This window comes from Xenopus tropicalis, chromosome 8, assembly GCF_000004195.4.
Source record: "Xenopus tropicalis strain Nigerian chromosome 8, UCB_Xtro_10.0, whole genome shotgun sequence".
Taxonomy (NCBI): Eukaryota; Metazoa; Chordata; class Amphibia; order Anura; family Pipidae; genus Xenopus; species Xenopus tropicalis.
In genome coordinates this window covers 70025051-70141595 of record NC_030684.2, presented here as the reverse complement: position 1 = coordinate 70141595, position 116545 = coordinate 70025051, and the positions used below count along the sequence as shown (strand labels likewise).

General features: G+C 39.3%; 1 protein-coding gene and 1 long non-coding RNA gene across 9 annotated transcripts; one reads left to right on the top strand and one right to left on the bottom strand.

The window, feature by feature from the left end:
- Positions 1 to 2363: 2363 nt before the first annotated feature.
- On the bottom strand, positions 2364 to 3786 carry LOC116406941. The gene is made up of 2 exons (XR_004219902.1): positions 3606 to 3786; positions 2364 to 2581 (listed from the first exon to the last, which is right to left on the bottom strand). It is a non-coding gene; the product is annotated as an uncharacterized LOC116406941 (long non-coding RNA).
- A 20676-nt stretch (positions 3787 to 24462) lies between these two features.
- atp11c (ATPase, class VI, type 11C) lies at positions 24463 to 104238 on the top strand. Of its 8 annotated transcripts, XM_012969233.3 has the most exons (32): positions 24463 to 25307; positions 25833 to 25970; positions 57003 to 57122; positions 60886 to 60975; positions 64931 to 65011; positions 66439 to 66546; positions 68683 to 68811; positions 69802 to 69905; positions 73178 to 73225; positions 74271 to 74335; positions 78369 to 78450; positions 80259 to 80409; positions 80880 to 81077; positions 82726 to 82881; positions 84727 to 84884; positions 87087 to 87158; positions 88558 to 88631; positions 89652 to 89755; positions 91474 to 91655; positions 91925 to 92188; positions 93099 to 93267; positions 94128 to 94230; positions 94347 to 94492; positions 95090 to 95149; positions 95257 to 95384; positions 95587 to 95722; positions 97787 to 97852; positions 98294 to 98397; positions 99832 to 99985; positions 100636 to 100701; positions 101212 to 101311; positions 102370 to 102457. In XM_012969233.3, the coding sequence occupies exons 2-31, from the start codon at positions 25944 to 25946 to the stop codon at positions 101308 to 101310; spliced, it is 3444 nt and encodes a 1147-aa protein (XP_012824687.2). In that variant the 5' UTR covers positions 24463 to 25307; positions 25833 to 25943; the 3' UTR covers position 101311; positions 102370 to 102457. The 8 variants fall into 8 exon arrangements, with proteins under 8 accessions (XP_012824687.2, XP_012824686.2, XP_031747756.1 ...); XM_012969232.3 differs by lacking the exon at positions 101212 to 101311 and having other exon boundaries at positions 24464 to 25307; positions 102370 to 104238; XM_031891896.1 differs by lacking the exon at positions 101212 to 101311 and having other exon boundaries at positions 24464 to 25311; positions 102370 to 104238.
- Positions 104239 to 116545: the final 12307 nt, after the last annotated feature.

Here is a 116545-nt window from a genome sequence, read left to right as displayed (position 1 = left end):
GCATAGTGGCTTGTCCCTGTTTTGAAGAACCTTTAACCTGCAATTGTGTTCAAGCCTTCTATAACCTGGCAAATAAAAGTTAGTATTATATTAATATACATTGGGGGGGGGGGGGGGTATTTTCACCACACTGTGTGCAGCAAATTTGTTTTTCCTTTCCGTTTTCAAATGTTGGCAGGTATGACAATATACTGTGTATATAGAATATAAATGTCACATTAATAGGCTGATTCGTAATTAATACAGATAATTACAACATGGCAGCTCTGCAGTACTAAACTTAGCTGTTCTGAGCACACTGAGCATGTGCAGTGTCACGGACACTCCTTACAGAAACCAAGATGGTGAGCTCCTGCGCACAACTTTGAAAGCCTGAATCATTAATACTATAGAGATGCTTAACCTATAGAATAGTGCAGTAAGATCAATATGTAAAATATGGCATTTCTAGCCATATTAAGTTTTAAGCTATAGTTCTCCTATGTGTAAATCCTCCACTATTACTGTATAAAAGAGGTAGGACGCTAGCAGATTGATTGGTAAAAGCTAATATTAACTGGGGCCGAGTCAAGGTTTCTAGGGAAGTCTAAATAAAGAAACCTTTCCCTGTCTTGGGTGTGAATGCTTCAACTTCATCATAAAAGGAGATGGGGTTATGCACTCACTGAAGGGGCAAGAAAGCCAAACCATTAATATTAGTCCCATATACCAGGGAATCATTTATTAAAACATAATGCTGCCTGCCTGAGATGGCTTAGTACAGGTGAGGAATCCCTTATTACTTCATCTCTGGGTATGAGTGAAGTAATGAGATTTAAAAATTTTTTTGTAAATAATACACAATATTTACTTTGAGATGGCTGTGTATACATGGACTATTTTTCAATACTAAAATTGGTACAGTATAAGGACTTTTTTTAATATGAATTTTCTAAAGATCTGGTAGTAGAACACTACCATTGATATACTGCTAATGGCTGACTTATGTGAGAAGCAATTTTCAGTGTATTATGGTGCAGTTTAGAAGTAAGCCACCAGATGGCATTATTATCTACACAACTGGCCTCACTGTTGAGGTTGGGGTTCAAATGTTCACTTGTTACGACCTGGAAATGTATCTGAGGAAGGCTAATTTAGCAAATACACAGTGCTGCATCTCTTCCAATCAAGGCAATGTTGATGCCCTCCAAATCATTATTGAGTTTGTAAACTGGACAAACATGTAAACTTCAAACTTCTAATGTGACTTATCCATATCACAGATCCATAAAAATACTAAAGATAGAAAGAAAGCATTGCACAAAAAATCAAAAAGGCTTTATTTAAATGAAGCCTCCTTAATCTTTTATGCACAAGTCCTTTTGTGCGCAATATATATATATATATATATATATATATATATCAAAAAGGAGAGAAGCAGGCACTCACGTTTATATAGGATCACAGATTCCTGGGTGCAGTATACAAAATTGTATAGAATAACCGAAAAATAGATGCCGCACTCACAGGTCTTAGTGAAAATAAAAGGTGTTTATTGTGACAGACTAACGTTTCGGCTGAGTCCACAGCCTTTCTCAAAGTGCACAAGCATTACAACAAACCCACTCATAAACCTAAAATGGCGCCAAAATTCTGTAGTGACGTCATAAGTTGGTGTAATTGGTGATTCCCCACCCACTTAGTGCAAAATCAATCAAAAAAGCATCTAGAATAATACATAAAATACGAACATATATACAAACATATTTACAGCTTAGAAGAAATATAGTTTACGTGCAAACTATGTTCTTATTTTTTGCACGTAAACTATATTTCTTCTAAGCTGTAAATATGTTTGTATATATGTTCGTATTTTATGTATTATTCTAGATGCTTTTTTGATTGATTTTGCACTAAGTGGGCGGGGAATCACCAATTACACCAACTTATGACGTCACTACAGAATTTTGGCGCCATTTTAGGTTTATGAGTGGGTTTGTTGTAATGCTTGTGCACTTTGAGAAAGGCTGTGGACTCAGCCGAAACGTTAGTCTGTCACAATAAACACCTTTTATTTTCACTAAGACCTGTGAGTGCGGCATCTATTTTTCGGTTATATATATATATATATATATATATAGTAAGCACAAACAAACCGTATTCACAGGAATTGTATGAAGCAAAAAAAAAAAAAAGAAGAAAATAGTGTTTTATTCAACGTTTCGGCTTAGACTCAAGCCTTGTGTGTGTGTCATTCCACTTCTGTAACAAGATAAAAGATGCAAATGGCCCCTTATCTAGTAACCCATAGCAACCAGATTATATAGAGAAATATCTAATACCATAGACAAAAAATAAGGAAGCTCCATGTCTCCTGAACATGCCAGAACTAAATATATATAGTTTAATGGGGTTTCCTGAAAATCCCTCCAATAGTAAGTTCACTTTAGAAGATCACATATTTTCGGAAAGTACAGATTGTGACAGAATGGTAAGTATGCATTTCTATTCTTTGCTTTGCGAATAAATGTAGCATTTTTAGGAAACTTCTGGGTGTTTAGGGTGGGTCCCCATGATTCTCTTTAATAATGTGAAGGTTTTCCTACAATGCAAAACAGTGATTAAAATGAGATGTAACTACTTTTACAGTCACTAAACAGATTTACCAGATTAAGTTGAGTGTCTGACACGCACATTGCTGGACATAAAAAAATAAATAAACTGCTAGTGCATAAAGGGATTAATATGTGCCCAGAAAGCTGCAACATTACTGGACACTGAAGGCCTTTCCTGTTTGTTAAATTATTTTAAGATCCCTGTTAGTTAGAAATAAATGTAAAGTGCTGCGTATCTTGGTGGCACTATATAAATAAATGATGCAGCTACAGACACAAGCATGATTTATTGATTGAATTACAGTGCCATCTACTGATATACTTAAAAATATAAAGCAAAAATTAGCTTGACCATGGAAAATATCAAACCTCTATCAAAAATGTGTTTTATTTCCTAAAATGTAATGAAATATGGAACTTTAATCATTTCCCATGATAATGGCTATAATCTTATTTTAAAATATAGTTTTGCACATGAGAAATCACCATTTAAACAGTGCATTCTGCTTTGTTGGACCAGGAGGCAGCTGTTCACACCCCTGTATAAGCCAGCATTACTGTTAATATACAAATGAAGCTTATTTCGAAACTGCTGCCATATATACTGGCTGTACCGCCGGTGTGCAGCATTACTAATTCTCTCTTAACAGTCTCATTATTAATACTAGGGGACCCAGGCCTATAGATATTTAATAATAAATATAATTTAGTTGCTAGAATGCAGTTTTCCTATTGACATTACATGGCAAATCTTTGCAAATAGATTTTACCATTACAATTAATATTAGCAATTGTTTCATGAAAAATAACAACAAACCAATTCTTCATAAACAATTAGGGGCAGACAGAATATATAAAGCAAACCAGCTAAAAACAATTGAAAAAAATGATGAGGTAGAGACATCAACCCTAATTTTTTAGCAGTGACCCTGATTTCCCCCTTCTTATCCTGTCGCCCACAATAACATCCCAGTCACCCACTGTCAGAACTTGCACTCTAATTTTTCTTACCTGTTGCTACTGAAAAGCATTGAAACGCAACCCAAATTCTCAGAAACAGGCAGAGCAGGGAGCATGGTCAGAGGACATGGCCTGGGTATAACTAAGATAGAACGAGTCTGTGGATAGAATGAATGTGTCTGGGACCCGGTTTACAATACAAGATTGGCATCTCTGGAAGTAGAGTAAAATGACACACAAAAAACACAATATTACACTTGAAAGTTAAAGAAAGCTAGAAATATGTCAGATTTAAGCCATTTGTAATAAACAGAAATTCATTCAAATTATTATTATTATTATTACTAACATGTATTTATAAAATGCCATCATATTCCACAGCATTTTACAATAATGGGTGTATAAACTAAAAATACAATAACCACCAATATGCAGTACAAGAGGTGAAGAGGGCCCTGCCCAAAAGACCTTACAATTTAAAACTTGGATCAACCCCAATTACCTTTTTCACAGTGCTGACAAAATGACAGCTATACTGTATATAATACACAAATATCTTCAGAACTACAGTTAAATTGTGCTATTAAATATAACATGCTACACCAAAAATATAATTTAGACCATGTGGTATACAAGTCTGTAAATAAAAGAACTGAAATCTCGTGCAACAGACTCAAAGATCTCTACCTCTAATTCCAAATTTTCCTTCTAAAACATTCTGCAAATTCATTCTACAGCCTCGTTACACCCCTGCCTAATGATTTACAAATTTAGTGGTGAACACAACTTCCCCTTTGTTGCTACAATCTACACAGTGTCTAGAAACATTACTTTTGTCAGAAAATTTTGGATTATTAATTTGGTTTATATGCCCTGTATCATCCCTTGTAGGGTCCTCGTTTTAGAGCCTATGTACTGTTGGCCAAATATTAGACACGTGACAATTACAGAACTGCTACAATGAATATAACTCTCCATTTAGTAGCATTTCCCTATAGCTGTAGGCCAAAATGTTTTCAAGACCACAAGGAATCCAAAGGTAATACAACAGAAACTATTACACACATACACACTATAACATTGAGTTTGCTGACTCAACAAACTGGGTAAAAGTACATGCTTTTTAGATCTATCTGGCAGACTAGTGGCATAACTAGAAATTGCAGAGCCCACATCTAAATCATTTTAAGAAGCCTTGCCTTTTGTGAATAAGACATTTTTAATTAAAATATACTGAAAATGCTAGCAGATGTATGATCTAATTCATCTATAGTTACGCCTCTGTTAGTGATTCACCTGCATTTGCAAATTAGCTAAGAAGGGAAAATATGCATCAGACCTGGTCACTTAAGAGACACATGTACACAGTCGGGCCCAGACTGGCAATCTGTGGATTCTGGCAAATGCCAGAGGGGCTGCTGTAAGATTCATTACATTACATTAACATTTATTTATAAAGCGCCAACATATTCCTCAGCGCTGTACAATAAGTGGGTTACATACATTGGACATACAGAGTAACATATAAAGCAATCAGTTACCGATACAAGAGGTGAAGAGGGCCCTGCCCAAAAGAGCTTACAATTCCATAGACAGTCCCTATTTATTGGGCCCGTGGAGGGGCTGTTTTTGGGCCTCTGTGTACTTGAAGGGCCAATTTTTATCATGCTTGGTTAATTAAAGGAAAATACAGTTCTATTCTTGGTTAAAAGAAAACATCAGAATAAATGATGTTGTCTGCCAAACAAACAGACTAAAGCCTTTATTCTTTCTGTGAGGACCTCAGCTGAGGCTAATTGATTGATTCTATTCCATCCTCCACTTCTGAATAATACATAGGCTGTTGTGGCACAGAGTTAATTAACATTTCCCAAAGGAGCAGGAGACCATCTGGAATTCCTGTCTGTTTCACAGCTGCCCTTCTTTTTTGTGCAGCACTAGTGGGATCTATTCCTGCCATATAGCTGTCAGGACTAGAACCAGAGACTTTATTGTGATGAGTCTTGTGCTCCTCCTGGCTGAGCCACATGCAGCTTTAGGAGCTCTGCCTTGTTACTTGTTTTGTTACTTGCCTTCCCTTCCCTTTGCCTTCTGCCTGTCTTTGTGTTCAGCTGGAATTGCATTAGGCACACGCTATATATGCCAGCCTCCTCCTTCTGCTCAGTGCTAGATGATTGATCTCAGTTCTGCAGTCTAGCCTTCCTGAGTTACCTGCCTTGCCCTTGGCCTTTTTTTAATCTCCTGGTTTGACTCTTGAACTGCTATATGCAATGTTGGACTGGGGCACCAAGGGCCCACCAGCCAGAGCCCTAAAACCTTTTCTCCTTATTGTGAAAAATACTGGCATCCCAATGTTCCAGAGGTTTGTTGCATTATTGCTAGTTCAAGCTGTGTAAGGGGCGGAGACACATGGAGCTACTTAGTAGCAGCTACTTGTCACAGCTACTAAATGCCAGAAAATACCCTGCCACAGACAATACTGAGAATAACCTCTGCTAAAATACACATAGAGACAATTATCAGCATTGTCTATTTTTGTAGCTGTGACAAGGAGCTGCTACTGTGTGCCTTCACCCTAAGGGTGAAGACACACGGAGCTACTTAGTAGCAGCTACTTTTTCACGGCTACTAAACCCCAGAAAATCCCCTGCCATAGACAATACTGAGAATTGCCTCTGCTAAAACACATCTGGTTATCAATAAATGATCAGCATTGTCTATTTTAGTAGCCACGGCAAGTAGCTGCTACTAGTAGCTCCATGTGTCTTCACCCTAAGGGCTCTGGTACATGGGGAGATTAGTCGCCCGTGACAAATCTCCCTTGTTGCAGGCAACTAATCTCCCCGATTTGACATCCCACCGGCGAAAATGTAAATCGCCGGTGGGATGGCATACGCGGTGGCGCGATCGGCAAAGTTGCCTCTCGGGGCAACTTTGGCGATTTCCGCAAATCGGGCCGCCTCATATGCCATCCCACCAGCAATTTACATTTTTTCTGGTGGGATGTCATATCGGGGAGTTTAGTCACCCGCAGGCGACTAAACTCCCTCGTGTGCCAGAGCCCTTAGAGCACAAAGCAATACTATGGATACAGAAAGATTGCTGTGGATAGCACAGGCTGAGAGTCTTACTCTCCCCTTTACACTGTGAAAAACTTCCTCATACATTTCTTTATTATTAATGGAGAAGGAATAGCTAAATTAATGACTAACCCTCAGTGATACCCCTGGCCAATGCTCCTGTTAGGAGAAAACTGCACTGGCCTGGGGTATATTTAAGCAAACGTAAGGGTTGCTAGCCCACATACACCCCAGCCAGTGCAGTTTCCTCCTAACAGGAGCACCAGCCGTGGGTTTCAAGCGATTACAATGACTAATATTTTGGCACCCCCAGTGATTTAGACTTTCCTTCTTCTTTAACAGCCCCCCTGGAGTCTCCTGTGTATCTGTGGCAATACATTTAGCGTCAGTCACTTCCCTGACCCCATTACAGACTCCTAAATTAGATCTTTCCTGTTTCTCACTGCTGGGAATAAATGAAACACATGCAAAACCTGGAAAAGTTAGAAAAGAGTTAATTCTCTGTGTTCTGGAAAGGAAAAAGGGTCCACTAAGGTCAGTGGCCACCAGGGAACAGTCCAGATATCCCAGCTATAAGGACTTATTCTTGGTAACTATTTGTACCCCTCTTTTTAATTAATCTCTTAATTCTCCTAGTCTCTTTTCTTTACATACTATAATCTATTATTTTATCTATTTAGACTCTGTTTTCCCATACAGAAATATGGAATCACCATGATATTGGCCAAATGCCTAGAAGCAGGAGGGCCCACTGGGAGTTTTCCTTGTTTCCCAAAATGCTAGTCTGATGCTGATAATACCTAACTGTAGTAGTAACAATATTAAATATAGCATACCACTGAACAGGATAATTAAGGTTGTAAGTGTATAGATATATAGTGTAGGACTGCCTTTAAATGGTTTTCATGCCACACAAAAGGCATACATTCTTACTGGATGACCTTGGCTTGATGTTAGGGTTCTGTGCAGGCCAATCAAGTTGTTCCAGTCATATCCAGTCAACCAATTGTCTATGGACATTTATTTGGGCACATTTATTATTCTGCTAAAAGTAGGAAACACTGAATTGTCAGGTATAATGTAGTGGTGCTTATGTTGGCAGTTATAAGTGTGGGTTATTTTAAAGACCGTTCCAATTATTACAAGGGGTGTCCACATACTTTTGGCCATATAGTGTATAACACTCTAACACTCATGACTTTGGGTACTGCTAAATTATTACATTCTGTCAGAAGCAGATCAACTGCATCCTCAACCCTGGACTGTGTCCCACCTCCTCCATCATGCATCTATTATGTCCCAGCTCTGCTAAGCCTCCTGGGAGCTATGAACCCTTGATGACTGTTGAGTGTAGCCCTGCAGGTTTTCTTTGCAAATATCCTTATTGCCTTGTTTTTGTGGATGCATTGTAATTATGAGGGCTGCAGCAGTGTAAATAATGAGGAAACTACAGGCCATGCTCTGCAGAGCAAGTGACAGAAAAAGGAAGTGCATCTGAGGAAAAGGCTGTGAGGAGCTGCTGGAGGATAGTGTGTGTGGTGTAAGGGAGACAACAGAGATCTCCCTGCACAGATTAGGGTTGCCACAATTTTATTTATAATACTGACCTTCAGTTCAGAGTGTGGGATGTGATGTCATTCGAGGGCAGGGCTATGGCGTAAGGGGTGGGAAAATGGAAGGACCAGGTGGAGAAAGGGTGAATGTGACTAGGAAATAGATTAGAAAATGAGCAGAGCGGGCAGGGAAATGGGCAGGGCAAAGGTGGGCCTGTATAAAGGGTGATCAGCATGGAGAAGGTGAGGGGATTTATAGGGTATTACAAATTTACTAGCAAGTACATTGGCGGTAAATTTGTAATACTGGTGCCAACCCTAGCAGGTGATTTACTGGCTAGGCTTGTTAAATACCAGCCAGGTGGCATATCTAGTGCAGTTTGGGAAGCAGACTGAAATCCAGCCAGAGCTAATATATATAACACACATATATAGAACACTGCTTCTTCTAAATAAACTGTTTTTAGAAAAAAAAAAAAAATATATATATATATATATATTTTTTTTTTATATAGTATCTGTCATTTGGTAATCCCAAATAGAAAACTTCCAAAACTCCCAGTGCCTGGGATAATACGATTCATGATGCACACAAACATGTTATGTCACATCAGTCAATTACAGTACTTCCTGTTACAGTTAGAGCTGTATTATTTCTTGTCAGGTGATCTCTGAGGGAGCTCACAGACCATTACAAAATGGTGGCTCAAGGAAAAAGATGTAAAAGGGCAATATTTACTGATATATAGATATATATATATAGGAACAGGTCAAAGCAGGCACTCACGTATAACGAAGTAATAATTTGCCTGGGTGCAGTATAAAGTGAGCATACAAAACTAGAAAGAATATGCCGCTGGGGGGGCGTGTCCAACCACGCACAGGAGTGGAAGCAGGAATCGGCGCTCCCGGGGTCTGAACCCTAAAACCCACCACAAAAGCCCCAGGACTTGAGCAGGCATCGGCAGCATCGAGTGGGGAGACTCCCAAACCGATCCGCTACACTCCCCAGCCGAAATCACCTTGCTGGGGGCGAGCACGGCAGAGATCCGACTGCGGCCTAGCAACGCCGCCGAAGCCGCGGGCTAAATTTCGGCCGCACCCGCTTGCGACTTCCGGGAGAGCGGAGGGCGCCGAAAAAGACCCGGAATCGGCGCCAGGCCAGGAGAAACTGCCCTACAAGACTGGGTGAGTGTGCCTGGGACCCCGGGGGCGTCACATAGTGGCTCCAAAATTGCATGCAGCCCCACACAGCTCCATAGAAGCTCCATAGAAGCCACAGACTGCAGCACACTGTCACCACTGCATGCTACCTATACTGGCAGAAACAGTGCTGTGTACTGGAGACTATAAGCAATCACATAAGCTGCTACAGGCAACTTCATGCTTGATATATTGTAATTAACCAGAATCTGGACTTACCTCTCAGAATGGAGAATTGAGGGATAATATGTAACACTACCATCCACAGAGCGCTCTCCAACTCTATATCCTAATATCTAAACCCACAACTAACAATAACGTACCTTGTGGGAAACCAGCATCTGAATCATTAAGGCGGGGAAAATGGGGAAACATTCACAGAAACAAAAACCAGACGCAGCAGCGAGACTGGAGCGATTTGCACGCACAGAACCACAGGACTCCCAGTCCACCACAACTGGCGACTCACTCCCACCATCACCCCACCCGCCAGAAATAACAGCGGAGACATCACAACCCACGTCAAGCGAACTCCTGACAGCTATATTAGAAAGTCGAACAACCACTACAACACAACTAGAGGAAATTAAGATAGATATCTCCCTCCTGCGCCATGACCTTCAGAACATTAGAGAGCGCACTACTGAAGCTGAGGCCAGAATTTCCACACTAGAGGATATGGTGACACCACTCCCGAACGATATTGCAACTATTAAACAACAGCTCCAGCAGGCGCTAGATAAATCAGATGACCTGGAAAACAGACTCCGCCGAAACAACGTTCGTATTGTGGGTCTACCAGAGAAGACAGAAGGACAACATCCTGAGACCTTCATAGAAAGCTGGCTTAAGCAAACTCTCGGCAACGAAACCTTTTCAAATGCATTTGTGGTTGAGAGAGCCCATAGGGTCCCCACCAAACCACATCCACCGGGAGGCCCCCCAAGACCACTCCTCCTGCGCATGCTGAACTACAGGGACCGCGACTCGGCCCTCAAGGCTGCAAGACTCAAAGGCCCTATTATCTACAACGGCATTACAATTTCGCTATACCCGGACTTCTCACCAGCTGTGCAGAAGCAAAGGGCCACCTACGTAGCTATCAAGAAACGCCTTAGAGAGGCACAAATCCCCTACAGCATGCTATACCCAGCACGACTTCGGATACAAGACGGAGACAGAGTACAGTTCTTCAACACCCCAGCTGAAGCCGATGAATGGCTAAACCACAAGAACCACAGAAGGTCACCACCCCGCAACTGAGGGTAGACTTATTGGGCTCCATGACCTACTTCCTATACAACCGGACTATGGAATACAATATAACAGACATACCACAATAGAGAGGAGGAGGAAAATGGCTAGAACTGAGTACAAAATAGATCTACCTCTAAATATATCCTCAACTTCTAACACCCCAGCAATAGCAGACGAATGACTGACCCATAAAACTGAGCGCAACCACAACCTTGTAATTAAGATTCGACGCGCTGGACGCTTTGAACCACCTACTATGCAACTGGACTATACAAGAGACATAAAACCCTCATTATACAAGGTTAAAAGAGTGTCCAAACTTAGACGCCAGATAAATTCAGCATTAGCTGGGCCACTAAACTCATACCATGGCTAACGAAACAGTTGAGTGGGTCTATCCCTAATACAGAGCTCTGAGGCAATGGTAGTTCCTGTTTATGTTAATTTTGTTTACACTGAAGTTATCTCCACAAACTTGAACTCGCTTCAAAATGGTTAACAGAGAGGTGTAGACACACCCCCTAGAAGCTTCTATAAGCATGGCACAGTTCGGGGTAATAGACCCGCCTAAGTTGGGAAGGTGGGTAGGGTGGGATAGGGGTTTTCTGTTTGGGATGTTGTATTTTTTGTCTGTTTACAAAATGCTTAGCGGCAACAAGTCACAATGTAATACAAATGTTGGTATGATAAGCATGTTCCAGTATATAGAGACCTATTCACTGGATTGCGACCCTCTAAACTGCACCATCCTACACCTCCCGTGCATACTTATAATCAATGGCTGACATCACACTCATCTCCTGGAATATCCGGGGTCTAAACGACAAATTTAAGAGAGCCCAAATGTTTAATTATCTTAAGAGGCACCCCCCATCTATACTCCTGCTACAGGAAACACACCTGACAGGACAAAAAATTTTAGCATTAAAGAGACGATGGGTGGGCCACGCCTATCATTCTACATACTCTACATATTCCAGAGGGGTCTCAATCCTAGTGAAGAGGTCAATCCCGTTTAACTTGATTGCAGTCAAAACGGACCACTATGGCAGATTCATCATCGTACATTGCACCATAGCCAACTTCCCTCTAATCATAGTCAACCTATATATACCTCCCCCATTTACCATAACCACACTGGATATTATTGGTAAAAAATTAGCTGACCTCCCTACAGTTCCCACCTGTTATATGGGTGACTTTAATGCCTTAATGAACCCGCAACTGGATAAATTAAATCCCCCCTTCCCTACTGGGAACAAACTAATGCTGTGGGCAAAAGCACTAGGACTTATAGATGCCTGGCGATGGAAAAATCCTAACCAGAAAGTTTACTCCTGCCACTCCACTACTCATCACTCTCTCACAAGAATTGACCTAGCGTTGGTAACGCCTGAACTCCTACCTAAGATAACAAAGACACAATACCTCCCTCGAGCCCTGTCTGACCACTCTCCTCTTTCCCTCACTCTAAACATATTAGGTACCCCTCAAGCTAATCTCTGGAGACTCAGTCCAATTTGGCTCAAGAACAATACAGTGCTAGAAAGTGCAACCACAGCTGTAACTGAATATTGGGAGACAAATGAAGGATCGGCCCCGCCACAGATTGTATGGGATGCTTCAAAGGCATATATGAGAGGGCAACTCTCTAGTGCAATCAAGAAAGCCAGATTAGAATCCAAAGCACAAGTAGTAGAGGCTGAAAAAGACCAGGAAGAGGCAGAATCAGCATACGCGGCCAATCCAAACCCAACCAACTACAGCAAACTGGTAGATACTCACCACACTCTCGCCAGGGAACAAACCCTCCTCACACGTAAAGCCCAACTATACACACACCAACACATATTTGAAACTGGGGATAGGAGCGGCAGGACACTAGCCTATCTAGCCAAAATACAAGCCCCCTCAACTGCAATCCCTTTGATAGTAGACTCAGACGGTACTCACCACTCTACGCCTCAAGAAATAGCAGAAGCCTTTGGAACATATTTTAAAACACTGTATACTACCAGAGCCACCTATAGCGAGGCAGAAATACAGCAACACCTTAGCAACATCCCTATACCCACATTAACAGTAACTCAAAGAGGCACTCTAGACTCTCCCATTACCAAACAAGAACTCCAACAGGCTATTAATAGCCTAGCTCCTGGTAAGACTCCCGGGCCTGATGGCCTACCAGCAGACCTATATAAGAGCCTCACAGACGAAATAACCCCTCACTTACTAAACACACTCACAATAGCGACTCAAAACTTCTCTCTCCCACCTTCCTTTATGGAAGCCATTATTGTGTTGATACTGAAACCACAAAAAAACCCACACGCCTGTAATTCATATAGACCAATCTCCCTACTTAACACAGATGCTAAGATACTAGCCAAAATTCTTGCAACTAGACTAGCCCAGGTCATGCCAGAACTAATTCACCCTGACCAAACTGGGTTCATGACTGGCAAGACAACAGACATCAACCTAAGGAGATTATTCTTTAATTTACAAACAATACACGATAATGCAGGCTCACGGGTAGTACTCTCACTAGATTCTGCCAAGGCATTCGACTCGGTAGAGTGGACCTACCTGTGGGCAGTACTCTCTAAATTTGGCTTTGGGCCCAATTTTATAAAATGGATCCGTATGCTATATCACAAACCTACAGCTAAAGTCAAGGCAAATGGAATAACATCAAACCCCTTTCCACTTACACGAGGCACTAGACAGGGATGCCCACTCTCACCCTTATTGTTTGCCCTGGCTATTGAACCCCTGGCCATCCTAATCAGACAAACCACAGCACTGGAAGGCTGGCGATTGGGACCATTAGAGGAAAGAGTCTCCTTATATGCAGATGACCTGCTGGTCTACTTGGCAGACGCAGGCCCCTCATTAACTACATTGGCCAATATCATAACACATTTTGGGAAACTCACTGGTTTGCAAGTTAACTGGGACAAATCTGCCTTGATGCGTGTAGACCCGACTCCCCTCCCTGCTTTACCACAAGATATCCCCGTAATGGCAGTAGACTCATTTAAATATTTGGGAATCCAAATCCACCTAGACTTAAGCACCTATATAGCAAGAAACCTTGATCCAATCATATCCTCCCTAAATAATATCCTACCCATATGGTCTAAACTTCCCTTAACACTTTGGGGGAAAGTTAACATCTTTAAGATGATCTACTTGCCACGTTTTTTATATACCTTCCACAATTCTCCTATTCACATCCCAAAAAGCTTTTTCAAAGCTACTAATCAGATCCTAATGCATTTTATATGGGGAGGTAAAACCCCTAGAATTGCTTGGAAGAAACTAACTCCCCCTACCAAAGAAGGGGGACTAGGGTTACCAGATCTACATCTCTACTATCTAGCTAGTCAGCTACACTATATTAAATGGTGGTTTGACCCCGACCCATATAACCCAAATACAAACCTGCAAGCAGTAACAGTCGGGTCAATGGAGGGCCTCAGACATCTCCCATATAGAGCAACCACAGACCACAAAAACCTTCCAGCGGTAATGGCAACCCCAAGGACAGCCTGGAACCTAGCACTCAAGATGTACCCACAACACTCCCCAACTTTAACACCCAACATACCCCTATGGGCAAACTCTCGACTCCCACACTTTTATAAGTTCCCTGATTTTTTGTACTGGCCTCACAAACAGGTCAGGCGCCTACAGGACACACTGGATGGCTCTACATTGGGAACATATGAGTTCTTTAAAGAGAAACTTGCAGAACCCACTCTCTCCCAATTTCGATACTTCCAATTTAGGCAGGTATTCCAAGCACAGTTTGGTGGAATTGACATACAAACCACCCAAACACAGTTTGAAACTGCACTCTGGTCCCCCACTTTAACCAAACCTACATCAACACTGTATAAAACTTTACTACAAACAACTCCATCCCCATTCAAAACGGCACACCGCAAATGGGTGTCCAGTGTCCCAGACCTTACAGAGGAGGACTGGGAAGAGGCAACAGACAGAGGGTACCACTACCTATTTTCAGTAAGAGACAAACTTATCCAATTTAAATGGCTGCACCAAGTTTATCTCACACCTATACGGCTGAGGTCTATGGGACGCAACCCCGATGCACGATGCCATAGATGTGGAATGGAAGAGGCGAACTTCCTACACATGGCCTGGTCGTGCCCACAAATAGCCAAATTTTGGTCTGAGGTTATGTGTGTCCTAGCAGATAAACTAGAATTCCCCAAAATTCTGACACCCCAAATATGCATACTGGGAATCCTAGATGAATTAATAACTACCAACTATGCTAGAACCAGATATAGGACACTTCTATATTATGCCAGGAAAATCATTGCAATGGCTTGGATGGGACCTGAACCTCCTACGGTTCAAAACTGGATCACCCTGGTAAATCAAGTTCTGCCCCTCATTAAACTTACTCTGTTAGCCAGAGGTTCCAAAAAGAAGTTTGAGAAAATTTGGAGCCCATGGTGGGAGGCGGGCCTAGGTGGACAAGGTACTCTGGCATAAAATACAATACCCTAACTTACACATGCGGATGACTTTAATTCCCTAGCAAACTCCCCAAGCAATAATCACCTAAAAAACCTCTACACTACCTCCAACCCTACTACAATATAAGTGAATGGACTAGCGCCATACAACTGTAATCTATGTCATACCAACCAAACCTATGTTATTTTATTAGTATATCTGTCATAACAAAACTGAAACATGTTTAATATGTTACCGCAATACTGTATCCAACGGTACATAATTTTTTTCCTTTTTTTCCGATTTTATTTTTTTTCTTTACTCTTTTCTTGATGTTTTGTTTCATGTATGTTATATTAAAAATAAAAGGATAAACTATAAAAAAAAAAAAAAAAAAAGAATATGCCGCACACACAGGTCTTAGATGCAAAAAACAAAAAAATTTTTTATTTGGATCAAGGACTGACGTTTTGGCCGCACAAGCAGCCTTTTCTCAAACTTTGAGATCTGCAGCCAAAACGTCAGTCCTTGATCCAAATACATTTTTTTTTTTTGTTTTTTGCATCTAAGACCTGTGTGTGCGGCATATTCTTTCTATTTTGTATATATATATATATACATTATTGTTTGGTAATATTCTTAGAAACACCCCAGCGACTTTAACTGCTTACCTGAAACCCCCAGCCGGTGCTCCTGTTAGGAGAAAACTGCATTGGCCTGGGTGTATGCAGGCGAGCGTTCCTCCTTCAATCTTCGAGTATGCGCAGTAGAATGAAAATCCGACTTTAATAAAAAAGTCAGCTTTTTTGCTCAACTGCGAATGTGTCGGCCCCAGGACTCTGACGAAACAAGGAAGAGGATTGCTCACTCACATATACCTGGGCCGGTGCAGTTTTCTCCTAACAGGAGCAAAAGACCAGGGTATCAGGTAAGCACTTACAATCACTGGGGGCGTGCCTAAAATTTGCCACCCCCCCAGTGATTTAGCCTTTCTTTCTGCTTTTAAATGATTTATATTGCATTGCACTACATTTGTTACTGCAACTGTTTCTACTCTGCATTTAACTACTAATTCATTTTCAGCCCAGTTTCTGTGTAAAAAATCTGAGTTTACTTTCTGCTTGTTTTGGAATTTACTGGGAATATTTTAAGTGTCACCACCACTAGTATACCAAGCCATACCCTGGTGGACTACAATAGGCCTTATAGTAATTTGCCACTGTTCTAGTTAAGTATTAAATTTACTGCTGGGGTTGAAGAAAATGGATTCTGCCCTGGAAAGGCTTAGACATGCATTATTACAGTATCCCTGCAGGTAATGACACGGACGACAGAGGTTTTATTGCTCTGGAATTGTATTCTTACTTGGTAAAATGCAACATGTCTAATTAGAACAAATTATCTGTCCAGATAGGTAAGTTCTTTTTCTTCTAGCCTTAGCTTAATAAATCCATTTTAAAGTACATCATGGTATTTTAATCACATTAACAAGCTTATATGGAAATTCATTTTTAGCCATCTATGTAAGCAATCTTAATTTTTATTAGCTGTAACAAATACTTAGACTAAGAAAATGAATAGCTTTTTTGCATGCAGTTACTTGGCACTCGCTCAGTTATTGATGAGTTGATGTCGCTTTCTGCAGGAGGCAGTTGAAATGGATATGAGGGCTCAATGCAATTCATATATTGATTTAGGAACTGAGGTTAATTTATACACAGCTGACCAGAAATAGTGATCAGTATTCAAGTCTTGCTTGTAGAGCATTAATACAGCTTGCTTAGTTAGCTCTGAAGGGGACCTGTCAGACAGAAATTAAAAGTGTGTGTAATAGAAGCCTTATTCAAATTAAACATGAAACCACAGTTGTCATTCTGTAATCTCTGTATTATGAATGAATTTGAATATCTTAGCTGTCAATCGTATACTGCCTTTCTTGTCTTTATGCCACAACCATATCGATCGCTTCTTATACTGCACTTGCCTTACTCCTACTCCTTACATTCCAGTCCTTCCTCATTGGCAAACTCTTACATAGCTTGTGTTTGGGTACAAGCATCAAGTCTTCCGCTAGCAACTTGAAAATGCTTTGCTGCTGACAATGGAAATCATTGGTGGGAAAACATAAGTGGGAAAACATTTGTTTTTCTAAAGTCGCCCGAAGTTGCCTTTTTGGGTAAGGATGCTGGGAAGGACAGCTCTGAACTAGTATGTATGAAGCAGGCTGACTCTCAGAGCACCCTGGGGGGCAGCGTCTCCCATAACGTTGAGGATAGGAGTGATAGAAAGGAAAGGCTTTAGTAGGCTCTGTTTATGCTATCTGGTTGCTAGGGTCTTGTTTACCTTAGCAATCAGGGAGTGGTTTGAACTAGAGACTGAAATATGAATAGGAGAGGACCTGAATAGAAAGATAAGGAATAAAAAGTAAGAATTATAATAAAATTGTTAGCTCATGGGGCAATTGTTCTTTTTTATTGCTGGGGTTAGTGACCTCCATTTTAAAGCTGGAAAGAGGAAGGCAAATAATTAAAAAAAACTATAAAAAATAAAGACCAACAAAAAGATGAATAAAGACCCATTGCAAGGTTGCTAGAAATAGGACATTCTATAACATACTAAAACGGCCCTTTAAGGGGTGATATGATAACTATATATTAATATATAAAGGGATAATATAACAATCTCTCTAAAGCTTTATGTACCAGTAGGGCCTTCCAGCAAACACAAGGGCATTCATTCTGATTAGAAGAAAGGAGGTTCCATCTTAAAATTTGAAATCTGTATTTTTTTTTTTTTAGCTGTGGAGTTGTGGAATTCTCTTCCTTCAAGAAGGGATTGGATGGCTTTTTAGCAAGTGAGGACATACAGAGTTATTGAATAATTTCTCCCCCGCTCAGAAGGCTGTGTAGTAAACTGAACTTTCTAATACATACATGTGTGTAGTCCCATATAGAGAGATTGGGCTTTATTTCCAGAAGGGAGTGTTTCCCTGGAGTAGATATATGGGGGTGCTTAGGGTTGTGCCAGACAACAAATTATATTATGTGACTTCACAGAGGGAATGCAATCTAGGAGTGGGATGAATGATGGGAAATTCTGGGTTTCACAATCACAAATGAATGGGATACGCACAACAAAAATATTGTATGTAACTAAAAAGGGAAGTTTGAGAACAAACTTCATGCTGGTTTGAAAAATGTGAAGTCACTGAATGAAATCTGATCTGTTGTTGGCTCCGCCCACTTTTTCTAACCTTGGACCCACAGCTATATAGTAAAAAACCCCTGTGCAATGTTTGGGGACCCTGGTTTTAATAGTGTCTTAATGGCAGCAATTTAAATTTCCCCACTGAAAGTCAACGAGTGACATCTGATTGGTTGGTGGCTCTGCCCACTTTTTCTAACCTGGAACTGCAGTTACCCAGTGACTAACTCTGCAAAGTTTAGGGACCCTAGATTACTAGAACGACAGCAGTTTAAATGTAAACCAATAAAAGTCAATAGGTAAATTGTGGTTGGTGGGTGTGCCCACTTTTTCTAACCATGCGTCGAAGTCACCCAGTGACAAACAGTGGGCACCCTGGCATAAATAGTGTGAGAATGACAGCATTTTAAATTTAAACCAATAAAATTCAATGGATGAAATCTAGTGGCCTGATCCACTTTTCCTATTTTTGAACTGCAGTCCCCCAGTGACCAACTTTGCAAAGTTTGGAGACTCAGGCATAAAAATTGTGGGACTGACAGCATTTTACACTTCACCATTGAAAGTAAATGTGATTGGCTGTTGGTGGCTCCACCCACTTTTCCTAATTTTGAACGACAAATACCCAGTGACTAACAACCCTGGAATTAATACTTAAATAATGGCATCAGTTTAAATATAAACCAATGAAATTTAATGGGTGAAAATGGATTGGCACTGGCATCAAACCAATAAAATTCAATAGGTAAAATCTGATTGGCTGTTGGTGGCTCCATCCACTTTTCAAAACTACAACTGCAGTCCCCTAGTGACCAACTGTGAAAAGTTTGGGGACCCTGGTGTTAATACTGTGAGAATGGCATCAGGTTGAATTTCCACCAAGTGAATAGGTCAAATATCATTGGCTGTTCACAGCTTCGCCCAGTTGAATGTAAATAGGTAAAATCTGATCCGGCGGTTGGTGGCTCTGCCCACTTTTCCTAACCTTGAACCGCAGTTACCTGGTGTCAGCTCTGCAAAGTTTAGGGACCCCGGTGTTATTACTGTGAAAAGAGCAGCAGGTTGAATTTCCACCAAGTGAATAGGTCAAATATCATTGGCTGTTCACTGCTTCGCCCACTCTTTGGCATCCAACAATCATCATATTTTCATTCAGGCTGACCCCATGACTGTGTGATTCAAGTTTGGGGAGTGTAGCCTCAAAGCTGTAAGATTGGCAGCAGTTTTAATTTCCCCATTAAACTTAATGGGTGAAATGTGATTGGCTGTTGTTGGTCCCTCCCACTTTGGGTCATCCAACAAATGATGCTGTTTCATTTGGGGTGACCCCATGATTATGTTATTCAAGTTTGGGGGGTTCAGCTTCAAAGCTGTAAGAGTGTCAGCAGTTCTTCCCTGTCAAAGTCAGTGGGAAAATTGGGGTGTTCAGAGCTGCGCCACAAAAAGATGGGGGGCAGGATCGCTTAGAAAAGCACAAGCAACCTGCTCTGCTATAGGACGAAGAAGTGTGGAGAGTTTAGGAGAAGTAGCATTTAGACATTGTGGGGGGGGGGGAGAAGAAGAAGCGGAAGAATAAGCTAAAGTTGAAGAACAGTATGTTGGCTTTTTCAGCCCAACATAATAAAAGCTCTAGGTGTGTAAGAGAAACTGTGTACCATGTATGACAAGAAAAACATGTACCATAGAGTAAAGTGGTTGCTGGAGTAACTCTACAGAACAGAGTGATCATGATGATCCAATGACTTGGGGTCCTGGTGAAAGTTGAAGGAACGGCTAGACACTAGCTGGATAGATATGTAGCAGAGCAAAACTGGGGAGATTCTTTCTTTGTTCCACATGGTCCATAGGGGACAAAAGCACACCTCTTAGTGTCCATTAATACAAGACTTCCACCCTGGACTATGTGGTGGATAAGAAATCTGCTGTCAGTACAGAGGCATCAGGATGTGTGGCACAGCCCTGTCCTTACCACTTGCCTTGGGGACTCTGGTACTAGGTACTGGGCGAGTAGGGAGAGGGTGTGCCTATGTGCCTTCCCTATCCACCCTACTGAATGGAGCACTGCCTAAAGCAGGCAGAATTTCATTCAAAGATGTAGATTTGCAATCTGCAGGTCTCTTTTGGAACAAAGTGGGCAAAGTGCAAAGAAATGGCAACTTCAGACTTTTTTTTACAGTTTGCACATTGTGTGGGTTATTGTGAATGACCCCTCCTGTCTAGAACAGAGACACTTGCTCATGAATTACATAATTACTTTTCAGTAGATGGCTGAAGAGCAGAGTTACTTTATGGTTGCCAAAACATAAATGTAGATTCTACAATTAAAAAAGTACTGCCTCATGATTAAATGTATAATGGTGTAAAGGTAATTTACTTTGTATCAAATGAGAACATAAATTAATAACAAAGCCATAGCACTAATATTTACTTATATTACAGTGGTGGACAACTGACTCTCTTGTAGCATCAGATTCAGATACTCAAAATTGTAAGCAGAGCTTTGTGATGAAAGAGTAGTGCTCTCCTTTGCCCTCCTTGAGGAAACTGTGTGCTATTATTTTACTGAATACCAGGAAGTTATGGATGCAAGATAAGCTGCCCCTAGCCTGCTGAAAACAAAACATACAATAGGAGATACTTTAATTTCTGTTAGTTTATAACACACTTTAGCTATGCACAGTACTTGTAAGTAAGGTTAAGGCTGATGCCACACGAGGAGTAGGGCTGATATTTTCGGCAAGCGGAAAAACGCTTGCCGAAAAATTCAGCCCTACGCCTGCTACTTGTGCCTGCACCCGAATGAATGAGAAATGCTCGGGTGCAGGCACATGTAGCCGATATACGCATGAATACGCGAGACTTTGCATTCTCTCGCGTTTTCATGCGTATATCGGCTACATGTGCCTACACCCGAGCGTATTCCATTCATTCAGGTGCAAGCACAAGTAGCAGGTGTAGGGCTGAATTTTCGCCAAGCGTTTTTCCGCTTGCCGAAAATATCAGCCCTACGCCTCGTGTGGCATCAGCCTAATAGCAAAGCAGAATTCTGTTTTTTCAGCCCATCTGTACCTCCAGTGGCCAAGGAGCTCAACAATCAATATCAGCAACAGAGCATCAGCAAGAAGGAAAGTTTGCTGCATGACTTGCTGAGCTGGAGTTGCAGAGCAAGGGAGATTATGGTGTGTGGGGGCACTCTGGTGTTGCCGATTGTCTTGGGCGTCCATAGCATTTGGCCTGGCACTGCCATCAAACATTTTATTTCAGTGCAAACTGGTATTAAAAACATCAAGAAGCAATTAATTGTGTTTTACATTTTGGCAGCCAATAATAAACAATTAAATTTGATGGGAAACAAGCAACAGTGGTGTAAACAGTTTAACTGCATGCAAATTATTCCAAAAAGTAACAAAGAGTCAAGTATCCTCCTAAAAACATTTCTTTATACTCAAGAAGCACCATAAGATTAAAAAGTAAGATATCACTTTTATTTATCCCAGTTAGGATCAAACCAACACATAAATAAATCTAGAATCCATATTGGTGCTGTTCACATTCAGCATATTTGTTGAATGGCTCACCTGGCCCTTACATTTACAGTAGCAGGGTAACGGTACATGTACAGTACTTAAGTAGAACAGACCATTTCTTTATTGCTTTTCCTAATCAATTCAGGTAAAGTATAGGGCTGCTCATTTTAACCTAACTCCTAAGTTGGCTACTTAAGTGTTCTGCCTAATGTCTTTACCTATGGTAATAGTCCTCTGGTCTCCTTTATTTACAGATATATAGTCACCTACTTTCCACTCTCTCAAATCTCATCCTGTGGAGGGCCCGAATAAACACTTACATGACACCTCTATTTCCTGCTATGCCTCTGGAACATGTCTGGAAAAAATATTTCAAATTTTAAGTCTGAAACTTTTGTTCAATGGAGATAAACATAAAGCAAGCAGCTATGAGCCAAATTTCAGTTTTTTTAATGGAAATTCAGCTCTGCTAGTGCAGAGCACAATTGCACTATCTACACTAGTGATGTACCCCCCCTGGCGCTGTAAATGTAAGCCGGGGGTTCTAGGGTTGCGGCATTGGAGCAGCCGCCTCAAGTGGCTCAGGGGCCATAGTGAGAATGGGTTGCTAGCTATATTTGGATTTAGCAATAGAGTAGCTCCATATAGATTTCTCGAATTTTTAAAGTTAGTTGCTATAGATATTAGTTCTCCCATTACCCAGGCTTTTTGTGCTTGCAATACTGTGTTATTACTTTTTGGGCAAAAAAATCTTGTAGGCCACGTGTTACTAGGTGTTTTATAGAGTATTTTGTAAAAAAGGGTGGCATTCAATCTCCACTAAAACGGCTTTGGATCAGCAGGGTTATATGCAGGGACAGTTCTACAAGGGTCTGGTCAGACCAGGAGATTTGACAAACCTTTACACTGCCTATAGAGTTTGCTTGTAAACTAAAATGTAGCCTAGTCAACAGAAGGTGTTGGTTCCTTATGTCACATTGAGGGTCACTACTCTAAACATAATCATGCACTGGTATGCTTTCTCTCCACAAATTGGTCAAACAGACTTCCGGGCATCTATAACAAAAATAACATTGATATAACTGTAATGTGAATAACAAACGTGATAAACATTAACAGAGCACTGCATGGAAATCATGTGGAAGGTGCACTGAGCTCTATTAGGGGTGAACCCAATCACTATAATTGGGGTTTCATGGGCAAGACTCTAAGGATAGCAATATAGTGCCAGTGGTCAAGCTGGAGTCCATGTCTGAGCGAGCTCCCTCAGAATGTGTATGTCAAGACAGTGGCGGTAATTGTGAAGATAGGCCCACATGTGACTCACATATGGCAAAAAGGCAAATCAGGAGTCGTGAAAGCAGAAAACAGGCCAAACAGACACCAATAAGAACTTGATAAACAAGCAATGAATGGCCGTCTGTAGAATTCTTTTAAGAGCAAGAAGGGGAAAGGGTGCATTCTTCAATACATAACATTGAGCTCAATGATATTGGTGCCGGCCCATGCCCACACATTGAGCAACGTGTCTGCACACATTATGCAACACCAAGAAAGCAGCAGGGTTGTGCATGTGTCCAAAAAGATGACTGTGTAAATTAAAGGGCCATAGCCTCTAGCAGAGAAGGGTCATAGTGGCATAGTTGCTTTTAAGTTTGTCTTACAGTTTGAGATGCTGTTCCTTTTCACAGAGCTGGTTATAGACCAAGGTGATGTTCAGTGAGGAGGTTTTTGAATAGACCTGGGGGCTGACTTTTTTTGGGTACCCCCTGATCCTATGATTTTGTCACTGCTCTATGTTCTCAGTTATGAGATGTTTGGTCTTGTTCTACTGTGTGTGGGGGAGCAATTTTATCATATAATTATCAGTACTTCTGTTATTTACTGCCTTGCCTGCCCATATCGCAAGGGGCAAAGATTGTTGCTAGGTGTCCCCTATGTTCTTTAGAAGAGGTAACAGAAGGGAGGCACAATATGGATCTATATAACAAAGCTGCCATCTTAGAAGCATAACTTATATCATTTATAACCCATAAGCTTAGTTTCTAAATAGCAGCCCAAAGCATTATGAGTACTTGCAGAGCCACTGCCCCCTCAAAAGATGGCCTGGCAACATCCAACAGAAAATACCAACTTCTAAACCATTTATTACAGGCCTGCTGAACATCTGAGCCCTGAGCTATTACATTAAGTTCAGTATAGAAATACTATTTAGACTTTATTGTATGCCTTAGGGATGGAATTGTACCATCCTGTGAGCTGGAAGATTTCAGACTCAATAATACAGCTTGCATCTCCTCGGCTCTTACAATTCCCAGCAGCCCCTTACAATGTTTAGTTAAAAGTCGGCAGATTTGAAAGTTTCAGTTCCAAAACAGCTGGAGACTACAATTCACACAGACGTACATAGAACATCCCTCTGTATAATAAAGTTCAGTGCCAGTTGTCCAACCTGCCACCCTCCATCTATTTAGGGAATTCTGGAATTTGTAGTTCAGGCAGCCCTCAAGTAGGCATGTTTTAGATATTTAAAGGGTCAAGTATAACACAAAGTTAACCCCTTCCCACCTAACCAAACTGCATCAGCCATGCACAGGAAGACGCTGATATATGACGTCTTCTCCACTCCTTATGCACAGGGACAGTCCCAGTCTGTAGCTCACATAATGACGGACAGTGGTTTAAGATAGTCCCAAAACATTAGGTCTCTCACTTTAACTGATAAATGTCAAATGTCAGTAAAGGCTGTGCTGTGAGCCGGCCACTTCCTGCTTATTGCGCCTGCCAATGAAATACTACAATCCCCAGGAATCCCGTTGCGAAGGAGGAGAGCGCAGCCGAGCCCTCCCCACAACAAGCTGCCACGGAGGGGAGGTGCAGGCAGCGAAGGAGCCCTGGGAGGGGGGGGGCAGGAGAACCTGCGGATTCCCTCATTTTATAGCTTGTCTATATCTCGGTGGCTTTCAGGCATCGCACTACTTCTTACGGAGCTTATTTGGGGAGGGAGGCGCTATAACCAAACTGAACTCTCCCGCAACATTGATGAACTGCAAGATATAGGGCCCCGCTGGCACTGACACTTCTGCCTCTCAGGTCCAACAACTATGGGATAGGTAGAGACAGGGCGCCCTCCCCTCAAGGGGCGGAGAGGAAGAACTGCTCGCTAGAGAGAGGGAGAGAGAGAAGAGGCGGGCTGGCAGTTTACATGCTGCAGTGCTCAGTACCGGGTTTATTATTCATTTCCTAGCAGGGAGCGCACATGACTGGCACAGGGCGATACATTGGACTTGGCTGCAACAGGCAAGGGGGATCTAAGGAGCCCCTTGTGAAGTGGCAGAGTGGGAGGAAGAGTGGTGTTCGCTGCAACAGGCAACAGAGGGTCTAGAGCCACTGGTGCAGTGCTGAGCGGCATATAGAGAGCTCTCTGGCTAACCGGTAGGTGATGAGAAATCTTCAGAAGGAAGGAGAGACTTGCACACTGGAACGGGTTATCAGTAGTTCCTGGGTGCAGTAAGTGTCATTGCTGGAGAGTTAGTGAGGCTGACTGCTTCCCTTATGTCATGTTTCTATCTAGAGCTGGAGGGACACACATAAGGGTCTCCTGAAAGGCTTGGGGCCATTTAGAATGGGTGGGGGGTTTAACAACTCTTAGGGCACTGGCAAGATGGATTTAGCAGAGGGGTGGGTAGTTTGAGCCTAGGGCTCTAGGGAAGGAACAATAGTAGTTCCTTGTAGGGGTGTTTAAGGTTGGCTGGTTCAGTGGTTACAGAGTAGTGTACAGGAAGGGCCCACAGTGCCAGTACTGGAATACTGGGAAAGTGACACAGCTGGAGGCAGTGGGTGGCTGTGGCCCTGGTTCATGTAAAAAATGTAGTTTATAGTGAAAGGGGAAGAGTCACTTTCTTTGTGCACACAGCTATGTGTATATGCAGTGCTCTAATAATTGTTTCCTTATCGTAGCTCCTGGTCCCCACAACTGTCAGGTGGTTTGACCTGACCATCGCATCCTCTCCAGTCTAATCCTGTCCCCTGCCTGAGGGTGAAATGTGACGGGTGTGCTGCTGTACCGCAATGTTCCGCCTGGGCTGCAGTCGGCTGGTAAGTGGATTCATCTCCATTGCCATGCTGCTGACTACTGACACACTACACTCTAATATGTTGTTCATCTTACAGCTGTGTTGATAGATTGCATGCTTAAACCCCCTCAAGTGCCATATTGTATTTCAGCATACCTCTTATCACCCTGTCTAAATGACAGTCAGGGCACATGCTGACAAATTGATATTGTAATGACTATATCTGCAGCAGGATGCAAATGGTTAAATTTCATTCTGCTCTGCTTGCATCCATGTTATTTTGTATTTATTTGCGAACTTTTGGTACAAGTGTTTTGGAGTATGGGATACTGCAGTATGTGTAAATGGCTGGCATTTTGAAGCCTTCTATGACATTCTGCTTGCTGTTAACAGAAGGCTCATTTGTTCATTGGCTTCACTCAATATTCTAAAACCGTTCACAATTTAAATGAATATATTACCCTTTAAGTAAGGTTTCTTAACTTAATTATTTTCTGTGTTAACAATCTGTGATGTGTATATGGCTCCAGCCTCCTAGTCCTGAGTTTTCAGAGCACTTACCTTTTTGTAGATTTTGATCTCTTGGCATTTATTGGTTCATCATTGACTTAAACATTTCAACTTGTCATACACAAGTTATATGACTTCTGATGAACCTAACCCTAGTGCTTGTGTCTGTGTGCTTATGGTAGGGAATTTAGGTCTGCAGGTGTAGGGAGTGTTGGGAATGATTAATATTTCCTGTAGATTATGATAACACTTAATAATTATGCTTTTTTTTTTTTTTTTTTAAATAAACATTCCCATGTTTTGTCCAGACCGGACAGCTGTGTTAGGAGATTTTGGGGTTTGCAGTTTTTTAAGGGTTGGAAGCCCACATATGTTACAGTTCTGCTTCTGCTGGAAAAATACATATACACGCATAGGATATGTTTGTTACATCAAAGTAGGCAGATTTTTTTTTTTTTTCACTCCAGGGCTTCATTCCTCTAGTTGGGTAAGTCCCATTGTGTACAATCCCCCACTGTGCTATAGGTTACAAAACTACCAGAAAAACAAGATAAGTGGAAAGATACTATCTTGAAACACTTATTGTTCTGTGGTACATAAAGTGCATATCAGTAAAGGTAATAGCAAACAAGGAGATTTGTCGTCCACAGCAAATCTGCGCTACTGAGGGAAACAAATCTCCCAAAAAATGGAAAAATGCACAATTGCACAATTTTCCATGATTAAGCCAGATTGCCACATGTAATGTGTTTTACATTCAGCAATCCAAATGTTACTGAAGGGAAAGGCATTTTTGGCTTTGTTGATCGTGGTAATGCAGATTTCTCACAGATGACAAATCTCCTTGTGAGCCATTGCCCTTACAAATATATATACACCTCTAGCAACAAAGTTCACAAACTGACAGTGGAGTGCCATTTATCCTGTCCTTGATTAGTTGTAGCAGGTATCTCCTGTAAAGGTGGCATACACGCTACAATTACTATCTTTCATAATCGAAGATCGTTTGTCCACTCTGCTAACTTTAAGAGCTGAATTATCAGATATGCAAGTAAAAACAAAAGAATTCTTTACCCCTATCTGACGATTCAGCATTAATGTTACAATGTTTGGCCACCTTCAAAAGCACCCAATTAAAATTTTTATTCCTGCCCGATCAACGCCCTGCTGGAGGCGACTGATATCCAAGGCTTTTACCAATATCGCCCGCCTCGTTTCCCACCATACATGCACCGATTATTGTACTAAGAAGTTTTGTACAATAATATGTGTGTGTGTATGGCCACCTTTACACTGTGCCTGTTTAGCTCCATGAAATAGTGATAATTGCTTAGACTTATCAGAAATTCCATTTGGGATGCTTTAAAGCCATTTTGTATTGTACCACTGTGTGATTGGCTGTTGCAACCTATTCCAAAAAACTGTCATGGCTTTTCAGGTTACAGTCATGGAAATGTGCCATTATGGAGGCAGTTCTACTATCCTGGATATGTGGCTATCTGAATGAATTCCATGTTTTGTCATTGCTTTTTTTCTGGAGAAAAGTCACAATGGTGAAAGAACATATGTCAAGAAGAGGTTCAGGCTAATGCCCAAAGGCAACAGCCTGCAGATATAAGCTTACCCTGCACATGTTAAGAACCTAAGAGAAAGCTACCTATGTTGAAGGTGATTAATTAAATCACATTTTATTTTAAAGGGCTAGGAATGGCACCTTTAGAGAAATAGATGCATACAAGTTACTGTGGGGCGTGACATTCAGGATCCTGTAATTGCTCTAGAGCCCATGCTCTTTAGAATACAGATGTTGGTTCTTAGGGGATACATAGTTTGGTAAATATTGTTTGCTGATTCGGCTGTATTTCTACAATGAATCTTATATGGACTGCATGGGCACATTCATGTGTCAAACAGGTTAGGCAGAAAGTAAGGTCTCGTCAGGTTGCACCACAGAGACATGATTTTTGATTTCTGGCTAGAAGGCAAAATTGTAGGTAGAGTTGACCCCTCAAGAGGAAAAATTGTTTTTGGTACATGGAACTGATTCCTGAAAAGAGAGGACCAGTTCACTGCCCTCCTGTTGGTGTATTGCATGATAGAAGCAAGTGAGTGCAGTGCAAGGTTTAGGGACAGATCTATCAAAATGTAACTTTAGAGCTTAGTACTTAAAATCTCACCTATGTTATATTAATTTCTATGGGATTTTTAAAAGTGTATTTATCGATGGGTTAAAGTTAGAGTTGATAAACACTCTTCTAAACATCCCAGGAAGGAAGGAATAGAATGTGGGTGAGTTTTTAAGTACTAAGGTCTAAACTCACATTTTGATAAATCTGCCCCTTAATGTAGTAGCCCTTTAAAGGCGAAGACATATGGCTCGATTAATCGCTGTGACTTTTAAGCAAGTCTGTCGTGGAGATTAATCGCAGATTAGTCGCCGCAACTTTTTTAAAAATTGGCCCAACTAATCGCCCTGTGTGTCTTTGCCCTTAGGGCAATGGCAGGAAAAGATTTGCCTTCAATTTCCCTGAACCCTGCTGGTTTGCAGCAAAACATAGACTCCGATTTTCAGTAAACTAAATTAAACACACCCCATTATACAGCTCCTATAACTTCAATAATTCTTAATAAATCTCATTAATTGAGAATGAAAGATGCTGCTTTTTTCGCCACTCTTTGCATCAGTAGGTAGCTTTAATACCTAGTCTGATTTTCTCAGCTGTGGTCAGGCAGGTGACAAAACATTTGTAATCACCTTCATGCGTTCCTATGGTAATCAGCTGTACACTTGGGCCAGGCGATTATTGCTTGAAACTGCTGGCTTATGCATTTTTAAATGAATGAATGTTAGGTGACTCCCAAGTGTTTTGACATCCATTGCTGAGTAGAAAAAGCTTGGGTGGTAAATTTGTCTTGGGCTGCCATTACTTTTAGGCTGATGCCACATGGAGCTGATTCTTGGCCTGTGAAAAAATTGCAGACTGGGAATCGGCCCCTCCACTGGAATTCAAACTCTCAATTTTTTTGCCAATATCCACCATGTGTGCCTGCACCCAGGCCAATAAAATGGTTCTGGGTGAAAGCAAGGTAGGAGACTGATGGTAGCAGAGATGCTGATTCTTGGTCTGCGTTTTTTTCCCCAAAGGCTGAGAGTCATCTCTGTGTGGCACCAGCCTTAAGGTCCCCATACACGGGCCGATAGTAGTTGCCAATATCAGTCCCTTGGACCAATTCGGCAGATTATCGGCCCGTCTAGGGTCAGAAACGAGGGGCCTGCCCGACCGATATCTGGCCTAAAATTGGCCAGATATCGATCGGCCAGGTTAGAAAATTCAGTCGGATCGGGGACCGCATCGCCTCGTTGATGCGGTCCCCGAACCGACTGCCCCATTGCCGCCAATATAATTCGAATTAAGCCTACACGCTCTCCGATATCACCCACCCATAGGTGGGGATATCAGGTGAAGATCCGCTCGCTTGGCGAGATCGTACTGTGTATGGGGACCTTTACATTTATCTGTTATCTGCAGACAGATAGCAGATAAATTGTGTAGAATATAACAATAGTTCTAACAAAGGGTGATAAATAGTGGTCAAATGCTATTCATGGCTCCCTGCTGAACTATAGTATTAAAAGCTCTATTGTATAAAACAGGAAATTGGTTGCCAAACAATAGATTATCTTAAGGTAGTGAATTAACAGATAAAACATTAATCCCCATATGTAATAAAAGACACTAAATTTGCCTAGTAGCAGCATAAGATGTTTGCTTTTAAACAGGTGACCAATAAATGCTACCTGCTAGTTGCTGGGGGTTACTGCTCCTGGGCAAAAAGTATTTTTACTTTATGGGATAACCCTAACCCTCCCTCAAGTTTAACTAAAAGGGTTATTAATGTGTGCTGCAGACTGCTTGCTGTTATGACTGCCTCTCAAAATACTACTGAACTAAAATTGCCCCTTCTCGCGCACATGGACTGGTGACATAAAGACCTCAGCACCCAAACTTGAGCTTTTTGGCACTGATGTCCTCCTGTAATCATTCCATGTGTGTGTTCAATTGTGTGATTTTCATTTACTAGTACAGGTATGGGATCCCTTATCTGGAAACCCGTTATCCAGAAAGCTCCAAATTACGGAAAGCCCATCTCCCATAGACTCCATTTTAATCAAATATTTCAGAATTTTAAAACTGATTTCCTTTTTCTCTGTAGTAATAAAACTGTACCTTGTAATTGATCCCAACTAAGATATAAATAATCCTTATGGGATGCAAAACAATCCTATTGGGTTTAATTAATGTTTTATTGATTTTTTAGTAGACTTAAGGTATGGGGATCCAAATTATGGAAAGACCCCTTATCCGGAATACCCTTGGTCCCGAGCATTCTGGATAACGGGTCCTATACCTGTATTAAAATCAGTGAGCGGTATAGCCTTTGTTTCCTGCTTAAAGGTAATGGCAGACAAAATGCCACATGTGCCATAACCTAATAAGCAGGGTGCCTGCCCTTCCTGTAAATATTGGTAATGGAAATAATTAGGGGTTGCAAAGTGTGGGAAAAAAATGTCCATTTTTTTGGACTCCATGGGGCATGGTCCAAGTAGCCACAGGTTTTGGAGCACAGAGACCCGCAGAATGTCCCTTGAATTAAGCCCTGCCTGCTTTAGGCAGCGATCCATTGAAGAGAGGCAGGTAGTGGTAGTGGGGGGCATGTAGGCGACCCACCTGCTACCTGCCCATACCTTGGAAGACATATAGAGGTACAAGGTATGGGGTGGCAGGAGGTGCAGCGCTAGTTGAACCTCCCGATGCTGCTCTTTCTGGAATGCTCTTGCCCCCTGACGTCATAAATAACCTTGTGTAAAATGAGCATACAATTGGATGCTAGATTAAGAGTTTATCTTTTTGGAAATACATTTCAATATTTTATATTTATGTTTTTTTAAAAAAAGGGAAAGGTCAGTCATGGGTCTGTGTTTATAGGAAAAAAACTAACTTCTGCTATAAAGAGAGATTGTGTTTACAAATTATGTATATAAATATAAATCCGATTTAAATCAGATTGTCACTCCATGTCTACTCTCCCTGGATCATTATTATCTTTATATATAGCCCTACTAACTGTTGTCCCTGATTGAGGCACAAGTCACTGCCCTATAAAGCTTGCCATTTTATATTTTAGATTGTGCCTTGAGGCGTAGGGAGATTTGAAAGGACACAAAGTTACTGTCCTCAGGAGTCAAACCCCAGCATTCCTGAGCCAGATCTCAGTGCCTTAATTGCCTGCCCTCTATCCAAGGAATTTGCTGATTTGAGCCTACTGATGTCCTGATATACTGTACTTAAATGTTCTAATCAGTTGTGTACTTACATGTATCCAGTGGTCCAATGCAGTTATATTTATATAAAAAAAAACTAGGTATGCGCCTACACCAACTCTCTGTCAGTAGCTTTGCTACAAGTATTTATCCATACATTTAGTGCCCCTATGAATTTGGGTGTTCAAATGATTATTGGATTGTGGCTCCTGGCAGCTGCATTTACTTGGTTAAATGAGCTCTGACTTTCTTAGGGTCAATTGTTCAGTAAATCCCCCATTTTTTTTACAGAGACAGTGACTTGCAATAAAGTAGGGATTTACAAGCGGCAGCATTTCTCTTGCTGTGTTTTGTTTACTGCCTGGATACAAATCCTGGGGCTCAAGTTTACAGAACTGCATGTGTGTTTTTTCCTGCAATAAGGTTGCAACAAGATCAAAATCCAAGCTTTTTATGTATAAATAAAGGTGTGGAATCATGTGCAAGCCGACAGCCATAATGTGACATTAGGAATGCCCCTAAAAGGCCTCTATTTACATGTTGGGTGTTGACCCTCTGCATTTAAGCTATGCTGGATATGTGCCCTTAGGTGTCAGGATGGATATTTTAGGATCCATGGAAATATTGCTTCTGCAGTTTGTCTAACCCAGATGACCTTTACAGGGACCTAAACACCGTTGTTCAACCATATATTATAACCCGTGTATAGCCACCTTAAATTTTCAGCATCTCTGTAGCATCAGTGATCCAGGTCTTTACAGTTGACACAGGAGCTCCCAATCTTGGATTCTGTTAGAAGTGTCAGTGACGCTCACAGCTCTGGGCAGCCTCTGAGAAGCTAAGCTTAGGGGTTGTCACAAATTATCAAGCAAAAAATTAGGTTTGCTTGTTACAAAAGCTGATGCTATTGGGCTGATTACATCCCCATGCTAGTTGCTTTAGTCTAGGTTCATGTTCTTGCTTCTGGAATTGGAACAACTAAAGAAAATTATTAGAGTGTTATTATATTTGTCAGTGAAAATTTTATGGTGACCATCATATTGTTTGACCGCGAAACAACCTGATATAGCGGCGCCGCGATTTGCCAAAATCGCGGAAGTTTCCTCTCAAGGTAACTTTGGCAAATTGCGGCGCCTCATATGCCATCCCACCGGTGATTTACATTCTAGCCGGTGGGATGGCATTTCGGGAGATTAGACACAGCCTTAAAGCAGTCCAGTGTCCTGTTACTTTAGATAGGGAAAGCACTCTTAATACTATCACTTTCTATTATGTATCCTAGGAGTGGTGATTTTGGTGTAGCCGATTTTACGTATATCTAAATGTAGTCCTCTAAATTCTAATAGTGAGTGCTGCTGCACTGTGTATTTCCTTGAGAATTATTGCTGTGCTTACAACCTTGCCTTTGTGACATTTCCCTTACTTATGTCCTGCTGATTTGAGCTGTTTTTCACAGGAGATCACAGACTTACAGTTCAGTTGTGACGTCTATATATAAACTTTCATAAACTTTCATTATTGTCAGACATAGCCTTGGCCTTACTTCCTTGTCATTTGCATTTTAGTTTCTCTTCTATTGAGATCATTTAACTTTTATTTGGCCTTTTCTCTATAAAGAAATTCTTTTTAGACTTGTATTTTTCCTTTGATAGTATCCACACAGTTAAAAATCTTTCTTGCACTAAATTAAACAGAAAAGAATATATATTTTTCTTAGATAATTTCAAGTTCCTGTGGAGTATTAAAAAAACTCCTACACCAGCTGACTCTTGGTGATTCAACCAAATGGACTACTTGGTAAAAGGATGGATACTCTCTGACTGGCCAAATGTGTGGTTGGCCACACATGTTGCCCCGGAACGGTAGGAAGTGAAGAGAAGCTACAATTTCTCATCACTTTTTATCTAAAGATACAGAGTAGGTATAGTGGCAGATAACTGTAGTCTGTTGAAACCAACGCTGTAGCTATGTTATGCGAATGTTATTGGACTTATTTACTAAGGGCCATGGCACATGGGAAGATTAGTTGCCCCAAAAAATCTGCACTACTGTGGGCCACAAATCCCCTGAAAATGCTTTCCCCACAGCAATAAAGTAAATTACTGGTGGGAAAATATACGTGTTTCTTTGTTTTTCCAAAGTCGCCAAAAGTTTTTTTACCAGGCAATTTTGGGCGACATCGGAAAAACATAGCAACTCTAAGGTTTTCCACTGACTATTTTTTTTAGATTAGTTGCCCATGGTAGAGCAGATTTATCTTAGACGAGTAATCTCTCTGTGTGCCATAAGCTTAAAAATGCCATGCTTTACCCAACTCCATTGTAACTGCACCCATTGCAATACAGTTGTTTTGTACTAGATGCCAGAGGAGTAAAGACTTAGGGTTGCCACTTATCCAGTTTTCACCTGGACGGTCTGGTTTTTGTAAGGGTTGTCTGGGTGGACACCGCCTGTCTGGATTTCCAAATTAGGAAATTTAGACAGAACTTGGAAGTGATTGTCATAGCACTGCCACTGAAGCCCACCCTTAATGTCATATACCCTGGCCTACCCCCCTCCCAGACTTCATCCAGTGGAAAAGTGGCAACCCTGTTTGTGATGGTTAGTAAGTGAAATAGTAATGAGTGCTTATATGTAAATGAATTTAGAGTAATTGCACATCATTCTTAAAAAGGCATTTTTTTAAATAAGAAAAACAGAATAAAAAGATTATTTTGTATTATCTTTCAATCTTTAAACAAAATGTTGTATTTCAAAAGGTACATCCCATTGCAGAACATGGCACAGTTTCTCTGCACATGGGTTTGGTGAGAGAGTTTGGTATTTTCTTGGGTATTGTTTTAAAGGGCAGTGACCCAGACTGTATATTGCTCAGTACATGCTGTTAAAGCAATAATATACTACATGTGTGAGTTGTAAGAGACACAGTAACCTTTGTTCACCATTTTTTGTACTATTATTCTGAACATGTGCCTATAGTTCACACCCAAACAACTGTCTGCCTGAATTTCAGAGATAAGGTTTATTGTCCTTTGCTTTCTTGGTTTAGATTCACGCTGTTATACTATATTTCCTTTTTTTCTTTTGAAGCACAACATACACCTTTTTTTAAAGTAGGCTTGAAATATTATTTATGGTTATTCAGCAGGTGCAAGTTTTTTATTTAAAGTATGCTGTCTTGTTTGTCTTACATATGTTTTGGCTTTGGCTTACATATGTTTGCCTATCTTCTTTTTTGTGGATTTCAGTGCAAATTTGTTTTAAGCATCCCGAATACATGGCTGCAAAATGTTGCTGTGAAACACTTTCTGGTAAATTAAAGCGGACCTGTCACCTTAAGAAATAATTCAAAAATGTTTTCTATTGTGGTTTTCAAGCAAAATAAACTTTACTTATACTATATAAATTATTTTAATGTTAGTTTCTTCAGCCTTGGAATTCACAATTGCAGCATGCAGGCAGGGGCCATTTTGTGGACACTGTTATCAAAGCAGGCATTGCATCCTGCCAATATCTTGTTTCTGTGCCAGTATGGAGGGACCTAATGCCCATGTCCATGCACTGGTTACAAAATTACATGGTGAGGAGGGTGGGGGAATGTGAGGGGTGCAGCAACATCTAAGAAGTTCTGAATTGAAAGTAACTGTCTGCCACACCTCTATGCCTAAGGCATAGAGGCGGGGCAGGCAATATATGACTGACAGCTGGGATTTTTAAATGCTTTTATAATAGGTATGGATGTGGTAATAAAAAAATGATTTTGGGTTTCTTGTTTAATTTGAAAAGGGCTTTTATTATACAGCTTTTTATGTCTGGGTGACAGGTCCACTTTAAATGTAAGTCGATTTTTGATGCTTTTAAAGTAGTATTTTCAGACTGCTTAAAAACGAGTTGCACCAGATAGCACACAGTTTGCCAGTACCTCAGGAATACAGTTTAGTTATGTGTATTTACACATGTAATGTGTACCCAGGGCCGGATTTCAAAACCGCCCGCCCCGAGGCCGCCCCCGGTCACACGCCCCCCCCCCCCCGTGCGCATGCGTGCGTGACCAGCGGTACTGCGCATGCGCGAATGGGGGGTGGGTGCAAGCGGGCATGCGCCGTGGGCCAACTTGCATACGGAGCAATGGAGAGAAGTCCCCATTGCTCCGTATGGGAGCACACATTTCAAGATTATTGTGCGGCGGGGCGGCACAGTTCACTGAATGCCCAGTTCATCTGATCATATTAGAAGAAGTGAGATATAAGAAGACCCCCCCTCTGTGTGGCCCCCCACCTGTCTGGCTGCTTTGATGGCTTACTCTTGTGTAAGCTTTAAATGGTATCAGTACTGTGATTAACTGGCCCCCTGCATGGTTCTCACCTCAGATTCAGGCTGTAATCAGGCTGTATTGTTTAAATATGTAATCCACTGTGTTGTTCACACCTTTTAATCTCTGCATTGTTCACCCCCTGCAGTGTTCACACCTCAGGCTCAGTCTGTAATCAACCATATTGTTCCCCTGTTCACACCTCAGGAGCAGTAGAAACCCACAAATAATCCCTGCACACTACAAAAAGAACATATACTGAGGTGGTACTGCAATTAAAAAGTTTTTTAATATATAGTTATTGTGCAGACTGTAGGAGCAATGCCAGCATTGTGTCACTGTAGGCTGCCTGTGTGTGCCATACACACAGGCATCATAGGGCAAGCAGAATATGGCACACACAGGCAGGGTAGGGAAGGCAGAGTATGGTACACACAGGCAGGGTAGGCAAGGCAGAGTATGGCACAAACCAGCCAAGAATGGCAAACACAGTGAAAGTATGGCACATGCAGGCAGGGTAGGGAAGGCAGAGTATGGCACACACAGGCAGAGTATGGCACACACAGGCAGAGTATGGCACACACAGGCAGAGTATGGCACACACAGGCCAAGTATAGCAGAAACCAGCCAAGTATGGCACACAGGCAGGGTAGGGAAGGCAGAGTATGGCACACACAGGTAGGGTAGGGAAGGCAGAGTATGGCACACACAGGCAGGGTAGGGCAGGCAGAGTATGGCAAGTTTTTGCTGTACTACAACCATTAATATGGGTATGGTCATGTGATAACATGGGTGTGGTTTCAAGTGGGTGCGGTTTCAAAAAGGGGAGTAGTCAAAACTGGCTTCCATTATCGGCCCTCCACCACGTAGGTCGGAAAAATTCCGGCCCTCAGTACCACAGAAGTTGGACAGCACTGACTTAAGGTATTGGGATCCAAATTACGGAAAGACCCCTTGATCCTGAATACCCTTGGTCCCAAGCATTCTGGATAATGGGTCCTATACCTGTAACATCATTCTCTGTGATTAGATGGACAGGTGAGTTGCATCCTTATCTGCTAATGTGTTCTTTGGATAATAATGCCATACTATTTAAATACAAGTAGCTCAAATTATTGTTGCTTTCCCCAGCTTTGTTTGAGTCCAAATCCTATTTCAATATAAAATTGCTCACATAATGATTGCCATTGCCAATGATTGCCTGAAAATTATCCTTGCCAATGGGTGTGATTACGCTGTATACATATTGTGTGCAGTTTAAAATTAATTTTACACAGGGCTTTTAAGTATAAGGCCTGTGTACAAAACTATATATTGCGTTTGTCATATAAATTGATATTATACCAACACTTTATAGACAATAAAAAGAAGTGTAACGACACATATGGCTGTGTGATGAAAGGGTTTTTACCATACTCTTTGATAACCTGGATTTTTTGAGTTACTATTTGTTAGAAATTATTCATACTATTCCTTTTATTGTCAGAAGCTAAAAGCAATATGGCATCTCACATAATATTAGCAAATAAACAAGGCTTTCTGTGAATGATCACTGGTAACCAAACATATTTCCACGGAAGCTAGAAGATCTTTGATTCTCTTGTGACTAACTGCATTTTAAATGGTTGGAGGAGATTCAGAGATTCTCTTTCCCTGTATAGACACAACTGCTTGCCCACTTCCTGGCCTCTGTGTCAGAGTGTGGTAACATCTGTAAAAAACTGGCGATTGCCAGGACCTTGGGTTAACAAGTTAAAAGTGTGCATTCTTTCTCTTTATAATGAGAGGTTCCCACAAGATTTTCTTATCATTGCTACCCCATGTCCCGTTCAGGCTCACCTCCTTATGCAGAGAACCTGCAATTAATATCCAAGAAATATGTGATACCCATCCATAATAACCATTCATTGTTTTTAATTCAGAGGTGGGAATTTTGTGCTGCCAGCAGTTCAAACACGAAAAGAAATTCTGAACAAATAGATCAACATTTTTGGTTTGCCCCAGCAGCCTGCTAATATTTCTGTCCTACAGTGGTCTATTGCATTTTGGCACCCAAACATTTGCGTTAAAACCCAACAGTTCTGTTATACATGCTATTTATGCACCCACTGGGATTAGCCATGCCTGTACCTTCTAAAAGTAGCAAGTGTTCCCTCTGTATGTATAACACTACTGATTGGCTTAACTTCTTATGCCATTTGCATAGGTATTTGTAACTTAACAGATATATCCCAACAGTAACTGTTTCATTTTTTTAAACTAATAACACATTCAAATTGTTTTATATAAAAGTTAGTCAAAGGAGAGAAAATGTTCAAAACTGCTTTAAACTGGGCAGTTAGGGAGGGCATTACTGGATGTTCAGATTGCTGGAACAGACATAAGGCAATATTATTATTAGTTTTGCTTGATGCACTATTGATCACTAGCTATTAAGGAGCCTGGGCTGTTCTGTCAGTCACATAGATTTAGGTACACACTAATTACCTTGTGCTATGCAGACCACTTTTGGCAGCTCTTTTACTCTGCAAGCCTAGGGCATGATATGTCCTTGGTGGTAAATAGCTGCGATCAAATGGATGTGTAAACTCACAATCCCTATTAGCTAGCAGAATGAACCCAAACTGGATATGTAACATTTCTGGTTAGTGCCTGAACCTGTCTGCCTTCGTGTATTAATCCAGTAACACTTCTGAGCCGTGACTGTAGATTTCTGTACTGAGCATGTTGGTATTTATCACCTGAGACTTCTAATGCAGTACATTTTCTGCAAGTAAATACATGCTTTCTCTCACACTGGTGATGTAGCTTGACTCCGTAATCCTTGTGATTATTACTCTGTACATATAGCATGTGCCATCTGTGTTCCCACTGGGTATGCATGAGTTTTTTCACATGATGGGTGAGGTAGGGGAGATAAAGCTCAGAAGTCAGTGGCAGAGAATGAACAAAATATATTGCAGTGAAATAAAAAATATTTCCAGTTTCTTAATTATGGGCACAAAGCTGTGATTTCTTTGCTCTAGAGGTGGAGCTATCCTGTTGCTACTTGAGTTGATATCTATATCTATCCTGTAGGCTGAAGGGGCAGCGATGCTGTTATTCTTACTTAATAAAAGAGGGCTCTTGCCTATGGGTGTTTTTTTCTGCATGTTTTTGAGTAACCCTCATCTCTGGCTCATACTTGTTTTTTAGAGCTTTTAAAGTTGCAAGACTCACATTTTGTTCCTGTAGCATAACAGTATGGCTAATGTCACACAAGGTGCAGGATCCCCTCCTCTCTGTCTGCATATCTCTGCAGGTAGTGAAAAGCTGATGTGCTCCCCTCCACTCTGCTGTGTCTCTGCACTGTTGGGCATGATGTCTGCCTCTATGTAGTGTGGATATTGTCAAGGACAAAACTGTGCATTTTTTCACCAAAACCCTTGTGTGTGTCTGCACATAGGCCAACTCTGTGTTGGCAGGGGAGAGACATTGCAGAGCGTAGTGGAGTACATTGGCTGCTTTTCATCTGCACTAAAAAGCCTGTGCCTCTTGTGTGTGAAATTAACCTGAGCTGGGGTTAGCATTGCTGTGTTGCAGTTAGCATTGCTGGTTCCATCCACCTGCAGAGAGTTTCTATATGTGTGTTGCCTTCCACAGTTCAGAAACGTACTGGAAATTTAATTGGCTCAAGTTAACATTTGCTACCTACACCTTAATTGAAGAGGTGTGCATATCTCTTGGTAGAATTGTAGGAATAAATCTTGTTTTTACTCCACAACAGAGCAAAATCAAGTTCAGGTTGTGTGATGACTAAAATCTCATAGGCACAATAGCCATTGGGCCTGAGAATAGACATGTTGGACTAGTGAACCCACTCTCATCCAATTATTGGACCCTGGGACAATGCCTTCTTTAGTCTGATTTGGCCAACCACTTGTGTGGCCAAAAAGGAGGGCAATCTGATCATTGGTCAGCAAATCTACCATTCTACTTTCAACTTTGACCATTTTATTTATGCAAGATAAAGAAATTGGTGGCATGACTATTATTGATCTGGTTGTATTACATTTTTATACAGTTTATATTAAAAATATGTTCCCTGTTGACTCACTTTGTGTTTTCCATATTATATAGATACATAACAGTGTTCCTAGCTAACTGGCCTTAGAACATCGCTAGCATTTTAAGATCAACATCAAACACCCTATGTAGCTTAATTTTTCCCCTTAGGTTGCTCATAGAAAATCTGAATATCCATTTTGCTGTAGTGTTATGTCAGTGGTATACATGGTGTATTCAGATGTGCCAGAAAGAGCAGCTGCTGAGTCATTTACACTTGCAAGGGTAAATATGCACTATCACCTGTGTTGATATTTTTAGCCAATAGGATGTGGTAGTGTTGCTTTCTGTCACTTCCTTGCTGTCATACAGTGTACCTTGTGTGCATTCAGTCCTATGATCTTTACAGACAGCCAAATGAAAAATCTCTCTTTTTTTTTTTTATCTGTTGACTTAAAGGAGAAGGAAAGTCAAAATCTATTAAGCACACTATTAAATAGTACTACTATTGCTGTGTAAAAACGCTATATTCCTGGCTTGCCTAATGAAAGATTTACAGAGATACACATACTAGAACTTACATCTTACACTTACTTACACCATCTTGTACAGCTTGTCTGTATGGGCTGAAAAGCACAAGCCAGCTCCCCGCTCCTGTCACAAAGATTCTGCAGCTCCCCGCTCCTGCCACAAACCCCCCCAAGCTCCACAAACCCCCCCGCTCCTGCCACAAACCCTCCGCCGCTAGCAGCACCTGCCCCCCGCTTCCCCCACCTGCTTTTCACAGAGTTCGGCGACGCTGCATCGCCATGGCAACCGGACGCTCCTGCCCTGTGCGCATGTGCCGTCTGCAGTAACAAGTCGCCAAGTCTTGAAGGAGCGATGCATTATGGGAATCTTCTCTACCCAGCTCAGCATTTTTTTTTTCCGTTTGGCTTCTGATCTTCTGAACGGATGAAGTATGGGGAGACTTAAGGTGGCCATACATGCACCGATAATATCGTATGAAACCTCGTTTCGTACGATATTTGGTGCGTGTATGGTATGTCGGCCAGTCGACCGATATCGCAGGAAGCTGCTGATATCGGCCGACTTGCCGATCGGACCAGTTTGAAAATTTTGATCGGGCGCCATAGAAGGCGCCTGACCAAAATCTCCCTTCAGCGCTGAATCGGCAGAAGGAGGTAGAAATCCTATTGTTTCTACCTCCTTACCTGCCGATTCAGCCCTGAATGGTGTGTGGCGGATCTGACGATGTTTCGTGCGACCGATGGTCGCACGAAACATCGTCAGATCGCCACGTGTATGGCCAGCTTTAAGGGCACTATTGAGACAACTGAAGGTATGCCTGCAGCTTGGGATTAACTCTTTATTAGCCTTTCCTTCTCCTTTAAAGAGGCAAATAAGGAAACTGAAGCTACTCCTTCCCCACTCTGTTCCGGCTTACAGATAAGCAGAAGTCCATTATACTGGGGAATTATCTCTGCAATGGTAAAACAATTATCTACCTTGCAAGGACCAAGCTTGAAGTAGCTTTAGTTTCTCTATTTGCCCTGTTTAGCTCAATAAATAAAAATCATACTTTTTGAATGATGTTTTGATGATTAAACAATAAGCAAAAATTATGTTCAGTGCAAGCCCTATTCATTAAACTCCCTTTAAACACCCTTTCATGGCCAGTAGCAATAAAGCAATTTTCATCCTATAGGTGTGTGCTTAGGTGTGAACAGAGCCAAACATTATATTTGACCTTTACTTACCACCATGTAAGTACTAAAACCAACTTCTGTTATCTGCTATGCAAATATGGGCCCTACAAACATACTGTAATCTGCATAACTACCTTCATTGGCACAAAGGAGCTTATCTAAATGATATGAGAACTTCAGGTAAAAGAAAAAGTTATTGATAAATGTTAGCATATTATAGAGTGGAGTCGTCTTACAGCACATATGAAGCCTTTTTAGTTTCTGATAAAAGGCAGACATGGCCAAGCAGTTTTTTACTGCAGTGATAAGAAGCACTGCAGAGAGGGAACAAAGGAAACAAAACAAATTTCCCCTAATAAAGAGCAATTGGAAAGTTGCTTGAAATGGTACATTCTGTAACGTAAATCGCGAGGCTTTTTCGGCGATTTCCCGAAATCGCCCCGCCGCGTCTGCCATCCCTCCGGCGACTTACATGTTCGCCGGTGGGATGGCAGGGGAAGGCAACTCGGGGAGATTTAGTCGCCCGCGAGCAGGGAGTTTTGCCGCGGGCGACTAATCTCCCCGTGTACCAGAGCCCTTAAAGGTGAGCCACCCTGCCCGTGTATGGGCACCCCTGACAGGCCTAACCGACGGATATCTAGCCTAAAATTGGCCAGATCTTGATCAGGCAGGGTTGATTTTCCGTTGGATAGGGGACCGCATCGGCTCCTTGATGGGGTCTTTGGTCCAGTGGCACCTATGCCCACCATTGTAATTCGATTGTTTGGCACTAGGGTATAATGCGCATACCGGGAGAAGATCCGCTCGTTTGGTGACCCTGCAAATCTTACCGTGTATGGCCATCTTAAAGCTAATGTCCCACAAAGAGATTAGTAGCCCATAATAGATAGCATAGCAAAGTTCTATCACGGGAAATTAATCTCTTAAAGGAACAGTAACACCAAAAAATGAAAGTGTTTTAAAGTAATTAAAATATAATGTACTGTTGCCCTGCGCTGGTAAAACTGGTAAGTTTGCAACAGAAACGCTACTATAGTTTATATAAATGAGCTGCTATGTCAACACGGGGGCAGCCATTGAAGCTGGGAAAAAGGAGAAAAGGCACAGGCACATAGCAGATAACAGATAAGCTTTGTAGGATATAATGGGGTTTTATCTGTTATCTGCTAAGTAACCTGTGCCCCCGTGGCTACACAGAAGCTTTATTATATAAACTATAGTAGTCTTTCTAAGGAAAACACACCAGTTGTACCAGTACAGGGCAGCATTACATTAGTAATAGTAATTACTTTTATACACTTTAATTTTTTGGTGTTACTGTCCCTTTAAGGGCAAAGACACACGAGGTGATTAGTCACTGCGACTTTTAAAAAAGCCATGGTGACTAATCCGCGCAGAGAAAACTCGCAAGCAATTAGTTGCAGCAACTTCTATTCTACCCTATGGCAGAAAAGTCGCTGCGATTAGTCACCGCAACGAACTTATTTAACCGTTGCGGTGACTAATTGCCCTGCGTGTCTTCGCCCTTATGGGACATGGGACACAATGCCTGATAATGTATCATGCATTGACACTATCTCATGTGTAACACAATTTGAAATGCAGCAGCTGGTTCATAGCTATATCCCAACCAAAAAAAGAGAAAAGTGAACAGAGAGGTTTTTTTTCCCTGTGCACTTTGCAAAGCGTGTATGCAGTGAAAAGAAAATCATTTCCAGCAAATGCAGTGCAAGGGGAGTGTGAAATAGAAAGTTGTATAAAATGCATATCAGAAAATGTAATTTATTGTCAAGATTGCCTCTGCAGTACGTTGGTAAAACAAACAAAAAGTTATGAACATGTAAGAAATATAAAGGCTGGAGTAATGAGTCAGAGTGTATCTAAACATTTTAAAGAACCACAGGAGAACCTGGAAGGATTTACATTTTAGGGTATTGAAATTTTAGGAAAAAATTTGAGAGGAGGTGAATTAACACAAAAGACACTACAAAGGGAAATTAAATGGATATATGACATGCGAACCTTTATTCCCCTGTGTATGAACATTGATATTAACCTGAGAGCTTTTTTTGATAGAATTTTATAATGTTTTTAGGATTAGTATATCAGTATATTTTTACAAATAATGTTTACACTTTAAACTCTGCAAAGGGATGTATTTATTTATTCATTCACTGATTGAAAGTTAACCTGAGTCTTAAGCTGGCCACACACGTGGCGATTTTTGATCTTTCGTGCGACCATCGGTTGCCGTTAAGATCGTTCCAACCCTCCACTGACATTCAGGGCTTCTGTCCTGAAGCCCTGAAGGCAGATTTTGCTCAGGCGCCTTTCTGCAGTCGCCTCGCCGCCATACAAGCACCGAATATTGTACAAAATGAGGTTTTGTACGATATTATCGGCGCGTGTATGGCCAGCTTTAGACAACTAAGATAATCAATATAAACAGCCTTCCTAACCTGGTGCCCAAATAATTTGAATGGGGGGAGGGGTTATAAGAACATTCTGGTTGCTCTAATAACATTCAAAGCTGAATTGTCAGATATGCAGGTAGACACAAAGGAATTCTACTCCTATCTGATGATTCAGCACTAAACGTTTGCCTTTGCTCAGGTGCCTTCTGTACTGTACAGATCATTACACTTCTATCCAGGTGACAACCTTAGTTATGGACAGGGAGAAATAAAGTGTTTAGTGGGTGAACACAACTCTTACGGATGCTGTACACAGCAATAGACATTTGTGCAAGCATGGCTACCAAAGTTACCACAGTGTTTAATCATATTCACTCAACTGTGGGTATTCAGTATGTGTATAACTCAAACATCCCATGGAAAGTGGGAAATTGTGAAGAACCTTTTAGATTTCCATCATATTTTAGATCATCCTTTGACACAAACAAATTTGCTCCTCTAGGTTATACAGAAATTTCCACTTCTTCCTATTGGTTGCTTTTTGCTAGTATCCTCAAGAAGAAGGGAAAAGTAGAGACTGTTTACATTTTAACAACAAATTTCAAGTGACCTGCTCACCACTTTTTTTGTTCTCTTGGCTAGAAAATTGTTTCCCTTTGAAACCTGAATTACCCTTCAACTGATTTATTTATGGCACTTATCCGTATAAATATACCTTTGCCAGAAACTGTTGTATGATCTTAGCTTCTGGAGGCTTGTGGGGCTGTTTTTTTATGAGGATTAACACTGTATGTTAGGTCCTTAGGCCAAGGTTTGTCCCATTAGCTAGTACAGGTAAGTAAATTATATTTTATGCAAGTGTGACTGCAAGCTGAGCTAGTAACACCTATAAATAAATATGTTCGATTTCAGACAGTATGGCCTGGGTAATGAAAACATATGACATATAGGCAGTATTGAAAATATTTATTTTATATTATTTTCCTATAATTTCCTATAGTTTTCTTCTACTTTTCATTAAGAAATATTCATTACAGTTCAACTAAGTCCCAAACAGAAAACACTTTGGTGCCATTTTAAAACAATTATGTTCAGTATTCAGAGGCCTATATATTGATCTTAAGGTTTTTTTGTGTTTTTTTTTAATACAAAGGCATATCACTAGGAATAGATCCCATTATTTTGCATTAGATACACTTCCTCTGCAACTGTTACAGGGACTTGTAGCTATTATTATCCTATTATGAATTATTGCAGATACTCAGTTTTACTAATATCGGTCGGTTTATGTGGATTTTTTTTACCACCACCCGCGTCATTAAAAATTTGCAAATTGTCAGAATCTATTGCTATTGTGTCATGATTTTATTTCTAAATTACACTGTTCACATAGCTAATAACTCACTCTACCATTTAAAATTTTATTCTTGAACCAACAGGGTGATTAGTCACCTGTGATTAATCTCTTCTACCACGAATTGCTGGTGGAAAGCCCTATGAATTGCTTTGGGTCTCTGAAGTTGCTCAAAGTTGTCTGCAGGAGGAAACTTTGCACAACTTCAGAAAGCAAAAGTAATGTGTAGGCCTTTCCACCGCCCATTCCCTTTATTGCTGGTGGAAAGACTTTTCGGGGAGATTCGTCACCCTCTTAACAGAGATTTATCGCGGGCGACTAATCTCCTTGTGGGACATTACCCAAATGTGGTCTTACACACAGCGATAATATCGTACAAACGATAATTGGTGTGTGTATGGTGGGAGATGAGGGGGCTGAAATTGGTAAAATCATTGGATACCGATTGTCCGTTGTTCAGAACTAAAGGAATTTTGATTGAGTGCCTGAACATTGTAATGTTAATGCTGACTCGTCAAATAGGGGTAAATAATTTATTTGTTTTTACCTGCATATCTGACAATTCAGCTCTTAATGTTAGTAGAGTGGACAAAGAATCTTTCCTGCGATCAATGGTTGTTGGAATAATTGTAGCGTGTATGGCCACCTTAAAATATCCAGCGTTATTAAGAAGTGATTTTTATCTTTCCTTTTAGTATTATCCAGAGTTGAAGAAAGCATGCCACCTAGAGAATGTGCATTACATGTCATAAATCTATTCACTCATGAAAATAAATTATATTTTAGATTAGACAGTTGGATAGTGTGGAATGTATGTAAGAATGCAGGAAGGGGCTTAGCTATAAGATCCTTTCTAGAGATGTAAATGTTGCCATCATAGTCTCCATATTTCCTAGGTTATCTGCAATCCAATCCCCCCCCCCAAAAAAAAACTATGATCAAGTGCTTGTTCAAATCAATAGTAGATTCTCTTTGTAAAAATATATACACTTCCTCAATGATTTGCCATCTCCATATAGTAGATGTGGGACTCCTCTCACTAACACAGCAACCAAAATAATGGTTGGTGATAGATGCTGCCCCACCACAGCCCTAAACATCTGGACATTATGCTGCCACTAAACAAAAATACAAATCAAATAGTTTGCATTCTGGCTTGTCTGGAATGTACAAATGCAATAGTGCATACCTGCATAGTGGGCAAAAAGTCTCTTTTGAGGAACCTGTTTTGCAGTCTTAGTTAATTGGTGTGATGAAGGATCCAAAATTGACTGCTCCTGCTCTCCATCAGCATGTATTGATCAAGAATGATACACCTGTCCTTTATGCTTTGTGGTTCCTTCAGTTTCTTTTGCATATGGACCCCCTGATTTCATGCAAGATACTAGTTGTTATATGGCTATTATTAAGCATTAAATCTGGCCACAAACCCTGAGGGGGAGTAAACTAAGCATGCTGAAGTGTGTTTACCTCTGTCTCAGTTAATGGTTCTTATAAGAACAATTGCAGCAATAGTGACTGGTGGCCAGTGCTTTGTGTGGGTGGTGACATTCAGCATTATTGTTGCAGTAGTGCAAAACTAGAAAACTGTATAGTTTACTGATCCATTTTCACACTGTTATTTATTACATGGCTTATTAGTTTTAGCCAGGCAGTTCTGCAAGACTAAAGGTGGCCATACACGAGCAGATCCGCTCGCTTGGCGATGTCACCAAGCGAGCGGATCTTCCCCTGATATCCCCACCTACGGGTGGGCGATATCAGGGAGCATTTAGGTAAAAAAAAAAATAATTAATGTGGGCGGCAATGGGGCAGTCGGATCGGGGACCGCATCAACGAGCCGATGCGGTCCCCGATCCGACCAGATTTTCTAACCTGGCCGATCGAGATCTGGCCAATTTCAGGCCAGATATCGGTCGGCCAGGCCGCTCTGCTCTCCCCATACACGGGCCGATTAGCTGCCGAATCGGTCCAAGGGACCGATATCGGCTGCTATAGTCGGCCCGTGTATGGGGACCTTAAGGCAGACAATTAGAAATCGCTGCTATCTGCAGCCACATGGTGGCTCTTCATCTGTATATGCTGCTCTCTTTCTTCAGTCCACTAGCTCCCAGATAAGTCACACACACCAACACTTAGGGGCTGATTTACTAAGACACGAATTCGAATCCGAATTGGAAAAATTCCGATTGGAAAACGAACATTTTGCGTCTTTTTCGTATTTTTTGCGATTTTTTCGGCGCCTTTACGACTTTCGGAAATTGTCGGGACTTTTTCGTTATCAATACGATTTTCGCAAAAAAACGCGAGTTTTTCGTAGCCATTACGATTCGCTCGTATCTTGTCGCGACTTTTTCGTATTGAGCGCTCGTAAGCGGCGGCCGAAACTTTCAGACTTTTCAGCATGATTTTGGAAGCCTCCCATAGGACTCAATGGCACCCTGCAGCTCCAACCTGGCCCAAGAAAAGTCACCATACTGAAGCTTGAATGAATCCGAACGCTACGAAAAAAATCGCAACATTTTGCGCAACTTTCGGAATGGCTACGAAAAAGGCGCGACTTTTCGCGCAAGTTTTAACGCTACGAAAAAATCGCCAGATTTTACGCAACATTCGGATGGCAACAAAAAAGTTGCGATAATTTTCCGCAAAAATCGCCAAATACCGATCATTACGAAAAAAACGCAATCGGATGCATTCGGCCGGTTCGTGAGTAAGTAAATGGGCCCCTTAGTTGACGATTCATCATTGTTCACAAAATTCGAATTATAGTTAAAACACAAATGTCTGGCATTTATTTAATTGCAACGAACACAAAAACTCGAATGTAAAACTTCACCATCTAAAAGCTTGCAAGTTTGTATAGAAGTCAATGGGAGTTGTCCTGGGCAAACTCAAGCTCTATTTGCAAACTCAGAATTTTCAAGTTCGTAAACGCCAATAATTTGAACTATTTTAATTTTTATTCAAACAAATTTTCTTAAATAAATAAGCGGGAGATTGTGCAAGTTTTTTTTTCGATTCAAATTCATGAACTCGAAAATTGATAAATAAGGCCATTAAGCTAATATACTTACTTTTGGGTGTGTGGGTTTTTGCACACTTACAGCTTACACATACATACAACTAGATAAGTGTATGCAGACATACACTTCTCAAATATTTTTTTATTACTGCATGAAATTTTTTTCCCCCCAATAAGCTCTGGGAAGCTCTAATGACACCACAGAATGAATATTTTATTTTGGTGGTTTTATTGGATTTTCAACAGTTCACATTGCCGTTGATTGTTTGTGCCCATAAAACATGTGATGCACAGAGAGATTTGTCAAGCTGGGAATTACACTATGGATCTCCCTTTGTGGTGTTTTTGCTTTAATTGGTCTTATTGGATTTCTTTAATTTGATTGCATTATACAGGTATAGGACCCATTATCCAGAATGCTCGGGACCAAGGGTATTCCGGAAAAGGTTTTTTTTTTTTTTCCGTAATTTGGATCTCAATACGTTGTCTATTAAAATATCAATAAAACATTAATTAAACCCAATAGGATTGTTTTGCATCCAATAAGGCTTATTTATATCTTAGTTACAAGGTACTGTTTTATTACTACAGAGAAAAAGGAAATCAGAGCTTTCTGGATAATGGGTTTCTGGATAAGGGATCTCATACCTGTACGTTGTTTTTGCTTACTTTTTTACCCATATAAACTTTGTCTATAGTATTTTGATCTTGGACTTTTAACATACTACCTAGTGTTGTAAACCTAATGGGTATCAAACTGAAGACCCCTGCCATTTATAAATCATATAATATATTAGGGGTGCACCGAACCCTGGATTGGGTTCGGGATTCGGCCTTTTTTGGCAGGATTCAGATTTGGCTGAATTCATGGTCCTGGCTGAACTGAATCTGAATCCTTAAAAACTTTTTAGCCTTAAAATAAATTATTTTTCAAATAATTTATATTTTACTCAAAACCGAATCAAAAGATTACTGGTATTTAATGCATAGGAAGTTTGGAAATCCAGCATTAAAAGTGACATTTTTTCTGGCAACATAAATAAAACAGCTATTAAATAAAGTTATTTCAGTATATTCACAACACCATATAAAAAACAGAACACATTTGCAGGCCTTGTGATTGGATTTTACAGCTCAGTGCTTCTTAACCAGGCGTTGCTGTTAAATAATGATAAAACACACTGGAAATAATCATTTCATTTTCCCCTGTGAGAGGCTGTGTGTGTGAATTCACTGATACTCGCTGCAGGGAGATTCTTCACGTGTGTTTGTTGTTACTTACAACCTGGCCACTCTTGAACAAGACTTAATCTTGTTGAGCTGTATGGTTCCAAAAACAACCACTTTCCCCTTGATATGTAATTGTTGAGATCTTCTTGCTGATTGATATCTGATGTTATCTGTTGGTTGAGTCCTACATGCGGCCATAGAGGTGGTCAGTAACTGTATGGAGCCCATATGATCAAAGTCACTTACCCTGCCAACTAGACTATATTGCAGCCCCAAGGTTTACATTTCCATGTTGCTGGGTTCAGTGTTGCAGAGCTGTTGGAAATGGTTAATTTCAAAAACTGCCAAAAACAGCCAGATGAGAATCTATTTGTATGTTATTAAAAATTAGCTGTACATATATAACAGATAAAGGTTCTTTTTAGAGCAAGCTTGTGCTTAAGGGCTCTGGGACACGGGGGAGATTAGTCGGCCACAACAAATCTCCCGTGTCGCGGGCGTCTAATCTCCCCGAAATGCCATGTCACCGGCGAAAATGTAAATGCTCTCAAGGCAACTTCAGCGATTTCGGGGAAATCGCAGCGCCGCGTATGCCATGCCACAGGCGACTTACATTTTCGCCGGTGAGATGGCATTTTGAGGAGATTAGACGCCTGCGACACGGGAGATTTGTTGTTGGCGACTATTCTCCCCATATGCCACAAGCAAGCTTTATCAGAAAAGTCTATGTAAGTAAAGCCATAAGCACTTACAGTAATGCTGCACTTAGGCCTCTATCAAAAGAAACACAGGATATCTTGTCTCTTTTTTTGTAAACATGATGTTCCAGTGTCTGACTTCCTCTCTCCCCTCTCCTGCTCCCCCCTCCCACCAGAATGCTAAGAACTCCCTCCCCACTCCCTTAGGAATGTGTGATCTCGGCTATAACGCTAGAGACTGCAGGAAGGAAGCTAGCTAAAATGGCAGCTGCTATCTTAAGCAAAAGGAGAAAGCTTCTAAAGCTGTTTACTCCGGTATGGCAATGCTTTCTGCAGAATAAATATATTGTTCTAGGTGGCACTAATGTGGCAAATCTATTAGCAGTAAAATACCAAAATGACTTTCCTTCTACTTTAAACTAGCAATAAACATCAATATACACATTTTTTCAACATGAGCAAAATAAAAAGAATCTGTCAAAAATACATTCCACCAATTCTTTGAATTAAAAAAAAAAAAAAAGAATAATTCTATTTTTAAACAAAAGTAAATCATTATTTTGTTTACAGACTTACTATCTTGCCATGAATTAGCTGAGCTAGTTTAATTAGAGATACTGCACTTTGTATGATGTGAGAAATGCAATGGAAAAGATCATTGTTTGGTGTGTTTTCCACCAGTGTTAAAGGTGGGATACAAGTAGCACCAGGTAAAAGGCCTGATTTTGCAGCAGGTAATGCTGTGTTTTATGTTTCTGGCTTAGGAAAAGCCAAATTAATAGGTCCCTGGAGTGAATGAAGGGAGAGCAGGAAAGACCCTCCATTCCGTACTCCACTTAGTATTTTGATTTGGCCAGCTGTAGGGAGCTACCTGATTAGGCTGCAGGTAAGCAGCAAATAAAAGGGCTGTGTGATTACACAGGGGGTAGAGTTGGAGGTTGATTCTTGACTCAGAAGGTCTCTCAGAGCGGGGCACAGGGCAGGAAGGCTGCCTGTGTTAGGAACTCCCAGAGGAGCTGGGGGTGCCACCTGCCACTGCAAGGAGCTGATTTTTACTGTTAGGGCATTTGGATAATGCAGCACAGTCTTCGTAATTGCCTTCAATTTTGTAATGTGCTGATAAGTGATTATTATCCTTTGGGCTGCCTGTGTTTTTGCAACATTATAATGTGTGTGTGAGATCTCGTTTTCATAAGGGAAGTTCAGATAAATTAGAAGCAGTTACAGAATATAAGAAGTAAGCCTATTTAAACTGATCACTGTAGTCAGCCATTATGTGCTCAAAATTGCATGGGTGCAGTTAAGACTAAACTGATAGCAAAAACATAAGGACATGCCCTTTTTAAGTTGATATTTTGCATTACTTTCTTTTTGGTTTCTTTCAGATTTCCTGCTTTGCTATGTATTTTTCCTTCCCTAACAAACTATGGGTAACTATGCTTATTTACATGTTAGGTTACATATGGTTTGTCAAATGCAACATTTTGATTACCTTCAATTAAGAAATTTACCCTATGGTCACAGGGTTGCATTTTCCTAGAAAAAAAATTAACTGCCCTTCTTATATCTTTTTTTTTTATCTATTAGTAACATTGTTATAAAGGATACTTTTACTGGCCATGTTAATAAGTTATAATTATTGTATCTCAGGATAGTACAGGTATGGCCTCTGTGAGAAGGAAGGGCAGAATTCAGAATAACAAGAAACAGGTCTTTCCTCTTATTTCCCCTTTATTGACAATTCATTGTTTACGGACAGTACTGATGCTGGGGTATGTTACACACAGTAATTGCCACTAACCAATATTTTTGTTGAGAAGTATTTATTTAGTAAATTCTTACAAGTATTTTTCATTTCCTCTCTTACCCATGGATATTCATATATGCACAGTTTTTGAATGCATGCAAGTGTTAATGTTTTTCCTTTTGGTGGCATTGCATATGGTTAACTGTCAGCAAACTTCAGTAGTGACCTTTGTCCACTTAGTGATTTGCAATTTCCAGAGTTAGCCTCAAATATTTTAGGATTACACATGCTGAAGTGCTTGAATTCCGCCAGTTATGGAGTTACCAGATGAATTAGGGTTGGCGTTTTGGCACTTAATGGTAAGCCTGCATCATATTCCCTCGTTTATGAAGTGGTTTTCAGAGTTAGGAATAGGATAACAGTAATATTAAACACAACACCAGAGATTTTCCAAATCTGCACTGCAACAGATAATAGTAGTGCAATGAAAAGCCTGTATTCTTGATTAGACACTGTATTCATGAAACTTTCAATTCATGAAAATACAGCCTATAAATATTATGTATATATTTTTGCAATTAAAAGTACAAGATGGCATGCATAAGAGCTTTGTAGGTTTATTATCTGTTCTCATTAAATAAAGTCACTTGGGTACAGTTCCAAATGTTGTATAGTATTAACATAAATATTTAATGTGTATTTGCAATTATATATATATATCTAAGTAGGGCTTATAGTTACTTCACTTTTCCCCAGCCAGGAAAATGTAATACTATCATTGTTATTATACACAAGGAGGGAGTCCAAAATAGACATTCAGTATAAAACTGCCTAATATTTACCACCCACAAAGTTCAGTAGGAAGATCCTTTATGGCAGAATAACTTACCTAGACTAACTCAGAAAGGAAAAATTAAATATGGGCAGATTTATCAAAATGTGAGTTTAGAGCTTAATACATAAAAACTCATCCATGTTCTATTCATTCCTATGGGATTTTTATAGGCATATTTATCAATGGGCGAAAGTTAGAACTCCCCATTTGGTAAACCCCATGAGAATGAACAGAAGGTGGGTGAATTTTTATGAATGAAGGTGTTGTGAATCCTGCATATGGGCTTTTCCCCAAGTGGTGTGTCTGTCTGTCCTGTATGATTTTTTTTTTTTTTGTGCTGTGCATCCTGGGCTGTAAGGGAAGTTTATAAGAATCAGTCTTTCCTTAAAGGGGCAGTATACCCTTTTGTTAAATGTGAGATCAATGTATACGGCTTGTACTGAGCCTTTTCTTGTCCTTTAAGTAGGGGCATTATAACAAACCTTTGAACATTGCTTCTCAGCTTCCAATCTTCAGTGAATTCACTTGTATTTCCCAGTAAAGAACATCTTATTTCTGTTGTGTTTAATTGATGGTTGATCCCCATTTGTTCAGCTGCACCCAAACAGTACAGAACTGTTTCCATCAGGCTTTTAAACAAAGCAGCAGACACCCTTCTATCTACTTATGTTCTCATCTCCTTTATGAATAAAGCATGCCAAATATGCTTTCCTCCCTCACTTCAATGATGTCTGGACAGCGTAGTCTTCTTCCTGTTTATCAGATACTATTTGCTCCTGTTTTTTGTTTTGGTTTGTTTGGGTGTGAAAGTCTGGTTGGAAACCAAATTTTTGCCAAACATATACTACTACAGCGCTGTCCAACTTCTGTGGTACCGAGGGCCGGAAAGGAAGCCAGTTTGACCACCCCCCCTTTTTAAACCACACTCATTTAAAACCACACCCATGTTATCACAAGAGCTTTTAAGACTATACCCACATTAATGGTGGTAGCGCAGCAAAACCCAAAATGGTTGGTGCTCACTGTTGGGATATCGCCCTTCATTCATATGTGAAAGAATTATATTATGTCATATTAAGGCACAACCTTAAATCCATATGCCTCCTCCTCCCCTGTGGATAGCACAGCAACCCCCAGCACATAATTACACACCTTGGGGACCATATAATGACTATTTTCAAATGCTAACAAACTCCCAGAACAAACCCCTGCCAGGTTCACCTCCCACAGGCAGCATAGGGCAGGCAGAGTATGGCACACCCAGGTAGCATAGGACAGGTTGAGTATGGCACACACAGGCAGGGTAGGGCAGGCAGAGTATGGGACACACAGGCAGCATAAAGCAGGCAGAGTATGGCACACACAGGCAGCATAGGGCAGAGAGAGTATGACACACACAGGCAACATAGGGCAAGCAGGGTATGGCACACACAGGAAGCATAGGGCAGGCAGAGTATGGCACACACAGGAAGCATAGGGCAGGCAGAGTATGGCATATACTGTGTGTGAACAATGCAGGGGGTAAACAATGCAGGGATTAAAAGGTGTGAACAGTACAGGAGATTACATATTTAAACAAACTGAATATGAGATGAGAACCATGCAGGGGGCCATTTAATCTCAGTACTGATACCATTTAAAGCTTTCACAAAGGTAAGCCATCAAAGGGGCCACACAGAGTGGGGGTCGCCAGTTGGGGGCCGCCAGTTGGACAGCCCTGTACTACTACATACTACTGAACATATCGTAAAGCGCAGTAATTATAGCAAACTTTTTGTTTAAAAAACTAAATGCTGTGAACAGGTTTTTTAAAAATAAGTTATCCTAATTTATTATATTCACTAAATAAAGTACTCTGATGCAAATCCTGTTATGGGGTACAGTTAATGCTGACACACACAGACTTACCCATACGGTTCTTGTATTGACCGACCTGTAGGCAAAAAGGATACCTTTCGAGGGATTATACATGTGTTCTGCCACCTTTGTGTTAGATTTAAATGGGCCAACCACCTGAATAATCAGAACAGCAGAAAGTAAAGAGACGCCAGAGAGCCGGAGCTCCTCCCCCTTACAATCTTTAGTGTTTCACTTTTTTTTCATTAAAGGGGTAGGTCACCTTTAAATTAACTTTTAATATGATGTAGACATTCTCATATTCTGAGACAATTTGCATTTGGTCTTCATTTTTTATTTGTTATGGTTTTTCAGTTGTTTTGCTTTTTGTTCAGCAGCTCTCCATTTGGTATTTTAGCAGCATCTTATGTACCCTATCCACCAGGTAGTGATTTAAACGAGAGATGGGAATATGAAGTAGAGGGTATAGAAAGATAAGTAATAAAAAGTAACAAAACTAATAAAATTGTAGCCTTACAAAGCATTAGTTTTTGGCTGCCAGGGTCAGTAACCCCATTTGAAAGCTGTAAAGAGGCAGAAGGGAAAGGCAAATAATTCAAAAACAATAAAAAAAATAAATAATGAAAACCAATTGCAAAGTTGCTAGGAATAGGGCCTTCTGTAACATACTAAAAGTTAACTTAGTAACTTAGTAAAAAAGGTCAGTGCACCAGAGGCCATCCCTTTGGATAAGAGGATCTGAACTTTCATTTGAAGCAGCGTAGGGGGTTTTTCACGGTGAAGGCAGTGAGGTTGGGGTATGCCCTTCCTAGTGATGTTGTAATGGCAGATTTTGTTAATGCCTTTAAGAGGGGCCTGGATGAATTCTTGAACAAGCATAGTATCCAAGGTTATTGTGATACTAAAATCTACAGTTAGGGGCCCATTTACTTACTCACGAACCGGCCGAATGCGTCCGATTGTGGTTTTTTCGTAATGATCGGTATTTGGCGATTTTTTCTGAAAATTATCGCGACTTTTTCGTTGCCATTCCGAATGTTGCGCAAAATCTGGCGATTTTTTCGTAGCGTTAAAACTTGCGCGAAAAGTCGCGCCTTTTTCGTAGCCATTCCGAAAGTTGAGCAAAATGTTGCGATTTTTTCGTAGCGTTCGGATTCATTCAAGCTTCAGTATGGTGACTTTTCTTGGGCCAGGTTGGAGCTGCAGGGTGCCATTGAGTCCTATGGGAGGCTTCCAAAATCATGCTAAGTCTTACGAGCGCTCAATACGAAAAAGTCGCGACAAGATACGAGCGAATCGTAATGGCGGCGAAAAACTCACGTTTTTTCGCGAAAATCGTATTGGTAACGAAAAAGTCGCGACAATTTCCGAAAAGTCGTAAAGGCGCCGAAAAAATCGCAAAAAATACGAAAAAGACACAAAATGTTCGTTTTCCAATCGGAATTTTTCCAATTCGGATTCGAATTCGTGTCTTAGTAAATATGGTTTATGTTTGTGAATGTATAAATAGGTCAGTATAGGTTTGTGAGTAATGGGATTATTTGGTAGAGTGGAACTCGATGGACTCCAGTCTTTATTCAAACCTATGTAATTATGTGAACCGCCCTTGTAAAGACACGCACATATTTTTCTGTTGTGTTTTAATTGATGGTAGCTTCCTGTTTGGTCGCTTTCTTCAAATAATTGTGAATATTAAAACATATTTCCTTTCTTTCTAATAATAAAACAGTACCTTGTACTTAATCCCAACTAAGATAAAATTAATCCTTATTGAATGCAAAATAATCTTATTGGTTTTATTTAATGTTTAAATGGTTTTTCTGGTTGACTTAAGGTGTGAAGATCCAAATTATGGAAAGACCTCTTAGCTGGAAAACCCCAGCATTTTAAGTAACATGTCCTATACCTGTAATTTCTTTGATATAAAAATAACATCTTTAATTTTATTATTTTTTTTAAATGTATTTGATTTCACTTTCTTTGCTTTTATCGGAAGTGTCCTGGAGAAGAAAACCGTGTTGGAACTCGCACTGTGTACGTTGGACCTCGGTCAGCTTCCGAGACCGATGCCTACATCCAGCCAAAATTCTGTGACAATCGGATTGTTTCTTCAAAGGTTTGTCTGTTTCAGTTATTTTTTCCTCTTTCACTTTCACCACAGAGGTGAATATAAAGTGGTAAAATGACAATCCCACTTAGTTAATAGCTGGGTTGGGCATCAGAAGCTGCTGAAATAGCTTAGGGGCTGTAAGCTCTCTGGTATTTACATATAACATTTACAAAGAGAACTGTTGTTGTTCAGTTTGGATGTTATATTTTAGCACTGTATTGTGTGGCACCTTTTTTTGCTAGGTTTCTATATCTTAGCTTCATGTGTCATGGGTTTCATGTGGGCTGTTTGGTTCTCAGTTTGTGCCATGGGAATGTAGCAGGCTGTCCGTATAAAAATGACCAACGTCATTTTCTTTAGGTTGAGATGATGGTCACTAGTACATGCACAGAATGTAAAAATTGTATTTGCATTCCCAGGGCTACAGACACACCCAAGTCAAATATTGTTGAAGTTTCACTGAATTAATCACGGTATTGCTCTGAGAAATCATAGATTACAGTACAAAGAAAAATGTCACACACACACACATATATATATAAAAGGCTTGGTCTTTTTTATCTGCATTTTCCTTCCATAGACCCCTTGAGTTCAGTTACAGACCTGAAGGCCCATTCAATTCAGTTGGAAGGGCAGGGAAAATTAGCTGAAAATCACTGACTGATATTGGCATTGTGTACCATTAGCCTAAGGTTTTAGGAAAATATTGTGTTTTGAATAGGAAATGCTGATGCTGTCAGGTTGGGGACAGAGTAAGTAAGTGATCAAAATACCATGTGTGATATAACATGCGTGTGCAGAGGCAATTTGCCCTAGGGTATTGATGGAGTGATTTACTAATCCCTTGAGATTTTGCAGGGATTTTAGCAGAGGATATTCTCATGGTATGTTCTACCTCATTAATGGGCAATATGCAAAATTTCAGGGGCCATAGGAAATGTGTGGCTCCTGACTACTCAACAAGACCACATATACCAAAGGTATATTTTACCCTGTATTCTGTGTGTGTAACTTGTGTGTAGCACTGTATATGCTTTTTTCAATGCAGGCAGCAAAAAGTTGCTTTATGGTGAGTATACTCATATGGCACGGCAGCTGAGCAGTAGAGTGGGTTTCATGCAGTTCCTGGACAGATATCACTGCTCTACCTAGTGGTAACATACAGAATTTATTTGGGGGCCAGCACAGGATTTTTGAAATTTGACAAAGGGCATGCTGGCCCAAAACATGTAGTGTGGTGCAAAACGAATAAAGTAAGTTGCAACATAGTTCTGCTTCCTCCTTCAGTCTCCTATTGTTTTGCTACTATTGAGCTGGGACTGGGATTAAGCCTTAGAGGGTCGGTATAACACAGGTCTCGGTGAACCTAAAACTCTTTTGTTGTGATTTTCCTCTAATTCTGTCATTGCTTTTATTTATCCTATAGTGCGAACTGGTGCTAGGACAATAATGTGTTCTGCTTGCTTGCTGCTGCTGGTCTTTTAAATTTCCCCTGTTGTATCTAAGCTGGCAATAGGTTTTCTATCGGGATTCACATTTTATTCATTCCTATCGGATTTTAGAAGCGTATTTAGCAATTGGTGAAAGTTAGGGTTTTCTGTGGTAAGCTCTAATCTCACATTTTCATAAATCTGCCCCTAAGGGCTGTGGCACGCGGGGGAGATTAGTTGCCCGCGACAAATCTCCCCCGCGTGCCACAGCCCTTAGGGGCAGATTTATGAAAACGGGGCCACGATTTCCCGAAATCTCTGAAGTTGCCTTGAGAGGAAACGTATGCGTTTTCGGGAAATCGCATTGCCGCATATGCCATCCCACTGATGATTTACATTCAAGCTGGTGGGATGGCATATCGGGGAGATTAGTCGCCCGCAACAAGGGAGATTTGTCGCGGGCGACTAATCTCCCTGTCTACCATGGCTCTTAGTTTCTAAAATGTAGTAAAGTACTATGAGACAGCCATGCTGCCAGATGCCTAATGTTCAGACTTGTGCTCTGTTGTGTTAATATTTGCGGCTTTCCCAAATGCTGACTGTGCCTTCAGGAGACTATAGTTAAGCAACAGCTGGACAGGGTCTTATCAGTGATCTGTGAGGTTAAATGGGTCTGTTTCTCTAGAGCTACTACACTAATGTGTTTAGTGTGAATCATAGTTTCCTTTCTGTAAATGTGAAACTCACCACTTTGCTTTTTCCCTCCATGTATTCTGTCAGTGCATTCATTTTGTTCTCCCTGCTGACTGATCTTTTCCAAAATAAGACACAAAACCCTCTGAGCAGCTTGTATTTTTCATTTCTCCTTAGCTTTCTCATCAGTTGATTCTGACAGATGCTGCCTTGCTGACACAGTGTAGAAAAGGCACCTGCATTTGCTCCGAGGCCTTGGTTTCTCTGGTGCCGCCTAGCCAATGTCCCTGCTGCATGAGCACAACATTAAGCACTTGTCTGCAACATTAATAATGTGCTGCTAACAAAACAACTCATTTTTTCTCACTCGTTAATAGAGACCCCTGAATATTCAAGTACGTCACAGGAATTATATAATGTACAGAGAGCTGTTACTGGCGTTGTTCTGTTATCTAGAAACACATTATCCTGTTTAAGCTAAATATCCCTTTTCACAACTTTTTGCTGTACTAATAAAGTAGTTGTAATAAGCTGCTTAAGCTACGGAAATCCTCGCAAAAATGTTTTCCGTACCGTTAAATTATAGTGATGACAGAAAGCCCAGGTTCCAAGCATTACAGATTTCCCATACCTGCAGTTTTTAAGCTATATTTAAAAAGGTACCGGTTTCACGTAAATGCCAAAAACATGCCACAGAGTAAAAGGAGACGCCTACCCATGCCCTATCTCGTAACCACCCCTGTTCCTGACTAACAGTGCTACTCTCTATGTAAAAATATATAGACCAAGAACTTTATTCAGACAGCTTACACACATTTACTCATGGGCACAGTCCTGTTAGTTAAAGGAACAGTAATGCCAAAAAATGAAAGTGTATGAAAGTAATTAGAATATGACGTATTGCTGCCCTGCACTGGTACAACTGGGGTGTTTTCCCCAGAAACTTATATAAACAAAGTTGCTTTGTAGCAATGGGGGCAGTCATTCAAAGGAGAAAAGGCACAGACACATAGCAGATAACAGATAAAACACTATTGTATTCTAGAGAGGTTAACTGTTATCTGCTATGTAACCTGTGCCTTTTCTCCATGTTTCCAGCTTGAATGGCTGTCCCCATGGCCACACACCAGTTTATTTATATAAACTATATTAGCGTTAGGGCTCTGGCACACGGGGAGATTAGTCGCCCGCGACAAAACTCCCTGTTCGCGGGCGACTAATCTCCCCGAGTTGCCATGACCCGCCATCCCACCGGCGAACATGTAAGTCGCCGGCGGGATGGCACACGAGGCGGCGCGATTTCCCGAAATCGCCGAAAAAGACTCGCGACATAAAGCAAATAATTATACATTTTCCTTGATATTTCAGTTGGACAAATAAAATTTGAGAAAAGAATTATAAGTTTGCTTGATTTTCATTTAAAAGCAGGATCTCACTTAATTATTTAGGGCAGGGACTGTATACAAATGGAACTTTCTCCCATGAAACATTATTCTATAACAGTAAAATATAACAAAATATTTAGGTATACCGTAATTATAGAATATATATTTTACTGTTGCTTGATTTATTATGCTTTCAAGATTTCATTTTTTTTTTTAAATCAAAATTTAAGCATTAACAACTTTTTTTTTTTTCCTTAACAGTATACCATATGGAACTTTATCCCCAAAAACCTGTTTGAGCAGTTTAGAAGAATTGCAAATTTTTATTTCCTCATCATCTTTCTGATTCAGGTAAATTCACATTTTACTTTGTTCAGCACTCCCAGTTGAGGTTTCTCCAGCAGCCAAAGGCAACCAGTCAAACAGCATCTCTTGTTCATGAGTGGTCAGGCAAGGTCACATGTGGTGGATTATGAGCCTGCGGATAAGCACAGGCTGACAACCCAGTTGACAATCCACCCGTACACTTAAAAATTCTTCTAGTTGTGCTTTCACCCGAATACACTGAATCCGCCCAGGAACAGGCACACGCAGTGACAGTGTTTGAACTCCCTCTTCTTTCCGTAGTGGGTCATGTACAGTTTTTCTGGAAAGCAGAGGGAATTTGTGTCCCAGAATCCATAACTATACAATGGAACAAGGTGGGGGAGGTGTTTGATCAATCTGTAAGACTGTAGGGGGTAGGTCCTCGAAACATGGGCAGACTATCGTGGTTTCCATTCAATCTGTAAAATCAGATATATCTGTGTAAAAAAAAAATAGAAGGAAGGCAATCTTTTTAGAATTATGTTCCACTAAGGAGGAAGACACAAGGAGCTACTTAGTAGCAGCAACTTGCCACGGCTATTAAACAACAGAAAATACCCTGCCATATACAATACTGAGAATTACCTTTGCTAAAACACACTTAGAGACAATTATTAGTACATTATCAGCATTGTTAATTTTTGTAGCCATGACAAGTAGCTGCTACTTGTAGTTCTGTGTGTCTTTACCCTAAAGTTGATTAAATTAATGTTGAAATTTTGCCAAAAAACAATTCTAATGGGCTAAAGGTTGTGCAGAGCTGCTTTAAATTTGTAGCATTCTTGTGTGCTAAAAAATTAATTTTTTCTCCGCAAAGTGCAACTAGGTTTAACCCACAGGTAGTACAGGTATGGGGTCCCTTATCCGGAAACCCATTATCCAGAAAGTTCCGAATTACAGAAAGGCCATCTCCTATAGACACCATTATAAGCAAATAATTCTAATTTTTAAAAATGATTTCCTTTTTCTCTCTAATAATAAAACAGTACCTTGTACTTGATCTCAACTAAGATATAATTAATCCTTACTGGAGGAAAACAAGTCTATTGAGTTTATTCAATATTTAAACTATTTTTAGTAGACTTAAGTTATGGAGATCCAAATTACAGAAAGATCCCTTATCCAGAAAAGCCCAGGTCCTGAGCATTCTGCATAACAGGTCCCATACCTGTAGTAATGAAACTTTTTCAACTAGGTTACACACATATAAGTTACTGTATACTGAGTACAGAAACAGGTCTAAACCTGTTTCTGTACTCAGTATACAGTAACTTATATGTGTTTTAATTTAATTTCCTTCCATTAAGTCACATGTATTGTAAATGTCCATTGATTTAGTAACAAATAAATGATCAGTGCTGTTAGGGTAAGTAATTAGTGAATTGAAGTCAATCCTTGTAAAGTCAAGCTAATCAGGTTCTGAAAAGTCCTTGGCAAATAGCAGCAGGCATATCTCTGTCTATGTTTTTAAAGGAGAAGGAAAGAGTTAATTTCAAGCTGCAGGCATACCTTCAGTTGTCTCAGTAGTGCCCTTAAGTCTCCCCATATTTCAATTGTTCAGAAGATCAGAACCCAAACAGGAAGAAAATACGCTGAGCTGGGTAAAGAGGATTCCCATAATGCTTCACTCCTGCACTGACACTAAGACCGGCTTTTTAGGTGGGGCATGCGCATCTGTATCTTCTTTGAGCACGCACAAGCAGGAGCGCGCCCCTTCCCACGGACCCTCTGCACAGTACTGCACGTTGCGCTCGCATCTAGGGGGATGAAGGAGATTCGCGCAGGCGCATTAGGTTAATCGGCGCCATGTTGGACTAATTTAAATATCCAACATGGCGCCCGCAATAGGAGATATATATTGTTCAGTTTAATCAGACAGTGCAGGGAATATACAGCATATAAAGGTAAAAAAATATAGCGATCAGCTACAGGGACATTAGGACTTTGCATTAATGTAGTCGAGATTTTAACCCTTTCCTTCTCATTTAAGCAGAAGTGGCTTAAAGTAATGCCATTGTATTCACATTTTAAGTTTTTTGATGAATGTTGCCCTGAGCTCTGTAAGCCTTATTGCCCCACCTAGAATACACCCACTCCAGGAATGTACACACACACACAGACCCAGAAGGAATTTAATGCAGCTGAAATGCTCAAACTAATTACACCAGTAAAATGCATTTAGTTCCTAGTCAAAATGATATCTCTCTACTGTGTTCTGTATTCTAGCTTCACTTTTCCCTCTGTCTTGCACAAACGCTACACTTCCCTTGTTTTTCTGTATCATTGTTTTGACTGACACCCAATTTGTCTTCCCAGTTTCTGTTTCTAGTTATTACTTCCTCTCTCAAATAAACTTTTGTGTCCTTCAAACATATCTCTGTCTTTACACCCTGCTGCACCTTCAGGTTCGTAAAGTGCAGGGTGTCTATTTTGGGACAGATTCAAAAAGACTGAAAGGTTGGGGCACAGCAGACACATGGGCTGGTACAGTGTGTGTTTTAAGTAGCCACAAAATGTGGTGTTAGAATGTCCCAAACAGACCTCCATAGGCTACCATTAAAACTGGAGAGCGCTTTTGGCAGGTGGCAGTTGCTTGAAAAAAATGTATTGGAGGCCTTTAATGACACCTGTCTCCTGACACAAGAGCTGATTATAAATGTATTCTTTGATAAAGCCAAGCGAAAATCCCTTTGTTTATGATAATGTGGTTTCCAGAAGGCCATGGTTTCATAGGAATTATAGTATGAAGGTTTAGAATCAGAGGAATCGTCTGAATAAGCACAAATATACTGATTGATATATGTGCTAAGTGCCCTATGCCAATATTATACTTAACATATATTGTATATTTCTATAAATAAATGTTTACACAACTAATAAAGTATTTCCCCTTTAATGCTTTTAAGTATTTATTCTTGTAGATCAATAGGGTAAGTGAATTTCCAGGCAGTATAGAGAAGATATAAACCACTTAGCCAGGAAGTCACTTAGCTCATTGTATGGCTCCCCAGTGACTGTCCCCCTCCCAGCAACTTAAAACTACCTATACATGCATAATGCTTGTTCTATAAAGCTTCCATCACAGTCTGGCTCTTCTGTTTCCTTGATGTGGCAGATTGCTGAATTGAGAAAATTAGGTCGGCAATACTCCAGTTTCCATATGTAAGAGAATGGGGAGTTGTGGCTGATTTTGGTGCCAGTCCATTCTATTCTAAAACCAGCTGAATTATAGATTTAAAGGCATTCTGTCATGATTTTTATGACATACTAATTTGCTCTATCTGGATTTTTATTATGGAGCGCTGTTTTGATATCTACCACAGATGTCAGGGAGTTGCTATCTTGCTACCTTCCCCATTGTTCTGCTGGGGGGAAAAGGGTGGGGAGTGATATCACTCCAACTTACAGCACAGCAGTAAAGTGTGTCTGAAGTTTATCAGAGCACAGGTCACATGGCTGTGGCACCCAGGAAATGAAGAATATGGCTAGCCCCATGTAAAATTTCAAAATTCAATATAAAAACAATCTGTTTGCACATTAAAAAACTGATTTCAATGCAGGATTTTGCTGGAGAAGCTCTATTAACTGAAAAAACATGTTTTCCCATGACAGTTTTCCTTAAAGCCTGTGTGTGACTTGGTTTTGCCATTCTGTCATTTTGGTTAAGAGGGGTTTTAAAATAATAAACTCATAATATGTGTTTTAAAACTTTTAATTTAGCCCCTTTTTTAATTTAGCCACTTTGGTCTGTAACATTTTTTTTGTTCTTAAGCAAAATCAGGACATATCATTTCTTATAGAAACGAAATCCCAGCCTGTTTGCTTATTTGTACCACTGCCAGTGCTCCTTATTGTATTCGCTTATTCTTGTTCTCTGTAAAACTGAAAACAAAGCCGCCTGTCTTCATTGTCAGTGACGTTACTGTGTTTTCTCCAACAGGCAATTGTTGACACACCAACAAGCCCAGTAACCAGTGGCCTTCCTCTGTTTTTTGTTATTACCGTCACAGCTATTAAACAGGTACATTTGTATATTTGTATGGTCCTGGCCTTTTAGAGGCGTAATGCTTTACCGTCATGTTGACTGTTTCCTGCAGTATCAGCAATTTCAGTGGTGCTTGAAAATTTGTGGAATTTTGAATATTTATCCTAAGTATGACCTAAAAAATAATCTGTCCTACAACTTTATAATGTGAACTCAGTTAAAACAAATTAAAAGAATAACTCGTTTGTTATTTATTGAGGATAATTATCCAGAGTAACATTGCTTTCAGTAAATGTTGATCAGTCCTGCACATTGGCTTGGAAGAATTTCAACCTTTTCCTCCTTACAGAACAGCTTCAAGTTGATTGGGGTTGGGCATCCTTGCACTAACTGCCTTTTATTCAGCATGAGTTCAGTGAATAGGGCTTCTGTTAAACATACTTTTTGCCTGTTGTTTTAATAAAGAAAAACATTTTTTTTTTTTTTTTTAGCTAAATGGGGAAATAAGAGCTACTTTGTAATTGGTCCTTGAAAGGCAGATAATTAGATTACCAGTATATAAACCCCACCTTCCCCCTTTGTTGTTACTGCTATATTAGCAGGAGTCCATTAACCACTGTGCACCGGTAATCTAATTATCCACCTTGCAAGGACCAAATATGTAGAAACTTCAATGTCCCTGTTTGCCATGTTGCCATTTGCCCTGTTTTAAACAAATTACATAGGAACAGTACTAAACTTTGCCGTGTGTTTATATGTCTGATGTTAATACTTGTTAAAGTTAATTTTAAGGTAAACTACCCATTTAAGTATGCTGTAGGAAAGTATAAGACAAACTACAATTAGTACTTAATTTTTTTAGGTATTTCATTTTTTACAGCACTCCACTTTGGAATTTTAATTAACTGGTTGCTAGGTTCCCACGTTCCCATTTAGTAGTCATTTGAAAGTTAGAAATGAGGATGAACAGGGGCAGACCCCTATAAAAGATTAAACAATATCAAGAAACAATTATACAGGGCATACATTTTTTTGCTGGGGCCCATGACCCTAACAACCAGATGGATAATTGAAATTGCATTCTGTAAAGGGACAAAATATGAGGGAAAATAATTGAAAAACAGTAAAGACAAGTTTTAAGTTGCAAAGTATAGGCTAATATCTAACATTCTAAAAGTTGATTCAAATATAAATGTCCCCTTTAAACATGCAATTAAATGGGCAGACAGAAATTGTAATGCTAGAAAGGTTATGTAATAGGATTGCCCTAGAGGTAAGGGAAAATTAGCTGTTTACATTACACATTACTGCATCCCAAAATGGCTGCTTTAAATGCTATGAAAATGTTTGTGTTTTGAATTCCACAAGGTAAAATTGTGATATATTGTTAAAATTTACAAAAAAATGTACAATAGCAATACAAATACAGCTTATGTTTATTGTATGTAATTTGTTTCATACAGGGCTATGAAGACTGGTTGCGGCATCGAGCAGACCATGAAGTCAATAAAAGCACTGTCTACGTTATTGAAGGTTCCAAATGTGTCAAAAAGGAGAGTGAAAAAATTAAGGTGAACTAATAATAGTATACATTGCCACACAAGAATGTGTCTAAAGAGAAACTGCAGACTTGTCCTTCAAATCCGTTTCAAATATCCTTACTGAAATGTTTGTATTTGATTTGTAATGGAAGGAATTCTTGTTATACCATATGGCTGTAGAGTATTGTAATTTATGAGCAATTTTCTTTTTGGAATGCTTTAACCATAAGGTTGAATGTTACAAGCCACAGAAGGATATGGGGCTGCCTATACTGTATCAGTACTAATCAAAGTATGAGCCAGGACACCAAAAGTTACTTTATGAGCTATACTTTTCCTTTTGGAATACTTTAACCATATATTATTTAAAGCTATGCTACACTCAACTTTGGTATTTACCAACTTGCTGTGCAATTGAAAAAGTCTAAAAACCCTCAGACCCTAATTTACATGCCATACTAGAAAAAAATTGGGTGCAGAAGGAACAAGAACAAACTTACAGCCATGGACAGAAATTGTTCCTTATCCAAGCTTAAAGGATGTTTGTTTTTTAAAGGACATGCAAACCCTACACACAAAAAATGTAATCAGTGAACAGCCTCTTTGAAATCTTTCAATACCTGCCACAATGGTGGTCCAGAGGTTAATAGTAAGGCTGCAACATCTCCTTAATCACTTAGTTTTCCTTCTCCTCCTGTAACCCACTCGTCCCCCCCCCCACTCTGCAATTTGCTTTGATTTCTGGCTTGTGGGCATGCTCAGTTGTTCTAAGCTCAGATTACTAAACATGCCCTCCAGTCTAGCAGCCAGTAAAGAGATGGCATTGCTGGTTCCCATAGAAACTCCGCTCTAGCTGTCTGCTTCAATTTTTTTCTCCTAACCTTTACTCCTGAGATCAACTTAAACAAAGCAGAACTTTTATCAGACAGTTCTGCCTGTGTGAGCCTGTATTCTTGATGAAATGTATGCTGAATAAGGGTCTGTGTGTGTGTATGCTGTTTGCAGATTTAAATGTACCTGATTATGTATCAGAAGAAAAATGGCCATTGGGTGAAAGCTGCTATTTGTTTAAGGAAAATGTGATGGTGCTAGCAAAAGGAGGGGATATATGCAGTACAAATAATGCCATCTGGGTGGGGGAGACATGCCCAACTGATATACATGTAGGCAAATGTAGGCTTTACATGTCCTTTAAGCTATAGCTTTAATTTGATTTTAGTAAAAGAAGTGACTCAGTGCTTAATCATTGGTTTCTGACTTTGGAAGGTCTTGTGTTTTTGATCTTCCATACCTTATACATTAAAATCTAAAGCTGTACACGGCAACCAACTAAGTACCTGAACCATGTTGTGCACACAATTAATAATAGCCAATTAGTAAATAAATCAAAAATAGTATTTGTGAAATCTGGAAATGCACAACGGACAGTTTGGTCTCTGATGCTTTTTGTGTCAGTGGTGGACAAAACGCCCCTAGTGCCATTAGCCTTAGTGCATATAAAAACTATAACCTTAACATATCCATACAACATTTTAACATTTAGGGGCAGATTTACTAAAACTCTATAATTTCTTTTAATTTCAAAATAGGACTAAACTAATTTCCTTGAATTTCTGACATTTATTAAAACACATATGATAGAAAAAGTCAATGCGAGAAAAAGTTGTTGCAAAAACTCGACATTTTCAAATTTTCACACCAAAACCTCTATTTTATTGAATTGTCACACAAAAAACGGCGTCAAAAATCTGAAACCTCTAAAGTTTTGAGACAAAAGAAGGCACTTCAAGGAAAGAGAAAGGACCTCTGTCATTGACTTTTACATGATCTCAGCAAGTTTTAGCTGGAGTATTGTGAGGTTTGGAGTTTTAGCAATTTTGACGCATAGTAAATCTCAAAAAAAAAAAAAAAAAAAAAAAATTTGCAACTTTTTTCCCTTAAACTTTTAGTGCTAAAAATCTGAATTGAGAAAAGAAATCCAATGGTTAGTAAATGGGCCTCTTAAAGTCATTCAAACTACACTTCTAATTGGAAATGACCAAGCCATCTGAGCTAATCATGCATTTTGAAAAAAATTCTGTTTGTTTAGACTGAAGGCACTCAGCCTAAATTATATTGCTTTAAGGAATAAATAAATAATTGCTTGGTTTTACCAAATCATTGCAGGTTGGCGACATAGTAGAAGTCAGAGACAATGAGACTTTCCCATGTGATCTAGTCATGTTGTCTACAAGCTGCCGTGATGGGACCTGCACGGTTACAACAGCAAGCCTTGATGGGGAGTCCAACTTTAAGGTATCATTCTTACTCTGTAATAACCAAAGTCCACCTAATAACCGAAGTCCAGCTAACAGCTACAATGTTATATGGAGTAACACCAAAAACATTGACTTTTTATTTAATAATAACTGGAATAAAAAAAAATGGAGGCCCATTTTGGGTTTCAACTAATCACCTTGTAATTTGAAGTGTGTTGTGTATCTTGTACATTGGAAAGCAGTGCTAGGGCTGCCACTAGTATGTTAAAATAGAAAAAACTTTATTGTGTGCAAAGTCATTTATGTGCAATAACCTTTAACAATATAATATAGCACGGCACGCACCAATAATAGTCCATCAGCACCAAAAATGTGGATCCACTCCACCCATCTTAATTCAATAAAAGTCCTCCAAAGAACTTTTATGTGCAATAACCTGCAGCCCTTTTTAATAGGATTAGTATCTGTGATCAACCTTAGATATAATCCGAGATCAGGCAATTTTAAAATTCACCTTGTCTTGGTTTAAATTTCCCCTGCTTCATCTCCCCTAGAGGATAAGGTTATATAATATGAGGCTTTCTGATCAGTTCCACTGTATGGATTAGTTACCATAATTCATAATGATTACTATTTTAACAGCATTATTCTTTTAATCCTTGAATAGATAATGAGGTGACTAGTTCACTACATGTTTCTAAGCCTCTGATTTGAATCTGAATAATGATGATAAGTTCAAAATAAAACTTAACATCCAGGCCAAATTGGAGCTTCAGACTATTCTATAAATAGAACATAAATCCAGCAGCAGGGTTAGAATTTAATGGTGTTTTCCATCTTTGACAGTTCTGTGCTAAATGCAAGCGATAGAATCTAAAATTAGATCTAAGTCATCAAGGGATTTCTTATCTTGCAGTTAATCCCTGCTGGCATGAGCCAAAATGTATTTGATATCCCCATACAGTCACCAGCTGACTGAATAGTGTAAAATGAAATGACTCACTGTGTGTTTTCTGGTCTTACTTAGACCTATCATGCTGTGCCAGAAACGGCTATCTTGGCCACTTATGAAGATCTCAATGCTTTTTCAGCCACCATTGAATGTGAACAGCCTCAGCCTGACCTATACAAGTAAGTCGATGGGTACAGCAGTAATTCTGTAAGGACGATTGAGAAAACTTTGTTTATCTATCAATTAATATGTGACTTAACAGCCATCTATTTGCATCTGTTGTGCATGTTAATAATAGTATGGCTTACTTTATTACTTAGTTTTATAATAAATACCATCTGTACATGTGTCCATTTGCAGTACCCTTACCTCACCCTTCAAAATAAAGCTTCCATTTCACTTTAATTATCATGGCAAATGCCTGGGTGGCAGTAAAAAACATTAGCATATGCTGAACAAAGTGCTACACTAACAGGGCTTCAAAAAATATCTAAAGGAATACTGTCATGGGAAAACATGTTTTTTTCAAAACGTATCAGTTAATAGAGCTTCCTCAGAAGTATCCTGAATTGAAATTCATATTTCAAAAACACAAACAGATTTTTTTATATCTAATTTTGAAATTTCACATGGAGCTAGTCATATTCTTTATTTCCCAGGGTGCCACAGTCATGTCACTTGTGCTCTGATAAACTTCAGTCATACTTTACTGCTAAGCTGCAAGTTGAAATGATATCCCCCCCCCCCATCAGCAGAACAATGAAAGAGCGATAGCAGCTCCCAGTAGATATCAGAATAGTGCTTAATAGTAAAGGTGGCCGTACATTGAAGATCCACTCGTTTGGCGAGATGGCCAAGCGAGGGGATCTTTTCCAGATATGCCCACCTATGGGTGGGCAATATCGGCTAATTCAGTCATTTGGACCTAGCACCAAGCAATCGAATTAAAACTGCAGGTATAGGCCCCATCTGTTGGGGGACCGCATCAACAAGCCAACATAGTTTCCGATCCGAGAGAGAAATGAAACCCGCCTAATCAAGATCTGGAGAAGAATTTTAGGCCGGATGTTGATCTGGAAGGCCTGTCGTTCATATCCATACAGCAGCTAAAATCAGCCCTTGTATGGCCACCTTTGAAATCCAAGTCTGGCTTGTGACTCCTTCAGTTACATGGGAGTAGGAGAAACAATAGGTTATCTGAAAGCAGCTCTAATGTGTAGTGCTGGCTCCTTCTGAAAGCTCAGACTGAGATGCACTGAGATGGCTGCCTACACACCAATATTACAACAAAAAAATATATTTGGTGGTTCAAGAATAACATTTTTAATGGTAGAGTGAATTATTTGCTATGTAAACAATGTAATTTAGAAATAAAAGACAGTATTCATTTAAGTAAGCCCAATGTTTTTGTCTATTTGTTCTTGTTATCAGCAGAACAGCCACACAGTGATTTGAATAGAACTCATTTAAAGAAAGTAACTACAAATAGTTTGCAGTGCCCCCATGGCATGTGTTTGCTGGCAGTTACACAAGTGAATTTAGCCATGCTTGCTGCTGGATACTGCAGCCAACACGGATATTATTTTACTCAGTGTACACTGCTGCCTTTTTTGAGACCTGCACAAGCTAATAGATAAAAGATAGAAGCAGAGCAGTACTTCTGTATTTGTCTGTTACAGTGGGCTATTCAGAAGTGTTCTACATCTTTGCATGCCAGATAAGGATATGTTCTTTCGCTCTAGCTAGTGTGTAACCAGTTCCAGTTTCATCAGACTTGACCATGCTTAATGACTAAAGGTGCCAATTTGGACCTTCCAGAGAACCTACTGGCCTATGTATTGTGCCTGCCCAAACAATATCTGTCCAAAAGTGGGGCCTCTGTTGGCCTCAGTGTATGGCCTAAAAGTTGGTGGGGGGGCCCAGCCAGGTAGGCAAATGCACATTCTGCAGCAAACACAAAAACTTGAATTACTTATGAGTATATAGAAACGTATGTTACTGACAGAGCTGCATGACAGGGTCAGACAGAACAATTAGAGTTTGATTAAAAAACTTAAGTAAATTTTACTGATCACCAATGAACTGACTGATCTGTTAGCATATTGATTTGTTATTTTAACTATTTATATGCACTACTTATTATAGAGTAATATGAGCTGTTTATATTGGGATTTATGTAATTAAATATTACATTTGCACAACATTTTCAGGAGTGAAATAACTAGTTATTGGGCCCCACAGTAAGATCATTGGGCACCTATACTTTGGGAACAAGACATTTTCCATAAACATATATTACAGCTGCTTATCAGTCGCACAGTTGTATAAATGTTCAGACATACATTTTACTAATAAAAACCAGGGAATTGGAAAATCGTTACAATTAAAGTTTTTATGTTCTAGTGTAGTGTCTTGATATAAAAATAAGTAAGGGACATTAAATGAAAATGAAAATAATTGCTGCGACTGAATATTCAGTTTTACATAAATGGCTAGGTCCAGGTATGTGGAGCAAAAATAAACCCTACCAAAGTGGCAAGTAAGCTATGGATAAGAATCCCTTTACTGAAGATTCCACAGATTCAAACTTATTTTGGGATTTTAATGTTCCTTAGATTTCAGGTTGTCAAATAATAAAAAAGGGAATTGAAAAAAAAAATAGTATGAGTAAATATAAAGTATGAGTAAAGTAAAAAAAAAAAAAAATTATGAGCAGCGAATCATACTGTATATTGCCTGCATTGCCTTTATGCCTCAGGCATAGAGGTGGTGCAACTACCTTCACTTTCCATTTAGCACTTCCTATATGTCACTGCATTTCTCCCATTCTCCCTCACTTTTCACATTCTGCACAAGTCCTGTGCATGGGTGTTGTGTCTACCATTCTGGTGCATACACAAGATAAGGAGTGATACAAAATATTTCGTAATAAAAGTACCCACAACATTAAGCCTATCTGCTTGCTGTGATTGTGAATTCCAAGACTGAAGGGAACAACATTTAAATAATATATATACTGTAACTAAAGTTTATTTTGCCCAACATACATGACAGAAAATTATTTGGAATTATTTCTGATGGTGACAGGTCCCCTTTAAAGTCACGTTACTTTAATGGGGTAATTCAGCAAAAATCTCAAACTTTGCATTTGTTCTAGTGTCTCATAGCATCAGATTGCTTTGAAACTATAAACCAGTAAATGCTACCTGCACATGGGTTAGCTATGGGTAACTAGACCGGGTGCTAACTTTGTGACGTTTATTATTTGGTTTGAGATTTTGTTCAGCCGAGCACAAAGTTTTTTTTCAAGTTTTTGCCTATATTTAATCTATAACCAGCAGGATTTTCTATCCATATATACTGTATGTTCACTGAGACTAGTCATCAATCATTTTCCTGTTGTGTTCCCCTTCAGTTTCACATCTGTGATGCCGATCTTTATATTTTGTAGGTTTCATGGAAGAATAGATGTAAACACTAACCAGGATGTGAAAGCAAGGTATAGTATAAAGTTAAATAAAACAACACATGTTCTGCCTCTGGTGTTGCATATAAAGCTTTAGGGAGAAGACACACGGAACTACTTGGTAGCAGCTAATTGTCACTACTACTAAACGCCAGAAAATACACTGCCATAGACAATACTGAGAATTACCTCTGCTAGAACACATGTAGAGACAATCATCAGTAAATGATCAGCATTAGTTATTTCTGTAGCCATGACAAGTAGCTGCTACTAGGGCTGCTACTAGGGTGAAGACAGATGCGGCGATTAGTTTGCACAAATTTTTAAAATACAGTCACAGTGACTAATTGCCACGCTAAGTCGCCGCGACTGGGTTTCTTAAAAAGTTGCTGCAACTATAATCCCCCACATCTGTCTTCGCTTTTATTTAAATTTATTAAGAAACAAACATGGAAAATGTACTTTATTTACAAAGGGCATGCATAGCCTTGTGCAGAATTATATACACACGTCTCTCTCTCTGTATGTATATGAATATATAATTCTTACAAATATACAGCGTGACTTAGGCCTTGTAAAAAAATAAAACATAAAGAATTGTTTATTCTATGCAATGTTTCAGTGTACAGTTTTCCAGAAATATGGAATAATGTACCCTCTGTTGTAAAATAAAAGGTTTTTGTGAGTCACTGGAGTTCCAAAAGCCATGAAGCTAAAGGGCTCCACAACCTATACGGAAATTCCTGTTTAAACCTTATATAACTTTTGTTGAGTGGAAGCATTCAGCCACAAAAATGGTATCTGCAGTTGCATGAAAGCTCAGGCGAGTCCTTATGTGCGTGGTTGAAGCTGTAATGGAATTGTTTTTAGTATTTGCCTGCTAATATCATGGTCTTTATACAAACTGGTAACATCACCAGTGGTGATTAAAGCCAGATTTAGGGCTTTAGTACACCACAAAGTATTCCGTGTTCATTTACTTTGTTTTAGTGCTTAGTACTGTTGTGGCTATGTTTGATATATTAATTTAGGAATTGCCATAATTAATATCTTTATTATATGTTTTCTTGCTGCTTAGGTCATTGGGTCCTGAAAATTTGCTGCTTAAAGGAGCAACTTTAAAAAATACAAAGAAGATCTACGGTACATATTAATGCCCATTTTTCATTATGTATCTGCACAAGCAGTTTCCTTCAAAAAGAAACCAGTTATTCTTGGTTTCTTTTTACATCACACAAAACATTATTTCTGTTATTGTTTAAAATCCTATTACAAGTGCGGCAGTGCTTCCTGGAAGGCTATATTTTTAAAGGGCAGACAGCAGTTGCCAAACAAAGGTGTCAAAAAGCAATTTTTATCAACATGGTAAGATTCGCATTAAAGAAAAGGCTACGTGATGTGTCAGTATTGTTTTCCTGCTCTTCACTAACCTTCAGGAACCCCTGCTGCTTTCAAAATGTATTAACCTAAAAGGCTATTAATTTGATAATAACACTTATGCTTCATAAAACACAATGGGGGAATACACAAAAGTGAAGATAGCCTTTTTTGCAGTAAAAGTGGGTGTAAAACTGGTGTAAAACACTTTCTCCATATTCACAAACAGAAATCCGCTTAAAATCCACTTTTCAGTTCTTGGTGAAAGACAGTTCACAGACACTTTTGTGAATTTGTCTTTTAAATGACATTTATACAGCATTGTGTGTAGGGGCACATTTATGAGTCCGAATTTTGGACATTAAAAAGCAGGATACAAAAAAATCAGATTAAATCCAATATTTTCTGATGTGAGCTTAAAGTACGAGAATTTTGGATCGTGGTCATACGACAATATCATGGTACAATCCGGAAGTTCCAAAATTTTCATATCCGAACGAATGTAAAAAGCATCAAAAACTTTCTGACTTTGAAACTTCTGTGCATGTTTTTGGAAGCCTCCCATAGGACTCAATGGCACTCTGCAGCTCCAACCTGGCCCAAGGAAAGTCACGATACTGAAGCTTGAATGAATTCCGGAACTTTTGTACTTGTAGCGACAAATACGATTTAGTCGCAAAGTACGAAAAAATCGCAGAAAATTCACACAGTTCTAAAGCTTAGAAAAAATACAAATTTTTAGTATTCGGACTCAATTGTACATTGATGAATGTGCCCCGTAGTGTAACCGGCAGATTAATTCTAAGATCTTCTGTTTCTATTTCACACCTCTAGTAGGGGCATCATTACAGGGATCAAGGGGACAAGTTTCTGTCTATAACCCTAGAACAATAGCTGCAAAAAGCCTCATTAACATTTTTCTAAACAAGCAAAACATTTTTATAAATACGTTTTTACCTCATAGTTGCATTATTGTGCTAGTTTTAGCTTAATGAATGAGGCAATAATAAAGTTTTGACTGAATATACTATATACATTTTTATTTTAAGTAAAAGTAAAGCCTCCCAGGCACATTTTTAGTTTTAGCTGTACCCTCTCTTTAATTACTTCACTGACATTTACCCCAGAACTACAGATGCTTGGAAGAATAGACCACCACCTTTAGCTGCACCCTTCTGTTCCAGCAGCCATCTTGGTGATCAGCAAGCAGCACATGCACACTTTCACCCAAACTGGGAACTGGGAAAAAACCTGGCAGGCCCTGGTCAGCTGGATTGCTGTTGCAATGCTGATGCATGCTGGCATTTAGACCCCAAATGAAGGAAAGCTTTGTAATTTGGAATAGGAAGCCATATTTGCCCATTTTGGATTCCTCATATGTACATTCCAAAAACATATGGTTTCTTGGGGTGAACCTACCGTTTGAGGATTTTAAGCCTTGAATCTGAAGTAACAAGCATAGTATTCAAGGCTATTGTGATACTAAAATCTACTGTTAGAATTGATGTTGGTATATATGGTTTATGTATGTGGGTGTATAGATAGGTCAGTATAAGTTTGTGTGTGCTGGGTTCACTTGGAAGGGTTGAACTTGATGGTCTTTTTTTCAACCCTATGTAACAATGTAACAGTATGCCGATTTCTGTGGTGGTGGTGCTTTGACATTTTTGTAGTGTACTGAGTTTTGTAAACAAACATGTCCGAAATCTCCAGAAAACTATACATATTTGGTATCGACACATTCATCAAACATGCAGATTTCTAAATCAGTTGTAGTTCCACAAATACAATAAAACATTTTTGCAATATATACAGTATCTATATATTATGTAAAATAGCAATTTTTTTTTTCATTTTTTTTTTTTTTAAGTATTTATTGCCTTAAATCTTGTTTGGAATTACACAAACATTTAGAAAGCCCAGCTTGTCCTGAAAAAATTGATGCATGATTTTCCTAGGCAAACTAAAATTACCCTTTAGGAAATGCCCCTAAAGTGAAATGACTGGCAAATGAAATGCAAAATCCTGCCCGGCTCATGTAGACGTGGGACTGGGTTTGATGGCAGACCGACAGATTTAGCTAAAGACAAATTCATCTAAAAGACAAAATCTGAAATCTGTTTAAAAGACAAATTCAATTGGAGATAGAGGTTTGTGGATAAGGTGAAAAATCCAATAAGTCCACTTTTATTTTGTCTCAGTATCACCACTTTTGGGAACTCCCCCAATGAGCGGGGATCCCCTACTCCTGTTTTTAACCAGTTTGGGATGAATATTCGCAGTGTCATGGTAACAGGTAAAATGTGGGATTTTTTTACTGATGTTTCTTCTATGCTTAAAGTAATACTGGCCCCAGATATAAAACTTTTTTTTTAACAACTATCATAACATTGCATGCACTTTATAAATTTCACCTTAAAAGTATTTGCCCAATGCTTTTACATAACCTATCTGATTCCCCATGTTCCTCTATGAGGGAGCTGCTATATGTGTGGAGCAGTAGTCCATTAGCATTAGAAGCTATAACTGACTGGCTGAGAAGGGACAGTCAGATTGGCAAAACAGGTAACTTTTAGGAGTATATTTATCATGCTGTGTAAAAAGTGGAGTAAAACATCACCGGTGATGTTGTTTATAGTAGCAAATCAGATGCCTTGCTTTGATTTTCTAACTGTTGAAATCTAATTGCTGATTGGTTGCCCTGGGCAACATCACTGGTAATGCTTTACTCCACCTTTTACACAGCATAATAAGTATACCCCTTAGTGTAGACAAATATTTTCAAGAGTCGTTTTTTAGTGTCACTATCACTTTAATGTGATAGACTGTTCCATAGCAACTAGTTTTGCTGGCCATCATCATGTACCATGTGTCCAGCACTAGCCCAATGCAAACAATGGATAAATGGTCTTTTGTTGACTTTATGCACCCAAAAACATAGGAAGTAATGACATTGACATGATCATTAGGGTGAAGACACACAGAGCGTCAGTTCTCAGTATTGTCTATGGTAGAGTATTTGCTGGTGTTTAGTAGCTGTGACAAATGCCTGCTACTAAGTAGCTCCTTTAGTGTTAGAACCCACAGAGTGGTTCAGTTGCCCGCAATAGATCTCTGCTATCGCTGGCGACTAACTGCTCCGAAATGGCTTTCCATGGGCAACAATTGAAGTAGCAACTGGAAAACCCTTCTCATCGCTTCGTTTTCCAAAGTTGCGCGAACTTGCCTGCAGGGGGAAACTTTGTGCAGATTACTAAAGCTATGCAAAGGAATTTCCATCAGCAACTCCTATGGTTGCTAGTGAAAAACCATTTCCACTCCATGGGTTCTTACCCTTCAAGCTAAGGACCCAAAGAGCAAATTAGTTGCCCGCTGTAGATTGCTGCTACCGCGGGCAACTAATTGCTCCCAAATGCCATTACACCGGCAACAATAGAAGATGCCAGTGGAAAGGCAGATGCATTGCTTAGGCTTTCCAAAGTTGCACAAAGTTTCCTCCTGTAGGCAACATTGCGCAACTTCGGAAAGCCAAATTGATGCATTGGCCTTTACATCGCCGACTCCTATTGTTTCATTACGGATCGGTTAGTCGCCTGCGGTAGCAGGGATCTATCGCAGGTGATTAACATGCTCTGTGGGTCCTTAGCTTAAAGCTAAGAGAATCCCTATGCATATTGTTTTATATCGGATGTAGCTTTACTGATGACTTACATATTGATACAATGCCACAAAAATGATGATAATTAGAATAAATGTTGATATTCCGTCATAGCAATAACTGTGTTCATGTTTTATTCAGGTGTTGCTGTATATACTGGCATGGAAACCAAAATGGCATTGAACTACCAAGGAAAGTCCCAAAAACGTTCTGCTGTAGAGAAGTAAGCCTGACTGTGCAAACATTGTTTTGTCATCTTTATCATTGTTTATATTTATTTGTTCTTGTATTTGGACAGATAATCTGCACTTAAACATTTCCTTACCCTGCCCACCATTACAGCCTGGAAGAATTTAGTGAATGTGGTTGCCCCTCTGTATAAACTCACGTACGAAATTAGGGGCGCACCTGACAAATTTGACAGTCTGGGGACCCTGGTGTGATCTAGAGGGTAACTGAACAATCCTGCTCCCAGTTACATAATAAGCCCCCCAACGTCCTCCCAACCTGTTCTCCCACACCCTGAATACATAAGTTCAGTAGGGGGATGGATCCAAGATGTGGGAATTACTGCCAGTTACACACTCTGTAATGCTATACCTACCCACTCAGTACTGGTAACAAATCCTAAAGGTAGACCTGGAAAAGAAAGACTAATGCGTCTTCCTCATTGCATTGTTAAATGTGATATTTTGTCTTTTGTTTGTATGAAAAGTAAATAAAATACACCTTTCAAAAAAAAAAAAAATTTCCTTGTGATAAAATTAATGCCAACATTCTTTTAAAAAACATTAATGTAAAATACAATTAGAACAATACGCAATACAACAAATTAAGTATGAAAACAGATACTAATGTTCCTGGGATCAGTTAATATAATATTTAGTTATTAGTGATTAACCTGTATTAAACATTTGAAGCTGTGCCTCTGAATTGTGTTTTTTTCCATTTTGCTTTTCTTCTTCAGAGCATTATAACAGGAATGAACAAATCTAGCTAGAATCTAGAGGGTGGGTTGTTATCAGTGTGCCAAGAATGTGAATTTGGCGCCTTAACACTTTGTTCCTGGGACTTGTCCAGTTCTGTGTCTTATCTTTCTATAACTGCTTACTTACTCTGAGTATTGTCTTTTCTCAAGTTTAATGCTCACACCATACTCCAGAACTCCCAAGGTCTTGTGCAAAGGTGTAATCCTTAGCTAAGATCCTTTTAGCATCTGTTTAGGCAACGTTTTTACATTTTAATCACAGCGAATTTCCTCAAATGTGAGAACATGGCATCACCTCCCTGTCGGAGTGCTCGCTCATTATTAGGTTGCACTCAACAGTATCTGAATGCACAGGCTGTGTCCCATAGAACACATTTGTTAGAAGAAATACTGACTGGATGTCATTTCCATTTGCATGAACCTATCCAGGATGTCTAGTGATTCCCTTGGGGTAGGTTAGTGGGCATTAAGTCTGCTTGCTACAGCCATGTACTGATAAATACACATCTTGACACCAGAATAGAAATACTGGTTATCAAAAACTAAATTAAAGTGTGTGTGGAGTGTTTTCTGGTCTCTTTGTGGGAGTACTTCATTGTTATGAATCTTTGTACCAATGTTTTAATGTTTTTTATGGCCCTTTAAACTCTTTACTTTGTTAGAGAAAGGTTATACACAAATATCCATCCTGTAAGTGACATGAAACAATCCTCTTTTATTGTATATTATAATGTAATGTACAGAACAAATCATTTGGAGCAAAAAAGGAGACCAGTGCACGCAAACATAATGTTTTTAAATGTGTTTCCAGTTTTCCCCAACCCTTTTTGTAAACTGTAAAGAGGAAATCATATAGGTACAGATGCAGGAGCCCTTGGTATTTTTGTGTGCACCACTAACTACATTACAGTGTTTTAGGTATGTTGTTGATTTCCTTGCAAATATGCTTGTAAGCTTAACACATTTTTCCCGGTAACATGAATCTCATTTTCAAATGATGGATAGACATAGCATTAATCTCAGTCTTTTCTCATCCCTTTCAGATCCATAAATGCATTTTTAATAGTATATTTATGCATACTGGTCTCCAAAGCAACCATCTGCACTTCTTTGAAGTACCTGTGGCAGAGCAATCCAGCCAATGATGAGCCATGGTACAATGAGAAAACACGCAAGGAAAAGGAGGCCTTCAAGGTACATGACCTGTGTAGAAATTGCTTGAATTGTGCTTAGCTTAGCTAGGTGATGGTATATAGGATATAGAATTCAGACTGATCTTTATCAGGGAGAAAACCTGTGTTCGTGCTGTGACTTAGCCCTGAGCTTTTCTACGTGTGTTGGCTGTCTAAAAGGGGCAGTTTAAAACTGAATGGAAACCATTTTGAAATCATTGTTAAATGTTGTGCAGCCATTGGTTAAACTAAGTTTGTTGGGCTGCTATGTAGGAGTTTTCCTAAAGGAGCATTTGAAGGTTGTTTAAATGGAATCAGAAAATATTTGACACATGTCCATACATTTTTGTTTTTTGCAATATACTTTGCCAACATTTTCTGTTTCTTTACTTTGGTAAAGTCAAGTCTTATTGGTCATACCTGGTTTTATTTGTTAACCTTATGTTTCTCTTGGTCATTCTCTACAGTTTCTTATTATGTTGTTTCCCCCAGATTTTAAAAATGTTCACAGACTTTCTCTCGTTCATGGTGCTATTCAACTTCATCATCCCAGTATCCATGTATGTTACTGTGGAAATGCAGAAATTCCTAGGATCCTTCTTCATTGCTTGGGATATGGAAATGTTTGACGAAGAAATAAATGAAGGAGCTTTGGTTAACACATCTGACCTTAATGAAGAACTTGGGCAGGTAAGGTGGTTATTAATTAAATTACACTTTAACAATCACTGTTCCTATTGGAGACCTAGTAAGGTGGACTCAGTAAAGAATGAGCTTATAGCAAAAAAAAAAATATATATATCTTTTAAAATTTGGTCTTGGCAGAGCAATGTTATGTTGTCAGGCAGCCATATTAGTCAAAAGGCCCCATGCAACATCACTGTTGCTTATGAATGGTACAAATGACCCATTGTGGTCCGTGCATCATTTACCAGGGTTAAATATTTCAAGATTAGAGATTGTCAAAAACATAATTTCCACAGCTATTGAAAGAAATAAAAATGACACAGTATAAAGGTTCAGCTCACGGTAAAAGGTTTAGTTGGCTAAAAAAGCAAGACTCAAGAGGGGATCAAGACTATTGTCAACACAACTATGCACTCGATACAGTGTAATGAAATTACATTTCACTTATCTTGAACTTTGCTTCTAACACTAGTCTGCTAGCGAGATGCTTCTACTTTCAAAGGGGCTAATGGGTTCACAAATAGTTCTCCACTGTAAATAATGTTTTGAACTATGTCAGTGTAAATATTGCTCTCTGGCAGAATGTAAAGACTTGGAAACCTTTGTGTGTGTTAGTTCGGTCTATACATGGTCACTTTTCTTTAAATAAATGAAAAGTAGTTTGTGGCAGTGCTTGCTGTTTTGATTGTTGCATTAGCTTCAATAACAGAGCTTAGGGGAAAATGTATCGGTATCCAATAAGAAAAAAATGGCACTTTTTTAACAAATCATTATTTTCGTTTAATAAAAAAATAGTCACGTAGGTTTTGTCACAATTTTTTTTAACCTGCAAACGCAAAATATTCAGCCTCTTAATGTGCAAAAAACATATACTGTAAATATATATTAAAATCAGATTTGAAGAGGAAGAAAGCAATAAGTTTAAGGAACCTGACACACACACCTTTTGATTTCTGTTATGCTCTATTTCATTGGCAATCACAGAAGCTTCCCATTGCAGTTGTTGGAAAGCACCCTACCCCAGTGCAGTTCCTACATTTTGATAACCGTATACCCTGTAGCACAAATCATGGTTCTAGAATTAATTTCGTTTTTAAAGTTTTTAAAGGGATTTGTAGCCTCGGAGAGCAATAGTTTTGGTTGATGAGGTCATTGACCCCAATTTGAGAGCTGAGAAGAGGCAGAAGATGTAGGCCAATAATTCATAAACTGTAATAAATAAGTAAATACCCACTGAAATGGGGGTTAAGGCCATTAATGGGACTTATTTATTAATGTGGTAAAGTCGTGCATATAAAAAAAATTTAATAACTGATTTTCAAATTTGAAACTCGACAAAAACTTGAGTTGAACATATGGCTTGACTTTGCCTAGGACAACTACCATTGACTTAGAAACGTGCAAGCTTTTAGATAGCAAAGTTTTACATTTTAGTTTTTGGGGTTTTTGCACTAAATACCAGAAATACTAGTTTTCGAACCATAACTAAAATTTGATTTTTTTTTCAAATGCAAAAAACTTCAATCGAGAAAAATAATCAACCTTGACGATTGATAAACGACACCTTTAAGCACCTTGTGTAGTGACATAAGGCAGAACTGTAATGTCATTACTGGAGTGATCTAACACTTTTGGATTTGTTCCCTTTCAGGTAGAGTATGTATTCACAGATAAGACTGGGACACTCACAGAAAATAAAATGGAGTTCATTGAGTGTTGCATTGATGGCCATAAATATGCAAATACAGATGCGATGGATGGGTTGTCTTTGACTGATGGTTTAGCTTATTTTGGTAAAGCTTCCCAGGTAAAGGACCTTTCCTTAAAGGGATTCTGTCATGATTTTTATGGTGTACTTTTTATTTCTAAATTAGACTGTTCACTGTTCACATTGCAAATAATTCACATTCCGGAACCAATAAATGTGTATATAAGTTGTAATGTTGGTTTGTAGGCAGCCATATTAGGTCATTGTGCCTGATAATGAGCTTTCAGAAGAATCCAGCGCTACACAACTGAATTGCTTTCAGATAAACAGTTTATAAGCTATAAATAGCACTTGCCACTTTATACCTACATCTCTCCCTTATCCCAGGCACAGTTTTTCCTCATTGCACAGGATTCTCTTCTTTTGTCTTGCTTCCTGTCAGGCCCTCCTTACTTTCGTATCAGTTCTTGCTCTCCCTGCCGCTTAAGTCCACGTCTGGCTCTTCCCTTGCATTATGCCTCTCTGGTCTCCCTTTCCCCTTCGCACGGTCCTTTTGTGGCCTTGCTTCCCCTCTCTGCCACCACTTCAAGTTTTGCTTTCTGCCTCTGAGTGTCTGCTCTGTCTGGTTTCCCCCTCGCAAGATGCCTTTTTTCCTCTCCCTTCAACCCATCATCTCAATTTTCACTCAACCCCCTCTCAAGTCAGGTTCCCTCTACCACCTTAATCGTATGGTGTTGGTCTCCCTCCTTCCCTCACCTTTCCCCCTCCTCTGCTCTCTTTAACTTGCAAGTGATGTCTCCCATGGTAGCCTAGAAGGCAAAGAGCAGAAAAAATAACTGATGGATTTCAAATACAGGTATTTAGCCCCAAAGAAAGGGAATACAGGAAAACACATTGAGAATACAGCAAAGGGGAAAAAATCATGACAGACTAAAAAGTGCAATTTTGCTATGCATAAAGCAAAGCCAGAGATCTTAAGTAAGACATTGAACCCAGAACTTTATATTATAAATGCATAATGTACCCCCTATATGGTAACATAACTCCTTATAATATCTTTATAGATTACAATAGGGGTTACATTACCCACTATATATCCTTTACTGTCCAAGCTAATTAAACTAATGGCACATGGGGCAGTTTTTCCACAGTGTTTTTTTAGCTGCCAGATAAATCCCTAAATTATTGCTTGCCTGTTAACCTACTTGCTAATATTCAGGGCAGTACCAGCAGTGCTAATAGCCCATGGAGGCACTATCAATTCAGGCAAATTAATCCTTCAGTAGAGGTGTCAGAGGGTTGCAGCCTTCTTACCTGCTTATTGATCTGCTGATCTGCTGCTGGGGGAAGGGGTGATATCACACCAACTTGCAGTGTAGCAGTAAAGAGAGACTGACGTTTATCAGAGCACAATTCACTTGGCTGTGGGAACCTAGGAAAGTAAGGAAATGGCTAGAGCCATGTAAAAAAATGAACTTCAATGCAGAATTCTGGCAGAAGAGAACATGTTTTTCTGTTAACAGTATTTCTTTTAATCGTAGCTTTTGGCATGTGTGGGGGGAGAGGAGAAGAAGCAAATAGGAAATACTGTGTTGCTTTAATATAGGACATTTTCAACAAACCTTTAAAAAGTAATGTAAAATAAACATCACCACAGTTTCTTGTTGCTGCATACCCTCTTTTCTAATCGCACAGATCAAGCAAAGAGTGTGGCGAGTGCCACTCATGTTTAAATGGAAATGTGCAGAGGGTGAATATTCTGTGTACCCAATATATACTTTTATCTCATTCTGTTTGGTCTTTAGTTTTGTGTGTGTGTTCCATCTGGCCTGTAGGAGAACCATTATTACCAGATAAAGAGGCTTCTGCAAGAAGTACCATAGGCTATCAATGATGAGTGCTGAGTCTTGTGCTCAAAGCTGATCAGCACATTCTCTTTCCTAGGACCTGGAAGAGTTATTTTTAAGGGCGCTTTGCCTGTGCCACACAGTGCAGATGAAGGAAGAGTGTCACACTGACGGGCCAAGTTTTTCATCTACAGATAATTGTGCTTACATCTCCTCTTCTCCTGATGAAATTGCCCTGGTGACTGGAGCCAAGAGGTAAGACTTGTGCCAAAGTTTGGTAACAAACGCCAGTCTGAATTCCTTTTTGCCTTTACAGAGGTACTCTTAGACTAGGTACATGCCACCTGGTAGCTGTAGCCTTGAATGTAAAAAATGCATGTTTGCAACCAATAAGCAGGTCGAAATTGCTGGTCACCTGTTTAAAAGCAAACATCTTATTGGTTGAGATGAGTTAATACTACTGGACAAACTTAGTGCATTTTATTACATATGGGGGTATACATTTTATACAGGTTACAGTTTGGTTGCCAATTTGAAAAAAATGGTGTTTAATTTTTATTTTTGTGCTACATTTATAAGCTTATAAAATATGTGTTTATTGCTACTCCTCTACTGTATAGAAAAATGCATGTCCAGAAAGTGTCACTGGTGCATAACAAACAAAATATCAAAAGATGTATAAAAAGCTTGAAAATAGTACAACAGTTGCTAACCAGTGCTAAAACATCAGTAGATGCTCATGACTGTTGCTTTCTGTACTTAGCACCTTATGTGTTAACAATGCATTTAGGATGCAATAAATTAAACTTTTGTGCATGAGGTCATATTAAAAAGCTTAGGAGAAACATCCATGCTATACTATCACCTAAATCATATACATACAAAAAATAAATAGCAACATATGCTAGACAGGGAACAAGATTTAGAAACAGAAATACCCCAAGAAATATGGCTCAAAAACTACCAAAATATATTTAAAGGCAGCTACAACGTAACTATAATGGAAACTTCGCTCAAACTATTCCAAAGGACATATTACGTGCCTGAACGACTCTCCCAAATTTACCCCACGTCGTCACAACTTTGCTTCAGGAACTGCACCACACGAGGCACCATGTGGCATATATGGTGGACCTGCCCAACAGTGCAAGAACTCTGGACAAAAGTAGCCACTATTCTCTCCAAACTGTTCCATACAGATATTTCCCCATGCCCTAAGACAATGCTCTTAGGACATAAACTGCAAGGCCTTAACAATCCTGCACAACGCCTTACACAACACATATGCATGGCAACTAGAATTGCAAATCAAATTTACTATCCATAGAGAAAGTCCTGGACAAAATTGAATATATACACTCCAATGAAGCTCTAAAATATCAACTGGACAACGAAACCGAACTATACCTAAAGATATGGGACACCTGGATATTAAACAAGGACAATCTCTCTCGAGCACAAAGCTATGGGTAGGACCCCCCTTTAACTAAAACAGCCAAAAGCAATAGATAAGTGAGGGAGAAACTGAAAATGTTAGCAAGGAATGATATATATTAACATAGAGACCTAGAGCGCAAACTGTTATAATGTTTGAAAAATCAATAAAAACAAAGTTTACAAAAAAAAAAGCTTAGGAGAAAATATTTTCCCTTTAATGCCACAGTGTATGAGCCCTAACTACCTCATCCCCTGATCTGCCTTTCCAGATAGAATAGTAACTATAAAACAATAGTTACGGAGAGTTTAAAACAAAAAAAATGATGGTATGTTAGAATGTCTGGCCCCCCAAAAAAAGAGTTAAGCCAAAAATAGTGGGATTCTTAGATTTTTTAGTTCATATGAGGATACAAGTGATCTCACAATTAAAATCTAGAGAACCATAATGGGACACTAAGGGGCACATTTACTAACCCACGAACGGGCCGAATGCGTCCGATTGCATTTTTTTCGTAATGATCGGTAATTTTGCGATTTTTTTCGCCGTCTTTACGATTTTTGCGTAAAAACGCGAGTTTTCCGGCGTCTTTACGATTTTTGCGTAGAAACGCGAGTTTTTCATAGCCATTACGAAAGTTGCGCAAAGTCGCGATTTTTTCGTAGCGTTAAAACTTGCACGAAACGTCGCGCCTTTTAAGTTTTATCGCTACGAAAAAGGCGCGACTTCGCGCGCAAGTGTTAACGCTACGAAAAAATCGCGACTTTGCGCAACTTTCGTAATGGCTACGAAAAACTCGCGTTTTTACGCAAAAATCGTAAAGACGCCGAAAAACTCGCGTTTTTACGCAAAAATCGTAAAGACGCCGAAAAATCGCAAAAATACGAAAAAGTCGCAAAATGTTCGTTTCCAATCGGAATTTTTCCAATTCGGAATCGTGTCTTAGTAAATCAGCCCCAAAGTCCCCAAAGTCTAAGAGTGTTTTATTTAATTACAATTACAGAACATTTTATATCTTCCAGGTATGGGTTCACATACATGGGAACTGAAAATAATGTCATGAGTGTTGAGAACCAGAAAAATGAAATAGAAAGGTGAGTACTAAAGGCATGTTAGCCAAACTTTAAGCTTAGGTGCTGAGTGTTAAAGAGACCAGAAGAATGAGGTTCCTGTCCTGTAGAGCTTACAGTTTAAACATTTTCTTGAGCTTGATTTATGCAGATTATGTCAAATAAAGCGAGTTCTTGTGGCAAGCTCCCAAACTGGCTCTGTTTTGTTGTTAAAAAAATGTTGTCTATGGGCCCAAAATGGTGGCCTGTATGACTAATATCTGGCCAGTTTGTAAATCCTGTAAGGATCACATTGGACCATTGGTGAGGCGGTTTGCACAATCCAGTGATTGGCTTAGACAAAATAATAAACAAGGTTGATTTTGCCCCATTGCCTGGGTGGCCAGATTATGTGTATGCCTAGCTTTAGCCCACAAGAAAATCTATGTATATTTTTAAAATGCAGAGGTTTTTTATGTTCAAGAAAGACCATATGCTAGTAGAAATATGCTAGTGGAGAAAACTTGGAAGAGTGGTGACTTTTTCTTAGAAGTGGCTAGCCTACCAAATTACTCTAGAAAAGAACAGCTGGACTTTCTAGTCTCGGCTATTGTAACTTGGACTTGACAATTAGAGACAGGGCAAACATAGGATACATGGGAGAGTAGCAAGACAAAAGCCACTCCTATCAGTGAGTAAAATCAGTGCTCTTCTCACATTAAAAAAAAAAAAAAAAAAGTTTTTACCTAAAGTCACATAGTTTTAGGGTAAAGACACACTGAGCTACTAGTAACAGCTACTTTTTCATGGCTACTAAACTCCGGAAGATACCCTGCCATAGACAATACTGAGAATTGCCTCTGTTAGAGGCAGAGACAATTATTAGTAAATGATCAGCATTGTCTTAGAAGCCACGACAAGTAGCTGCTACTAGTAGCTCTTTGTGTCTTCACCCCTAAGGGTTCAGATTTGGTTTGACTTGGATTAGCCCAAATCCTGCTGATTCCCAAACCAAATCCCGGATTTGTATGTTTTCATATGTGTAAGTTTTCATATGAGCAATGTACAGAGGTGCTTGAAAATTTGTGAACCCTTTTTGAATTACATATTTTAATAATTATTAATATTTTTCAAATACAAAATGCTTGTTCATTTATGTATTGAGAAGATTTACTGTACAACCTATTGGTGCCCTCAGCATAAGCATATTTGAGAACAGAAAGAAAGTCTAGTGGCCATCAGCATTAACAACATAGTGGAATATCCATTTAATACTATTAATTATTCATAATACAAAGTAGATATACTATTTGAATGTAACAAAGTTGACTAATTTACTACTTGAATCTAAATTACGCACTATAGCTTTGCCCTTTTCTTGTCTGCTGGCCTACTAATTTTTGTGGATCAGGCAGGTAATGGCGTTTTATATCTCTTCTTGCAGGTACCAACTGCTGCATGTTTTAAATTTTGATCCAGTGAGACGGCGCATGAGTGTTCTGGTTAAAGCCAAAACAGGTAGAGTTTCAAATCTGCTGTTGCTGCCCAAACCATAGCAACATTTGTCAGTTTGGTTTGCTTTTTTTTTTTTTAATTTCCATTTTGATATCAAAAGAGACACTGGGGATTATGCTCACTAAATTGTCAAGAACAGAAAGGAATACTACTATCACTTACTTTTTACACTGGACTGGTACTCCTATTTTGTATTAAAAAAAATGGAATTGATTCTTCACCAAAGCTTGAAGAATGACAGACATTGGTGGTGTTCTTATGGAAATATGGCCCAGTACCTCTGCACTGGTTGTTTATCAAGTTGAAATATTTTTTTTAAGGAGAAGGAAAGGTAAAAACTAAGTAAGCTTTATCAGAAAGGTCTATGTAAATGCAGCCGTAAGCACTTACAGTATTGCTGCACTGAGTCCTCTATCAAAAGAAACACAGGATTTCTTGCCTCTTTTTTTGTAAACATGATGTTCCAGTGTCTGACTTCCTCTCTCAGATACAGCCCCCCTCCCACCAGAATGCTAAGAACTCCCTCCCCCCTCCCTTAGGAATATGTGATCTCAGCTATAACAGCTAGAGACTGCAGGAAGGAAGCTATCTAAAATGGCAGCTGCTATCTTAAGCAAAAGGAGAACGCTTCTAAAGCTGTTTACTCAGGTATGGTAATGCTTTCTGCAGAATAAATATATTGTTCTAGGTGGCACTAGTGTCGCAATTCTATTGGCAGTAAAATGCCAAAAGACTTTCCTTCTCCTTTAATGTACTGTATCTAGAATTTGGTTATACTACTTTAGTGTTCTTATAGTTAAAAATGGAAACATTTGTGTATTGTTGTGCCATGCATAAGGTGTAGGAGAAATCAAACTACACAAACAAACAGAAATGTAAGACAAGAAGTTAGATAGCTACATTTGTGAGATTTCACTCTGAAGAACTGAGCCTGTTCCAAATAAATGACATTTTAACAAACTAAAACACATATCTTGGATTGTTAGAACTACTTTCATGTCCCAACAATTTTTTTCATTTCAGGAAAAATTTTCCTCTTCTGTAAAGGAGCAGATAGTTCTATGTTTCCCAGGGTGGCACGTGATCAAGTGCAGAGGATAAAGGTTCATGTTGAAAAAAATGCACTGGTACGTCTTAACATCAACTTCATGCTGCCTGTGTCTGCAATGTAATGTACAGTTATTAGTATATTTCCACAGTGTGGTTGCTTTCAGCCTTAATGCACGACCACATGATATCATGCAGGATTTATTTTAGAAGGGCATCCTATGCTCGGATTGTAGTCTGTCTGTCTAAACTAAAAACGTCTCTTCCAAGTCCGTATGTTTGTGGGTCGATGATGTTTTAGTGAATGAGCCACAGCCTGAAGGAACACATGGATTAGATAGCAGGAAGCCTTATATCAGGCAACCTATATTAATAGTGTAACATATTTTGCCCTTAAATGCCGAAGTGAGCCATAGGTTCTGTTGAACTATTTATTAAATAATGTTACAACACATTTGTGTCCCAAATGAAATTAAAGGGGTGGTTCACCTTCAGGTTAACTTTTAGTATGTTATAGAATGGCCTGTTCTTAGCAGCTGTTCAGTTGGTTTTCATTTTTTATTTTATACTTTTTGAATTATTTCCTTTCCTCTTTTGATTCTTTCCACTTTCAAATGGGGGTTACTGACCCCAGCAGCCAAAAATATTGCTCTGTGAGGCTACAATGTCATTGTTACTTTTTATTACTTATCTTTCTGTTTAGGCCCTCCTCTGTTCATATTCCTGTGTCTCTTTCAAACCACTGCCTGGTTGCTAAGTTAAATTGGACCCTAGCAACCAGGTAGCTGCTGAAATTCCAAGCTGAAGAGCTACTGAACAAAAAGCTAAATTATTCAAAAACTGGAAATAAAAAATGGAGACCAACTGCAAATTGTAACAGGATAGCACTTATACTAAAATGTGAACTACCCCTTTAAATGGGAGCTTACATGGAATGGCAGAAAGCATGTCAATTAGCTAGGGCCTCCATTAAAATGTGAGTATAACTAAATATTAATGTATTAGGCTTAACTACATTAACTAATGTTATCTTCCACAGAACAGGCAGTTTGCATAAATGTATATATGCCAGTAAGGAATGCTGTGTGTATATACTAACCTATACTCTGGTTTGTCTTAGTGCCTTTGGGATGACTTATATTATGTTATAATGCCGTGGAATGCACTGCTGTTCCCCCTGGCAGAGGAAAGAGAAAAGCAGTTAGCAGATAGCTGTGCAGTTTGGCTCAGAATGGCCCTTTGAGTTCTACTAGGTTTATACATTGGTTATCATGGGCTACTTACGAGGGCAATGTAATTGTAAAAGATATACAGCAGATGCTAACAGTTCTGACCATCAGTAGCAATGTGTATGCTATATTTTTGAATACTTACTGGAAAGATAGTAACAAACTACAATATAAGTTAAGTCTCGAACTTGATTCATGTCAAAAGTAGAAACTGTACAAAGATAGCAAACTAGGAGAATTCATCAAAGTAAATTAATTTAGTATTATAAGTGTTGCGGACTCAGCCCTCTAGTGACCAAAAAGAGGGAAAAGATTATAAAATTTAAAGATTAAGTCTGCAAAAATTCAAAGCTTAAAAATGTCATATTCCACATTCCTAGGCTGCATACATGGGGTATGATTTTTTAATGGATTTATAATAAAGATTTGTTATTTTTAAGCTTTGAATTTTTGTGGACTTAATCTTTAAAAAGTAGAAACTGGTTTTGACTAGAACATTATCTTTAATGTTGAGGCTGTATAAAATATCATACATTTTTTTATTATTTTAATTTTTCTTTTGTGCAAAGGATGGCTATAGAACTCTTTGTGTGGCCTTTAAAGAGGTCAGCCAGGAGTTGTATGAAAATATTAACAAACAGCTGGAGGAAGCAAAATTAGCTTTGCAGGATAGAGAAGAACGGCTGGCCAAAGTGTATGATGACATAGAAGCTGATATGCATCTTCTGGGAGCAACAGCGGTGGAAGACAGGTAATATTAGCAGTATGTCTGGTGGTTTGTGATTGGGTATAGGAAACTGAAAACTATGTCCACCACGTCACTGCTTAGTAGATCTTTCATATAAAGCATGCACAATGAATGGCCCTGTTATTGCATAAAAATCTATGAAAATTAAATCTTTTGAAAATAATAATATATTTGGCACCAAATTATCAGAATTTAGGAAACCTAGTGATTCAAAGTTTACCAAGTTTAATTGTAGCCCTGTAAACCTGACTGCATCCTCTGTGTGCCTAAAGGCTACAGGAGCAAGCGGCAGAGACTATAGAGGCTTTACATGCAGCTGGAATGAAGGTTTGGGTGCTGACTGGAGATAAACTAGAGACCGCCAAATCTACGTGCTATGCCTGCCGCCTTTTCCAGAGCAACACTGAACTCCTGGAACTAACCACCAAAGATTTAGAGGAGTATGAAAGGAAAGAGGACCGTCTGCAAGAGCTGCTTATGGAATATCACAGAAAACTGGTGCAAGAGGCTCCCAAACTGAAAGGGGGTGCTAATAGGTAATATATTTTTTTGGAAAGATGTTTTATTAGGTAAAATTTTGGTGTTCTCCCAATTTTTCTCGTGGAGATAGCAGTGTCTGGTTAAAAGCAGCTGCTGAAGAGCTGTTCTCTGAGCTAGAACTGTAGCTACTGCTCATCAGCTGGAACCCTACAAAATTGCTGGAAATTGTTAAGAGGGTCCATTGCAAATGTGCTGTCTGCCAAGGCTAATATGAGATTTACTAAACTGTGTGCCAACATTAGGCCTGGATTTATTAAGGTAAGCATAAAATGTTTATAAAAATGATTTGGGATTCTAGCCCTGGTTACTTGCTGGTCCAGGTCTATGAGTTAGTTTCTTTACATTAAATAACAGTAAGAGCTGGATGACACTGGCAAAAAAAAAATCAAGCAAAGGACATTATAATAATTGATTGTGCTCATGTTGAATATATTTGTATGTTACACGTATTTATTAAAAATAACAAAAATGCTAATAGTTTGATGCGTGCATGATAAAAACACAGACCTGCTTGGAATTGTCAAGTACCCTGCAGTCCAGGTATTCTTTTAGTACATCCACTGGCATATTGCATGCTGTAGGGTACTGGCAGACAGGGTGACATTCTTTGTAGGAAACTGCCCCCATTCAAAGTGACTGCAAACTAACACCAAGCTAGCAATCCTTTCAATTAACTGGCTCATATCACTTTAAAATGCACTGCATTTTCTATCAATATGCACCTGTCAGGACCAGGCACTCAATACTCTGATAGAATCAAACACTTGACGCTTGATTTTGCAAATTGTGGATCAACTGCTGCCCATTTTATTGCAAGCAACTGAATTTTCTGATTGTCCTGCTATATCTGCAGCAAGCTCTGTGTCCCAATTGTGGTTACAAACATAGAAATTATTTGCATTTCAGGAGCTGGACTGGAAACCAGGACCATGGTTTAATTATTGATGGTGCAACATTGTCTCTAATATTAAACTCCAACTGCAGTTCCAGCCATTATAAAAATATCTTCCTTCAGATCTGCCAGAAATGCTCTGCAGTCTTATGCTGCCGGATGGCTCCACTGCAGAAGGCACAGGTGGGAAAAGGGAATACACTTTGTATAAATGTAATAACATGAAGATCTAAATATAGAATAGGGCTGCCCAGAAGGGGGAAAGGGATTGAAGTGATAACAGTAGTTTATTTTAATAGAATATCATAGGTTATCAGGTTGTAAAGTCTGGTAGAAATTATTTATATTGAGAAGGGGTCTGAAAATCAGAATCTACTTAACTGCGAGTAAACAGTTCCTCCTACAGCCTGGTTTGCATTGTTGTCTCAAAGTGATGCTCTAAGATAGGGTTTTCCAGGGGGCGAATGGGGTCCAGACTAGGATTCAAACTAGACCCTGACATTTCAAGTACAGGGAGGCCCAAACAGCCCCCCACCAGCCCACTAAATAGTGACTGTCTATAACATCTTACAACAGCTCCTCAGAACCCACAGATTGCCAGTCCAGGCCTGGGGAAAATGCAGCTTTTCAATTCAATATTTGTTGCTCTATGCCAAGCTGTAGGAAACATCTGTACCCTCCTTTTGTATAACAATGTTTTTTTCTGTAAGATACAGCCCATGTCATCATCTGAGTATTGCAAATAAACCCTTTGCAATAAAAAAGAGTTGAATAGCAAGGCTGTGATTCTATTCCCTTTAAAAACTCATTATGTGCTCAGAGAATTTGGGTGTATGTTTCTATTTATATTATTATTATTATTATTATTATTATAAACATTTATTGTTAAAGTGCCAACATATTCTGTATATAATGTATATTTACATTATATAAATACAAAAGAACATTCAAACTAATTTACAGTATAGTTTCCTATTTATATGATGTATGTATAATGATGGTTTTGTTGGTTATACAGAAACTGCTCTTTTCTCACCTGTTAGATTGTTAAAATGGTGAAGAACACAAAGGGGAGCCCAATTACCTTATCCGTGGGGGATGGTGCCAATGATGTTAGCATGATATTGGAAGCGCACGTTGGCATAGGTAATCATTTCCATTTTACAATACTCTTCTAATAAAATATACTCAATATAAACACAATATTATGGTTTATTATTTGAGAATTCTAATAATTTCTCTTTTTTTCCCCTCTTTTCTAGGCATAAAAGGGAAAGAAGGACGCCAAGCAGCACGCAGTAGTGACTATGCTGTGCCAAAATTTAAACATTTAAGAAAACTTCTTTTAGCCCATGGGCATTTGTATTATGTAAGGATAGCTCACCTTGTACAGTACTTCTTTTATAAGGTAGGAATCAGTTTCACCATCAAATCTCACTGCTTATTAGAGTCATAACCTGCTGCTTTCTTCTGATGGTATCCCTTAGGCTTTCTAGCCCTACACTGAGCTATTTTATTTTAATTGGTTGTACCTCTCTCAAACTTTTTATATTTATAAAGTACAGTGTTATCCTTATTATGAGTTTAACATTGTACAAAATGCTGCAAAACATGGAGTGTCCAACTTCTACCTTTACAGCTGCTGCTGCTGGACTAAAACTCTGACGTGCATTATCGGGAAATGCTGGAAGTTGTATTTTAGCAACTAAAGGGGCATCCGTTGTTAATTCCTTGTAAACTCACTGTAACTCGGGTAGATCCATTAATTATTGAACGCCAACACGTTATACGTTGTATAATAGTTTTGAAACAGCTAGAGGGACACAGTTGGGCATCCATTGTATTTAGATGTTTGCAGTAGAGTTATCCTTATATGTATATGCCCTTATGTGGTCATAAAGTAAGCCAAAATCATTCACTCAAGTGCACCAGCAGTTACTTTCACAGAAGGATGTATAACACTGTCATGCCACTATTCACATTGTCACCTTTCTGTTTTTTCTAGAACCTGTGCTTCATTTTGCCACAGTTTTTATACCAATTCTTTTGTGGCTTTTCACAACAGGTATGTAACACATTTTTTATTGGGAATTAGTGTAACCATTGATTATTCCCTTAGTAATAACTTAATAACTGGAATCTCTTACTCTCCTTCTCTGTCTTGTGTTCCAGCCACTTTATGATGCTGCATACCTGACAATGTACAACATTTGTTTCACCTCAATGCCAATCTTGGCATACAGCTTATTGGAGCAGCGCATCAATATAGAAATCCTATCCTCAAATCCTAAATTATATATGTAAGTATTAAAAAAAAAAAAAAAAAAAAAAAAAAGGTTAGTAAACCTACCAAACTGCTGTGGCCCCTAGGTTTGCATTCATCAGTACTGATGTGTGGTGTGTCATTGCAGTGTCTGCAGTGCTCTCTTTGTGGCATCTAATTTGCACATGCTTTTTTAATAATAATTTTCATTCCTAATCCAACATTTCTTTACTTAACAGGCGAATATCTGACAATGCCATGCTGCAGTGGGGTCCTTTCTTATACTGGACATTACTAGGGGCATTTGAAGGACTAGTATTTTTCTTTGGGGTTTACTTCCTCTTTCAGAATCCAGCTCTGGAAGGCAATGGGCAGGTGATGTATATTGATACTTGGTAATCTTGCATTTGTGTATCTTATATACCCAGGGTATTTAGGTTGGGGTCTATTGTGTGTGTGTGTGTCTTATCTTGATAAAGGTTCACAAGGGGACAAAAACATCAATCCACTAATAAAACCTGTTGGTATATGTAATATATAAAGTATTACCATTATACTTAACTTTTATTTTACTTAGCTTTGAAGTTTCCCAAGGACCTAGTGTGTATGCTGCTGTTCTTATAATTTACTCCAGTAAACAGGAGGCAGTGGATAACAGACTGGGTGGATTGGAGTAGGAGAGCATTACCTGCAGAATGCAGGCTCTGAACCTTGGCCATACACGCCCAGGTTTCAGGCAATTTGTTAAATTAGAACCATCTGGGCAAGTTGGCAAGCCCTTTAAAACTGATGACAACTGGTGAATTGAGGATTGTGGGTTCTGACAGAAAATTTTGATCATTTGGCCGTTGTGAAGTAAAGAGGAGCTGCAGCTCTGTGCCTCCTTGGCTATATGTAGCTCTGCACCTCATCTTAGCCTCTTGCTGTTCCAGCCATTCAGGTGCTCATCCCAAATAAATGGAACAATACTAAGGCAGCCATACACATATATGGCCCCTTGTACAGTATCCATCAGTCCGCAAATTGCACAGGTCACCCCATGCATGGCAAAATTAATCCCATGAACTGTGCTGTTGGCACCTTCATTCTGTTTTTGTATTTCATAGTGTCGCTTCTGCTTTTTCCCACATTACTCTCCTGTACAGTCCCTTTATTTACCAAATGCCCATTTTATTATTGCCTGTTGATCATTGGCCATGTCTGCCCCTAATGAAATATCTTTATTTCCATCTAATAACTGTTTTCTCTATTTAACTACATACATTTATGTTAAAGAAATATATACTTTCCCCCCATAATGCCTTAATTTAAATTCAGGATCAGCTGCTATTCTTTTAATATATCAGGCTTGAAAAAGAGTAGTGAAGGTTAAAGCCAGAGGGCAGAACATAGTGTTATGAATATATTATACATAAACCATTAGATTAGCATCCCTTGAATTATAAATATAAATGAATAATTTAAGGCACAGATACGCCCATGGTTTGTTTAGCCCTATCCTCTTCTGTGAACCTCTAATCTGCCTGAGCTTTGTCTCTGGTACCATTTTAGAAGAAAAGACCCCAGGCACATATTTTGTATAAATAGTTTGTTATCATTTAGCATGTGCCTCCCCCCATTAGTAAATAACGTGTTGCAGTTTATCTAGCTACCTGGCGCCCACTAGCCGAAAAGATGTAAAAGGCAGTGAGAGCAACAACAAAAAAATGTGTTAGTACTGGCCAGTAGTATGTTAGTTTTGTGTTGGTAGCTCTCACTTTAAAAGGCAGTACTTAACATCCGCTTTCCCTGCAAAAATTCCTTGCTCCTTAATCCACATTTTTCTTAACAAATAATAATATACCAAAATGATATGATTTACTGACACAGTTCTCGATTTATTGACTTCTGGGTGCTATATTGATATTTATGGACCTAAGAAAACTTTTGCTGTCTGTTTCTTAACAGGACAATATGTGCTTTTAGTGCGCCTTGTGATTGGCACCATAGTAAGAATGTCCTTGAGTTTTTTTTACTGTGGAGCTGATATCACACTGCCCTGCAACAATTTTTTGCTGAGGTGCCTTGTGATTGGCACCATAGTAACAATTTCGATTTTTACACACAAAAGAAATGCCCTTAAAGCTCAAAAAAAACCATGTACATGTAAATTTATAATTTTGCATGCTAGTGCACCTATAAGCATATATAAACTTAAATATGGCTCACTGCCCTTTAAATGATGTGCTTTTATGTATTTTGCAAAATGTTACCACTCCAGTGTTAATTAGATTGTGTGAAGAATGCAACAAGAAACAAATCCTTGATCATGATTATTGCTTAATTTACTGCACTACTGCACAGTGCATCCTGCTGCTGGATGCCATGATCCACAGTCTCTTTGCTATGATCTGTAAGGTGCTGTGATACCAGAACTAATTTGGTTATGCTCTTTTTCAGGTATATGGAAACTGGTCATTTGGAACAATGGTCTTCACTATATTAGTGTTTACAGTTACATTAAAGGTAAGGAAATGTTTATAAGTGTGATTTTCTACCAGCATGCCATGTACATAAACACACAAGGTACAATCACCACACATTAAATACCGACTCATTAACAAATAGCACAATATTTGATCCCTTATGTGGGTGATCTTGAAGCAATATGTTGTGCATATCTCAGACACATATGAGATAAGTGGGGTCATTCAGTATGAAACACAAAATTGGTCAACCCTATTTTCTAATTATCATATAAATCCAAGTGTTGTTTAGTGCGATTTCTGTGTGCTACACTTATGTACACTACACAGTAATTAAGTACCGCAGGGTATTTTATTTTGTTAAACGGGGATCTTTATTTTACAGCTTGTGTTTAATGATTGTTAAAGCCAAAGCACAATTCTAATGGCTGCCTCTAGTATATGTTTTATGTATACACTGCACTTGTCCATGTCTTATCAGCTTGCATTGGATACTCGATACTGGACATGGATGAACCATTTGGCTATATGGGGCTCATTAGCATTTTATGTGATTTTTTCACTCTTCTGGGGAGGAATTATTTGGTGAGTATTACGTTTGTCTCTATGATGTCTATTGCCTAGGTATGCTATAAAATGTTTGAATCTAAATTTCACTTCTGGTCATTGGTTAGGTAAATAGATGAGGAAATAGATGTTAATTGGGGTAATGTCTTTTAAATGGGATACTCTCATCTTACCTGGAACAGTTTGCTATTATCTTTCTGATGGAACAGAGCTAGTAATTAGTTGAGGGTTGCATTTATTAAGATAAGCAAACTCCCTTTGTTTTATCAATAGTACAGTGTAATTCATACTCCTAAACAGGGGTGCCCAGACTTTGTCACCCTGTGATCTACTCTTGCCACCTGGCCTTCGTCATGAGATCTACCACAGTTAAAATAGTGCAATGTCTATCATTTGGGCAATCAGCAAGAAAAAGTATCAATCGATGTTTAACAAATACACAATATATAAATGCAGTCCCAAATTCACCTTTAATGCCCACATAACATTATTCAATTGCCAACTTCAAGTTTAATGTGAAAGGATTGTAGTAGTTTTTACTTCCCTTTTTTATGGTCCACTTTGTAGTCTGCACACAGAAACATATATAAAGAGGGAACAAATATATACAGCAGCCTGGTAGGGACAATCTTCTATGCTAGGATGAAACTACAAAGAGGCATGTCTTGAGCGGCTGCACTCAAAAGCTCCACATTCCCGGGGGGGGAAAGTGGCAGGATGTCATCCCACTGCATCCAACCTCGAGGGCTACCAGAAACTTTAAAGTGATATACTGGTAGACCACAATCTACCTTTTGGGCACCCCTGTCCTAAAGCTTCTCCTGTACAAACTGCTGCTGTCTGTAGTGTGCCAGTCTTTAACAGAGCAATCTTAGGCTGAGGGCATACAGGGCATATGGTCTGCTTTAACCTGCATACAAAACATAGGCAGAGAAATGGACCGTACGCCCTGTGTGAGGAAACAACTCACTATATACTGTATGTTACAATACAAAACTGATTATTATCTCCTGTAAATTAAATTCACTTTATATGGCGCTATAAAAACCAGCACATTCTGTGCGAGAATTGATTAATGATCAGCGCTGTAGCACCAGTTCTATGATGTATTTTTTTGCTACTGATTTCATTTTTTTAAATGATCCCCTAAGCTAGCTTTTGTAAGCAGCCCATTGAACCTTTGCAGTGTTGCTGACACTGAAAAGATGGCAAGCTGCCGTACCGTCTTAAAGGCCTGGATCATTATTATTATAGGACTGTTGAACATTTGGGCTTGTACAATATATAAAATAAAGCCATATTTTTCTTATTAGGCATTAGTTGATGTATTTGTTGTTATCCCTGTAATATTATGTCATAAAAATATAATTTATTGTTAAAATTGGATTAATCTAGGATTATAACACTATATGCCTGATTTTCACCCTTATTTGTTTTTTGTGTATTTTTTAGGCCTTTCCTCAAACAACAGAGAATGTACTTTGTATTTTCTCACATACTGACATCAGTGTCTATCTGGCTTGGGATAATTCTACTTATTTTTGTCAGTCTCTACCCAGAGATTGTTTTGATATTAGTTAAAAATCTTAAAACTGCAAACCAAAAGGTAAGCTCTGAATCCTATGTGTTTTACATTTCTGTTATTTTCAAACTATTTAATGGCAACAAATGACCTATTTTATATAAGTCTTGGTTCTATTAAAAATAATAAATAAATTACAAGGGTTTAGTTTTATAAATATTCTATTCTATTGTCGCAACTACTGGTGAACTACTGCTGTAGCAACCAGATAGCATGTAAACATTCCAAAAAGCCACTTCAAAAAGAAAATGAAGAAATAAAATAATTGCATTGTCTTGGAATACTGTTGTCATACTAAATGTTAATTATATGGTGGAGTATCATTTTAAATAACATTTCCTGCTATATATCCTTACTGTTGGCATACATTGGCTAAATATCCTTTATCCTAACTTTGATACCAATTTTATTTTATCCATGCTGTAGCTCTGCAGCACTTCTTTTGCTATAAATCATTGCTATCTTTCCTTTAACACTGCTTGAAACTGCTCTTTTTAACCTTCTGTATGTTGATTCACTGATCCTCTGGTGTCTCTCTTTTCTAACGTGTCTCCTCTTTTATTGCTTCCCTTAGTGTTTACAATCTTACCTGTATTTTTCTGTTTCCTCTCTTTCCCCTGCTTTTCATTTTCTTGGCTGTGTAAACTAGGTAACCAAACGCCTCCCTTCCTCAGGAACATCAACTGTCTTCATGCTCTCTCAAACCTCCAGCAATCACAGTTTCCCATGGAATGATTAAGGTGACTGGCATTCTTACCCAGTGATCATTGCTTGCTCAGAGTAACTTGCTGCTTCTTGCAGAATTATTAATTAATGCCTGGTTTTTAACACTAATACTTCTGTGTGTTTCCGAATTTTCAACAAGCTAAATAATACTTGCTAGCCATTTCCAGCAATAAAGTGCAGGTTTGGTATATTCTGTTGTGGGCAACTACTGCAAATTCTCAGCTGTAGCCCTGTTCTCTAATGATTAATAGGTTTCTTAGTCACTTTCAGAAGTTTAACCTTCTTTTGAAGGTTACCTGGTAGCCATAAGCAGATTTAGAAAAAACTACCTGTGTTACTCATTCAGTTGAGGAACTATCTTTGCATGTTCCCTCTGCTAGGGAAGCCTATTTCCACAACAGTGGGACTGGTCTATACCCTTATCTAGTAACAATTTGTTTTATGTTTGAATATGTATTAAGGGGGGTCTTGTCCTTTTTTTTATGAACTGTTTACATTTGTATTTGTTTGCCTCACTATTTCAGAAAAAAATGAGCACCAAAACAGGTGATTCAAAGTCTACACAATCGACTGTCAGGCCTCTACTATTGCGAACATTCTCTGATGAGTCTAATGTAATATGAGGTACAGACGGCTATAATCAAAAAGCCATGTCAAATTACACTAAGCTAATCAAATTCTTATATTCTGATTTTGATTCTTGGTGGTGAAGTAATGATTATAAAAAAAAAAAAAAACTGGGCAAAAAAATTGCAGTTTCTCGGGAATTCATTGTGTTATAGCTGCCCATTAATTTGGTATAGCTGCCCATGTCTGATACCTGTTGTAGTATAAGGGCAATTTGGGATTGGCCTTGGATGTCTAGATTACACACAGAATTATGATGAAAACAACACCTATAGGCATATTCTTATTACGGAGTAGTTCAGGATACTGTAAACTTTGGATACTATAAGCTGCATTTATTTGCTCAAACAGGTAAATTGCCAGACTGTAGCAGTCAAAGACAATCAATAAATGATTGCACAATTATATCTGCTCAACACAGCAGTTTATCTTTCCAATTCAAAAGCTAATATCTTAACATAATTACATGCATGAATTTATTTCAGTTTATATAATAAGCTTAAAATATCTTAATTAAAAGAGAATGCCTTGTTCTTTTGCCATTTTCCAGTGACACTCACTTTATACAGGTCATCAAAGAATGAAAATTAGAATGCAGTTCCTTATTCTTGCTGCCACCAGGGACAGGCATAAGCCATAGGCCTATATAACACATATAGAATTTAAAATCTAGATTTAAATGAATCTGAATGCCAACTATATGGTGGGCCTTAGAAAGCCAGGTCTGACACTGTCCACAACACAAAGTCATTCCAGAGCAGCCCATTGTTAATCATTCTTAATTTAGCAAATGATTGGTGGAGGTATTTCAGCACAATTCAGATCTCTGGTTTGAATGAATGTCTGCACAATGTATGTTGCTGGGGTGGTATTGGTTCATTTATTTTTTAGAGCAACCAATCATGAGGACACCATGAGTGAGGGTTCCATTCCATCTCTTTTCACAGAGCAGCGTTGCTGCTTTCAAATGAACAAGCCATCTTAGCTTGGTAGCACTAGGGTTGTAATGTATGTGCTTTAATATTCACTTGTGTCATTGTGTGTTTGTTTTTCAGAGGATCTCATATCAGCCTCCAGTGCTAATTTCATACAAGAGTATGGAGAATGGATTCATTTCAAAGAAGAAAACTGAGGATTATAAATTAAACACCTTTTTGTAAACGTTAGATCATTATTATAAATGATCTGTATATTTACACTGTGCAAATTCAACCACTATATACAATGTACACAGTGACGAATACTGTGGTATTGGAAAATACTGTGGAAATCAAAGCGTGCCAAACCGAGCTGGTTAATTGCTCTGCTTAGAACATAACCTGTCTGGATTGCAAATTGCATGGGAATGGGGCATACAGACTGCAAGTCAGATTGTATTCTACAAAATTCTTTTGCTTAATGACCTTGCTGCAAGAACTGTTGGAATGAATGGAGTCAAAGTGCAGCTTTTTCAGAAACAAATATCCTGCCAAAATGTTGGTGCATGAAGCAACTTCTTCAGTGCAGTTATGCCAAGCATTGCACATCAGTTATTCAGCAGGAGCCTACAGCGTGGCCAGCTAATGCTGCACAGTGCATTACATCCCTAAAAGGTCAGCATATTCGCGCACCTTCACCCACTTCCACCCACTAGCACGGAGCTCACAAATATCTATCTAGGTTACAGAAATAAAGTATTACTTTACCCAGTTTTTAAGATGAATTTCAGATGTAATTTTTTTTCCTGTAAGAAATATTTTGCAGTAATATTCATTAACGTATTTTTTATTTATTTTTTTTAAATGGGGGAACTAGAAGTATATACACCCCTCTTCAGTAGGAATTTTTTTTTTTTTCAAGCATCTCATGCAACAGGACACCACTTATGCATTTCTGTATAGTTCTGCTAAAGTATAATTGGACCCTACTAGCTCTGCATACAGCCCGTCTTACTCCAATCTGCTTCTACATCCAGAAGTGAACTCCTGATAAGGGTCACAAGTGATGCATGTGCAGCTGCAAGAGATCATAACCAGTTATACATAAGAATGTTATTTCCAGCTTACCCAATTATAGGTATAGGATCTATATTTTTACGAATGCTTGGCACCTGGGGGTTTCCAGATAAGGGGTCCTTTCAATAATGCAGAGCACCATGAATTAAGGATGCTTAAAAACTTTTTGTTCTGTCACCAATATAGATTTATGCTATCTTAGTTACCATCAAGTACAGTCTTATTATTTAAAAGATAGAGCAAATCAGTAGCTATCAAACTTTTTTTAAATAGGAAATTATTGGAAGTGCCATTTCGGTATTTTGGAACTATTAAGATAAAGGTTTTCAAGATAATAGAATCCTAAACCTGTAGACCGCACTTGCTGTAATTACTTATTGGTTAGAAACCTTGGGCCCTTGAATAGCTATCTTGTACAAAAGCACTTTCTATATAGTGGCACAAGATGGTGCCGTTCTGTTCTACTCTTCACACCGAGTTCCCAGCTATATGTTATATAAATAACTCTATACTGAGTGCACAGTAAGCTGTGTCTTCATGATTAGGTGTTTGTTTCCCATTAAAAGAACTCTTGGGGATTTTATATTAGAAAAGAGCCTAGCTTTGAAATATATTCATTTTAATACATGTAATAATTTAAAAGATTAGTTAATATTTTCTTTATGGTGTCCTGGCACAGATGCAGCCAGAGACCAAATGGTACCAAGCATGTTTACATCCAGTGAAATGGCCAAGAGTATCCATTTATAATGGCACAAAAACTTTCCATTTGGTTTCACTGACTGTATTCTCTAAAGAGAATTGTAAATGGTATTTATTAAAATCAAAACTTAAATAAGGTCTATTTTTCTACACAGTATCAAATACCTTATTTTTTTCACTCAGACATAAAGCAAATTCCCAGTATACAATTCATAATGCAAATAAATGCACAACTGTACTTTTGTTTACATGTGAAATTAAATTATTACAGATAAGTGTATCATGTTTTATAGGGGGAAAAAACCCATTCCAGGTTAAATGTTTGTGATACGTTCATAATCATTTCACTGGTTTGTACCAATGTTACTGGCTGTGCATAACTTTTGTATGTATGTGCCTGCACATAAAAATGTATCACTGATACACAGTCTGCACTGAGCATATAGTCATTGGAAACATAGCCCCAAAAAACATAAGGCAGTTACTTTTAGAAAACAGGACTGCTGTGCCGCATGCATTAAAGCTCCCATTCAGGCACCATTTACCTTACATCAAATAGTACAATAATAATTATTGTACAAAACCCTGCAAGTTAAAATCCCATATATAGTAATAAAAATTTTAAAAAGAATCATTTATATAGTGCTTCTCTCTTGTGGGACACTTTACAGCAAACAAGGCAGCCATTATAGGCATACTAAGCCCAAGAGATTAAGCGACTTGTCAAGGGTCACATGGTTTTTCCACAGGGAATTGAACCAGGGTCTCTAGCTGTAGATCCCATATCAAAGGCCGATCACTTAACCTCTAGGTTGACTCATTTAACCCTACAGCAGTACTGTTCAGTGTTTTCCATTTATTAGGCAAATCATCTAATATACCGCCAGGTATATTAAAATTGTGTCATACAAAGAATCTGTGGAGCTGCTGGGCATTTTGATAAAATTTCCACATCAGGTCTGAAGGCCTCTGGTTGAACAATTAGAGTTGCAACCATTTTTTGACCAAAAAAAGAGGAATGTCTAAGGTGGTGATGATTGGGGTAAGATCAGGGTGTTGCCTAGTGAATGGAGGGGGCAACTGGCAGGGCTTGAATGAATTAGGGGTTTAACAAGGTGAGCTTGTAGTGCAATCAGGGCGTGATGAACTGAGGCGCTAACAATGGGGCTGGATAAATTATAACCAGCAATTGTGCTTTTGTATGGTCACTGAACTCCTCCGTGACTGAAGAAGTATATAATCCTCTATTATTTCTGGGATAGACATGTATTTTCCTAAATATTAAATTTGAATCCAGTAAGGCCCAATCACATATGCTAGGGTTTCTCTGCATTTTGCTACTAGGCCATGCACATATTAACAGTGAAAAATTCCTCAGGTACAACCAAGGCTGCCTGTATCTATCCCTTAAAGGACATGTAAAACGTATTTCACACAAAATATTAGGGACCCCCCAGTGAAATAGAACGCAAAATTTTTTTCCCTAGGCTAGTGCTCCTGTTAAAGGAAAACTGCACTAAAATGTGGAAGAACCTCCCTAAGCTGGCGTCTCAGGTGTCCCCTGCAAGAATCCCTGTTCGCACATGTGCGCTAGAGTTAACCCGGCAGATCTACTCTTCTGTGTATAAGCAGATTGCCAAGTGCAAAAGGATAGAATAAGGACTTAGGAGCACTTATGAGAAAACTGCACGGGCTCATGAAAAGTAACAGGAGCACCAGCCCAAGGAAAAGCTAAGTGATCTATTTTGGAACCCCCCCCCCCCCCCCCCCCCCAGTGAAATAGACTTCACATGACCTTATGGCTTATGAAACCGAACCCTTGCGGCCAAGGAAACAAACATGTGTGAACAAATCCCATAATGGAAAAAAGTTCAGTCAAATGCTTAAATAGTTCATATTCAGCTTTGAATATATTATGCACAATTGTTCAGAATTCACCCATTCAGTAATTGTGTGTGTATCAGAGTTAACTAGTTGAAGCCAAAACATTAACTATTTTGTATTGTGTTCCTGTTTTATCTATTTCTCCTATATAGCTAGAAAAGTATGAGGGCCTACTGTATATTATGTACATTATGCATTTACAGTACATTCCCAGGGAATAGTGAACTAAGTCCCTATGATGCAAAATTGCTGGCCCAAAAGTAGCTACTTTGGAATATGGTGTGTTTTCTGCTCTGCAGTGAGAGCCCATATCTTTACCTGAGCTTATAGATTTAGGCAGAGATATGCAGAACAGAGCTTTGGCCTAATGATAGCACAAAATAATTGCATAATTGAGCTTTGAGACCAATATTTTCATACTGAAGCACATTTATCTGCAATTATGAAGGAAGAATGTTAGTAGGGATAGTACAAAAATGATGAAAACAGCAGCACACCGGTTAATTTGAAAAAATGATAAGTTTACTCAAGTGCCAAAGGCAATGTTTCGGGCTTCATTACAGCCCTTTATCAAGCCTGATAAAGGGCTGCATTGAAGCCTGAAACATTTCCTTTGGCACTTGAGTAAAGTTATCATGTTTTCAAATTAACCGGTGTGCTGCTGTTTTCATCATTTTTGTACTTATTTACCCGGGCAGAGGGTACAAGTACAAGTATAGCAGAAGGAAGACCAAATAGAATTTTGAGTCTACCTTAAAACAGGTGACCAGTCAATGCTATTGGCATCTATGATTTGTCAGACCTGCTACAAACATATCATTGGATAGGTTTCTTTCCAGTCCTGTTTATCCAACCTGTACAAATAGGATTGGGATAGTACAAATGGAGTAATGGGGTCACATTTTTCCACACAACTTTTGACCAGTTTTTTCAATTCTTGGGTAGGGAATTTGCCATGAATGAAAATGTTTTTTTTTGTCAGATAATATCGTTTATAAAAGAGTACTTATTTGTATGGATCAATAAATACATTATTTGTAGTTACTTTTAAAATTTGTAGGGATTTTAAACCAGCTTTACTCTACACCCTTCATCTTTCAGTGAGATGCTGGGAGTAAAGATTTCTGGGAGCTTTAGTTTGCCAACAGCAGCTTAAAGATCAACAGGCAGCACATCCCTAGTTCCTCCTCTGCTCTTAGCCCTATAATTGTGCACCATTTAATGTGATTTAATCTGTACTCTGACCTTTAATAGGAGCATCCTTACAGTAAAATTGTGCATGCCTCCTTGGTTAATTATGAGTCTTGGATGTTTTTAGGTCATAAATATCTATAGATATAGCCAATCATAGGTGAGGAAAAAGCTTCAGCAGGTGTGGCTAGTAATTAGTAAGTCCAGTCATTGAATATGTTTATGTATATAGAGAGGTGTAGTCCATTTACCCATCTTGTTTTTAATCTCCGTTTTAGCCAAAATACCTTCTTAAGAACAGTTGCTTGCCACTGTTCTATGCTCTCAATTAGCATTTGCGCTGTTTCTCCACTGTGTACAAATGCAGCCAGAGAAAAAGCCAATCCACCCCCCTCCATGCAAGTGCACCAAGAGGCACAGTGTTGGTCTTTCTGCACACTTATGTAGTGGATTTGGCACAGAAACACAGAAGTATGCAGCAATATTCACTCCATGTGTGCCCATAGACTGGTGCTGTACCTGTCAGTAGACATACACTATGGAGTTGAGAGGATCAGCTTTTTCTTCACTGGTCTTATGCTGTGAAAGTAAAAGGTGTATATGTAAATGTAATGTTTTCCTCTGCAGAGGGGCATTGGCAAATAAATTGTGTACTTATAAAAAGCTGTTAAGTAATGTTCTCATTGAATGTGTATAATCCAAAATACACAGCTTTTGCAGAGCTACAGCTCAATATATTACCTATGTTAGCTAGGGTTGTGGCTCCCCTATATCTGTGGAGCCTGTGATTGCCAAAGGGATTCCAAGTATTATAGTTGCATAGCTCGTATGCTGACTGTCAAACTCAGTATTTTTGTTCATTTAATCCCGCCCTGTTTAACGGTAGGACATAACTACAAGGTGGCATCCCGACCTATAAAGAATGGCAGAAACCCCAGCATGGAAACTGTGAGATTTACAGCTTAGTTTCTTTCTGTTACTAATAATCCTGCATGGAAACCAGAGCAAAATAATGCTCCATTAGGTTTGTGATTTGGGCATTACTTAAAAAAAACTATGGATAATTTGGGTCAACGTCAAGGCTAATTAAATGTAAATGTGCCTGCATCCAAGTCAGAATAGGATATGTTGGGATTATTATCGGCTGATTATTGCTTCTTATTATGAAATGTTTACATGCCTAAAGATTCCTTAGAAACAGTAATGGCTAATGCAAATATTACCTAATTAATAGCTGATTTCTGTTCTCTAATATGCTGCATACCATGTACTTCTCCAGGGGAAGTTATTTTTTAAAAAATGCTTGTACATTCATCTTGTTAACTATTTTATATAGATACTTGCAATAAAAAGAGTAAGTTGAATTTCTGAGATGCTCCTGTCATTTTTTCATTAAACTTTGAAGGCCCCTTGCTATGGTGAGCTGAGATAGAATTGCTGGAGTAAAGCTATTACAGACACAAGACAGACGGTATAAAGTTAAGTATTCTCAGTGCTTGAATTGGGGTGGAAAAAGTGGAGGGATATTATCATTGTGTTTATACTCTCACTGCATATGGTGAGACACTGGATACCACTGTGTAGCCAAACGTATAAATAACATAAGAAATAAGTGCTTATGAAATGTTCTGCTCCTGTTTAAAGGACAGTCTAAAGCCAAATCTTAATCAGGCACACCCTGTATGTGCTTCTTTCCCCAACCATAGCTATGCCCCCCCCAGGACAGCCCTGCTCCCCAAACTAATTCAGAGTTGGCAACCTCCATCATAAGCGGTTTGTGTCCCAATCTCTGATGGTGGTCGAGCATACATGCTTGAAGTCATAACATTTGCTGAAAGTGCACATGCTTCTGGTGGAGAGCAAAGGACTGGAAAACAAGCTGCCTGCCGTGACTTCTGTCAACCATGATGGGCAACTCTGTGTTTTCTAGATAGGTACGGGGCGCAGGGCCATCTTTGGAATGGAGCCAGTACAAAGAACTGATGATTAAAATTTGACTTTAGTTATCCTTTTAGTTGGTGGTTGTGTGCTGCTGTCAAATACTCTTTAAATTTAAGAAGGCAGTGCACAAACAAGACATATAAAAAAGTAGCAAAAGGCTTGTTCTTTATTTACACCATCACTTTATATATCAGTTTTAAATCCATACGTTTGTCCTATACTCTACTGATGGGCAGAGGTACTTTTGTCATCAGGAGTATGGGGACTGCCACAGCATGCTCTTTGCACCTATATGATAACATTAGCCTGGTCAATGCTAGCTGTCATAAGCTGCCAATTTGCACTACCTAGGTTTTCAGTATCCTATTATTAGCTCAACCACTTCCCCTCTCTTGGGTCAGTGAGTATTTCAACTAGGAAGGTCCACAACATCATTAGCCACTGGGTCCATCGGAGCATGGTGCTACCCCTTACTATTGATGGTGACTGCTGTGGGACCATAGTTTGACCATACTGAAGCCATTCAGGAGGTATTGATATCTTGGCTGTAGGCATAATTATGCCCTTTTTGTTAATTGTTAATGCAACTATGCCAGCATATAAGGACAAAATCCAGGGACAATGCCTGGTTTACAGATTGTAAGACTAGCCAGTATCACCAAATAGTTTGAAAGCAAACAGCACATAGAGTAGATATCCCCTAGACGAGTGCTGTCCAACTTCTGTGGTGCCGAGGGCCAGAATTTCTCTAACAAACATAGTGGAGGACCGCTAATGGAAGCCAGTTTTGACCATTCCCCCTTTTTAAAGCCGCATCCACTTCAAAGCACACTCATCTTATTACAAGAGTTTTTAAGACCATGCCCACATTTCCAACTGCTAACAAACTTCACCTTCCACAGGCAGCATAGGGCAGGCAGAGTATGGCACACACACTGGCAGGGTAGGGCAGGCAGAGTATGGCACACACAGACAGTACTCTGGGCTGACAGTTGGACAGCACTGCCCTAGACTATGATACTGCAGACCCCGCCGTCCGAGTCCCCTGTAGGCTTTTGAGCAATGCCATTTTGCAATGATTACAGCACTTTCATTCTACTAAATGCACCACCTAGTGACTGAATGCAGAATCTATTCATGAATTAGTTAAAGGGCACCTATCACCATAAAAATGGTTTCCCCACAGGAGGTGTGGGCCTATTGAGCCCACATTCCAGTTGGGGGAAGCAATAGTTTTCTTTTAATCCCCAGTGAGGGCAGCCATATTAGTTAGTGTGCATGCACAAATGATCAATACTCTCTCCTTGCTCATTGTGCGCCTTCGTGTGAGGTAGGCGAGGTTAATGTGACTCACCTGTGTCACACACATGCGCATAATGAGCGAGTTGTGGAGCTCCCTCCCGGTGTGGGCAGCCTTGCGCTGTGGGGGGGGGGGATTTTAAAAAAAAAACTATTAGAACCCACACTCCGACTGGGAAAAACATTACCCTAGCCTGCACCTCCAGTGGGGGAACCAATTTTATGATGATAGGGTTCCCTTGATCAATTGATATATGATTAATCCAGTACTTAATGGGCACCTAAGGGCTAAACTTCATAAGCACTTTTGATCAGATTTTGTGAGTCAGAGTTAATCTTATACACCAGTGCTGTCCAACTTCTGTGGTACCGAGGGCTGAAATTTTTCCGACCTACGTGGTGGAAGGCCAATAATGGAAGCCAGTTTTGACCACTCCCCTTTTTGAAACCGCACCCACTTAAAACCACACCTGTGTTATCACATGACCATACCCATATTAATGGCTGTGGTACAGCAAAAAACCTGCCATACTCTGCCTTCCCTACCCTGCCTGTGTGTACCATACTCTGCCTTCCCTACCCTGCCTGTGTGTGCCATACTCTGCCTTCCCTACCCTGCCTGTGTGTGCCATACTCTGCCTTCCCTACCCTGCCTGTGTGTGCCATACTCTGCCTTCCCTACCCTGCCTGTGTGTGCCATACTCTGCCTGCCCTACCCTGCCTGTGTGTGCCATACTCTGCCTTCCCTACCCTGCCTGCGTGTGCCATACTTTGACTGTGTGTGCCATTCTTGGCTGGTTTGTGCCATACTTGGCCTGTGTGTGCCATACTCTGCCTGCCCTAACCTGCCTGTGTGTGCCATACTCTGCCTGCCCTACCCTACCTGTGTGTACCATACTCTGCCTGCCCTACCTTGCCTGTGTGTGCCATACTCTGCCTGCCCTAACCTGCCTGTGTGTGCCATACTCTGCCTGCCCTACCCTGCCTGTGTGTGCCATACTTTGCCTGCCCTATGGCACACACAGACAGCATATGGCAGGCAGAGTATGGCACACACAGGCAGCATACAGTGACACAATGCTGACACTGCTCCTACAGTCTGCACAATAACTATATATTAAAAATGTTTTAATTGCAGTACCACCTCAGTATATGTTCTTCTTGTAGTGTGCAGGGATTATTTGTGGGTTTCTACTGCTCCTGAGGTGTGAACAGGGGAACAATGTGGGTGATTACAGCCTGAGCCTGGGGTGTGAACACTGCAGGGGGTGAACAATGTAGAAATTAAAAGGTGTGAACAACACAGGGGATTACATATTTAAACAATACAGGGGGATTACAGCCTGAATCTGAGGTGTGAACCATGCAGGGGGGGGAAGTTAATCACAGTACTGATACCATTTAAAGCTTACACAAGTGTAAGCCATCAAAGCAGCCAGACAGGTGGGGGGCCACACAGAGGGGGGTCGCGGGCCACCAGTTGGACAGCCCTGTTATACACCATTCAACAGTAAATTTTGCAGTAGTGTAAAGTCAGATTAGATAAAGTCAGATGGTGGGTTTTGTTCCTGCAGCTACATCCAACAGTCATTTATTTTAATTGCAAAAAAAAGTTGCTCCGACTGAACCCCTCTTTATCGTGATATGGACGCTACATGCCATGTTTGCATCTGACAGGTGCACTGGATGGTAAAAGTTACATGTAGGCACTTGCATTTTATTTAATAATACTGCATTTCCTCATGGTAATTTATGATGATGATTCCTGCTGTGAGCTTTTTATGGAATTAAAAAGGAGAACAAGAGCAGTACTGATGCCATATAAAAACATTCCAGGCATTTCATCTGCTAATTACTGCCGCTTAGCCTGATGCTTCTAATTACATGTTAACTCCATTCTCTAGTCCATAGCAGAGGATGACATTTTTGTAATGTATAACTCATCTGACACACATTCTACAGCTTAAGCCAAGAAAGAACTGGCCGTGCTTTAATGCAGAAAGCCTCAGTTCCAGGCCTGGCGAATCATTTGTTCCGCCCAGCAGAATGGGTTTATAATACACACTGACTGTCATAAAATCCTGAAACATTACACTTGCTGCTTTTCTGTAATATTCTGTTGGAAGCTAGTTTAACCCTATGCTCACGGAGCAGTGTTGAGACAAGTCAGCAGGCCTTTACCTGTATTGGGCTCTGAGCATTGGGAAACAAAAACAAATATTATAACTTGTCAAACGTAGAACAGTATGAAAGGTTCAGAAAGTCTTTAATAAGATGCATGTGGCACTACTCAGAAATACTAGACCTTTTTCATTTGTTCTATTCCTTTTGTTATTATTTTGCTGTTTTACTGTTAGCACTGATTGTATGCCTGAACTGGTGCAAAGCTCACCACTCCTTTTAGGAGGAGATATTCATTGATTTCCAAGACCCCCAGCTATGATTACATTCCATCCTATAAGTCTTTTATACTTATTCATCTGTAAGTGCAACTTTACTTTTCAATAGCAATTAAAAACAATAACTTAATATTATTATATTTAGATAAATACAGATTGCACGGTTTGCAACATGTTGTGAAAAAGAAAAAAACTGCTGTTAAAAGTAACATAAATATAATATACACAGTAAGTTAAAAATTGTGCCATTTTGAACATATGAACTGATCTGTGCTACTGTTTCTGCTGAATGTAAATTTGATGCAGCAGGAAGTACATTGCTACCATCAAGCAGCATTTGGAGACAAAGGCCCTGCTTGCTGTAACACCGTTTTAATAAAGATGGGCACTGTTAAATCAAGCCGGGCACTTCCTTCCAAGCTATTCCATGATAGCCTTGTTTTTCTGCCCACATTAAAATATGATGCAGCTATATCAGTGGGAAACAGCAGTGCAGATGAGGAGAGCAGGAGTGGCACTTCTTCCAAAATGTTTATTAATTATACAAAAGTGTATGTTTAATCAGTGTAGGACTGGGACCTCTGGGGCCCACCAGAAAACCTTAGACCCTAGGCCGCTTTCCAAACTATTTTCCTCCTTTCCTTGCCCAACCTCTTTATTATCCTAGTCACTTTTATTTACATGCTAGCACCTATTCTTCCATCTTCCAAATGGTCAGCAACAGGAGGGCCCACTGACCCCTTGGCCCACCGGGAGTTTTCCTGGTGTCCTGGTGGGCCAGTCTGACACTGAGTCTAATATTATACTATAGGGTTGATTCACTAAAGGTCGATAAAACATGCGTTATTTATAGCGTGCGTTAAAATTTTTATCGCGTCTAATTTTTTGCGTCTTAACGCACGATTCACTAAAAGCATACTTGCATTAATTTACATGCGATACTGCTTGTGCGGTATTTGACGGAACGTGCGCTAATCAATGCACCGCAACAAATATAGTCGCCGCGTGCGAAAAAACACGTGCCATGTTAGCCATACATGCCATTACTTTCAGGAAATTACTGTTCTGAAAATGACCATTTCCCTGCAAACTGGAGGATGTATCACTCTAGGGCCAACACAGACTTGAATAAATCACACTGCAAAGTCCATATTGTGTTGCCAAAAGCTCATTAACTGTACTTTTCTATAATTACCGCCTGCCTCAAGTAGGTGTTATTTTTTGCACACACTAACGTGATATTTAGCGCATCTAAGTGTTTGTGAATCATGTGTTAGTATTCATTTCTGCACACAAATTAATGCATGCGTTAAAATTAACAAATTCGGTAGCGCAAAATTTAACGCATGCGATATGCGACTTAATGCATGCGGTAATACTGAGCGGATCTGCATAGTTCGCTGAAGAGACATACAGTAAAGGGAACTCTCTTGTCTACTCCCACAATTTATAAAGCAAGGGTTATTCTGCTATACGTGATTCACTATTGCTATGGAATATGTGTAGCAGGAGTTTCATCAATCTATTGTCCTTACTAAAATAACTTTTAGTATGTTTGTTTTATAAATAAATGTTCTGTATTGTTGGCTGAGACATCATACTTAAATATTTCATTGCCATTTTATTATGTGGTCAATAATCATGTATAACATTACAGTACATCTATGGGTTTGCACTGCTAAAAACATTGTTTGCATACGAGTACTGACAAGGAGTACAGCAGTTTTGTAGCTGACCCATTTAAACCTACTGTATGTTACAAAACAGCAGCATAGAAAAATGCCAATCCGCTCTGCACCCTGCATTCGCCAGTCAGTGCTCACACACAGCAGATTTCAGGCTAATAATACACACGTGTATTTTTGGGATGAAATCTGCCGTGTGTGAGCACTGATAGGCTGATGCAGTGCCCGTTTAATCTTACAAAACGGGGATTGGATTGGCATTTTGCGGCAAGAGAAAATGTCAAGTGTAACATTGGCCTTAGAGGTTTAAATAAATGTTCATCATATTAGGTATTCTAAGCACCAAGGTCCATTTAGGGGGAACCGCAATTAAATAATTAATTTAATTAAACAGACCCAAAGCCACCCACTTAAGTTAATTTTAATGAGACATATTGTATGTATTGGCAATGCCTTCTTCTGGATTTCTTTTGCCACATGTTAATAGTTTTATTTGCAGCTATCCTTATATTGGTTAAGGAAAAGGGTTTCAGGAGATATCACCCGTAAATAGCACAGATTTCCCACGGTCACTGGTCATTACACTAACAGACACTGTTTCCAGAGCAGCTTTAAGGCACAAGTGGGCCCAGGACAAAGATCTGATTGGTAACTTTGCACATTATCTAATACACACCTGTTAGTGTTACTAATGCTGGGAATTGATTTCTGATAAGAAATAATAGACTGAACAGAGTATCCTAAGCTTCTTCCCAAATCAGTGCTATTTTTCATTCTTCAGTCAGGCTAGAGGTTCCAGGGCTCTACATTATAATCTTTTCAGGGCCTCCCAGTCTTGTGGAAAAATGGCCTCCTATGGAAATACATATTATTTAATATAAATTGTGCCCCCTACATGTCTGCCCCCCGAGTGAATAGCGGGTCTTCCCCTCTGTAACCCTCTGGGGTACGATGCATTCAGGAAGAAAGAAGATCTCATAGGATGACTGCGCAGTACCAGGGTGAGTTTTCTAGGACAAATGCAAAAACTCAGCTGGAAGGCATATTCAAAGGTAGAAGGTTCTATCAGTCAGGATTCTCTTGTTTAAAGCAGATGCTTTGCAGCCATGGACTGGAATGTAGCTTTTACAAGAATATACATTCAGGATTTTTGAGCAGAGAATAGTCAGGCACAACAATTTATCAATTTCGAGTTTGTGAATTTGAGTTTGTTTTCCTAAATCAAATAAACTTGCATATTGAATTCTCGCTTATTTATTAATGTGGTAAACTGGTGCGATTAAAGAACCTTGAATATTTTGCCTAGGACAACTAATACTTACAACCAGTGGAACCAGTACATGAAGTTACTGGGCCCCACTGCAGATTTAATTTAGGTTTCCAAAGCATTCTACCAAGATATATTGAAATTGTTCCTTAATTAGGACCTTACTGGGCCCCTACACTGCTGGGGCCCCCACTGCTGCCTCTCTCGTTACGCCCCTGCTTAGAACCTCCTTTCCTGACTCCATTTGAGCTAATCCAAGGGCTCCACTATTGAGGCAATTTCTTTGTGTTTTCCTGTAGTAGCTTCTATATGCGTTTCACCACAAAGGAATGCATGAATTAATGTAACCCATTATTTACAATAGTAACTGTACTCACTGAGCTGCATTGGTGATCTTGCCACCATAAGCTAACTAGTTTGTGCCAGGCATCCTGTCCTCTACAGGCAAATAGCCAACTATCCTGCTCCTGCAGGGTAACTACCGTAGTTTGTGCCAGGATTCTTCCTATTTCAGGGTAACTAGTTTGTGCCAGAGATTCTATTCTTTACTGAGTAACTAGTTTGTGCCAGAGATTCTATCCATTTCAGGGTAACTAGTTTGTGCCAGAGATTCTATTCTTTACTGAGTAACTAGTTTGTGCCAGAGATTCTATCCATTTCAGGGTAACTAGTTTGTGCCAGGGGTTCATATCCATTTCAGGGTAACTAGTTTGTGCCAGAGATGCTATTCTTTGCTGGGTAACTAGTTTGTGCCAGGGATACTATCCATTTCAGGGTAACTAGTTTGTGCCAGGGATGCTATCCATTTCAGGGTAACTAGTTTGTGCCAGAGATGCTATTCTTTGCTGGGTAACTAGTTTGTGCCAGGG

Coding starts and splice junctions, on each gene's coding strand:
- atp11c (XM_012969232.3), top strand. CDS start 25,944: ATGTTCCGCCTGGGCTGCAGTCGGCTG. Junction 69,906..73,177: donor CCTCAGCCTGACCTATACAA/GTAAGTCGATGG, acceptor TATATTTTGTAG/GTTTCATGGAAGAATAGATG. Junction 78,451..80,258: donor AAACGTTCTGCTGTAGAGAA/GTAAGCCTGACT, acceptor CATCCCTTTCAG/ATCCATAAATGCATTTTTAA.